The 144,179-nt window shown below is 46.2% G+C and overlaps 2 protein-coding genes across 5 annotated transcripts; both read right to left on the bottom strand.

Annotated features, from left to right (window-relative positions):
- Positions 1-39,945: 39,945 nt before the first annotated feature.
- SMIM12 (small integral membrane protein 12) lies at positions 39,946-48,987 on the bottom strand. 3 transcript variants are annotated; one of them, XM_046017051.1, is made up of 2 exons: positions 48,906-48,987; positions 39,946-40,880 (listed from the first exon to the last, which is right to left on the bottom strand). In XM_046017051.1, the coding sequence occupies exon 2, from the start codon at positions 40,873-40,875 to the stop codon at positions 40,597-40,599; it is 279 nt and encodes a 92-aa protein (XP_045873007.1). In that variant the 5' UTR covers positions 40,876-40,880; positions 48,906-48,987; the 3' UTR covers positions 39,946-40,596. The 3 variants fall into 3 exon arrangements, with proteins under 3 accessions (XP_045873007.1, XP_045872993.1, XP_045873001.1); XM_046017037.1 differs by lacking the exon at positions 48,906-48,987 and adding an exon at positions 43,972-44,084; XM_046017045.1 differs by lacking the exon at positions 48,906-48,987 and adding an exon at positions 43,758-43,940.
- Positions 48,976-110,897, bottom strand: DLGAP3 (DLG associated protein 3). 2 transcript variants are annotated; one of them, XM_046017026.1, is made up of 12 exons: positions 110,824-110,897; positions 89,286-89,369; positions 86,621-87,775; positions 82,019-82,224; positions 81,660-81,732; positions 69,772-69,985; positions 69,186-69,499; positions 68,733-68,818; positions 51,972-52,456; positions 50,957-51,048; positions 50,573-50,716; positions 48,976-49,848 (listed from the first exon to the last, which is right to left on the bottom strand). In XM_046017026.1, the coding sequence occupies exons 3-12, from the start codon at positions 87,722-87,724 to the stop codon at positions 49,630-49,632; spliced, it is 2,937 nt and encodes a 978-aa protein (XP_045872982.1). In that variant the 5' UTR covers positions 87,725-87,775; positions 89,286-89,369; positions 110,824-110,897; the 3' UTR covers positions 48,976-49,629. The 2 variants fall into 2 exon arrangements, with proteins under 2 accessions (XP_045872982.1, XP_045872975.1); XM_046017019.1 differs by lacking the exon at positions 110,824-110,897 and adding an exon at positions 106,754-106,861.
- Between the last annotated feature and the right edge of the window lie 33,282 nt (positions 110,898-144,179).

Genomic DNA, 144,179 nt, shown 5'->3' with positions numbered 1-144,179 from the left:
GGAGAGGGAGTCCTAGGAGAAAACTGATCTACCTCCCATCATGAAAGTTAAAGTGAGAAAATACCTTTTCCCTGGAACCTTGCAACCAGTGACCCTGACTTAAGTTCAGTCAATCAAATGTTTCTGCCTAGCTCCCTCCTGGAAGTGCTGCCTAACAGGACAGGTGAAAATGAGCCCAGTGGTATGATGGTGTCTTAGTCAGTTTGGGGTGCTATAACAAAAATACAATACATTAGAAGGCTTAAACAATAATTGTTTATTTCTCATAGTTCTGGAAGCCAGGAAGTCAGAGGTCAGAGTGCCAGCCTACACTTTAATAATTATATGGGAACAACAATAGGAGACAAGGCTTTGGGCCCACTTGTGGCAGAGTTGGAGCTGAGACTCCTGATAAAGCCAGTAGTGTCTCTCTCAATCTCTCTCTCAGCCCTGGGGCTAGTAGTGGGGTGGGGGTGGGGAGGATTGTCTCCCTTGAGATTCAGTAACCATAAACCTGTTCTCACACAAGTATGGAATTCAATTTCTGCTCTTTGTGACAGCCAGATGTCCCAAGCTCAGAAATGAACATAATGAGTAATCCTTAGCCAATATGAGCCTTAGATACCTGGAAGAAACTGAAAGAAAGTCACTGTTGAGGGATGTTTCCTCAAGCAAAGCCACAGGGAAATCCCATAGGAAAAGCACCACTATATATGAACACACAATCCAAAATTACAAAACACACAAGAAAATAATACACTATGAATTAGAGTAGGCAAAACAACATACAAAGGATCTGACCTCCCAAAAACTTCAAATCATTGGGCCATTGGATAGTTTCAACAGATTGAATTGTGATAGATTGAATGAGTGGCCCCAGTACTTTATCCCTCCTTGCATCTACACCCTTGCAATGGCCTCATCAAAGGCAGAGTGTACTTTTACACCCTTTAACTTAGAACTTAAGTAGATGCCTTGTTTTGACCAACGGCATGTGGAGGAAGTAACCATGGGTCAGTTCTCAGACTAAGCCTCAGGAAGCCTCATGTATTTCTGTTTGTTCTTTTGTGCCTCTTCAATCATCATGAGAAGATCCTCCCCTCAGTGGATGTTGCCCTTTCGACCAGGGCCCTGAATAAACACTCCAAAAGCAGAGCTGCCCCAGCTGACCACAGTTCTGCAGTGAGAAATGGAGCCTTGCCAGCCACCACAGTGTTAAGCAGAGTCTCCCTGTTGAGCCTAATCTCGCTCTGCAGATCTGTTCCAGGCAATCAACAGATGTATAAGAAGGCCACTAAGTTTTGGGGTGATAATTTACATGATACTGTTATGTAAATAGGTAAGTTATACAAATAAATGTGTTTAAAATGATTAAGAAAAAAAACAAAAAGAAATAAAAAGTGAGCAAAAAATATATTGTTAAGAAATTAAGGTCCACACATTTGAAAGAACCAAATCAAACTTACAGAATAATTTTTAGAAGTTATTGAAATTTAAAACTAATAGAGAATTGTGCTTCTACTCACAAAGAATCAACTGTTATGAAAAAATCCCCTCCCATTATAAACAACTAGAAAATCCAGATAAAATATATGAATCAACTCCTTTGGACTTTGAGCAATAGGCAGTAAAGGACTATCATCCCTGAGAGAAGGAAAGTAACAAGGTGGGCACTATGATTGCCCCCTTTCATTGTGTAGAAACAATTTTCAGCCTCCAGAGCTGAGAAGCAGATCAGACAGAGACCAGCAGTCTTGCTGAATTGAAGAAAAAGAGATCAGAGTTAAGGGACACCAAGACATGTAAGGGAGAGTAACACAGAAGATGGAGCCTCACAGAGAAAGAACTCAGAGATCTTCAGAAGGGTCCTTTGAGTACATGGTGATACTCTATGAAGACAAGTCAAGAATCACTGGAAAACTCTAAGCTGGACAAATCCTGGAACTCCACAGGTCTAGGAACAGTTCACGTTTCCACCTGCCAGATTAGAGAGACTGCAGAAATCATGAGGCAATGAAAAAAGTCCCGGCGAGAGCATTGCATAGTAGCTGCATATTCAAGGATCCTGTGGACCCACCCTAACAAAACTTAAAAGTAAGCTTCATAATGATCTAACTAATCCCGAGTAACTTAGTTGTATGCTGGAGCAATTTGAACTTCGTTTAAAGGAATATAATTCAAGAAGAATTACTAGGCAGGCAAAGAAGCATTAAAATATAGCCAACAACCAGGAGAAATTTTAATAAATAGAAATAGACCCAATAATTATAGAGATGAAGGAATTATCAAAAAAGTAAATTAAAAGATATATATGTATATATACATATTTATACACACACACATATACTCAGGATATAAAGGAAAATATGAACATATTGAAGACAATGATGGAAATATTTTTTAAAGGTCAAAATAAAACTTATATAGCTCAAAATCAAAAACATATAGAAAAAATGCAATATCTGAAATTTTTAATACACTAAGATTTATATTAGATTAGATATTGTAGTAAAAATTATGAGTAAAACTGGAGACATCCCAAGAGAAACTACTCAAAATGAAGAGCAAAAGAAACACTGAAAAAAAAATTGAGCAGAATCCCACCACCTATGGGACAATATCAAGTAGTCTAACAAAGAAGTGGGAAAATACTAGAAATGAGAAAAAAGAGGGACTCCTGGGTGGTTCAGTGGGTTAAGCCTCTGCCTTCAGCTCAGGTCATGATCCCAGGGTCCTGGGATTGAGCCCCACATCGAGCCCCACATCAGGGTCTCTGCTCAGCAGGGAGCCTGCTCCCCCACTCTCTCTCTGCCTGCCTCTCTGCCTACTTGTGATTTCTGTCTGTCAAATAAGTAAATAAAATCTTAAAAAAAAAAAAAAACAGGGGCGCCTGGGTGGCTCAGTGGGTTAAGCCTCTGCCTTCGGCTCAGGTCATGATCTCAGGGTCCTGGGATCGAGTCCCGCATCAGGCTCTCTGCTTGGCAGGGAGCCTGCTTCCTCCTCTCTCTCTGTCTGCCTCTCTGCTTGCTTGTGACCTCTCTCTGTCAAATAAATAAATAAAATCTTTAAAAAAAATAAAAGAAAGAAAGAAAAGAATAAAAAGAGAAGACAGAAAAAATAGTTAAAGAAAAATATGACCCAAAAAACTGAAGATGATGAAAGCCATGAACATCTCAATGAAAAAGCACAATGAAACACAAAAGGAATAAATACAAGCACACCAAGGTACATCATAATCAAATAGTTGAAAATCAGAGATGCAGAGATGATCTTAATAGCAACCACAATTTTTTAAAGCATTCCATATAAAAGAACAAAAAATGAGAGAAAATTTCTCATCAAAAACTAAGCAAGCCAAGAAAAATGGGACAATATTTCTAAAGTTTAAAAAAAAAAAGTGTACTCCTTATTCCCCATCACCTATTTAACCCATTAAGAAGTAGACTTATCATGATGGGGAAAAAAGAGAGAGAAAGAGAAGGGAATTGGTTTGGGAAAGGTGTGCAGGTCCATTTCAACTGAATCAACAAATTGTTATATTTTTTTAAATACCTACAGTACATAAGTATTAACATTCATTAAATACCGGGAATGGATGCCCAGGCACTCTACTATCCTATATATTTCTAAAGATTTGAAACGTTTCCTAATAAAGAATAAGTAATAATAAAAACAAAGTAACAACAACAACAAAAAGTACTATTAATCTAGAACTCTAAACTCAGGGAAAATAGATTTTGAAAATGAAAGTGAGACTTCCAGTTTCCAGTCCAGCATGTTAGGAATTGGGAAGTCACCATTCCATCCAAACAAGTAAAAAGCTGAACAAACTGAAAAACTAACAACTTTCCTTGGATCTGTAAGAGAATTGGGGTCACAAGGCAAACTGATACCCAAAAAAAAGAAAGACCAAGAGGTGAATATAGAAAATCACAACAGATAAGACCCACCCACTGAAACCTCTGACAGAGCCAGTGCCGGGGTAGAAAAACCTAAACAATAATTGGCAAATTCCTAGAAACTCAGTATGGACAAGTCTGAATCTAAAACTCCAGTGGGACCCAGACATGGAGTACAGAGGTCCCCAAACTTCTGTGAGTTTTACCTTCAAAGGCTCAACTAGGTTCTCACCATGCATCTCAGAGAAAAATCCCCTCATACTTCCTGCAATGGGAGGGGAAAGTAACTGTTGTGAAATACATCACAGAGTTCTGTTCTTCTGAACAAGTTCTGCCCTCAGAGAAACTACTGAACCAGAACCTAATCTGTTGGCATTTCATGGGAGCCTCACTGACCTGGGGGAAGAAAAATACTCAACCCTAGCCCACTCTAGCCAACTTGTCCCACCTAATGGGGAGAAGGGGAAATGTAGACCTAGCTGAGAAGCATTTGTAAACTTCACAGTCTAGAAGCACAGGCTCATGAAGAGACTGAAACTAATCTTAAGACTATAGAACACTTCCCCTGTATCCACACCTTATCGCCGCATTACTAAAGTCCTACTCATAGCAGTTCCTTTTACCCAGTGCATCATGACCAGCTATCAGGAGAAAAATCACAGGGCATACTGAAAAGCAAAAACACAATTTGAGGAAATAGAGCAAACATCAGAACCAGACATGGACCTGATAGGATTTGTCAGCCTGGGAATTTAAAACAACGATGAATAATATTCTAAGAACTCTAATGGATAAAGCAGGCAAGAATAGGTAGGTAATGTAAGCAGAGAGACGCAAAGTCTCTCATAAAGACATAAAGAAAGAATTAAAAAGAAATAGTAAAACACTGTAACAGAAATGAAAAATTCCCTCAATGGGCCCTTTAGTAGACTGGACACAACTGAGGGAAGAATCTCTGAGCTTGAAGATAACTCAATAGAAACGTCCAAAACCAAAAACAAAATGATGAGACTGGGGAAAAAAAACAGAACAGAATATCCAATAACTGTGGGACAACCACAAAAGATATAATATACACATAATGGGAATGCCAGGGGAAGAAAGAAAGGAACAGAAGAAATACGTACAGAAATAATGACTCAGAATTTCCCCCAAATTAATGTTAGACACAAGCCACAGATTGAGGAGTCTCAGAGAACACCAAGCAAGATAAATACTCCTCTCAAAAAAAAAATTTTTTTTAAAAACCACTAACAGTTATTTTTTGGTTTCCCGTAATTTGAATATTATATGACCTAGACATATGAAATATATGACCTAGAAATATCATATTCAAATTGCAGGAAATCAAAAAATAAAGAAAAATCCTGAAAGAAGTTAGAGTAAAAAAAAAAACCTTACCTAGAGAAACAAAGCCAAGAATTATATCCAATTTCTTTTCTGAAAGAAGAGAGTTGGGTGAAATATTTAAAGAGTTGAGAGGAAAAATATCACCTAGTTAAAATAAAGGAGAAATAAAGACTTTCTTGGACAAACAAAAATTGAGGAAATTCTTTGGCAGTATACTTGTCATGAAAGAAATGTTGAAAGAAGTTCCTTAGTGAGAAGGAAATTATATAGATCAGAAACTCATAAAGAAAAAAAAATCAGAAAAGGAATAAGTGAAGATAGAATAAAAACTTTTGTTTTCCTATTTTTATTTGATCTAATGGGTTTGTTCAAAAACAATAATAGTGGGGCACCCGGGTGGCTCAGTGAGTTAAAGCCTCTGCCTTCGGCTCAGGTCATGATCCCAGGGTCCTGGGATCGAGCCGCATCGGGCTCTCTGCTCAGCAGGGAGCCTGCTTCCCCCCTCTTTCTCTGCCTGCCTCTCTGCCTATTTATGATCTGTCTGTCAAATAAAGAAATAAAATCTTTAAAAAAAACAATAATAGCAAAATATCTATTCGTGTGTGTGTGTTTCTATATGTGAAATGGACAGTAAGAAAGAACTAGGATTATTTCAATATTGTAAACTACTCACACTGCCCATGAAGAGGTATAATATCATTAGAAAGTGGATTTGGATTAGTTGATATTGATATTGATAGGAAAATAATAAAACTGTCTCTGTTCATAGGTGACATGATTTTCTATGTCAGAAATCCAAAAGAATCAACCAAAGAAACTCCTAGAACTAATAAGCAATGTAACAAAGTTGCCAGGATACAAGTTTAATATACAATAATCAATCACTTTCCTATATACCATCAATGAACAATTCAAATTTAAAATTAAAAACACAATACCACTTACATTAGCACCCTCCCAATTATATATTTAGGTATGAATCTAACAAAATATGTACAAGATTTATGTGAGGAAAATTACAAAACTCAGATGAAAGAAATCGAAGAATTAAATAAATGCAGATATAGTCCATCTTCATGGACAGGAAGACTCAATGGTATCACCATATCAGTTCTTCCCAACTTGATCTATAGATTAAATGCAATCCAAATCAAAATCCTAACAAGTTATTTTGTGGCTATAACCACAAAGTTTATAGGTAGAGGCAAAATACCCAGAAGAGCCAACATAATACTGAAAAAGAAGAACAAAGTTGGAAGACTGACACTACCCAACTTCAAGACATACTATAAAGCTGTAGGAATCAAGACAAGGCTATATTGATGAGAGAAGAGAAAAAGTAGATCAGTGAAACAGAATAGGGAGTGCAGAAATAAATCCATATAAATATGGTTAATTTTTGAAAAGGGAGCAAAGGCAATACAATGGAGAAAGGACAGTCTTTTCGACAAATAATGAATCAATTGGATATCCACAAGCAAAAAAAAAAGAATCACGACATAGATCTTAAACTCTTCACAAGAATTGGCTCAAAATGGATCATAGATCTAAATATAAAGATGCAAAACTATAAAACTCCTAGAAGATAACATAGGAGAAACTCTAGATGACATTGGGTTTGGCAATGACTTTTTAAATAAACACCAAAGGCACAATCCATGAAAGAAGCAATTGAAAACCTAGACTTTATTAAAATTAACAAGTTCTCCTCTGTGAAAGACACTGTCAAGAGAATGAAAAGATAAGCCTCAGACTGAGAAAAATTATTTGCAAAAGACATCTAATAAAGAACTGTTATCCAAAATATACAAAGAACTCTTAAAACTCAGTGATAAGAAATCAACAAGCTAATTAAAAAATTGGCTGAAGACCTTACTAGACATCTCACCAAAGAAGATATACAGATGACAAGCAAGCATATGAAAAGATATGCCACATCAGATGTCTTAGGGAAATCAGGGAAATGAGATACCACTACACACCTATTGGAATTCCCAAAGTCCAGAACACGAACCACCAAATGTTGATGAGAAAATGGAGCAACAAGGACTCTCATTCATTGCTGGTGGAAATGCAAAATAGTACAGCCACTTTGGAAGACAGTTTGGTGGTTTCTTATAAAACTAAACATACTCTTACTATATGATCCTACAATTGTTCTCCTTGGTATCTATCCAAATTGGAAATTTATTTCTACACAAAAACCTGTATGTAGATGGTTATAGCTTTACTCATAATTGCCAAAACTTGGAGACAACTAAGATGTCCTTCAGTAGATAAATAGATAAATAAACTGTGGTACATCCAAATAACAGAATATCATTCAGCACTAAAAAGAAACAAGCTATTAAGCCATGAAAAGAGATGGAGGAAACTTAAATGCATATTACTGAGTAAAATAAGTCCATCTGAAAAGGCTACATACTGTATGATTTCAGCTATGACATTCTGGAAGAGGTAAAACTATGATGATAGTAAAAACAGCAGTGGTTGCCAGGAATTAGAGGGGGAGAGAGGGAATGAACAATCCTGAATAGCAAAGATGAATAACAAACATGATTTTAGGACAATGAACTATTCTGTATGATACTACATGTCCTTATACAATTGTCAAAACCCATAGAATATACAATACAAAGAGTAAACTCTAACATAAACTATAGGCTTTGAATGATAATGATGTATCAGTGTAGTTTCATCAATTATAATAAATGTACCACTCTGGTGAAAGATGTTGATAATGGGAACGGTTTGGGGGTAGGGGCAGGAAGCAAGAGGTGTATGGGAACTCTCTGTATTTTCTGCTTAATTTTGCTGTGAACTTAAAACTGCTGTAAAAAATATTTTTTATAAATAAAAAGGATGGAAAAAATATACTGTGCAAATACTAATAGATAGTTGAGTAGCTATACTAATGTCAAACAAGATAGACTTTAGAACAAGGAGTATAACCAGGGATAAGAGGGCATTACAGAGTGTAGAGGTACCAATGCAAGAAGATATATCAATCCTAAATGGGTATGCATGCACCTAGCAAAAGTCTCAAAATACATGAAGCAAACTGATAGACCTCAAGGAAGAAATAGATAAATCTGTACTTATAGCTAAAGATTTCAGTCCCCTTCTTTCAGTAAATCTGATAGAAAAAGAGACCCAAAAATGCATTAAGGATATAAAAGCTTTTAACAATGTTATCAACTGGAATGCCTTGGGGGCTCAGTCTGTTAAGTGTGACTTCAGCTCAGGTCATGATCTTGGGGTCTTGGGGTGAAGCCCTGCATTGGGCTCCCCACTCAGTGGGCGGGGGGGCTGCTTCTCCCTCTCCCTCTGCCCCTCCCCTTGTTCGTGAGCTCTCTCTCCCTCTCCAATAAATAAATAAGTTCTTAAAAAAAATACTATCAACCAATTTGTCCCAAATGACATTTATAGAACTCCCCACCTAACAAGAACAGAAAAAATTCAATTCCCTAAATAACATATCATTTTAACTTATCATTTAGCTATTTTGTTGGGTCTTGAATTTTTTTTTATTTTAATAAACAAGAAATATTTTATTAAATAAAGGTGAAGAAAAAGGAGGAGGAGAAGGAGAGGAAGAGGAAGGAGAAGGAGGAAGAGGAGGAGGAGAAGAAGGAGGAGGAGAAGGAGGAAGAGGAGGAGGAGAAGAAGAAGAAGGGGAAGAAGGGGAAGGGGAAAGAGGAGAAGGAGGAGTGGGGGAGAAGGAGAAGAAACAAATATCAAGAGCAGCCTTATAGCTATTAAAGAAATAAAATTTATAGTTTCAAACCTTTTGGAAAAACAAAATAAAACATCTCCAGACCCAAATGACATCATTGGTGAATTCTACCAAACATATAAGGAAAAGATATAACAATTCTACAAAACTCTTCCAGATAATAGAAAAAGAGGGAATATATTCCAGCTCACTTTGTGCAGCAAACATTACTCTGATAAAAGCAACAGATAAAGAGATTCCAAAGGGGGAAAAGGGAATGGAGTGAGCGAAGGAGGGGGGAAGGAATGAAGGAAGGAAGGAAGGAAAAAAGGAAGGAAAGAAGGAAGGAAGGGAAGGGGGGAGGAAGGGAGGGAGGAAGAAATGAATTACAGGCCAATACCCTTCATGAATATAGACAACAAAAGTCCCTAAGAAAAGATTAGGGATATACAGAAAAGAGAGAAGTCACTTTATGGGTGAGCTTTATTCCAGAAATGCAAGTTTGATATAACATTAGAAAATCAAAACCACATGATCATTTCAATAGTGAGGGGGAAAAAACATTTAGTAAAATTCAACATGTATTCATGATTTAAAACTTTCAGTAATCTAGGAATAGAAAAGGATTTCCTCAATCTGATAATGTCTACAAAAAATCTATAGCTAACATCATACTTAATGGTGTAGGAGACAAAGATGTCTGATTTCACCACTTCCATTAGCATTATACTGACCAACACAATGAGGCAAGAAAAAAAATAATAAAAGGCAGCTTTGTAAAGAAAAAAGTCAAACTGTCTTTATTTTCCAATGACATGATTATTTAGAAAATCCTGAGGAATCTTTAAAAGAAGAGATACTAGAGCCAATAAATGAGTTTATTAAGATCTCAACCTTTCAGTTCAATACACAAAACTCAACTTCATGTTATATACCACAAAAAAATAAATGGAAATGGGATTTTTTAAAGTGCCATTAGCAACAACATCAAAACTATGGGAACCTAGGGATCAATTTAACAAAATGTAAAAGAACTGTACCCTGAAAACTACAACACATTGCAGAGAGAAATTAAAGAAGGTCTAAGTAAGTGAGAGATATATCAAGATATCAAGTTCATGAATAACAAGACTCATTGCTTTTAAGATGACAATTCTCCTGAAATTGATTTCTAAATTAAACACATCATAAGTTAAATATGATATAGATTAAATACAATCACAATAAAAATTCCAGCAGGCTTTTTGATTAGAAACTGACAAAATGATTCTAAACTTACATAAAAATGCAATAAACCTAGAAAAAGAACTAGGTTGGAAGACATACACTACTTGTTTTCAAGCCTCACTATAAAACTATTAAAATCAACAAGTGTGGTATTGGTTTAAGGATAAACATATAGATCCATAAACAGAATAGAAAGTCCAGAAATAGATCCATCCATACACAGTCCATTGAGTTTTTGCAAAGATGTCAAGGTAAATAAGTGGGGAAAGGATGGTTTTTTCATCAAACCATGATGGGACAATTGGATAAGGAAGGGAAAAAAGCCTCACACCATATGCAAAAATTAACTGAAAGATCATCAAAAACCTAAACATGAGAACAAATAGTATAAAATTTCTACAAGTAAAAAGAAGAGAAATTTGTGGGTTAGGTAAACATTCCTTAGAACATAAAAAGCACAAATCATAGAAGAAAAAAGTGATAAATGGGACTTCATCAAAAGCAATAACAAATACATGAAAATATGTTCAATAACATTTTGGAAATAAAGGAAATATAAGTTAAAATCATAATGAAATGCCATTACAAAACCCACCAGAATAGCTAAAATGAAAAAAAAAATGATTATACCAACAACATGATGAATCTCAGAAACACACTAACTGAAAGAAAAAGAAAACATAAGAGATGATACACTGTATGATTCCATTTATCTGAAATTCTAGAAAAGGCAAAACTTCAGTGTGAGGAAGCATATCAATGGTTGTTAATTTCCTGAGCTGGAAAGAGTAAAGTCATCTCCATTAGTACCAACCAATCAGGGTTGTTGCCAGGATCAAATGAGATGACTTCTATAGAGAACTTAGCACATTGTCTTTATTTTTTAGGATCCTAATACAACTTTATTTTTAGAAAGCAGGAACTTCATCAAAATTTTAAACCACTAATTTATAAGATGAAAATAAGTACTTCTCTACATGAAACCAATTCGGATTTTTAAAATTTGATTATTATGTGTATGTATTTCTGTTTCTGCTTTACTATATCACTAGTGATTAAAATCACTAATTCTTCTTGATGGATGTGAAATCAACTCAAATAGCAAAGCAAAACCCAATATTTCAGATGTTCTTCCACTTTAAAAAAAAAAAAAAAGGTGACCAAAACTTCATTAGTTGATGTGGTAGGAAAACAAAATAAAACAAAACATTGAAACACATGTGGTCCTATCCCTAGGAGCCTAGATGGGCTATTTTGACAAGGGACAGAAGAGCAAGACGGTGAGGAACATAGGCAATAGAGCTGAAAAACTTGGACTTGAATCCCAGCTCTACTACAGGTAAATTAGGTAGGAAAGATTTCGCATGCTTTAAATCAAGATGCACTCAATCCACCTCACTGGGCAAATGGGAGGATATAATCATCACCCAGTCAACATATGCCTAGAACATATATGGTCTAAGCACTTTATCATATGGGACTCTTCAATGGTAGTGGATCAAAAAAAAAAAAAACAGTCAACATACATTGTAATAAGCTTTTCTGCCTAATGGTATTAGATATTAGACACCTTTCATTGCTCTACAGAGAAAAGACATCTGAAAAAAGCATACAATTTTGAAACCTTTTAATTTTTTCTGGGTAATCGTTATTAACAAGTCTATAATAAGTTTATTGATTCTGATTAAAGAAGTGTTTCCAAGGAAGTCTTCAGAGCTCAGTTGTAAGTCACATAACAGGGAGTAGTATTGAATTTGACGTAAGACTTAATTCTTATTAACAGGCTCCAAGAAATCTTTCTCACTAGCAATTTTTTGTCCTGTTCTGATGGCAAATATACCAGATTCTGCGCAGACACGTCTAATCTCAGTGCTAGTGCTATCTGGACACAGTCATGCTAACAATTCAAATCTGTTATCTCTTTCAACAACTTAAAGATGTGAGTCCAGGGGCACCTGGGTGGCTCAGTTGGTTGAGCGACTGCCTTCAGCTCAGGTCATGATCCCAGAGTCCTGGGATCCAGTCCCACATCAGGCTCCCAGCTCCATGGGGAGTCTGCTTCTCCCTCTGACCTCCCCTCTCATGCTCTCTCACTCTGCCTCTCTCTCTCTCAAATAAATAAAAAATTTAAAAAAAAAAAATGTGAGTCCAACCCTCTAGATCAGGTAAATTCAATACAATCTTTCTATCCAATCTCCCTGGCCTTATCAGTGCTGGATCTAACATTTTTATAACAATTCTATGAAGTAGTTATTCTACAAATGAAATAAGTAAGGCTCAGAGAGATCAAGTAACCTGCTAAAAGGTCAAGTAACCTGCTAAAATCCAGCAGGTAGCAGAGCTAGAAATTGAATTACTCATTAGCTCAATCTTTCATTGATTTAGTCAACAAATCGTTTCTGCTACCTGTTCTGTGCCCGGCCACGTGCTGGGCCTGAAGACGCAAGATGCAGGGAGACAGAGTCCTCAAGGTGCTCTGGGGAAATAGACTGTGACTCCTTAGCTACTGTCCCAGGCATAATGGAGCCTGTGCAATGCCTATCCTTCTCTGGTTCCCTCCCCCAGTTCTGATACCTCCGAGAGCTGCAGAACCCCAGCAACAGTCCATAGACATTTCCTGAAGCTTCTGTTTTCCTTGGCCCTGTGATGGGAGACAGTATGCCCAACAAGGTGGAAAACAAGATGGGGAGGGGGAGGTGAGCTGAGAGCAGACCTCCCAACAACCTGCCCCTTTCGCTGATGGGAGCAGGGAACAGAGAAGGCTGCCCTTCCAGCCACCCCCCAGCCCATCCAAGCCATTGTTCCCTTGTTGTGACAGGGGGTTCAGCAAGGGCCCCGCAGACCGGGGGCTTCCTCCCCAGCCAGCCATGCTTGGACAGCTGGAGGAAACAGGCGGCTGGAGAGTCAGCTATCCCTCCAATAACAACAGGCTGCTGCCCGCTGGCAGCCTTGCTGGGGGGCGGGCCTGGAGCCAGAGAAGCCACCTCACTCCACCCCGCCACTGGCAAAACATGTTTTCTTGTTTTCTGAGGGGGAGGAGGAGGCTCGTGCCCATCCTGAGCAAACACAGGAGTAGATAAGCGTGGACAGGCCTGGCTGCCAGGCTGCTAGCTGGGGCCGCAGAGACAGGGGCAGGGCCAGGCCCACCCTGGAGGTCATTCGGGCCAGAATGCCAGGTTCAGAGTCAGGGTGGGAATAGTGAGGGACAAAGCACCCAACTCCAAGCCTGCCTTCCCTAGAAAGAGAAGACAGGGGCTGCCAGGCCACAAGCACCCTTGCTGACCTCAGCAGCGCAGCATGCTTACCTTGGAGAGCCCAAGGGCCCACATCCACTGGTGCCTGCTTCTCAGCTAGTCTCTGTGACAGTTCCCTTCCCAGCATTACCATTGTCAATGCTATAGAGGATATAAGAAGGATTGCTCCCCACTACCTTTCTCAAATGACGACTGAGGTTCAGAAAGGCCAAGTGACTTGTCCAGGGCCACACAGCTCACGGCGAAGAGTTGGGATATAAATCCACATGGGCCAGACCCCAGAGCCCACCTTCTTTTTCTCATGCCCTAGTGAGCCCCACAGCCCTTCATATTTGTAGGGGCCTCTGGTTCACAAAGTACTTCCAGGCTCCTGTATTCATTTACTGGGACTGCTGTGAGGCTTTTATCAACCTGCTATAGCTACCTCACATTTTTTATCCAGGAGCTCACAACAGACCTGTGAGGTTCATGTCTCAGTTTAGGATCCCCCCAAAGCAGACCCTGAAGTAAAGGGTTTGAGTGTAGGGTAGTTTATTCAGGAATCGATCCCAGGAAATTCCCATAAGACGTATCAGGGACTGGGGTGCCTGGGTGGCTCAGTGGGTTAAATCCTTTGCCTTCAGCTCAGGTCATGATCCCGGGGTCCTGGGATTGAGCCCCCGCATCGGGCTCTCTGCTCCACGGGGAGGCTGCTTTCTCCTCTCTCTCTGCCTGCTTGTGATCTGTCTGTCAAATAAATAAATAAAATCTTTAAAAAAAAAAAAAGACGTATCAGGGGCCAAGACAGCTGTGGGCAAATGGGATTCAATCACACTGGGGACCCTGGGACACAGACAGAACTGTCCCCCAGAGATGCAAGGGAGCTGACGTAATTACCCACCACAGCCACCCATCTTTGGCTGTGGGCTGCTCCTGATACCTTGGACCCCTGAGACTGTGCTCTGAGGGGCTCAGCATGCTCCTGTAGCCAGAGAAAGCCGTCAGGAGGAGGTGTACAAGTTGACCGCATGTGCACAGTCAGGGCCCAGGGGACATGAGTGGGGCCCCAACAGACTCTGCCACTGTTAGTAAACAGAGAACATCACCTTCATTTTGTAGATATAACTACCAAATGTCCCTCTCCACCAGACCACACTATGCCCACACCCTCTGTATACCGGGACCCAGACACCCTGAGTCTGTCTTCAACTCCAAGTAATTTAATGACCTTTCACTAAGGGTCACATACCCTGAAGTCTACCCCACAGAGTCGGAACTCCACCCAGAGATAACAAGTATCACCTTCCTCACCCATTCTGACCCCGTCCAGAGAGAACTGTGTCCTTGGATTCCTCCCCTCTTCCACCTCTGTCTTCCATCCTCATCCATGACCTTTCCCTCCTAAAAAGTAGGGGCAGGATTTATTTCCTCCTTTTAGGGGAAGGCCTTTTTTTTTTTTTTTTTTAAGTAGGCTCCATGCCCAGCCTGGAGCCTAACATGGGGCTTAACCTCACAACCCTGAGATCAAGACCTTAACTGAGATCAAGAGTTGTACACTTAACTGACTGAGGCACTGAGGCACCCCTGAGGAGAAGGTCCAATATTACTGTCCAGGCCACAGCAACTTCTGACTGGACATGTCTCCAAAATAAGGGAAACAAAAGCAAAAATGAGCTATTGGACTTCATCTAGATAAAAAGCTTTTGCAGAGCAAAATAAACAGCCAACAAAACCAAAAGACAACCTACATAATGGGAGAAGATTTTTGCAAATGTCTTATCAGATAAAGGGCTAATATCCAAAACTTATAAAGAACTTATCAAACTCAATACCCAAAGAACAAATAATCCAATCAAGAAATGGGCAGAAGATATGAACTGACATTTCTCCGAAAAAGATATACAAATGGCCAACATGAAAAAATGCTCAACATCACTCGGCATCAGGGAAATACAAATCAAAACCACAATGAGATACCACTTCACAGCAGTCAGAATGGCTAAAATTAACAAGTCAGGAAACAACAAATGTTGGTGAGGATGAGGAAAAAGGGGAACCCTCTCAACATTGTTGGTGGGAATGCAAGCTGGTGCAGCCACTCTGGAAAACAGTATGGAGATTCCTCAAGAAGTTAAAAATAGAGCTACCGTATGACCCAGCAATTGCACTACTAGGTATTTACCCCAAAGATATAAATGTAATGATCCAAAGGGGCACATGCACCCAAATGTTTATAGCAGCAATGTCTGCAATAGCCAAACTATGGAAAGAGCCCAGATGTCCATTGATCGATGAACGGATAAGGAAGATGTGGTATATATATATATATACAATGGACTATTACTCAGATATCAGAAAGAATTAAATCCCTCCATTTGCAATGATATGGATGCAACTAGAGGGTATTATGCTAAGCGAAATAAGTCAACCAGAGCAAGACAATTATCATATGATTTCATTCATATGTGGAATTTAAGAAACTAAACAGAGGAGCATAGGGGAAGAGAGGGAAAAATAAAATTAGGCATAATCAGAGAGGGAGACAAACCATAGGAGACTCTTAACCACAGGAAACAAACTGAGCGTTGCTGAGGGGAGGGCGGGAGAGGGGATGGGGTAACTGGATGATGGACGATAAGGAGGGCATGTGATGTAATGAGCATTGGGTATCATATAAAACTGATGAAACACTGACTGTACTTCTGAAACCAATAATACATTATATGTTAATCAATTGAATTTAAATTTTTTTAAAAGGGGGAAAAAATTACTGTCCAAGAGCCATATAATCAATCCCCAAATTCTCTTCACCATTTCTCTCATGACACCCAAGGGCTTTTGTACAAACCACCCCTGGTGGCCTAGTCACTAGTGAAAAGTGTCCAATGCTGGTGTACAAATGGCACCACACCGGGCACTTCACTGCACAGATGAGGAAAAGCTCGAAAAGTCAAGCGATTTGTCCAACTTCAACACAGCAAGCTATGTTTTTTTGTTGTTGTTTTTTTGTTTAAGTAGGCTCCACACCCAGTGTAAAGCCCAGTGCAGGGCTTGAGCTCACAAACCTGAGATCAAGACCTGGGGTGAAATCAAGAGTCAGACACCTAACCAACTGAGCCACCCAGGTGCTCCATAGGGCAAGTTATCTTCTGATTCCGTGTCTTTGGAAAAGAGGCAGTCACTGGGGGCTTAACAGATGCCAGGAAGGGCTGTTCTGCTCTGCTTTTGTCCTGCCATTTGCATGCATGCAGAGATATGCCAAGATGGGGTGTGGGTGGGCGAGGTCTATCCCAGGTGTGGGCAGTAAAAGGGTGCATTGTCTGCAGCAAATTAAAAAAAAATAATAAAACTGATTAAAACTCAGCCTACTTTATATTATCACCAAGCACTGGCCATTCTCAAGAATATTAGTGACAAAACAGTCCCAACCTGGGTGGACGGCTCCCACCCCCACCCCACTCCCTGTGCTATGCCCCTCCTCTCCCATTCTGTATCTGCAACAGCCGTTTTGATTCTGTCGGGGCTCTTTTCCACAGAAGGGGGATGTTGCCTCAAAACCCATCCTCCACACATGACTCTAAGCAACCGCGTTCTGAGCTGGCATCAGAACTGATCCCTGGGACCCCAAGCTTCTTAGACCAGACCCCCTGTTCAAGAAGTATTCCACAGGCTGTTCGCTAAGGCTTGGCCTCCGAACCTCATCTTCTGCACATAATCCAGGGTCCTACCCCTACCTCTCTGAAGTCACAATCCTCACTAATCTTCCCTGACTGTGCTCAGCGCTATTTTTGCTCAGCTTCTATCCAACAGCTGCACCTGCTTCCGGCCCCCAGGGCACCTAAGGCCCTGGCCTGAGAATTCAATCCAAAAAATGCTTGGCTTCCAACCAGTCTACCTCTGGGCAGTGATCTCCCAATGGTCACACAATACAGACCCAGAGGGAGCACTGGAAGGTGACTTCTCACCTGTGGGCTGTGTCATCAGCACACAACCTTGAACCTTCTGGGGAATCCCCTGAAGGGAGACCTGACCCTTAGCATTTATCACTACCTGAAGTTTTGTTATGGATTTGCTTATAGGTTTGGTGTCTCCCTCCACTGGAGAGTAAATTTCAAAAAGGCAGGCCCCTGGTCTGTCTTCTTCCCTGCTATGTCCCTACTACCTAGAGCAGTGCCTGGAACAAGAGAGGCACTCAGTACCTAGCAGTTGAAAGAATAAGTAGATGAGTTTTCATAAACCCACACCTTGGCCACAGAGGCCCAGACTCACATAGGGTAGCCTCAACACTCAGTACGACTCTGTTTCTAGGATCTCAAACTCTGAGCCCCCTCGCAGCACACATGCTGATTGCTGGACCTCAGGGAAGTTCAGTGTCTTTTCCCCAGCAAAATGGGAAAGTAATAATGCCAGTCTCAAACATTCCTGTGGGGATTAACTAGGGAGACACGTAGAGTACTCAGTAGCGTTGATCATCACTAATGCCAAGTTAATAATACATTATTAATACAAAGTTAAGAGGCTTTTATAACAATCGAGAGAAAAACTTCCAACCCATTCACCCTCCCCCAAGCCTTACAAGATCCCTGAGGAAAATGTTCAAAATGTAGGTTTACAGGGAACTCAGACTTTAAAACAATGGGCTAATCCCCACCCCTTTTGCATTGCTTTCGTGACTCTAAAGCTTTACCCCTCCCTGGCCCCACCACCTTTGTATATGACTTTGCAGCTTTTCTCACTAAAGAGATAGAGTCTCTTTCCCCACCCCTTGAATCTGGGGTGGCCTGGTGGCCGCTTTGACCAACAAAATACAAGAGAACTGACTGTGTGCCAGCTTTGAGCCTGGGCCCCCAGAGGACTTGCGTGTTTGTCTCTGCTCTCTTGCATTGCTACCACAGCCAAGACAGCATGCCTGCGCTAGCCCAGGAGGATGAGAGACACACGGAATGGAACCGAACCAGGGCAGTCACCCCAGCCAAAGCAACAGCCCCAAGACTGAGCCCATCCAAGATTAGCAGAGCTACCTAGCCCACCCCAGGGTACTCCGCACCTGTGAGCCATGCATCCTTATTGTCGTATACCACTGAGGTTTTACTGCACAGAAAAAGCTCACTGAAACATGACACAACCAGGTATTAGATTATGGTCTGGCCTTTCAACCAACAAATGGCTGGCCAGCTTCTGATCATACACCTCCATCAAGGGGATTCCAATCACCTTTAAAGATAGTTTATTCCCAAAAATCTAATCTTATTTTGAGTTAAAATCTCTCTCCATGTACTTAACCCTTGGGCCGAACTTCTAGATCCACACAAAAGGAGTCCAATCTCTCCTTCCTGGACCCATCTGGTGCTTCCAAGTCAGCATATCCAAAATCAAAAGTTTCTCTTTTCTCTGTTTTGCACAGGCCAAGACCCTCTTGGGTCTCTGAAGTCTTGCTCTTCCTCAGCCCCTGCAGTGAAAGCGTGGCAGAGTCACAAGACACACAGCTCCCTCCAGTGCAGGGATAAGGAGTCTCACCCCACCATCCCTTCCTCCACACCAGCTACCATGCTCTGTCCATCCGTCTTCATCAAACAATGCTACCTCGCATCTACTCTGTGCCAGCAGCTGTGCTAAGGATGACAAGATAAGAGGCATAATCCCCATGCTCAGGGAGTCCATCTAGGGAAGGGGTCATATGTCTTGCACAGCAATCCAATGATGATACTATGATCTTTTGTTGGGTGTCTACTATACACTAAGTACTTTAAACCGTATATGTCTCAAATCCTTGCAATGAGTCTACTGAATCACGTGCCTTTTTACAAATGAGGAAACAGGCTCGGAAAGTGACCTGCCCAAGCCTATAGTTACTAAGTGGCAACATCCAGCTCTGAGTCCCCAAAGCCAGGCTCTTACTGGGGCACCAAGCTGTCTCCCAGGTTGTCATCATGCTCATCCCCTGCTCAACATTTCAGCAGCTCCCACAACTAACAGAATAAAAGCCAATCTCTTTAGCAAAGACTCCAGAGTCATGCCTGTTGCTGTACTCAGACCAGGCCTGCATGCTCCAGGCTTGCCCATCTCCCTTGGCTTGTGCTGTTTCCTCAGTCTGGAATGTTCTCCTCACATCCTGACCTATCCATTCCTCACAACCCACACCAGGTGCACCAGTCCGGGAGATCTCCTTAGCTAGCGAGACTTTGTTTTCCTGCAGACTCTATCAGGCCCTCTGTGTTGGCACAGGTCGGTCTCCCTCCGCAGACTTAGGGGTCCTGGGAGACAGAGATGGAGCCTGACCCATGTCTGAATTCCCCCGCAGCATCATCTCACACAGGGTCTGTACTCAGGAGTTGTGGATCTAGACCAAATTGGATTGGATTGCTGAAAATAGGAACGTGGGCTCAGTCATGGGTCGGAAATGGGTTGTACAGATTCATATGACCGATATTTACTGAGCACCTACTATGTGCTCAGTCAAGATTTCTGGTTGTCAGCCACATGCAGAAAAATGAAATTGGACCACTTCCTTACACCACACACGAAAATAGACTCCAAATGGATGAAGGACCTCAATGTGAGAAAGGAATCCATCAAAATCCTTGAGGAGAATGCAGGCAGCAACCTCTTCGACCTCAGCCGTAGCAACATCTTCCTAGGAACAATGGCAAAGGCAAGGGAAGCAAGGGCAAAAATGAACTATTGGGATTTCATCAAGATCAAAAGCTTTTGCACAGCAAAGGAAACAGTTAACAAAACCAAAAGACAACTGACAGAATGGGAGAAGATATTTGCAAACGACATATCAGATAAAGGGCTAGTGTCCAAAATCTATAAGGAACTTAGCAAACTCAACACCCAAAGAACAAACAATCCAATCAAGAAATGGGCAGAAGACATGAACAGACATTTCTGCAAAGAAGACATCCAGATGGCCAACAGACACATGAAAAAGTGCTCCACATCACTCGGCATCAGGGAAATACAAATCAAAACCACAATGAGATATCACCTCACACCAGTCAGAATGGCTAAAATTAACAAGTCAGGAAATGACAGATGCTGGCGAGGATGCGGAGAAAGGGGAACCCTCCTCCACTGTTGGTGGGAATGCAAGCTGGTGCAACCACTCTGGAAAACAGCATGGACGTTCCTCAAAATGTTGAAAATAGAACTACCCTATGACCCAGCAATTGCACTACTGGGTATTTACCCTAAAGATACAAACATAGTGATCCGAAGGGGCACGTGTACCCGAATGTTTATAGCAGCAATGTCTACAATAGCCAAACTATGGAAAGAACCTAGCTGTCCATTAACAGATGAATGGATAAAGAAGATGTGGTATATATACACAATGGAATACTATGCAGCCATCAAAAGAAATGAAATCTTGCCATTTGCGACGACGTGGATGGAACTAGAGCGTATCATGCTTAGTGAAATAAGTCAATCGGAGAAAGACAACTATCATATGATCTCCCTGATGTGAGGACATGGAGAAGCAACATGGGGGGGTAGGGGGATAGGAGAAGAATAAATGAAACAAGATGGGATTGGGAGGGAGACAAACCATCAATGACTCTTAATCTCACAAAACAAACTGGGGGTTGCTGGGGGGAGGTGGGATTGGGAGAGGGGGAGGGGGCTATGGACATTGGGGAGGGTATGTGCTATCGTGAGTGCTGTGAAGTGTGTAAACCTGGCGATTCACAGACCTGTACCCCTGGAGATAAAAATACATTATATGTTTATTAAAAAAAAAAATTTGGAAGGGGAGGTGAACCATAAGAGACTATGGACTCTGAAAAACAACCTGAGGGTTTTGAAGGGTCAGGGGTGGGAGGTTGGGGGAACAGGTGGTGGGTAATAGGGAGGGCACGTTTTGCATGGAGCACTGGGTGTTGTGCAAAAACAATGAATACTGTTACGCTGAAAAAATAAAATGGAAAAAAAAAAGATTTCTGGTTGTCAGCAGTAGTAACAACTCTGACTAATGTATGTAGGAAAAATTATTGGGGGAATATATAGTAGTAATAGGAAGACTGAAAACTGAGGCTCAGAGAACCACGGAGAACCCAGGGAAGCTCAACAGCATGAGCTCCAGCTGAGGTGACACTGTGGGCAGAAAATCCATGCAGAATCCTGCCGCAAGTGCCCTCCCCTCCTGCCTGCAGGCTCAGCCTCTCTAAATGAACCCACTGATGTCCCTTATCTTTGGGCCTTTCTCTCAGGATTCAGTCCTGAGCCTAGATCATTCATCCCCACCCAAGCTGCCAGGAAGGGAGAGGAGGACATATCTTGCAAAGAGAGGCCTCTGTAGTGAGAGACAAAGCTTTGCTTCCCTCCAAGATTCATTTGTGATTCCCTCACAATGAAGAGGGAGCTTGGGGTGTGAGACAGCCAAAAGTATATGGCAAGTATCAACAATACACCTATGCCCCCAGGGAGCTTACATTTTGGAAGCAGAGGTGAAGAGGGACCTTAGAGACCATCTGTGCCAGCATTTGTGTGCTCAGTGGGACAGTGAGGACAGGAGTATGAGAAAGGCCAAGTGAGAGACCTTGGGTTTCTTCATTTCAAAACTTCTCAGCGTCTCTAATATATCATTGGGCACTGCGAAAATCCTGGAGCAGAAGCGCTCACCAGCTTTTCCCCCATCTGATCATGCAACCCTTTTCTTGGAGAATATTCTGTAGGACTGGTGTTCAGTAGATAGGGAAACCCCAATCTAACTCAACCCTCATTTTCAGACAGTGAAACTGAGGGACTTTCCCGGTCTTACTGGGTTCCTGGCCTCCCGACTGTCAGCGCAGGACTCAGGGAAAGGACTCACGCCCGGTAAAAGGAGGCAAAGGTAAAGGCAGGAACCAGGGCCGAGGGAACTGCTCAGGCCCTCCCTTGCTTGGCGCTGCCTTCTCTGCTCTGTCTGCAGACATGAGCTCACCCTCCAGGTGCAGCTGAACAATGCACACCCTCTAGGGCTGCAGGACCCACTTCCACCTTCAGGAAAACCCTTTGGAGAAGAGGGGGAGAAGAGCCCTGGGCAGCACTCACAACCCAGGCCCAGCTCCCAGCTGTCCCAGCACCAGACGGAAGGGGACCCAGCAATTAGCAGCCAGTCAGGATCTGGCTGAGAAGCAGGTGTGCTGGAGCCCAGCTGTGGGACCTTGGCCATGGGACCTTGGGAAAGGTTAGACAATTCTCTGAGCCTCAATTTCTTCCGCTGGGGGTAAATAAAAAAAGACCAGTTGAGACATTACAAATGATTCGGTGAAGTGTGAAGCATTCTTCTTCAGATGTGAAGAGTTATTCTTCTACTGGAGATCAGATATGAAATAAACTTTCCCCTCTTTCCTAATGACAGATGCCAAAAAAACTTCTCAGGTAAGTCGTGGCAACTCTGGGGGCACTTCCACCAAAGGAGGTGTCTCCTATTTAGTGATGTTTGTCAGGGCCATGACCTGCCTAGAAACACAGACTGGACAGCGGGAATGCTGAAGTACTCCTTCCAGAAATATTCCGAGTGCCACTACTGCACGAGGACCTGTGCTCACGGTTACTTACACACACACACACGCACTCACACACACACACACACCCTCATGCTGGCTTGTATACTCACCTCCATGTCCGCGTTCTGACAGTCCAGTCTGCCTGGAATTCACTTTCCCACCTTCATAGGGCGAATTCCTTCCTATTCATCCTTCAAAATTTGGAGGAGGTCTTCCTGGTCTCTTCTCTCTCCAGACTAAGTGGAAGGCCTCTTTTGTGCCCCATCTGTGTAGATCCTCACAACTGACCTGCCTATCCTAGAATGAGCTTTCCTATTTGTACACCGGGTCGCCCCCAGGAGATTGTGAATGGCTTGAGGGCCATGATCCTGGACACCTACCCCGGTGCATACAGGTTGAGTGAACAAATGTGTAACCCAGGTTTCGGCTCTTTCTGTTGTGGGAAACCTGGGGTTTTTCCTCAGGCCAACGCTTGAAGCAAGAGTCGGTGTGTCTTCACACCTACCCCAAGGAAAATACACATAGTGTCCAAGTGCTGGAGATTTTGTAAGAAATACAGAGGACCCGCACACCCCACAGTAAGATCCTCCCCCAAACCCATCAGACATGTTTACTTCCAGGCTCCTTCCCACCACACTGGTAGACCAAGGTGGTAGGCTGAATGATGTCCACCCCCATCCCAATGTCCACATGCTGATCTCCAGAACCTGTAGATGAAGAGTGGATTAAAGTCACAGGCGGAAGTAAGGTCATCAGTTAGTTGACATCAAGATGGGGAGATTATCCTAGATTATCACAGGGATCATTAAAGGTGGAATAGGAAGGTAGAAGTGGATATCAGAGTGATCTGATATGAGGACTGGAAATCGCTGTAAAGATGGAGAAAAGAGACAGCGGGCATGGCCTCTGGAAGCTGGACCAAGAAAGGAAACAGATTCTCCTCTAGAGACTCCAGAAAGAAACAACATTGGACCAATGAGGCCTGTTGCACACTTCTGACCTCCAGAGCTGTAAAAATAAATGTGTGTTGTCTTAGGCCACTAAATTTGCAAAATTTGTTTCAGTAGCAACAGGACACTAATATGTCCTCCTCTTGCCCCAGCCCCTTATTCTGTGAACTCTTTCATCTCAAGCAATTCCACTCTGGCCCCAAACTTGCACAGCTTACCCAGCTAAGTGCAAGGCCTATAGTTGCCCCAACCCACCCTCCTCAAAAGGCAGATGAGCAGCCATCTATTGTTATGCAAGGATATATCCCTCGACAAGAAGGCTCACCCCGGAGCAGCCCAGCCTCACATGTTTCACCATCTGGCCCAGAGGCAGAGACACATTCATCCACACAGTGCAGTGCTCTGAGAGCACCCTGCTCAGAGCTCTGGGAGCAAAGGGGAGGAGAGCCCAGATGGGACAGGAGGGCTCAGGGAAAGCTTTCTGGAAAAGGTAGCACTGAGCCGAGTTTTGAAAGGTGTGTAGGCAATCGCCAAGTGAAAGGAAGCCAAAGACAGTGGGACCAAAAGAGAAATACAGAGACAGAAGAGAGACAGGAGAGAGAGAGAAACACTGCAAACTGTAGAGGCCAAGAAAAAGCCATGGAGAAAGAGGCCGAGAAGAGCTGACTGCGTCGTGACTGGCTGCTCCCAGCCCAGCCTCCCTCTGGTTCTGGGACAGAAAATAGCCTGGCTGACCCGTGGTGTGTAAAGCATTTCCTGTGCAGCCCTGGGGACCCCTGAGCTGTACTTTCTCAGGGGTGGGGCTGGCTGTGAGGGGGGCGGTGAGGGCAGAGGAGGAGGGGACAAGAAGTCCTGGGCTTGCATCAACTGTCCAGGACAAGAGTGGCTGAAGATGGGAAGGAAGTGGGATGTGCCTGTGCACGAGCACAAGGGTGCCCAGGGTGTGGGTGAGGTACTTGCATGTGTGCACGTGGCCAATCCTGGGTTCTAGGCCTCTTCATGGAAAGTGAAGGCGGATGGACAGAGAGCAGGTCCTGGTGGACACCTCTCTGTCTTATGTTCCCAGAGTGGAAGGCAGCTCTGAGAGCCTTCTTGAGGACATAGCCATCCCCTCTGGGAAGCCACCAGCTTCAGTGTTCGAGAAGCAGCTTCCAGCTGACTCTGTCCCATCTGCTCCCCAAGGGCACCACCTCTGTGTGCTCCCTTCAGGGGTCAATGACCTGGTCTCAACTTTGGTTGGGGAAGGAGTGATTCATCTAGAACCTTCCCAGAGGGCCTTTTCCAGAGAACAGGGGAGAGGTCGGGGGACAGTGAGGCCTAGCTCCCAGAACCAAGAGCACCTCTGAGCTTCCTCTGGGGGAGAACCAAACATCACCCAGTGACTTCAACCTAGACCCTTCTTCCGCCCTCCTCCCCGGGTGCCGGACCCACCTTCCCAGGACTGTTTCTGAGACTCTCTTGAAATCAGCTCTCCATTCTCTTTCTGCAGTTTCGTTACCCTCTACCCCTGCTAGATCCTTATCACTCCAGCATGGGGAGATGTCTCTGAATGGAAAGCACACCTCACTTTCCGAAGCATTCAAGTGGAGCCTGAGCAGCTGTTGGCCCCCTCTGTAAGGGGATTCCTCCTGCCTGGGAGGGAGGCAGAGTTGGGGTTTCCAACTGGGCATCTCTGTACACTGCAGAGGTCACCTGGAAAACAAGGTAGTTCCTCAGTCTCTTGGGCCTGAGTTCTCATCCAGGACGACTTTCCATGACCCTTTGGCTCAAACACTGGCACACCTCCAAACTAGCCAGGACCTTTGATGGAGCCACACTGGGACCTGTGAAGCTCATCCAAAAACCCACAAAAAAAGCTGCTAGGCGAACCTATGCTGTCTTCGTGTGGCCAGACCAGGCTGCTTCCTGGCCCTAGAGGACTTGCTCCCCAGGCAGAGAAGAGGTGCCATCATCCCTGCCCTCCCAAAAGGAGACTAATGAACACCTGGCTTCAGGAAAGGGAACTACCGTTTGCTGAGCATCCATCATGCATCTCCTGTAATTAACACACCAACGCTTCTAAGAAGGAATTCCTGTTCTGGTGAAGAAGGGATTTCCAGAGGAGGCCAAGTAAGGATTCAGAGACAGGTGAAAAGGACCATGCCCTCTCCTCCTCGTGTCCCTCCCTAAGAGGAAGGTCGGGGGAGTTGTGAGCCAGGGAACTAACTGCCTCTCCTGGCAGATTATGTGAGAGAAGGCTCACAAACCACGCTGTCTTGATTTGGATTTGGTGAGGGGACCCTTTTCCCTGCTTCTTCACACAATTCCCGTGGCTCCAGTCCAGCCAGGACTGAGGGAAACATGAGGCCACCTGGTCCCCTGTCAGAGGCTTGAGGGCACTGGGGCAGCCCTGGGTTCAGGATCAGGGTGCCTGTAGTCCTTCTGCAGCTTGCAGACCAGGGCCCCTCGTGCAATAGCCGACTATGAACACACGAGATGTGTTCTGGGGACTCTGGGAGCAGGGACAAGTCCGGGGTCCTCACCACGGGGAGCTCTGAGGCAGAAAACATGCGGCCTTAGCGCCAACACAATTTCATTTGTAGCAACAAGTTGGTGAAGCCAGGGAAAGCCACCTCTCATGAACTTTTAGGAATGTCCACTGAGCTCAGAGGCAAGTCCCTTGCAGAGCTGGCAGAGCCAGCGCCACACCTGGGTCTCAGCTCCACAGCCATGATCTTTCCAGGGAGCCAGTCCACCTGGGCACCCTGACGCCCACTTCAATGCCAAGGTCCCCAAAATCCTCCTAGTCATCCCACGACACTTCCCTTCCTAAGGCCGGTACACCTGTGCTGAGCCATCGCCGTAGCAGAGAGGCCTGGGGCCACCTTGCAGATCCCTGCCCTGCCCTAGACGCGCCATCACACCACCCTCTCATTGTGCCACCGAAGAAAGTGCCTGCCCCCTCACCCCCGGGAACTTTGGCGCCGTTCCGTAGGCCACTGCAGGAGCCACAGTCTCACCTAACACTTGCCCTTTCCAGGGACGGGTACCTGGGCCAGCGGGCCTCCTCTTTGGATTTTGGAAACCAAGGATCACAGTGGGTCTTGTGATAGAACCTGCCCAGTATCAGCCTTGGGAGCCCTTGGCAGCCGTGTTCCTCCACATGGAAGAAGCAGGTGTGCAAAGAGAGGTTGGAACCACCACGGAGAGAAACACAGAGGCACAGAGGAAGTACCGGTGACCTTTGTGGCTCCCACTGAAGCTGCTCTACAAACTAGGAAGGTCTTCTTTTGGCCTCAAAAGCCTTACTTTGGACTTGGGTCACTTCCCTACAGTGCTGTCCAACCCCCATGTGCCCTTTCCCATCCAGCCCAGGAGAGGCAGGACCAAGTAGCAGCACCAGGAAGGAAAGCGGGAGAGGGCCCCAGCCAGGCGGTCCCTGGGGCTTCTTCCGCATGGGCGGCACATTGTTCCTTCTGGCCTGAGACGCCTCCCCAGATATCCCCACTGCTCAGCCGGCGGCCAAACAAGGCCGAGGCAGGAATGGGTGCTAGAGGCAGTTGTGGTGTCTTCGGAAACCTGAAGCCTGCGGACCACCGCTCTACCACTTCATGAGGACAGACATGGAAAGAGGTGAAGTCAGATGGGGGATAGGAAAACAACTCCTTCTGTGCTGCGGCGGGAGGGACCCCAGGCCCGGGTCGGGAAGAGAGTCAACAGGAGCAAAGATGGCTGCCTGGCCCCCAACTCAGACCTCCAGTGTGGCCTGGAGTCAGTCGGTTCTCTTTCCTCTCCCTCAGGCCCCCCACCATGAAATATGCAAAGGGAGCCAGATAGACTCTGAGCTAAAGAACCCTCTCCCAACTTGGTCTCCCACCAGACCCACTCCTGACCTTAGCACCTGCCGGGCTCCTCTGAGTTCTAATTGTTGTGACTGTACCCACTCAGGTAGGCAAGCCCACAGGGCCAACACCACTGGCCTCAGGTGCCAGGCCTGCTGGGACTCTGCTGTTGGTGCAGGCTGAAGGGAAAGGACAGGAAGCCAGGACCTGAGCAGGGAGGCCGAGCTACACCAAGGCAAGATCCAGCCCAACGCTGATGTCTTTAGGCCAGTTTGATGCTCAAAGCAAACAGACTCCAGAACAGGAGTTCTAGGAGATGGCTGTGTTCTGAGCAGGATCCCAGTCCACTGCTTATGAGCACGGAAATCAGCACAGCCCCTTGGAAGAGAGAGGCAGAAAGGTAAGGAGACACGAATGAGCCCAGTCAGGGCGTCAGGAAGCAAAGCAGGGCATATAAACCGTATAAACTGGAAAAGTGGAGTTGGAGTCAGACAGCCAAGGCCCAGGAGTGCCCAGGACTCACACACATCAGGCTTTTGGCAACGAAGCTGATTCCAGAGCCCTGCAGCCTGCTGAGTCCAGGCTGCGTGGTGGGATCAGCCTCTGCAGCTAAGCGCAAAGTAAGAAGAGACTGAGTCACACACAGACAACACCTGGGAGAAAGCTGTGTCCTCACAGGCCACGTGAATGGCCCTGCTTTCTACACCAAGGGTGGCAAGAGGGTCCAGAGCAGCAGCTTTGAGTTAAAGAGTCTTAGGGTGGTTGTGGCTCCCCTGGGCCTAAGCAGCCAAAACTCACATCTGCATGGCAGCCGCGGCACATGGGGCAAATTGTCTGTAAGGACCGGGGATGACCCAACTCTGGAGCCCAGGGCTTACATGGGCAGCTTTCTCGGCCCAGCCTCAGAGGTCCCTGGCATTACAGCATCCCAGTAGCAGGGAGCCAATATTTGCCTCCAAGCCGCTTTCCCCCCACTTATTTATCTCCTTTCGCGTCTCAGATTCTGTGGTATAGCACACCCTCCCACTCAGTGCTGTCCAATAGAACATTCCACAGTGAGGTCCACTATGGTAGCTACCAGCCACATGAGGCTAGTGAGGAACTAAATGTTTAGTTTTAATGCACTGCTTTGTACTTGTCATTGTCACCCGTGGCTAGCGGTCACCATGTGGGGTAGCACAGTCTTGGCTCTTGTTCACAGTGGAGCAGAACCTTCTGAGATCCAAACATTTCACCGTGTCCATGTGCCAGGAGCAAATGGCTCTCTGTTCAGGGTAGGGCTGAAGTGACAGGCACAAGAGGGAAAAGGAAAGAAAAGAAAGGCATAGTAGGCATTACCTTATTTTGTCCTCACAGAAACTCTGCAAAGTAAATACGATCGTCCCCACCTTAGGAATGAAAACACTGAGATTCAGACAGGTCTAATAATCTTCCTCGGGTCACACAGTTAAGGCCAGAGGCAAGATTTGAACTCTAAGTGTCTGACCTCAAAATCTCTGGTTTTCCACCTCATTACACAGCTGAGGAACAAAGTGCCCCTTCCTGGCGCTGAAGGGTCAGAGTGGAGCAGGGCATGGGCTGCCCACAGTTCTCTAACCTGCCTCTTCCTGAGCTCCAGCTGCCCTGTTACAACTTCATGCTATGACCTGAAGTGAATTTGTAGAACTCAGGCACACCCAGATTTACACATGAGGCCAAAGGCACATGGCCAAAGAAAAATGATCTGCTTCTGTGCCGTCCATTAGTGCAGATAATTAACAGTGGATTTGATATTCTTGGCATAGGGGAAGGTAGAGCTCCGCTTTGTCTGGGCTGATATTAAAATCCCTCTCCACCTCCCCCTGAACATGCTGATTCGATCACTCACGGCTGGGCCAGACAGCGGGGTCAGAAGTGAGCTGGAAGGGAAGGAGATGAGGGTGGAGAAGGAACTAACATTTCTTAGACATCTCACCCCGTGCCAGGCACCAAGCTAAGAACCTCAACAGACCGTCTGATCACCCGTACGAGGTAGTGACGACAATTCTTGGTTTATAGGAGCAGGCCTGAGGCTCAGACAGGCGAGACGACCTGCCCATAGTCACACAGGTGACAGTGGCAGAGTCTGACCTCAAAATCTAGGTCTGCCTGACTCCCAGTCTGTTTTAGACCCCACTGGCTCTTGGCAGAGATCTGGAAAACGCACCCCAGCTAATAAAGGGCCTCGACTCCTCTCCCGCTCTGCCCGGCACTGGGCCCGAAGCCAGGCTCCTGCTGCAGGCATCCCTTCTCCAAAGTTCAGGCTCCCATGAATAGGGGCAGACCCCAGCCCCCAACCCCATTGTGCAGTCAGTGACAATGAGAGGCAGGCGTCCCCTTCTTACCCACCACTTTCCTCCCCACCCCATGGGGTGCTGCCAGTTCAGCACAATAGTGCATTCTGTGTCCAAGAGCCTTCGCTGGCGGCCCCCCGGCTTTTGCAGCCCCTCCAGACAATGGCAGGGCCCACAAGTCCTGATAGCCGGTGACAAATGTATGTGAATGACCAGCTCACAGGAAGTGGCCTTCAATAGTCCGATAGCTTCCTGTATCCTGACATTGTGAAGGCCCACTTCCTGTGCTGTCTCCGAAAATACAGCTCGGCAGGACTGAGAGCAGAGGCATTGGCGGGGCTTCCCTGCCTGCCGCCCCCCCCCCCACCCCCCGGCCAGGATAGGATTCAACTCTCCGCCCCCCCACCCCCAAGAAGGGTACCCATCTCACCTCATTTCTGATGCAAGGGTCAATTCCCTGCTGGTCTCTGACCAGTTCCTCCACCTCCCAGCCAAACCCCACCCAAGCCCAGGCAGAACAAAATGACCTATTTTTAAAGATTGCGTGGCCTTCTTCAATAACAGCCCCCACCTCCAATTCCAGGATCTCGGGCCTCTGCTGGGAAAGGCTTTCCCCTGTATCCTCACATTCCTCTGGTGCACACCGAACACAGCTCTACTCTGACCGATAACCTTCGAGAGGCTTACAAACCTTCATTCAGTCATCCTTTCGACCTCCTCTTCTCAGAGTGGATGGTCACGATGACTGTGGCTTCCTCTGTGTCTCAAAAAGCCCAGTGCAGCAAGAGAGTGGGGAGGCCTCCTCTCCCTCCAGGCTCCAGCTAGACTCGAGAAAAGCCTTTCCCAGGGTGTGCCTCCCCATGCACCTCGGCTCCCCACGGAGGCTGATGAGGGAGAGCAAGACTGGGCCAACTAGGAGCCAATGCAACTGAGCAACTTCTGTGGAGTCGGGCAGCAAGTAAAGAGCTTTTCCCTCTGTTACCTGGTGACATTAATGGTAGAGCCTCAGGCTCAAGACAAGGGCACAGAGAAGTTAAACCGCTGGCCCCAGGTCACCCAGCTGAGAGGAGGAGCCGTACCATCCTGGCCTTGCTTGGCACTGGGAGATAGGTTGAGGTCTCAGGCAACCGGGAGGGTACCATTTATCCCCTCCCCTCACACACCCTATTAGGATTTGCACCCCATATCCCCAACACTGAAAGTCCTTCCCCAGCTTCCTGGCACTGGCGAAGCAACTCTAGGGAGGGCAGGGGGCTGTACCCACCCTGCCAGCAGCCTGCCCCTGAGTATTGTGTTCCACTGTCGATAAAGGAGGCACTGAATCAGCCTCAGGCCATTGTGGTTGCCTGGGTGGTGGGGGCTGCAGCGGGGAGGCAGGACAGGTCAAGGGGTGACAACCCATTGATTCCCGCCTGGCCACTGGAGACCTAAGAGCTGCAGCTCAGCTGCTGAGGAGTCCCAGGCCCACAGTGTACAGGAATGGGGAGAACAAAGAGGTCTCTGGGGATGAAAAGGAGGGGAGAAAGCTCGCACCAATTTTCCCCCCTCCACCCTGCCTCCTCCTGTCTCTGGGGAAAAAAAAGGCCAAGGGCACAGTGAAACCAAGAGGGACAGCCAGCCTCCCTGGGAAAAGAACTCAGAAGCCAGCAGACCTGGGCTTAAGTGCCACCACTTTCTCCTGCTGTGACTTAGAGGGTAGCTTGGCCTCTGAGTCTCAGATTCCAACGTCCTTCCATGGAGACAACCCCTGCAGGCCGCTTGGGAGGATTAAGTGAGATGCGGTGAAGCATCCAGCCCAACCAGGTGCTTCGCCCACAGCTCAGCAAGCAAGCTTGTCTCCCTTTTCTTGGCTGGGATTTGTCTGCCTTGGGTGCCTGAGATCAAAGAGGTCCGCAGGAGAAACAGGGTGCCTATCAGCTCACTCTTCTCCAAGACGCCAGGAACATCGCAATCCTGGGACTCATGGAATTAGCTGGGCAGGAGGTGGCTAGCAGCCTGTCCTAAAGCATCCTGTTAGCCCTGCCCGTACCGCGGGCTCTGCCCACCTAAGCCCCAGGGCCACGGAGCCTGGAGGGACATACCGACGGCTGGGGAAAGGCAGCACATGATCAGAGGCCCCTAAAATGCTCGCTAGTCTCCCTAATGGGGCTGCATGAAAAGTGACACGGAGGTGGGCTCCAGGCCAAGGCAAGGTGCTAGCCTGTTATCTGTGGCCAATTCTGAATCCCAGCAAACATCTGAGTCATTTTCCCATCCTGCTCAGCTTTTATTAAAAAAAAACACACACACACACACACACACACATGAGCTCAAAGGAAAAAGTCTATATGAGAATATCAGCATGAACCAACCCAATCAGGCAGGTGTATCTCCTGGAAAAATAATAGAAATAATACTCGGATTCTCAGTGCCTTTCTACCACTCCCAACCTGAAACGGTACTACTGTGAGTTGCAGAGCTCAGCTAAAACAAGGGCAGCTGAGCTATCCCAGCAAAGTCAGCCCCCACTGGGAGAGCCTGGGGCCATGGCCAGGCCTGGAGTGGCTGCCTGGAGGCGGAAGGGCGTCCAGGCTCTGATAAGGCAGGGGAAGGACAGGACCCATGCCTGGGGCCCGCTGACTGTTCCTTCACCCCAGAGACCACAGGGATAATCAGCTCGCAGAGTCTTCCGGCCTCAGGCATTTAGTTCCTACCCTAAGGCCCCTTAGGGAGGGGAGTGGGGGGGTGGGGCAGCACCAGCTTCATCCCAGGACCAGGACAGCGCCAGAGACCAGTGGGGCCCCACCTCAAGAGGCTGGGTACCCCCTTCCCAAGGTTCTCTGCTGTGGCCGAGGAAGCCTCTTCCCACCCCTGCCCTACTCTCCTGTTACAGGCTCAATTGTGTTCCTGCAAAACTCCTATGTTAAAGCCGTGACCCCCACTACCTCATACTGTGACTATATTTGGAGATAAGGCCTTTAACGAGGTGATTAAATTAGATGAGGCCATGAGAGTGGGCTCCAATCCAACCTGACTGTTGTCTTTCTAAGAATAGGAGATTTGGACACAAAAGACACCAGGGAGTTGTGACGGGCCCAGAGGGACCACCATGTGAAGGTAGTTAAGTGGGCAGCTATCCCCAAGTCAAGGAGAGAGACCGCACCTGATCTCGGACTTCCAGCCCCGAGAACTGAGAGGAGGATAATGTTTGTTGTTGAAGCCACCCGGCCTGTGGTATGGCATTGCAGTAGCCCTCGCAAACTAAGAGCCTCCCCTGGGCTGGGGGAGCAGGAGGAGGGCTCTGGCAGGGCTGCCCCTCCGAGACCCACAATAACCCCAGCAGGAGCCCTTTGGCTTGGCCCTACCCCTCAGATGCCCAGCTTCTACGGCCTCCTCCAGAAACCTCCATCTGCCTGCAGGCCAATCAGTGGGCCACCCAAGGCAGGGCTGTGTGGGGAGTGGGGACCCAACCAGAGCCATGGGTGATACGAGATGCCAAAGCAGTACGGAGGGGACTGGCAGGTGAGGGCGGCAGGGAGCAAAGGAGCCTCGAAGGGCAAAGCCGAAGGGCGGAAGGGCTGAAGACCAGGACGCCCCAGCCTCCTGCCAGCCCTCTCTGCACCCATTTCCCCTCTACCCTCGGGCACGCCCTCTTTCAGCCCAGAGAGAGAATAGAGTCTTGAGGCAAGAATACCTGCATGGAACGTAAAAACTACCAACCAAAATAGCCACCTTTCCCCGGGTGCTGACCATCGGTGAGTCTCGGTTCCAAATGCCTTGCGTGTTGTCCCTTAGTCTTCACAATAACCCCTCTGAGCCAAGTCGCGCATTAGCCCATCTGTCACGTGGGATTGAACCCAAGGAGCCAAGCAGCTTGGCAGAGGCCTCAGAGCTATAGGGGGCAGTAGTGGGCTTTGAACCCAAACAGCCTAACCGCAGAGCTTCATTTCTTGGAGGGGAATGGGAGGGCTGGGCTCTGAGCCCATGGAGTCCCCATCACATCAGGGGAATGAGAGCCAGCCAAGGACAGGAGTTTAGGGACCACAGCTGATGAACAAACCACCTTGTCATCAACTGATCAAACTATAAACACACAGGGCTCCATCTGTGGGAAAGACTGTGACCTCCTACCCTCCCGCACGTGGGGAAAACAGTCTGGAGAGCATCAAAGAGGCAGCACTACCCCTAAAGGTTTATCTTTGGGCTGCGTATGTACGGGGAGGGGCGGGCAAGGCAGGGGGCAGCCTCCATCCCAGCTAAGTCTCCGGAGGTGCCCGCAGAGGGAGGGCCTGAGCTGCACCCCAGCTGTGCCCTCTGGCCAACAGGCACTCAAAGGGTGCTGCCCTCATCAAGTCAAACGGTCTGCAGGCCAGCTGACCTCAGTCTGGTGTGATGACAATACGTAAACTGGGAAGGGGAGGGGGCACAGGGTGGCTACAAGCCCAGCTCTGCCAAGAATTCCTGGTGTTATCTGGGGTGAGCCATTTCCCGCTTGGAGCCTCCGATGCCCTTTGTTAGTATGAGGAGAACCAGTGTTCTTCTCCCTTCTGACTGAAGTCCCTGGGGAGGAGGGACAAATGAAAAGGGCCTCCTGTGAACACAGGAAGGTTTGCATCAGCTGTGAGGTGAAATGAGGAAGCTAAAGGGCCCCTCGCCGATCAGCCCGCCCACCCCCCCACCCCAGGCCTAAAGGATAAAGGCAGATGAAGCGGGGACACTCCAGAAGCAGGGGCTCCCTCAGACTCCCAAGCATTCCCAGGCCTCCCCAGGATTTCCGTGTCCTCCCAGACTGGCCCGTGGTTCTGCGGAGGCTGAGGGAGCGCCCCACCTGGGAAGGGCATTAAGTGATTCCCTGGGCTCCGACCCAGGGCCCTGCTGGCTCCTTGGAGCGTCCCATCCACCCTGCTGAGCCGCTGCAGAGCTTTGATCACTACTACACGAAGGGTTTCCTGAATGCTTTCCTGAGGACATTGTTCCCCACTACAGAGTCATCAGGGTCAAATTCATCATGGGCTCTACCGGGCCAGGTCCCACCCAGTGGGGAAAGCCTGCCTCTGCCCAAGCCCCTCTTCCCCTGGGAAATTTAAGCCAGAGGTCTCTTCAGGTTTAGCTTATTACCAGCCGTGGGGCAGGCGAAGATGCAGAATACTGCTGCCATGAGCTCAAGGCTGTGGGCAGCCCTGCTCCATCTTCCAAAGGGGCTCGTCTCTACGCCCAGCCCCAGTACCTGCTCCAACCCCACATCAAACATGGGGACCTCTGCATTCACTCCACATTGATAGGAAAGGACTGTGTGCCAGGCCCTCTGCAAGGGGCAGAGAGGTGACTAAGACGAGGCCCCTGCCCTGGAGGAACTCACAGTCTTGGGCCGGGGGTGGGTGGGTGGGTGGGTGTGTGTGTGTGTGTGTGTGTGTACAGACACACACCTGTTACAGTGCCTTGCCATAAATGCCACAGTAGCATGACCCCAGGGCTGGAGCAGCAGGAAGAAAGGGGCAGCCCCTGCTTCTGAAAGCAGGTCCGGACCTACACCTGACAAATCTTAGAGCGGAACAGCTCTTCGCCAAAGAGCCAAGGAGGCACAACGCGTGGTGCACATGGAGGCACCCAGGTTTGAACAAGCACGATGCATTCAAGAAGAGGTAAAGGCTGGCTTCTGTCCCAGGGATGATGGGAGGGAGGCTGGGGCGAGAGGCCGAAAGGAGCCATGGAGGTCTTCAAGCAGTGACCTCATCAAAGATGTACCGGAGAAAGGAGATGCCAGCAGGAACAGGAAGTTTCCAGGGAGAGACTGAACGTTGAGGCAAGATAATGAGGCCCTGAAGCAGGGACAGGAGAAATGGGCCAGGCAGAGGAGGGTGGCCGGCCGCAGGCTGGTAAGGTAAACTCCAAGGGGACAGGGGAGTCACAGATAGCCTGGGAAACAGGACAGGGGGGATGGTCCACACCAAAACACCATGCTGGGTGTTTTCCGAACATCCCCTCGATCATCCCAGCTCCGTGAGGGAGACAGAACTAACCCTACTCCACAGGGGACACTCGGAGAAGCAAAGGGACTTCTCCCAGTCACACACTAGATTACGGAGCTATCTGCAGACCCATCGTACAATATGGGACGGCCATCCAAATACTCCTCTTTTTTCTTAAAAGCTGATATACCAAAGACTGCTTTAGCAGATACTTGGAGAGACTGTGGACAGAAAAGGAAGTAAAAAGCATTTATTTCGATTTCATTACCCAGCCTGGCTACCACCCTGATGCGCAGTGAGGATTCACTGGGCTAGAGCCTAGCACTCGCACATTTCCAAAACACTCTTGGAGCTGGTTTCCCCTCTTTTTACACCATCAGCAGGGAACACACTCACATCCCCCGTTTGCAGGCAGAGAAGCCAAGGCCAGAAGTGAAAGGTCATGTCCCAGATCACCCAGTTTCCTTGCCCCCAAATCTATGGCTCTTTCCTCTACCTGTGCTCCTGATCCATGACTCCTGGGCATTCTGCTCCCCACTTTCCGTCTCTGACCCCGCAGACAGCACCAGTGGGATGCCTACTAAGCGACACAGGTTGGGCCAGCTGGGTTCTTATGCAACACGGTCCTTTCTGTAATGTTTTCCTAAGCACCCCTCCACTGCGCCAGGCCCACGAGGGTCCCCATCATCAGTCTCCCAGCCAAGGCTGCTCCTGCCTCCGGATCCCCACTTCACCAGGATCACAAGGATACACGCCACTACTGCAGGAAGTGGAGGCTTTTCCTATAGTCAAATGAAAGCAGCTAACATCACTGACACCTACTGGTTGCCATGGACTCTGCTAAAAACCTCACATAAGTTACCTTAGACTTGCTACAACCCGGCAGAAAATAGGTATTCATATGCCCATTTGACAGATGAGGACAGTGAGGCTCAGAAAGGCTAAGTGACTAGCCCAAGGTCAGCTATTCCTTGAGGCAGCGTTTGTAACTCTATTTTATTTTTTTGATTTATTTTATTTATTTTATTTTTCAGAGCACACTCTATTTTCCTCTGCCGCACGGCCTGGCTTGCCAGTGCATAGGCAGCCACACCAACATGGAAAAGGAAAAGGGAGGCAAGACAGGAGCTGTTCCATGTCTGCTGCCCAGCTCCCAGGCAGCTCCAGGGAGGCCCATGCCAGAGCGTTTCACCCGGCCACCAGCCCCAGCAGCCTGGAACCCTGGGAGGCCGACAAGAGTCAAAGGGCTCCCTGGCAGGCTTATCCTGGCAGCTGCCCAGCTGACTTGTGCTAACACAGCAACAGGCACAGGAAAGGCTCTAGAGAGAGTGGAAAAGCACCAGACACTGGGCGGCTGAGGGGGAGAGAAGTGAATCCTACCCAGCTCAGACAGGATAACCCCACTCGAAAGCCGCCACCATCACCAGGAAAACACCCAAGGTGGGGGGAGGGGTGGGGACCAAGCAAAAAGCACCCAGCGCCTCTACTCACTGATGTGTTTCAGTGAATTGTGACTGTTGGGCCAGCCCAACAATGGGACACATGCCTCCAAGGTGAATCAGCAACCATGGAAGAAAACCAGTACCCTGGGGCATCCCAGCAAGCTCAGCCTGCCTTTGCCCACATCCTCAGAAACCCTGCTACCCAAAGTCTTCCCAAGTAGAGGCAAGAAATCACGCACCATGTCCACGCCCCCCCACCCCCAGCGGCAGCAGGTCCCAGGCGGCCGTGGGAAAGAGAGACCCAGCTGCGGATATTAATAGACTTGCCAGAGGAAGAGATTCAGTGAGGGCAAGCCCTAGGAAATGAAATTACTTAAAAGGGGGCATAAAGTAAGATGGCTGGAAGGGAACAACTTGGGTTTCCAAAGATGGGGCTCCCATGGCCAGGCCCTGGGAGGAGGCAGAGCAGCTGTGACAGGCTTCCTCTGAAATATCTGCAAGTCCAGAAAAGTCTCAGGCTGTGGGAAAACTCTGTTGCTGCCGTTTCTGTAGGTTTTCTGTCCCCCAGTCTTCTGCTTAAACAGATATTAAACAACACACGTGCATGACACCCAGAAGTGTTTCAAGAGAAACCACTCCTGGGCCCTAATATTTGCCACAAGTTGTTAGATTATTGGGGGGAAAAAATGGATACCTCCCAGACATCACTGGAAGGACAGGCCAGTTTGGGAGGTCATAAAATCGGCAGCCCTTGGGTCAAATTAACGCCATGGGTATGTGAGCATGCTTAGAATTTAAAAAGGAACAAAATAAAATGCCAACACTTAAAAATCAAGTTTCAAAAAAAACGCACAAAAATCTAAATTTCCAGCATCTTTTAGGGAAAAAATTGAAAATTTCAGCATCATTGGGCAAACAGCATACATTGGAAAAGGCCATATGGCCACCACCCTCTTTGGGCAGGCCTGTCCATCTAGTTCCCAGCCTGGCCTGCTCACTGAAGTCACCCGACTGACCCCTGCGGACATGTCGTTGTTACTCCTCCTGAAGCCCAGGGAAGCAATGCCAGGCTTCTTCATGTTCAGAAACGCCACAGGGGGGCAGCACTGGACTGTCACTGAAGCCCGCCCACCAGCCAATGACTAACCAAGCTGAGCTCCGCACACCCTTTCAGAACCGTAAATGTCATCCTTACCTCAGCGGGGGACGCTCGCTCCCTCCAATCCCCATCAGATTTATTCCCTAAAAGCAACAGCAGCTCATTTCAGCCTGCCCACTAGCCTCAGGGACGGAGGGAGAGCCATTAGCGACTTACTCTCTCCTCCTCTCTGGCTACCACCTTCCCTATCTTCCCAACTCCTCCCACTCAACAGCTAGCATCTCTACCTGTTCAGGCTTCCCACCTTCAACCGCCTGTTAACACCATCAGGCCTCAGATCCTGAGATAAGAGAAGCAGGACAGACACCCTCCCCCGTTTTTAAAGACTGTGCATTCTTCATCGTGTGCTCCTTACTTCCTTCTCCTCACTTAGGTTAAATGTCAGTGGCCTTCATGAGACAATAGGTCCTCACGCCTCTTCCTGCCCTCTGCTCTCACTGCCCTTCCAACAGCTCCAGTAACATCTTAAGTGGCAGCATTTAGTATAAACCCCTGCAGCCATGCAGGAAAGACATTTAGAACCTTGAAACTGCTCATCCCACTTCATCCATTCATGCCATTTACTGGTCCTGCCATCTACTCCCAAATGCAGAAGCCTTATAAAAGACATTCATTTTGATACTTACTTACTTACACTAGTGAACAATCAAAAACAACCCAAATGTCCAGCAACTGGGAAATTATTAAAAACGAACTATGCTTTATTCCCACTTCATGGGCAATTATGCAGCTATTAAAAACAACTATGATTATGAGGACCATGTGATAAGACAGAAAAATGATTACAATATAAAACACTATGTAAAAAAAATATAAAATTAAAGGGACAGTAATGATCAGAATCTTAAAATAACAGGGCATTCGGGTGGCTCAGCTGGTTTAGCTCCTCCCTTCGGCTCAGGTCATGGACCCAGGGTCCTGGGACTGAGCCCCAAGTCAAGTTCCCTCCTTCTCTCTTCCTCTACCCCTCTCCTGTTTGTGCACTCTCTCAAATAAATAAAAAATCTTTTAAAAAAAATTTTAAAACGATGCCAAGAATTAGTGAAAGGTAACAAAATGCTACCTTTTTAGTCGTACTGGAGCCCTGGAGTAGGGGCAACCATTTTTTCAATCTCTACCAAATGTTCACGTATATATATTACTTTTATAGGAGAAAATGTATGTCTGTGTATAGTTGAACACTTTGATAGCAACTGTTAAGCTCCCTGGTCTACACTGAATTCACATTTTTAAAGGTCCTATAAACCTCATCTCATCCTGACAAAAAGGTTCCTGGAAACCTGCAACTCCAGGACTCAGTGCCTGGGCCCCAAAGCCCTTGGTTAAAGGTCAGTGTTATCCAACCCTGAGATGCCTGCACTTGCATAACTCCTAAGGAGACTCCAACACCATCTGGAAGATCGGATTAGATCAATCTGGTTGTCAGGTGCAACTTTAATGAAGTTTTGTACCATACAGTGATGGGGGGGTGACTGTTTTCAAGCAAATTCACCTGTCCCAAGGCAAACAGCCTGGGCTTCCAAGGACAGTAAAAGGCTTTTCTCCCCGGGGAGTCTCATTCCTGAGCTGACAGGACAGGATTTCAGGAAGAATGAGTACAAGAAGAGGGCAAACTAGTGAAGGGAGTCAGGTAGCTTTTTGAATTCTTCCCAGTGTACACTGGACCTAGGCATGTAGGCATCCCTCCTAAGGCAGCATGCCAACCCCAGCCACTCCCACTTGAGGCCAAAGTACCTCCCCAAAGAAACAGACAGCCATCATTCATTTCATGACACTCCTCCCCACAGTGCGCCCAGAAGCGCAGAAGCCTGAGCAGTTTCGGCCACCAAACAACACATGCAGCCTTCAGGCCAGAACCCCTCAAGGGCCCTCCTCTTCCCTGGCCCCTCAGCTGTTCGCGTGTCTGCCTGGCAACAGAAGAGCGGCCAGTGTGTGTGGGGCTGGGTGGTACAGGAGGGGCAAGAATGAGCAACACAGCAAATCCCATGTGGGTTCTGGAGCAGGGTAGACATGGTGGCAGGGCCAGTCATGGCCCACACAAGGACCCATAGGGCTCTGTGTCCTTCGTTAATTCTTCTCCGGGCGGTTTCTGTTCAGGACAGCTTTAGGGGCAAATTCCAGCTTGTCCTTAAGGCTCACCACCTGGGTATGGTCCTTGCCTAGCAGTTCATCCAGCTTGCGGTCCTCCCGGCGCTCAGAGATGCTCTTCTCCTCCTCCACAGGCTGGGGATCCTTTCCCCGGATGAACCATTCCAGGTGGTAACCCACAGCCCCGACCACAAAGGCCACAGGAAATGTGACATAGGGAGCATAGGTGCGCACCACGGTCCAAAGCACAGGCCACATGACATCTGCAGAAGAGCACAAGGCAGCATTAGGGAGAAGCCAGCATCCCCCTTCCCACCAAATACGGACAACCCACCAGGGCTCTCCTTTCGCTAGGCAGCCTGGCACAACTGCCTGAGCATCCACCACACAGTCATGCAAGAGGATACCTTGCTTGGGCAACAGTTAGGGCCCCAAAACAATCTAGAAAATTCTGAAAGACATGATTGTTAAGGAAGAGGGCAAGAATCTCAATTTTATGTACTATACTCTTTGACCATTATGCAACCATGTCTGACAGTGTTCCCCACAAGGGAACCTCTGAGCTTACCTAACAAAGATTCAAGCCTGTGACTGGCCCCAGGCCCTCCTTCCACACTTTACCGACATTTCTGGAATGGAAAAGAGCCTTCCTCTGCTCTAAGCAATTTCTCCATGAATAGAGCCAGCCACACTTTTCCCACTGTGTAGAGTCTCACTGTGACTCTCCTGGCTCCCAGATAATGAGAAGTAGTTCCTTTATCTCATACAAAGAATAAGGAGCATATTTAAATGGTCAAAACCCGAATCCATTACTCAACCACTCTGGATTTTAGATAATTATTTTTTCCTATTCTGAACTTGATCTTTCTAAAAATGAGACATACCTACACTTTGCAAAACTGCTGTCCAAAACCCTTTCAAAATACATTCCCTCCAACCAAACCCATACCCTCATATTTGCATAATAAACTCCTAAATATATCACCAACACATTATACATACTCTGAACATGATAGGCCTTGAATTATTCTGTTTTAAAACACACACACACACACACTATAAAAGCCATGGTGAGGTGCGGGGGAGAGTGGAATGGCCCTGGAGCGCCCTGAAATGAAGACACCAAAAAAAAAAAAAAAAAAAAAAAAAAAAGCAGAAACACACAAACTGGTTCACTCTAATGGCCATTTAGTCTCAAGACTATTATCAAACATTATCATTACATTAACAGTTATCAAAGATTATTCACAGGCCACCTGGGTGGCTCAGTTGGTTAAGCCTCTGACTCTTGATTTCAGCTCAGGTCATGATCTCAGGGTTGTCAGATCAAGTCTTGGGCCCAGCTCCACGCCCAGAGTAGTCTGCTTGTTCCTCTCCTTCTATTCCTCCCCCTACTTGCTCTCTCGTGCTCACTAATAAATAAAGTCTCTTAAAAAAAAAAAAAAAGATTACTCACATTATCATAATAAAGATAGATACCATTTACTGAGCACCTATGTGCCAGTCCTTGGGCTAAGCACTTTAAATACAGTGTCTCCTTTTACCCTCATGTCCACTCTATGAGGTAGATGGAATTATCAGAGGGTTAAGTAACTTGCCCCAAAGTCTCAAACAAAAGATCACTCACTCCATTTGCACTTATGTAGGCGTTTCTCCAACTTGGCTATCTCTAAAGTGTACAACTGAAATCTCACCAAGAATAGAATGATACTCTCTCTTTCTTTGGTTCCAATTCTCTTCGGAGAAATCCCAGCATTCTGTGGACCCAAGACTATCACGGACCATTATCAGGGAAAAGCTTGTAGCCGCTCCAATGTTCCCCTCTGGGTCCTTTGTCTCAGCACCAGGCCTATGCTGGACAAGTCACCCGCTGGTCATTACCTGATCTTAACAACGCTTCCATGAGGTAGGAATTATTAGCCCAGGTTTGCGTCTAAGGCCACAAAGGTTCAGGGACATTATGTGAACTTGTCCAAGATCACTAGAAGTGACAGAACCACTGCTTTTGAAACCAGGCCTATCCAAATTTCAATGCTTGTGCTCTTTCTAGTGGCAAGAACACACTGAAAATAGGTGTACTGTTTCTGTCCAAATACTGGACTTGGGGAGTGCTTCCTGCAATTTTTTTTCCATCAACTTGGCATGTCACTGTATGGAAGAGTCTCCCTTTTGGCAAACTCTAAGATTACTCAAAGATATGTGAGATTATAGGATTCAGACGATGTTAAAACAAAGACCCCTGAAGAACCTCAAACCTAATACTTCATTTTCTACCTTTTATGCAAGCTATGCATAAGTAAATATGTATCCTAAACAGCAATCCTCCATTCAGATCTCCAATTTGTTGTAAAGCAAATCAAACATGAGTCCATAATTCACAGTATCTCCCACATGCAGCAAAAGGCTCTCTGTTGTCCCGCCCACATTCTAATCATTCCCAAACAAGTCAATGCATTCATTTATTCAACAGTTAGAACCACTTTCTCCTTGACAGACATTATGCTGGAGGCTTACCCCACCTGTCTGCATCTCTCAAAACACTGAAGCTCCAAGAGGGCAACGACCATGTCTCTACGGCCCTCACTGTGACCTATCCATCCCCCACCTTCCTGCCCTGCCTGCCATAAAGTGCTCCCAGAAAAGTTTGCTAAGTGAATGAATGACAGCTCTAACAACGCACCAGTGTAAAACCTCAGCAGACACCCAACCCCTCGCCCTCGTAAAACGGCAGAAATACAGCAGGTTACTTTGCTGATGCAAGAAACTAAATACTCCCTAACAAGTCATCTCCAGGGTATCAAAATGAAGCCGGCAAAAGCGTCCCGCAAATACTCAAACGTCTTTTTTCCAGCCCAGCACAGAGGAAGCCTGAGTGTCCGGTAAAGGTCAAGTGGGTTGCTAGGAACCTGCCCTTGTGCGGGCGCCCCTGAAGCCCAATGAGACCCGAAGCCGCAGTCCGAGGCGCAGAGGAGACCTGACAGGGTGGAAGGACTGGCCCTGACCGTGACTCGAGCCCGGCCCAGGGATGGGAGCGCAACTGAGGTCCGAGTCCCAAGTATCTGGCCTTCTCCCTCCTCTGGGTTCCCGGTCCCCTGCCCGTATCTCGTCACCCTCATGGCCTCGGCAGCGTCCGTTCTCACCCCAGTGCGTGAGCCCGAGAAGCGCAGGCCGCCTGGGGTCTGCTGGGCGCCCAGACTCGGCCGCCGAGCCCTGGGAAGATATCAGGCCCAACCAGGGCTGGAGCCGACACCCTTCCCTAACTCAGAGGTCACTGCCAGGAGCCGTCACCTGACAACGGGCGGCCCCGGCGGCCGCTCGGGGAAAGGGAACTGCCCGCTGGGACCTCGTGCTCACCTGCGCCGCAGCCCGCAGTCCACGGTCCTGTCCCCACCCTCCGCCCGCCTTCTCGCTAGCTCGCTTGCGGGGAGCACCGACGTCGCCCCTCCCAGCGGCCCACGGGGCCTGGCCCCGGGACTCCGCCCACCGGCGCCTGCTCTCTCCGAGCGCGCCGATTGGCTGAGCTCCAGTCAAAGGACCGGAGGAAGCTGAGCGTCCGCAGCGGGCTCCGCTGCGCGAAGGTGGGTACTGCGCCCCCTTGTGGCTTGGAGGGTTTCCCAATGACGTCATCACGTGCTTTCCGCGTGGAGAAAAGTGGAAGGTCGTCCAATAATTTATTAAACTGATGTTTATTGGTCGTCTCTAAGACCTAGGTCTGGACACACAAAAATAAAAGACACGTTCGTTGATTCCAAGGAGATCTCCTTAGCGGTATATAATCTAGAACTCCAAGAACTCTTCAGATCTAAGCTAGTTTTCTAGCCACGTGACCTTGGGAATATTATTAATCGGCCAGAGCCTCCTTTCCCTCTTATGCATAAAGGTAATAACACCTATTTCACAGGATGTTGTGAGGGTTTGATGAGATAATGCATATTAAGTGCTGCGCCAGGTACATAGCCACAGGAAATAAAATGGTTCTGTTGTCAGTATATGAAGAACTGAAATATAGTGAAACCTAAGTCTTGCCTCACCCCTCAGATACAAGTATGCACTCCCCCTGTGTCCCCACTATGCCCTGTACAGACATCTATTTCATCAGGTACAGTTGACCTCTGAACAACAGGGGCTTAAAACTGTGCGGATCCACTTACATGTGGGTTGTTTTTTTTTCCAATAAATGCAGAATAGTATTAGAAATATATTCTCTCTTCGTTATGATTTTCTTAATAATATTTTCTTTTCTCCAGTTTATTTTATTGTAGGAATACAGTACATGATACATATAACATACACAATATGTGTTAATCAACTGTTTATGTTATCAGAAGGAATCTGGTCAACAGTAGGCTATTAGTAGTTAAGTTTGGGGGGGTGTCAAAGTTATACATGGATTTTCCACTGTTTGGGGGGTGGGTGCCCTTAGCGCTGTCATTGTTCAGGGGTCAACTGTATAGAGAAATAATGCTGAAGTTCAAGCTCTGTAATGCCCCACTAGCCCTGCCTTCTCACCTCTGTTCCACAAGTCTCAGCCAAGCATATTTCTTTATCTTTAGTAACACAGGCTAAAGCCCTCATAGTCCCCCATGCAGACCAAACTGTTTCACACCTCTGGGCCTTCATTTGTTATGCGTTTTCATCTACCTGGAGTGCCTTTCTTTACCAAAATAGCTCTGGCTCATTTTTCAAGCTTAAGAGGTACCTCCAGAGGAAGCCTCCTAGACTCCATCACACGTTAGATGCCCTTCTTCTATGATCTCAAAAAGGTCAGTGCTAAGCTCTGGCAGCGGAGATAGAAAGGAACAGCACAGAGAAATATGTAAGAAACTATTACTAGCAGAACTTGTTCCGTAAATGAATGTGTAGAAAAGAGAAGGGAACACACAATTGCCCAGAACAATTAGCATTCAGCCAGCCAATGGACATGTGCTAGACACTGGGGATGCAAAAATGACTAGAACCACCCCTGCCTTCAGGAGTTCTGGGACCAACTGCTGGGGAAGCAGAGGGCTCTACAAACTGCCAAGGGAGTGTGAGAAACGTGATAACAGAAGCATGCATAGGTCTCACAGAGGAGAAACCCAGGAAGAATCAGGGAGGGCTCACCAGAGGAACCTGCCCTTGAGCTGAGTCTCAAGTGAGGGCTAGTAGTTTGGTCAGGCAGAATGGAGTGGGGCTTGAGAGCACAGACCTAGGAATCAAAAGTGGGTTCAAATCCTGCCCCTGCTGCCTGCTAATCTCAGAAAGGCTGTTTACACTCTTCGTTTAAACAAATGCAGTGAGAGTACCTGTCCCCAAGTGTGGTTCTGAGTCCTAGTGACCTAATATGTATAAAAAGCTTGGCGTGGTACTTGGCGCCTCCTGAGTGTTCAACAAATGGTCACTGGTATGCTTAGTATTCCCCAAATTGATTCATCCTTCTGTAATGTCCTATGTTCACTTATGGTTTTATTTATTCACTAAGCCAAAACCCTAACTAACATTTTAAAAATCTCATCTTTGCACTATTTCCCAAACTCAGCTCACTTGTCTCTCCTGAATGTCTCTCAAGTTCTTCACTCATCTTTTAGGTGAATGACCTTAGCGACTCCCTCAATGGTCTCCTTCCACCTTCCATTGCTCCCTCCAGTCCATTTCCATTCTTAGCCAAAAGGGTCTTTCAAAAACTTACATAAAACCATTAAATTTCCAGGGAGCCTGGGTGGTTCAGTTAGTTAAGTGTTGACCTTCAGCTCAGGTCATAATCCCAGGGTCCTGGGATTGAGCCCTGTGTTGGCCTCCTGCTCTGTGGGGAGCCTGCTTCTCCCTCTCCTACTCCCCCTGCTTGTGCATGCTTGCTCTCTCTCTCTCCTTCTCTCAAATAAGTAAATAAAATCTTTTTTAAAAAATGAAATCTCCAGTTTAAACCCCCTCTCTTCCCATGGGTCCCTTCTGGCCACGTCTCCTCTATACCCTCTCTACTCCATCCAAGCCTGTCACCTCCCTCCAGTCTCTGCTCCTCCCACGATCCTACACACACATACCCTACCATGCATTTGCCCAAGCTGATCCCTTTGCCTGAAATGAACGTCCTCCCTCTCTTCCTCGGCTGCAAAACTCTAACTCACCCTGCAAGACCCAGTTCAAAAGGCCCTCTTGCAGAAAGATTTCCCAGACTCAACCAGCTGCTAGAGGTTTCCTCCTCTGGTCTCCTCAGCTCCTCTGAGAGAAACTCCCTCTGTACATGCCATTCTGTTTATGTGCCTGGCTTTGGCCAGCTAGGACCAATCGAAAGCACAGGGACTGGATCTAATCCTTCACTTGTCCGTGGTGCTGGGCTCCCCAGGGGAGACTCCCACATGGGGAGATTAAGATGTCATGTCTGTATCAAGATGTTAACTATACTTGTTCAGGGTTGCATTGCTCCTCTGTCCCCATCCCATTTATACCTCAAGGTCCTGGGAAACCGGGCCCAGATTCTGGGAAAAGACATAGACCCATAAAGAGCTGTAGAGTGTAGAAGGTTAAACACAGACTCGGCCACTTCTCAGCTTTGTGATTTGGGGTAAGTTGTTTAAACTCTCGAAGCCTTAGTTTTCTCACCTGTAAATGATGGTAACAACAATATCAGCTTCAAGGATTGCTCCGAGTACCATCTAGTGCAAACCTTGCCCACGTTCCAGTTTTAGAGGTGGGAAAACTCAGTCTCAGAGAGGTAAAGTGACCCAGCTAAAGGCTCCCTTGGCAAGTCCAGGAGAAATAGACAAATGGGCATTTCCAGCGGAAACTCTGGGATGGTCATCCAACCTAAGTGTCTCAAGCCTGGCTGCCCATCAAAACCACCTTGCACACCTGTTAAAAACTTACTTGGGGGCAGACAGTCTATTCCCAGTGTTGGACAGGGCCCAGAATCTGTGTGAGAGCAGCTCCAAGCTGACTCACTTTCAGGAATTTGGATCACATGGGGTTCACTCCACCTTCTGGTGGGCTCATATAAGTGTGTGTGTTATGATTTCTTGCTTTTCAGGTGGCCTCCCACACTGGCCCATAAAAACCTATTCAAAACCCTTCCATGCATGGCTCCCCATGGCTCTGAGGACCCAGGCCCACCTGTCTCAAGTTGACCCAAAACCCAGCATGGTCACGTCTCTGCACTCCCGATGCTCTTTCTCCTCCTGGCCTTTGCACAACTGTTGTCTGATCTTGGAGCATTCTTCCCAGAGCTGGCCCTCCTCCAGTAGCTCTTTCCAGCACTCACCCTTATTCTGTAACTGCTTGTTTACTTGTCTGTTAGCGCCAGAAGTGTAGAAACTACACTTGTTCAGGGCCATCTCCCGGGTGCTGGCCAGTGCCAACATTGGTCCTTGATAAATGCCTGCTGAATAAATGAATGAGAATGGCCTAGTCCAGTGTGGCCCAGAAGGGCAGTCAAAGCCTTGGGTGACTCTTATTCCTGCCTCAGGGTGACACATCAACCCCAAGCACTGGAATGGGTTGCCAGACCAGATGGGGGCTGCCATCAAACCCTTCTGGGCTTGGAAAGCTGTAGAACTAAAAGCTCCTGGTTTGGCGTGAGACAGACCTGGTCCACCACTCCTAGCCCTCCCTGTGACATTGGACAGGTCACAGAACCTCTCCTGAGCAGCTTTCTCACCTGTCTTAAGGATGAGCCACACTCATGTAAAGCCCTCCCCCTTCCACCCCACCACCTGGCCCAGAGCAAACATCCCAAAAACATTAGCCAGCACTACTAGCTCAGGGTTGTTACTTAGCTTCCCAGGAAAGCTCCAGTCTCCCCTTGGAACCCCCACCAAAGTGCCCACCCAGAGGAGTTATCAAAAAAGGAGATAACACTAAATCGAACAGCGTTTCTGCTGCTGATCAGGTGGGGTGGAGCAGAGTTAACATCAGACCCTTAGGAAAAGGGAAACCAGGATCCATCTGCATCTAAGAATAACAGCACTCCCTGTTTGTGGAGCACAGGCAGGTGGGCCAGGGCTCTGGGCTGCCTGTTTGGGGAGGAAGCCTGGGAGCAGTGGGGGGCAGAAAGAGAAATGGATTGAACTAGAGAAAACCCTTCCCTCCTCGGCCCTTGGGTTCCTCCAGGAGGGCTCAGGTCCTTCTGCGGCCACCAGGGGGCCGAATCCCCTTTGCCCCAGCTGGCCCAGGCTACCACACTCTCCCCAAACCCAGAGAGTGGCTCCTGGCCTGCCCTCCCTCCATCCCCCTGCCCTCCCTCCATCCCCCTGCCCTCCCTCCATCCCCCTGCCCGCCCCTCCACCCCCCCCACCCCCCGCCGTTCTCCTACCCACCCCACACACACTCCTGGCTTCCACACACGGGGCAGAGGTGGCTCCTTCTGGAGAGAGCAGCCGGCTCGAGTGCAGTTCTGCCGTTTTATTTTTCCTGGGATACTCAAGGGGATGTGGGAACAGCCACAGGTGTGGTGAGGGGAAGCCCCATCTCCCCTCCCCAGCAGCTGGGAAAGGGGAGAGGCCCAGGCGCCCTGGTCCTGGGTTGGTCCAGCCACTGTGGTCCCTGGGCCCGGTGGGCTGAGGGCTGAGGGTGAGCCCCTGGGAGGGTGGGGCAGGCTCCTAGGTGGGGTTCGGGATTCTTCATAAAAAGCCACGAAGCTTGATCCCCACGAAGCCCAGCCCCGCGGGGTGGGGAGAGGGGACGCAGAGCCCAGATGGGGGACCCGGCCCGGCCTGGCCCATGGAGGGGGGGGGGGATGGTAATGGCAGAGATGGTGCCCGTGGGGAGGAGGTGGGGACGAAGCGTCGGACCAGGAAAGAAGGGGGTCCAGGTGGGGGCGCAGGGCGGAGAGGCACGGCCCCCAGCCCAGCCCGGGCGCCTTCGCGTGGGGTCAGGAAGGTAAAAAACCCACGAGAGTGTGACGGGCAGGAGGAGCCGGGGCGTGCGGTGCCGGCGGGGCGGGCGCACGGGGCGGCCCGCGTTCACAGTGACCTCGACGCTGGGTGTACAGTACGGGTAGAAAACCGCGGGCCCGGGCCCGGGCCGGGCGGGCCGGGCCGGTCACAGCCTGGTCTGGGCCTCGGGGATGTAGATCTCGATGCTGTCGGCACTCTCGGTGGCCGAGCTGTGGCGGAAGGAGGCGGCGCGCTTGGCCGCCAGGAGCCGCTTGCGCGCTTCCTGCCGCTGCCGGTCCACCGAGTCCAGGGAGCGCTCCTTCACCGGCACGCCCCGGCCCCGCGAGGGCTTCTTTGGTATCGGCGGAGGGACCTTCTTCTCCTCCTGCCGGGAGAGGGGGGCGGCGGCTCAGTCTGCGGGCGGGGACCCCATCCCCTGCTCGCGCCCCCGCCCCCGCCGCCCCAGGGAACTGACACCGCGCTGCTCTGACGCCGGAGGGCGGCCCCAAGCCCCAGGTGTGCCTGGGACAAGGTCAAAAGCCACTTTTCATTAAAAATTACGAGTACGGGCGCCCCCTGGTGGCGCCATTCGCGACAACTCGCAGTCGAGCGCTCGCTCCTCCAGGGCTCCTCTAAGGACCTGGGTGGGAAGTGGGCGATTTCCCTCCAGTCGGGAGGAATGCAGCGGCCCCGACTCACGCAGGGCAATGGGGGTTCGCTACCAGGCATCTGGGCCTCATCACAGACAACGTCTAGTGCGGTGAGTGCTGAGGGGCCCCCCAAGATCCCCTCCGTGCCTAGGTCCAAACTAAGGGCAGTCCCCTCTTCTGGAAGCTTTAGTTCTGCTCCCTCAAATTACAGTTGGTCGGAGGTGACTATAGCCACCTTGGGGTTCTGGCAGCTCAGGCAGTGATGGGCACAAGGCCAAGCAGGTGGCCGTGACCAAGAGTGTGGTCCTATTAGAAGCAGACGGTCACCATGACGGATCCAGGACTGCCTTTGCTGCCCGTGAATGCCCTTGGCTCCCTTCCTCTCCCCACACAGGCCCTCTGTGGGGAAGGGCATTTTCCAGGATCTGGTCTCCTGGCTTGAATGGACTCTCCCCCTACCTTGGGCTCCAGGAGTTTCCAGCTGTTGGCCTTGAGTTGCTGTAGCTCCAGGAACTTGAGGGTCACATCCTCTATAGAGAGCTGCAGGAGGTCCCAAAAACCCGCCAGGTCCTGGAAGGTGGGCACGGGGAACGCAGTGGGGTCCTTCAATAGAGGGAGACAGAGGAGAGACAGCTGGTCAGGAAGATCTGCACCCCAGCCAGGACCAGAGAAAGCCCCATCCATCCTCCCCACCAGGAAGCTCAACCTGGGAGAGTGGGGTCTGGGGGAGGGGGAGGTAGGGAGACAAGAAAGAACCCAGGCCACTCTGTCTTGGGCACAAACACCAGGTCTTACCTCCAGGCATATACCCTCCCCGGGGGGCTCCAGCCCATGGGCACTCACCATGCTTTGCTGACACAGCCGGAAGAACTGCTGAACCTTCTGGGACAGGAGAAGCTGTGTGCTGCCCACGGCACTGCGGATCTTCTCCAGGACTGGGGAGCAGAAGCAGATTCAGAGGAGGGACGGATGCCTCTCATTTCCCAGCCTCTGAGAAGTCTGCCCTGAATGACTCAACCCTGCCTTATCTGGCACTCTCTGTTCGTCTGTCCCCTCCAGCCCCCTCCCCACCCCATCCCCAAGTCCCTAACATGCGGCTCCCATCCCACGGCACCAAGAAGGCTGGATCCTCAGACACCAGCATTTCTTCAGACAACCTCCATTTCGTAAGCACTTATCCTCCTGTGTCCTTCTTTCCTCCTGTGTCATGGAACAGAAGGAAACCAGCCCCCACCTGGCCCTCCAGGCTTACCCAGACACCAGCTCAATGACCACCCATTGGCAGAACTTTGTCACTCACTAGTAGGGGACTCTTTGACTCATCAAGAGTTACTGAAAATTTCATGTGCGTGACTCTCATCTTCCTAGGCACTATCCCATCAACGTAGGAATTCTGAGGTATGGCTGGGTCTCCCCTCAGATGGACTTGCAGGGAAGGGCTGTGGCCTCCCTCAGTCCAGGGCCATGTCTTGGGGCAGAATGTCCTTCACCTAGGCCTCAGACAGTGATCTGACCTTGTGCACTGCCTCGCCGTCCCCTCCCTGGATCAGTCCTGGGCTCACACCAGCGAGATGGGAACAGAGTCCCCTTGACCTCCATGGCCTGGGTGACTTGGCCCTGCCGTGCTCTTCCACCTGGTCACTTGCCCAGTCCCACCCTGGCCTCTGAAGCTGTTTCCCCGCTTCCTTCCAAGAGCTCCGAGCATGCCCTGCGGCCAAGGGGGACCCACAGAGATCCAGGTCAAAGAAGCAAACCATGAGGACGCACCCTCAAGCCCAGGCGGAGGGCTCTCCCCTTCCACTGCTCACCGCGCAGCCCCAGCTACGATCCCTTCGCGCATGCAGGGCCCCTCACTCACTCTCCTCGGGCAGCTCATAGTCCTCCGCCTCCCGCTCCATCTGCTGGCACCAGTGCTCCAGCTTCTCCACCTCCGCCCTCAGCATCTTGATGAACCACTCGCCGTCCCGCGGGCAAGGGGACGTGCGGCCTGAGTCGGGGAGGCTACGTGAGCCGCGTTCCATCCAGGAGTCACGGCGGCTGGACCCAGGGCCGGGGGTGGGGGCAGGGGCAGGGCCTGGCGACCCATCAGTGGCCGGCGGCTCATACGGCAGTGGGTAGCCCTCGCGGTAGGCCCACTGGCCCTGCGTGTGGACCGTGCGGAAGACTGAGTAGGTGGGGGCCCGGGGCCCGGGCTGGGGCTCAGAAGCGTGCCTCTGGAAGGAGCGTCCAAACTGCAGGGCCTTGTCTTCTGTGGCCACTGTGGCCAGGCCGGCCAGGCCCTCCAGCTCCAGGTCCGCCTGCACACCCGCGGTCACACTGTTGGAGCGCTTGAACCTTGCCCGCCTGGTGAGAGAGGTGGCTGTCATCGCTGCTCCTGCCCAGTCTCATCCCTGCCCCCCACCCCCGGCAACCTCCCCTCGCCCCGTGCCCCCCACCCCCAAGCCAAAAGGAAAAGGAATGAGAAAAGAAATGGGATGGACATTAACTCTTGACCTCTAAATACAGAGTCCCTGCCGGGGGGGGGGGGGGGGGGGGGGGGGGGGGGGGTACAGAATTCCTACTGCACTGCTTCTGGACAGGGCTGATATTCAAAATATCTAACGATCTGTACTCCAGGGGCAGAAGAGATGCTGGCACGGCCGCCCAAATAAGAATGGACACACCCAGAGGGACGGAGCAGGACCTCCAGAAGCTGGACTGTGGGGCAGAGCCAAGGGCCGAGAGAAGGACCAGGGTGGCAGCTCTTTCCCAGTGACCACAGAATGATTTCAGCATTTTAACAAATAGTAACTCTTTGCTGGTTTGCACCAACGCCAGGGGTTTGTCTTCAGCCCTTCAGAAATGGGTAAACTAGAGCCCAGAGAGGCCTATGGTCACCTCGCCACAGAGTAGCTACCCAGGGTTTAAACCCAAGGCGGCTGACTCCACAGCCCAAGCACTTCCCGCCACACCAGCTGCTAGAACATCAGGAAGAACTGCCTGGGAGAGGCCTGAGCGTGGGAAGAGCCTGCAGCTGAAAGGACTTCTCCTCTAGGGACCCCCACAGCCCAGCCCAGAGCCTGGCCAGACACAGTCAGCCAGAGCCAGTGGAGGTGAACTGAGTTGTTGGCAGGAATGACATCGGGCCTGGAAATTTCTTGTCTTTGAGTTAATATGCAAATCCTCTGCAAAAAAGAATATCAGTTGGCCTTGTTCTTTGTCACCCCCTCCCCCGTTCAGAGTTCTCTCCTCTGCGGAAGCCCATGGTCCCTGAAGTGCATGGAGCTGGGGTCAGACAATCCTTGAAGAAGTGGGAGTCAGGAGATGTGGGGTGGTGGGGAGAGGTAAACAAAAGTTGGACATCTGGAAATTTCAGGACCATAAAAGACAGACACATCTGTCCTAAGCCACCTCCACCCCATTATGGTCTGAAGAGAGAGGGAGTGGGGCGGTCTTGGGGGAACCCTCTAGCTTCCCTGGAGTGTCCTCCAACCCCCACAACTTTAGCCTTCCTCCTGCTGCCCAGGCCTTCTCTCCCTGACTGCCTTGCCTGCCTGCTTCCCTCCAGCTGGCGGGCTGCCTGCTGGGAGCCTGTTGTCATAGAAACCAGGCCCAGAAGGATGCTGCAGGACCCAGGAAAGAGAGATGCACTCATGTGCAGTCTCCAACAAGCCCTGTGTCCCCACCCCCACCCAGAGAGAGAGAGAGAAAGTGAGAACATATCCGCACTGCCTCCCACATGGTCTTCACCCCGGCATCCACCCTGTCCTGCCCTGGTCAGGATTTGTTTCACCCTCTGCCTTGCCATTGAATAGCCTCCTTTCAAGACACTTTCGTCTCCACTCAGCACAAAAGAAAAGCACCCGACAAGGAGTGAGATCTGAGTTCTAATGCTGGCTCTGTTGCTGTGCGCCTTTGGGAAGTTGCTCACCTTCCATCTAGTGTGTGTGTGTGTCTGTGTGTGTGTGTAAAATATATTACACGAGATATGATTATATGTAAATACACACACACACATATATACTACCTAAAATGATAGAAATGGATCAGTATTCACCAAAGTACTACCTCTCTCAAAATTTATCCCTTACAGGGGCGCCTGGATGGCTCAGTGGGTTAAAGCCTCTGCCTTCGGCTCGGGTCATGATCTCAGGGTCCTGGGATCGAGCCCCGCATCGGGCTCTCTGCTCAACAGGGAGCCTGCTTCCCCCCTCTCACTGCCTGCCTCTCTGCCTCCTTGTAATCTCGTCTGTCAAATAAGTAAATAAAATCTTTAAAAAAAAAAATTATCCCTTACATATTTTCAAATCAGGGGCCCAACATTCCCTCACCAATCCAGAGCAGTCTTCCTAAAGCTGCCCTTTGCCCAACACATTCCCCTGCCCAACTCTTCCCCAGCTCCCTGCTGCCAAAAGAAAAAGTTCAAGTTCCCTCTGCTGGCACCCGCCCCCCTTGCCACATTCTTCTTGTTCCCCAAGTAGATGATATTGGCCCTGACTCGATGCCTTTGCACATGCTATTCCTTTTTCTAGAATGGCCTTCCTCCTCCTCCCTCCCTGGCCATTTACGACTCAAGTCATCTCTTCCTCTGTGAGCCTCCTGACTGTGCCCATGACCACCCTTAGCACTGTACCGCCCTCAGCAGACTTCTTGGGTGTGGAAGCAGCCCCAACTTTTCTGCTTAATTTGTTCTCTATCTCCGGTGAGAGTCTCGTGTGTCTAACTGAACTGTTCTGAGGCACGTTGGCTCTACCACCAATGTTTTCGTGCCTCTGAGCTCCAGTCCGCCTTTGGCCCCTTCAGAGCTCCAGCAGTTGCAAACCACACACATAAAGGTGGGGCTTGCCCCAGTAAAGACACCATCGAAGGCCTGCCTTCCCTGTCTGCTTCCCTGGTCTCCCTCACAAAACATGGATCTGTCTCTCAGCCCCACTGCATGTGCTCCCTTCCACCTAGCCTCTCAGGGGTCCTGAGAAGATCACATCCAGTCTGGATGGAGCCAGGCCACACGGTCTGAAATGGAAGCATGCCTAAGTACCCCACGCTTCATGGTTCTCAAGTCACGACTTCAATGAGATCTCCTCACCATATCTACCTCAAGGAAGACCAAAAGAGTTGAGGAGCTCATGGGATGCCTAGAAGCACAGTCTTCGCCAATACTCCCAGCTGGGGGCCAGAGATCGGCACGGTCCCAATAGGAGTTGGTCAAGTGGTATTTAAAACCAGCAGCGTGAGGCAAACCATAAGAGTCCCTTAACTAGAGAGAACAAACTAAGGGTCGCTGGAGGGGAGGCAGGTGGAGACATGAGCTAAATGGGTGATGGGCATTACAGAGGGTTTGAGGTAATGAGAACTAGGTGTTGTATGTAAAAGATCCATCACTAAATTCTACTCCTGAGGGTGCGTGGGTGGCTTAGTTAAGCGTCTGTCTCTTGGTTTCAGCTCAGGTTATGATCTCAGGGCTGTGGGATTGAACCCCACATCAGGCTCCCAGCTCAGCGCAGAGCCAATTTCAGATTCTTTCTCCATCCCCCTCTGCCCCTCCTAGTCACGCGCTTCTATCTCAAATATATAAAAATCTTTAAAAAAAAAAAAAAAAACTACTCCTGAAGCCAATTCTACACTGTATGTTAACCAACTTGAATTTATATAAAATTTTGGAAGAAAAATAAAATAAAATAATAAAACCAGCAGTAAGTTGGCTCAGTCAGTGGAGCATGCAGCTCTTGATCTCAGGGTCATAGGTTCGAGCCCCATGTTTTTTATATTAAAAATAAAGTCTTTTAAAAAATCAGAAATAAAAATAAATAAAAATTTATTTTTATAAATAATAAAAACAGTAGTGTGGCGTGTGGTCACCCAAGAAAAGAGCAATGTAGCAAAGATATAAAGCCCTGGGGAACATGGACATTTCAGGGGCTGGTGGAGACAATATAGCCCCACAGGTGTTTAACCCAGAGAGGAAGAAGAAGGAAACCAGGGCAAAGTCACCTAAAAGCAGAACAGAGACAGAGTCTGAAGAAGGAATAAGTAATCAACATGGAAAATGGTGTCCGTTGATTTAGCAAAATGGAAGCCACTGGTGACCAAGGCAAGACTCAGTGTGGTGGGGTACGGGGCTGACACAGGGAGAGGAGGTGGGCAGGAGGTCTCGAAAACGAGGCAAGACAATTCTTTCAAAGAGCTTGGTTGAGAAAGGAGGAAGAGAAAAGACTGTGTACCTGTAAGGGAGGAATGTTTTGGTTCTTTTTCAACTGTATCTCAATAAAGCCGGGGGAGGAAGGGACAGAGAGGGGTGTTTTATTTAGGATGGTGCTCCCATTCCATATCTCGCGAGGAGAGAAACTGCAGGGTATGCAGAATAATGATTGAAGAGGTCCACATCTTAGTTCCTGGGAGCTCTGAGTAGGTTTCTTTCCATGGCAAAATGGACCCTGCAGATATGATTTAAGGATCTTTCGATGACAAGAAGAGTCTGGATTATCCAGGTGTGTTCAATTTAATCACCAAGGTCCTTGTGAGTGAAAGAGGGAGACAGGTATGTCCCAATCAGAGGAGAGGGGGGTGACAGGATCAAGGCTGGAATGATGTAGTGTGGGGACTCAGCCTGCCACTGGGGCTCTGAAGAAAGAAGTGGGCTTCGAGCCAAGGAATGTGGATAACCTCTATAAACAGGAAAAAGTGACAAAACGGATTTTTCCCAGAGCTCCAAAAGGCATCAGTCCTGCCAACACCTTGATTTTAACTCAGTGAAACACAGCTCAGACTTCTGACCCCTAGATATGCAAGATAGCAAAAATGTATTATTTGATGATGCCAAATTTGTGATAATTACAGCAGTGATAGGAAACTAACACAGCCTGTAAAGAGAAATCAATTAAAGATCGAGAAGAAAGAGGCGGTCGTCCAAGGATCAAACATAAGGAGGAGTATAAAGAATAACTAACATCCTTTGAGCACTTAGTATGCGTCAGACTAAGTATTTTGCATAAAAATATGCTCAAAACTCAGAAGCGGTCCCACACTAAGAGTGTTATTATCATCCCTATTTACAGATGGGAAAACAGAGGCTTAACGAGGAAATGTGGATTCTTACGATCCGATAGTTACCAATTTAGTCCAGTCCGGCTATGGAGGCCAGTGCTTTCGCCACTCCAGTCCACTCCACTGCCTCCCCAGGACTGAGGGAGAGGGGTGGCTGTAACTGGGGAGACGACGCCTCAACCTTGGGCAGGACTGGTGGCAGAGGCGAGGGAAGGGGGGCAAGGAAGTTGGGGGTTGGTCCAGAAGTGGAGAGAGGTTCCACCGGATGACTCCAGCCATTACAGTGAAGTGAGTGGGGAGGTGGTCTGCCGGAGATGTGGGGGTGGGGGAGGGTCACGGGAGAAATGAGAATGAGCAGCTTTGTGGGAAGTCGCCCTGCAAAGTAGCTAAGCACAGGCACTGCCTGGAGTGAAAACTCAGCTCTGCGGCTCGTGCCTCAGTTTCCTTGTCTACCCATGAGAATGATCACAGAATTCTCATGAGATAATATATTGTAAAGAATTGAGACCGGCACCTGGCCTATCCATTGTAAATGTTAGCTATTATAGGGAAAGGCCCGGAGGTTCGCAGCTCTCACTGAAAAGAAAAGGAGCTGGACAAACACAATGATGGGAATGTAGCGCTGAGAACCCAGCAAGGGCACTGTGGTTATTAATTATTGTGATTGCTGCTGATCACTTCCATCTGTTCTCACACAGCTTTCAGAATAAAACCTCTTTTATACTCCAAAGCACACTGTATTATAGTTAGTAATTTGCATTTGTCTCCCTTATAAATAGAGCCATTCCCCGCATAAATGTTGGCTGAGTGGTTGGTTGGTGGGGGTGGGGGGGTTGGTTGGTGAGTTGGTTGGTGGGACTGGCTGGCTGGAAGGAAGGATGGTAGAGACCACTACGCATCCCCCGATATCCCTTCTCCCTTTCTTCCTCAGTAATAGGATTCCACAGTTTGAAGCTGGACACACGGCCACTTCAAGTAATGACTCTGTTACCAGTTTCCCTGGTATAGCCATATGGCTAAGTTCTAGCTCACAGGTTATAAACAGAAGTGCAACTTTCAGGAAACGTTCTTAAAAGGAAAACGTGCCATTTTTTGTTCCTTCCTCCTCCCTGCTGACCAGAATGCAGACACGATGGCTGGACTCAAGCAGCCATCTGGTAATAAGAGTTGGAAGCCAAGTGCTGAGGATGGAGAAGGAACCAGATAGAAGGAGGCTGGGTCCTGACACTGCACAGCATCTACCAGCTCTAAATGAATTTCTGGACTTCTAAGCAGGAGAGAAATAAACTTCTGTTTATTGGGGGGGGGCTTTCTGTAACTCACAGCCAAACCTAATCCTAATGATAACTGATGAATTTTCAGGGTAGTGAAGTCCAGAGCTTATGTCCCTGTCTAGTTCTGGATTTGGCAGTATTTGCTGTGGTCTTCCCAACAGCTGTAAACACAGGACAGAAACCGGCGTCCGTGGTGAGTCATCACTAATTCACAACAAGGCCTGTCACAATATTTTCTCCCCGAGCTTTTTAACAAGGTTGAGGAGGTCTCCCCCCTCGAGCTCTTTGGGGGTGACAATGATCACATTCCTGATGATTCTGTAAGTTCTTATCTGGTTATTTCAGGGTGATAGTTCTACTGTGAGTCTCTAAGGGATAACACAAAGGGCTCTGGGAAGAAACTGGTTTATCCCAAGAGACACAGTGTCCAGAGAATGTTCCACATCCAGGAGTTGTCAAAAGGCTTTACCGGGAGTATTTGGCAGCAGACTGGCAGGGGGTGGGGAGGAGGCACTGGGCAGGGAGGGGGTAGGGCGGTAGCATTGCAGCAAGGCACAGCCATTGTACTAGCTGAGTACTACATGAGAAAGCATCTAAGGGTTTAAACATATAATCAATCAATCAAGCCCTGAGTCTATCACCCCAGCCTGGGGGCTGTGACAGTGATGCCAAGATGGGGCCAGGGTGGGAGATTTAGGAAGAGTGAGTGAGTCAGGAACTGTCCTTCAGTAGAAGTCTGAGGAATGGAGGCAGTATCCACACCCAGGGCTTGTGGTCAATCCACAATACATTGCTTTCGCATGACTGTTCTGGGAGTACAAACTCATGAAGGGGCGCCTGGGTGGCTCAGTCAGTCAAGCGTCTACCTGCGGCTCAGGTCATGATGCCCCATAGGGACTTGCATCCTTGCTCAGCAGGGAGCCTGCTTCTCCCTCTGCCTGCCACCCTCCTGCCCCCGTTGTGTGCGCTTGCTCTCTCTTTCTCTCTGACAAATAAATAAAATATTTTTAAAAAATATTCATGAGGATGGAAGCTTCCTTCCCGGGCCTCAGGGGGCCCTTTTCTTTCAGCCCAAAGCCAGAAATTATCATGATGCTAAGGAAAGAGTGATGGGAAGGGGGTGGCCTTCCTATGCAGAGTTCTCCTGCTGGCCCTGTTTGGACTCAATTGGTTATAAGTAGGGTTGCTAGATAAAATACAGGACTCCCTTTGAAATTTGAATTTCAGATAAATAACAATTTTTTAGCATATTTCATGCAATATTTGGGAACTACTTACATAAAAATTTTTCAACATTCATATCTAATACCCAAATTTAACTGAGCATTCTGGTGTTTGTTTAATTTGTTTGTTTTTGATAAATATGGAATTTAAGATAAGGTCTTAATAGGAAGGCTCTAGAGGTAAAAGATACAAGGGAATCCCCATAGTTAAGCGTTTGAGGCAAAAACAACATGGTTTCTATGTTCTTTAAGGGCCCCAGGAACGGTCTTCTAATGTTTAGCAAGGATATTTGATGCATTCTTTTATTCTGGCCCAGAGTATCCTGGATCTACATAGACAGATGCTGTAGGATGTGACAGTGCTGATAACTGTTCCTTAAGTATGCTCCCTCCCACCACAGGGCCTTAGCACATGCTATTCCTTCCACTCGTAACACTCTTATCTCCCACTTCCATCTAGTTAATTTTTGTTCACCTTGTTAAATTGCATTAATTGTTCACTGAGATCTCTGCCCAAATGTCACTTCCTCCGGGAAGTCATACCAAACCCCTCTGATAGGTCAAAGCCCCCTGTGATACACCCTCACTGTGCACAAAGCTCTCCTTTGTAGCACCACCCTAGACATACTTCTACACCATTTATGAGCTCCTCAGATTAACATGGCAGTATGCTTTACAGGGCAAGGGCTGTCTGGTTCCACATACCTTTGTTTTGGGGGGTTTTTTGTTTGTTTGTTTTTTGTTTTAAAGATTTTATTTATTTACTTGACAGACAGAGGTCATAAGTAGGAAGAGAGGCAGATAGGGGGCTGGGGAGTAGGCTCCTTGCTGAGCAGAGAGCCCGATGTGGGGCTCAATCCCAGGACCCTGAGATCATGACCCGAAACGAAGGCAGAGGCTAACCCACTGAGCCACCCAGGCACCCCTGGTTCCACGTACTTTGTACCCACAGTGCCCAGCAAGTACTTGACAAATAATAGGGACCCAATAAATATCTGTGGGCAAATGAATCTTTGGTGGGAGTGCAGTGGAGATGGAAGTAAAAAAGCACCAACACCTATCCCTGTGTATTTCCAAACCAAGTTACCACTGATGATGGGACAACTGGAAAAACCCACCAACAACAGTTATAAGGAGCAATAAATCTGAATTCTTCATCCAACAGGTTGACAGGGAACACACTGAAAGGTAGAAAAGGAGGGATCTTTCCTCCCCAGCGATTTCTTTTTTTTTTCCTTTTAGGGTTTTATTTATTTATTTGACAGAGAGAGACACAGCGAGAGAGGGGACACAGCAGAGGGAGTGGAAGAGGGGGAAGCATGTTCCCCGCCAAGCAGAGAGCCCAATGTGGGGCTCGATCCCAGAACTCTGGGATTATGACCTTAACCGAAGGCAGACACCTAACAACTGAGCCACCCAGGCATCCCCTCCCCAGCAATTTCTAAAACCAATGTGCAGAGACAGACAACAGATCCAGGGACCAGTGAGACGGGAGTCAGGACAAGAAAGTCCAAGAAAATGGGGGGGGTGGCAGGTGGGGGCTCCTGGATATTTGCCTAGAGAGGCTGCTGGTAGTCATGGCTTGCTTTTATGTACCATTTGGGGCATGGTGTGTGGTAAGTCAGACTTAAAGTGCCAGGGACATAAGGGACAGAAAGGACAGTGCAGGTGTATAACTAGGATGCCTGCAGCAGACAGGCAAGGGAGCCTGGCCAGAGACACGTGCCAGATTTCTCCTCTCCCCACCTGTCACCCCCTTGGTTTCCCAGTATGATCACCTGTGCTGGGCAATTCAGTTCTTCAGACATCCCCCTCCCCAGTTCACCCCACCAAGACCTCACAAATACCTACACAGGAGCAAGGAAGACCTCACTCTCTGTCTGTCTCCGCCCTTCCGTGACTTTGCTCCAAAATGCTTCTCAAACTGGTCTGCTTCTCTCTGTATCTGCGGCTATCAGCCTGGTCCAGACAACTGATCAGTACAGTAGACTGAGCAAACTTAAGAAGCTCCCACTCACACACTCACACACACACACCCGCAAACACACACAAATGCCAGATAAAATGAAGTCAAAAGGTGGTTCTGCTATAAGGCCACGCTTGAATATAGGAAGAGAGATATCTTCAGGTACTAGAGACAAAAAGGAAAATCAAAACATAAGAAGTGAGCGGGAATCTAAGCCAAGTGAGCCACAAGAATATTGGGCCAGACATATGCTAGAGGCTAGATGGTAGTGCCCAGGGAGGATGAGAGGAGAGCCCCCAAATCCATGCATCCTGGGAAGCTGGAAGGAGACCCCATGCATAAAGCCAGCAGCCAAGAAGGGTCAATTTCACTCACAACGTGGACTGGAAAACTCAGGTCACGCTCCAGGAATGTGGCCAGGAAGTAGGATGCTGAGAATAAGAACATTAAGGCTGCTTTGTGTGTGGGTGTGGGTTCCAATGAGTACCACCACTGACATTCAGAAACCTCAAGCTGAGACAGGAACTCTAAAACTGGTCCCAGGCTCAAGCAGTACTTTAAAATACACAGAACCCATGAGGAAGGAGTGGGCAGTGACAAGTAATAGTGAACACATAAATTGTTAAGACACATTTGTAAATCTAAACCATTAAACCATAAAAGATATAAAAACAACTGATGGAGCAAAATTTTTTTTAAAAGAGGTATAATCAAAATACTAGACAAATACAACATGGGAGATGGGAGGAGGAAGTTAAGAAGTAAATTAAAGTGTTCCAAGGTTCTTGGCATTTGCCTACGAAGGACAGAAACACTCACTAATTTTAGACTTTATTAGAAAAACATTAAATTAAATACATTTGCTAAAATTTTGAGGAAAATCACGATAGAAAATGTAAGCTTCCAAACCAGAAGGAGGACAAAGAGAAATAAAGTAATTTTGATCAGTTCAATAGAAGACAGAAAAGTAAAGGAGGAGGAAAGCAAAGAAAACCCATGGCCGGGCACTTGGCTGGCTCAGTTGGTGAAGCATGTAACTCTTGATCTTGGAATGGTGAGTTTAAGCCCCATGTTGGGCAAAGAGATTACTTGAAGGAGAAAAAAAAAAAAAGGAAGAAAGAGCATATCAAATAGAATTTTTTTAAAGAGATAATAAAAATAAGTCCAAATAAATCAGTAATGAAGAGATAGATAAATCAATTAAATATGTCTACTGAACTTTAGCTCCATTTGGCTTACAAGCAACAGATCTACAACATAAGGTTATGGGGAGGATGATAATCAAAAAATGGAAAAAGATATTTTGGCAAGTTAACCAAAAGAAAGCAGCCATACTAGTAAAATCAAGCAAAATAGTCTTGGAGGCAAAAACCCATAGCAAGGATGAAAAGGAGCCTATGATAAAAGAACCAACCCACAAAGAAGATATAACAATCATAAACCTGAATACTTATGAATAGTATCCTCAAACTAAAGAAAAAATTAATAAAATTACCAGGGGAAATGACATATCCACAATCAGAGTGAGACTTTTTTTTTTTTTTTAAGAGAAAGGGGTGGGGGCAGAGAGGGAGGGAGAGAATTTTAAGCAGGCCCCACCATGCCCAGCACAGAGCCCGTTCTGGGTCTCCACAACCCTGAGATCATGACCTGAGCTGAAATCAAGAGTCAGATGCTTAACGAACTGAGCAACCCAGGCGCCACATGGTGAGACATTTTTGATACAACTCTCTCAGAACTGGCAGATCAAACATCCAAAAAAAAAAAAATACAAACATTTGAAAAATATAATGCATAAGCCTGACCATCTATATAAGATATATATGTATATATATATATCTTATATAGATATATATATCTCATATATATATATATAAAACAGAGGAAGACTCAACAAATTCTAAGTAATAAAAATATTATACAGAATGCATTGTATTCTGCAGCAAATTTAGAAGTCAGTAGTGAAAAGGGAGCTCCCAAACCCTCCCTCCCAACAAAATTTGGAAACTTAAAAAAAAATCTTCAAAATGATTCCTTGGTGAAAAAGGAAATTATGATAATAGCTATAAGCTATTTAGAACTGAACAATGGAAATACTACATCTCAAAACTTATCAGCTTAGCAGTATAGTTAAAAGGGAATTTATAGCCTTAAAAACACATAGTGGAAAATAAGAAATAGTGTTCAAGAGGCTGTAAAAAAAAAAAAAAGACAAAGATAGTAGGAAAAAGAAAATAAAGATAAAAGAGAGAGAAACAATAGAGACACCAACCAAATCCAAAGGCGAGTTTTTAAAAACTGATAAAATATAACTTTAAAAAAATATATTAAGGGATGCCTCAGTGGCTCAGTCAGCTAAGCACTAGACTCTTGATTTCGGCTGGCATCATGATCCCCAGGTCATGATCTCAGGGTGGTGAGATCGAGCCTCACAACAGGCTCCATGCTAGGTAAAGAGCCTGCTTAAGATTCTCTTTCTCAAAAAAAAAAAAAAGATTCTCAAAAAAAAAAAAAAAAAAAAGATTCTCTTTCTCCCTCTCCCTCTGCCCACCCCCTACCCACTTGCACACATACTCACTCTCTCTCTTTAAAAAAAATAAAATAAAATAATTTTTCATAAATAAGAATATATTAAAATGATAAAATATACAAACCTCAGACAAGACTGATCAAGAAATAGAGGTAAGACATACATATATGGTATTAGGAATGAAAAGCGGGCACATGAGCTACAGATACAATTAAAACATATGAAATTATAACACTATAACACAAAGAATGTGCCAAAAATTTTTGAAAACTCAATTTTTGTAAAATGGCCCATCTTTTAGAAAAATATAAATCACCAAAATTGACTCAAAAGGAAAACAAAAGCAAGTCAATAACCACGCAAGAAACTGAAGCTGTAATTCCAAAAGTTTCTCCTATCCCCAAAAGGCATCAGGCCTGGATAGTTTTATAGGCAACCTTTACTTAACCTTTAAGAACTAGATAATTCTTCATTTACACAAATTGTTCCAAGGAACAGAAACCCAAAGAATGCTACCAAATTCATTTCAGGAGTCCAGCATCCCCTAAATACCTGAACTGAATAACCTCAATAAAGCAAAATCATTAGCTAATATCACTTATGAACACAGATTATAAAAATATCAAAGTAATGGCTATTCAAAAATCCAGTAACATATATAAAAAATAACACAGCAAGACTGTGACAAGAACTGCTAGAGTTCCGTATGCCCATTCTTCTCTTGGTCTTTAGCCATAAGGACCCTGATTTTCAGCTATATGCTCTGCTCATGTGCCTTGCTTCCCAACTAAGACTCCATGCCACAGACTCCCTTGCAGCTAGATGGGACCACCAGATGAGGTTTCAGTCAGTGCCATATAGGTGAGAATGTAGGGTGTAACTTTCAGGAAATCTTCCTCCTTGGTACTTCTCAGAATGCAGACAGGATGGCTGGAGCCTGAACTTCAGCTCCCAGGACAGAGGTGATACACAGAGTACAAGGGCAGCAAGACAGAAAAAGCCTGGATCCTGACACTGCACTTCAACATCCATGCTTCTTCTTTCTCTAAGTGAGAGACAAATGCACTGAAGAGACTACTGAGGTCCTGTTCCAGCCAAACTTCATCCAAACTGATAACAGCATCAAGCAGGGTTCAACCCAGGAATGAAATAATGAATCAACATGGAAAATCTATTAACAAAATTCACATTACAGGCGAAAGGAGAAAAACTATTATCATCTAAGTAGATTCTGAAAAAACATTCAATAAAATGCCACTCTTGTTTTCTGTTTTAAAAGAAATGAAAGTAAAACCTATAACTTAACGTGATAAATAGTATCCATCAAAACCTGTACCAAACATCATTTTACTTATGAGTAGGATTTGAGAAGTTATCCACTAATGTCAGGAATGGGACAAGACTGCTCCACTCAATGGTGAACTAGAAGTCCTATTCAATGCATTATTGTAAGAAAAGGATATTAAAAGAAATATCATTCTAGTGGCACCTGTGTGGCTCAGGCAATTAAGCACTAACTCTTGATTTCGGCTCAGGTCATGATCTCAGGGTCATGAGATCAAGACCCCTGTCACAACAAGCTCAGAGCCTGCTTAAGATTCTCTCTCTCCCTCTCCCTCTGCCCTTCCCCCGACTCATGCATATGCTCTCTCTCGAAAGAAAGAAAGAAATATCCTCATTCGAAAAAATAAAAGAAGACTAAATCAGAGAGGGAGACAAACTGTAAGAGACTCTTAAACACAGGAAACAACTGAGGATTGCTGGAGGGAAGAGGGGTGGGAGGATGGGTTAACAAGGTGATGGACATTAAGGAGGGCACGTGATGTAGTGAGCACTGGGTATTATTACGGAAGACTGATGAATCACTGACCTCTACCTCTGAACCACTAATACATGACATATTAATTAATTGAATTTAAATTTAAAAAATAAAAGAAAGAAATATCCTCATTTACAGAAAACATGACTAACTAAAACCCATCATAATTTTCAGGTAAACTACAAGTCCCACTAAAAGACAGCAGCAATGCTGTTAAATACAAAATCACTGTATAAAGCTTTACGTTTTTCCCATACCCTACTAGTGCCCAATTATAAAATACAATAGAAAGAGAGATCCTCCGTAATGCAAAAGACTGTCACCTTTCTTCTGGATCAGGAAACATTCCTGCTTACTAGGCTCCCCACACTCACTATTATTTCCCTCAAATTCATTCTCCACTTAGCAGCTAGTGATCTTTTGTAAACATAAATTAGATCCTGTCATGCTCCTTTCACCTCTTAATGGCTACTCATCAGTTATAATTAAATTCCAGTTCTTTATCACTCCCGTGCTCTGCACGACCTGCCGCCTGCCTCTTCTCCGATCCACTCCCTCACCACTGCCCCATCCATTTCACACCACCCCAGAACCTTCTTTCAGTTCCTGCTGCGTGTCAAACTCTGTCCTGCTCTAGCGCCTTCACGTATGCTATTCCCTCTTTCTGCAACACTTCCACCCCCACCCCCCACCCAAGTGTTCCTCGTCAATCCTTGAGTCTCAGCTTAAATGTCACCCGCTCTCCCTAAAGAAGATCCCTTCTCTCTGAGCTTTCTTCTTTCATAGTCTCACCATAACATGTAATAATATTCCATGACATATTATACCATAATGTAGAAACATATTTTTAGTTGTGAAACATTTATTCATTGCCTCGATTCCCTTCTAGACCATGACTTCTATGAGAGCAGCACTCATCTCTTTGATGTTTCTCTGAGCCTTTAACAGGAACAGCCATATAACAGATGCTCAGTAAGTATTTTTCTGAATGAATGAATGAACAAATGACAGAGTTTGCTGATTTAGTCTGAATCTCAGTAGAATGCCAACTGCACTCCTCCCAGGATTCAGGCTTGTTAAGAGGAACCCCTGGACCCCCAGGGGCCTAACTGGATGAGGGACCAAGGAACCTTATAAGGGACTGAGTGGGGGTAATGGGTTTGGTTGATGGGGCAGCCTCAGAGTTGGGGGAAAAGTTCTCAACACAAGAGTTACATCCCTCCATGCCTCCTACCCCACCTCACAAGAACTCAGGTCATGGACTTGTGAATTGCATTTGCCATGAAGTGCTAATTTTCTGAGACCTTTGTGGAATATTAAGAGTTTGAAAGAGGGGTGCCTGGGTGTCTCAGTCAGTTGAGCATCGGACTCTTGGTTTTAGCTCAGGACATGATCTCATGGGTCGTGTGTTCAAGTCCTGCATAGGGCTCCTGGCTCAGCAAGGAGTCTGCTTGAAGATTCTCTCTCTCTCTCTCGCTGTCTCTCTTAAATAAATAAATAAGATCTTCAAAGACTTATATTTATTTATTTGACGGGGGAGGGGCAGAAGAGGAGGGAGAGAGCCAAGCAGACTCACTGATGAGTGCAGAGCCCCACACAGGGCTCAACCTCATGAACCTGAGATCATGACCTGAACTGAAACTGAGAATTGGACACTTAGCCAACTGAAGTACCCAGGTGCCTCAGTAAATAAATCTTAAAAAAAAAAAAAAAAGAGTTTGGAGGACACTAGCCTTCAGGAATAATGGGGGCTACAAGGCAACTATTTTCACCCTTGATGGAGGCATTCACAGCCTCAGGAGTGTATGGAACTGCAAGGAGCTGGAGTATGCATGGAGAAAAATGGTGAAGCCCACAGGAACCCCAAAAAGACTTGATCAGGGGCACACACAATTCATACTCCCAGGGACTCCCAGAAATAGCTAGGGGAACTTGAGTGGAAAGCAAAAGGCCCAACGATGGCAACTGGGAACAGAGCTACGAGGGGATGCTGCTAGGACTCTAGTTTTCTTCCTCTTGGACAACACAGATGACCATGAAATCCTTACAGACACCCCAATTAGAGCCACTGACCTGGGGACACTGCCACCCAAGGACAGATGGGCCACAGTGGCAATGCCACATGGCCATTAGACCAAGTGTCTTCCCACAGGAAGCCAAAGACCAAGGGCCTCCTCTCAGTAACCCTTCCAGAGCTAATAATGCTGATTTTTCAGCGGAAATGAAGGAAACCATGTTTCTGGAGGCCACATAACGCCAGAAGAGTGGCTGCTGGTAATTCTACCATCTCAGGCTCACCACAGACCCAGGCATATAATAGGTACCCCTGACTGGTTAAATGCTCGTGGGAGCCCAGTGAGGAGGAGTATGACATTTGCCAGGGGCCCCTGAGAGGCAATCTTCATGTTTATTTGTTTCTTTGTGAGCTCATTTACTTGTACACTACAGGAAGTAACAAGGGACTGTAAAAATCCTGTTATTCCCCCATAAACGACAGTTGTTGCAGGCCTGCTCAGCACCTACCTGTCACCTCTCCCTACTTCCCCCTTCCTCCAGCCACTCCTGTCACCTCAGAACAGCCGGGACAGGCATGCATACAAGGAGAACTCACTTTAGGTATGATGACTGCCCCGGTGATATTGTGCGGCTGCTCAGCATGGGAAGGGCTTGGTCTCCCCTCCAGAATGAGAGGGCGTGCAGGCAGACTGGACCAAGGAGGGCCTTATGCAGTCCTCTCTCCTCTTCTCCCCGGGGGAAGCCTGAGATGGCCCCACCCAGACCTACCTCTTGTCCTCTTCCACCTGGACTCCGATGGAGTGGAACTCCCTTCGACTCCTGTTCTCAGTGTCCGAGTCTGAGATCGTCTCCACCTGGCGGCAGGATTGCGAGAGTCAGTGGCCAGGGCTAGACCTGGGACACAAGCCCTCCCTGGGGAGGGGGGGGTGGGCCGAAGCTAAGCCCCAAGCCAGGGAGCATATTCTGCCAAGACAGTCTGCCCCAACAAGAAGAGAGACCCAGGAGGTGAGAGGCATCAAACTGGCCACCACTCCTCACCCCCAGTAGAGGTGATGTCTCCAGGACAAGCGACAAGGGAGTGGGGCTGGCACTGGTTTTAACAGTCCTGTCGATGGCCAGACACGGCGGCTACGTGCAGCTCAGAGAAATCGCCCCAACCCCTTCAGCGCGTCCCCAACAGGCCAGGGCCTGAACTTGCTCCGCCACCACCTGCTTCCATACCTGCACCCCTATGGACGGCCGCCACTTCCGCTGCCGCGCCAGGCTCCGCAGCTCCTCCCTGCCGGGAATGGTCTTGATGATGAGTGTAGGGGGCTTGGGGCTGGCCCGGGGTGGCACCGGCGCCAACTCCAGGGTGCGCGCGCCCATGGCGGGGCCGTCTAGCCCGTCCGCGGAGCTGCAGCGCCGGGCGGGGCCCTCGGCCGCAGTGAAGCTCTCGTGGGCGGAGTCGGTGCTGCTCTGGGCGGTGATGGAGATGCGGGGCGGGGCCTGGCTCCCCGGCGGGATGGGGGACGGGGCCTTTCTGAAGTTGAAGGCTGTGGCCAGGAACGCAGAAACGCAGCGGGTGAGAAACGCGCCCCGGCGAGTGTCTGTGGCCCACCCGCCCCCACACACACACCCACGGCGCCAGAGGACCCAGCAGGCACGCGGACTCCACGTGCCAAGGCTCGCTCTCCCTAGCACCCGGCCCAGAGAGGCAAGCCGGCTGCCCAAGGTCACGCAGCACGGCTGTAGCCTGGGCTGGCACCAGCACGCCGGGCGCGCTCTCCAAGCTAGGGCCGGGCCAGGGGCAGAAGGGGACACTCACAGGAGCCGGGCCTCCCTGAGACAGAGGCAGGGGCAGCAAGGAGGGGCAGGCAGTCGTCGTCTTGAGAGCAGCCGGCCTGGATGGCCCGGAGGTAGCTGTGGCTCCGCATGCGGAAACAGCCGGGCAGGTCCAGGGCATCCACCGCCTGGGACTCGAGCTCCCCGAACACGGACCCGCACACAGCCTCCAGCTGCTGGTTCAGCTCGTCGCTGAGCTGGGGGCAGGGGCCGGGAGAAGAGTTATTGGGGTGCTGGGATGGAAGCAGGTATCTGTGAGGCGCTTTGCCTTAGTAATGTATGGTCTCAGTGTGACTCCTCTGCCTTTGAACGAAAAGAAACCCTCACTCTGTGCAAAGAAAGACGGAGGCACCACCGCCCTGTGCTGCCGTCCAGGCCTGCCTTGGGGCTCATCTTAGGGTCTAGTCTTTCCTTTAAATACTCCTCCCTCCATCCCATCTGTGCCTCTCCTAGGCTCCTGGGACCACCCCATCTTCCTCTTCACCAAGTCCAGCCCCTCACATTTCTCTCACCTAACCATGAGGGAGAGGACCAGGGATGTCCCCCTCCAGCCCAATCTGGAAGTGGGGAAATGCAGGGGAAGTCACCTTTTATCTTATTATTTATGATCTATTCCATTACAAAATTGCTTGACAGCAACCTATGGAGACACATACCATGCGGCTGTGCAGAAATCAGTGGGTAAGTGATGGAGCAAAAATTATTAACCTGCAAGCATTCCAAGCCTTCTCCCACCTTCTGCCCACTGACTAGGGTTCTGATGTGGCCAGCTGGTTCCTTCCCTATGCTCATCCTCTAAGGCAAGTTCAGCCATTGCTGACTGAGGTTCTTGTTTTTGTCTTGATATTTTGTGGTACAGAATCCATGGTGTGTAAAAAAAATTAAAGCAACTAAGGAAAATGCAAAACAAAAACTCTGTTCATGGAACCGTGTCCCACAGCACTGCACTAAGACTAAATGTACTATGGAGATTGCAGCTTCTTTTTATATTATACAAGAAAAGTGGCACAAAGGAAAAATAAAGGTGGGTGGTCCCAGGGAGAAGCCCTACCTCCAGAGCACAGGATGTGGGCACACTTGACCCTGAGCTTCAAAAGCATCAAGGAGAATAGCCCGCAGGTTGTCTGCAGATCCTATGGAGGGAGACCCACCTAGACTCAAGAGCTGGCCCTACTACCACCCAGTAGTGTGACCTGGGCAAACTACTTAAAGCTTTGGGGCTCAGTTGAGTCACCTGCCCAATGGGAATGATAATGGTACCATCTTCATGGCGGGGGGGCTATGTAGGGGACTCAAAGAAAAACATGGGCACTTGGTGCAGGTACTGGTACACAGCCAGCCCTTGGTCAGTGGCATGTGAAGGTCTCAGGGTCTACCTGGAAATAGGCCACCACTCATAACAACTACAACCATTCCTGTTACTGAGGCCGAGAGAAATCCCCTCCCGCCACCAAGTGATTATGCGGATGGATGAAGTCTCGGACAAGGTACTCAGCAGCATCCACATGGTAATGTGATAGCAAATGTCACCTGGCTGCATCTTGTGACATCTTCCAGGAAGGATTCATAACATCGTGTTTGTATGAAATCAACAGATAACGTAGTGGTTTGATCCACGTATAAAATGCAGCTCAATGTTTCCATAACTCCACCTCCAAATCATAACATGCTATCACTAAATTCTACTCCCAACTGAGTAGAAATTTCCATCCAGTTCTACCAAGGGGCAAACTAAGGCTCAGATGGGGCAGATGAGTTGACAACGATGCCCAGCTTGTAAGTGATTTACTGAAGTCAAATGCCAGGTTTCCTGGCTCTTTTGCCAGGCTGAATCAGAATCTCCTGGGGACCTTTTAAACCTATGTTAACTCAAGCTCCATCCCAAGGACCTGAACCCCGGGCTCTTTAACTATACACCTCTCTTTGCTTTGGCTACCTTGAAGCTCAGGGACACAATTTGCTGGAAATTCAGATTCAGTGCTTCCAGCGTAGGCCCAGATATCAAAAAGGAGTGTACGGACTTCTTTCTGCAGCCCCCACATTCTAAAGGAACTTCATTACAAGTGTAGAGAAATCACAGGTCATGGAAAATCCATTCAAGATCCTGTAGAAGTGAAGTTGCACTATATGTGGCACAAGCCACAGTCCTGGGGCAGCCATGGCTTTCATTGTGACCCTTTGCAAGTCCACCTCTCAGTTTCCTATCTCTGGACCCCTGGGGTACAAAGAACCAGCAATGCCTGGGTATTTCCTGAAGCTCAGGAGTTGATCTAACTCCTGCTATTTCTAGGTCATGCTCAAGATATTCCCCAACCAGAACCAATCCAGCTCAGAGGATTGCTTCTGGGTCACATGATAGTTGATCTAAACCCAGTAGAGAATATTCTGGTCTCAATTTTGGATCCACAGATGGAAGGAATTTCATTCTGCAGCTTGTATCTGTATCTCCAAGCCTCTTCTGTATGTGAAGTGTTAGGCATAATATCTGGCATATAGCAGATGCTCAATAAACATAATAGACTATTAGTAGTAGTAAGAGGTTCTTAAATCACACTGACAATACCTTTCAGAGGCCTCTCCTTCCCAGCATTTCTGAAGCTCCTGAAATCCCAACCATACGCTATTCCTATGGCCAACTCCATCCAAAGCAGACAGAGGGGGGATGAGAAACTCCCTGGGGCCACATCCTTTTCACCTCTATTGGTGAAGACAAGATTCTGAAGTTCCCACAAGGGACCAGGACCCCAGGGAAACACAGACTTATATAGCCTCCCAGAGGAATATTGCACCTGTGTTGATCTTTACTGTATTATGATTATAAAACTGTAACATTGTGCTGTGAATTCGCCTGTTATCCCTGCACTGCCTTCCAACCTGCTGCCCTCAGACCCACTTTCAGTAGAGTCAAAGTCAAAGTATCCTCTTAGAAAATGGGAACATTAGCCTCTGTCCAAACCAGACTTGCAATCGGTAAGTATTTCCAAGAATGTGGGATATATAGAGGAAAATACTTGGCTTGGGTCTAATTGAAAACTGTCTGTGCTAGAGTCAGTGAGGTCCTCTGGGGGCTGGACAGCATCTGTACACTTTACCTATGCCATAATTTAGCTAACCTTGGAAAACACTCCCATTTCAAAACACTCTGAAATACTGGATAAAATATAAGAAATGTTTTATATGCATAGCTGAGCTTACAAGAAAGAAAGATATGTCCCCAGGGGACAAAAGCAAAGAGGAGACTAGAAAATCAGAATATTAACTGTGTGAGTCAGTATTGCAAACAGTCCAGTGATGGTGGGAGGTGGGGGCACTGGTTGCTGGTCTGAGGGACCAAAGGGCTTAGGTATTAACACCCACTTGGGGGTAGGAGGAAAGCATTGGGTCCACATGAAACAGCATTAGGAATGAGAACCTCCATAAACGTAGGAAAGGGAAAACCTTTCATGAATGGTAGACTAAAAAAAAAAAAAAAAAATCAATTTTCAGCACAGGCTGATGAAAAGAAGCCAGTCTGTAGTCTAAGCATTGGAGGGAGGGAAAAGTAGGCTAATCTCCTAAGATTTTTGTACCCACAAGCTGGTCTTCACACAGACACAGGATTCTGTGGGCCTGTGGGCCTACACAGCCCAGACATCTCCCTGTAAATTAAAAATGAACATGAAATGGTCCCAAACCAAGAATCGTCTAACAGAAACAACTGCGAATTATTTTCTGAGGGACCCACTCCTAACCCAGACTGTTGAAGATTCTCACAGATAAAGTTCCACCGAAAATGAGTTCACACCAGACCATGTGGTACACTAGGTCTGACACAGCCCCTAAAGATCTCCACCTCCTGGCATTAACACCCTCATGTAGGCCCTCATCTTGACCATGAACTAGACCTACTATAACGAATAGAACATGGAATGTCACTTCTGAGATTATATTACAAAAAGACTATGGCTTCCATCTTGGACACTCTCTCTCAGAGTCTGCTCTGGGAGAAGCACGCTACTATGTTATGAGTAGCCCTATGGTGAGTCCCACATGTCAAAAAACTGACGACCCTGGCCAATAGCCAGTGAGCATCCAAGGCCTGCCAATAGCCATGTGAGTGAGTGAGTTAGGAGATACTCCTCCAATCAAGCCTTGAGATGACTACAGCCCTGGCCAACACCTTGACTGAAGCCATGTGAGTCACCTGACCCAGAAGGCACCCATCTAAGCTGCACTCAGATTCCTGACCCACAGAAATGCTGAGATAATAAGTATTTGTTGCGTTAAGACACTACGTTTGCGAGTAATAGATTGTGTAGCAATAGACAACTAATGCAAACTGAGATAGAAACAAAAACTAAGCTTTATTAAGTGAAGTCATTGAGAATGCAAGCTTTATCTGTTACTGCACCTACTGTTTCCTTAGCTAAAACAGATTAGCTTTTAAACTATGTTGAAAATTTCTGGAGCACCTGGGTGGCTCAGTTGGTTGGTTAAGCCTCTGCCATTGGCTCGGGTCATGATCCCAGCATCCTGGGATCGAGTCCCGCATCAGGCTCCCTGTTCCACGGGGAGCCTGCTTCTCCCTCTGTCTCTGCCTCCCTCTCTCTCTGTGTCTCCTGAATAAATAAATAAAATTCTTTTTAAAAATAAAATAAACTATGTTTAAAACTTCTAAAACTTAAAAAATAAAACTGAAAACATAAGGAGAGAATATAAGTTTTGAAAAGAAGCCTAGAAAGATTTAAAAGGAACCAAACCAGATTTCTAGAACTGAAAAAAAGTCAAATTAAAAATGCAGTTAATGAGTTAAAAAGTAGATGACATACAACTGAAGAGAAAATTGGTAAATCAGATGATACATCTGAGGAACTCACCCTGAAGGCGGCACGGAGAGGCAAAGAAATGGCAATTATGAATAAGAGGTTAAGATGCACGGAGGAAAGAGTAAGAAGGTCCCACATACAACTAATAGGAGCTCCAGGTAAGAGGCTAGATAGAAAGTAGAAGTGGCAATATCTGAAGAGTTAATTAGATTGATGGAGAACTTTCCAGACTTCTGACTTCACGCACGACAGAGTGACAGGCAAGACAGCTATAAAGCTGACAAAACTGTCAAAGACAACCACTTCATCACTCTGAAAATCAATCAAAGGTATACAACAAAGAAGCGTAGACCTGAAAGCGACAGCAGGAGTCCGTGGCGTCCTTGCCTGAGGCTGCTCCCATTACTCAAGTTCCCAGTTCTATCCCTTGCAATAGTTCAACCAGGGTGAGACAGGCTGTGAAAACCAGCTGCTTCATTGCCACTGCCAAAAGGGGCTCACTTAATTTGGAACATTGTTGTATGGTATCAAGAACTACACAGGGGATGGGGGGACAGAGGGGAAGCTAGGGGGAGAACAGGAATACAGCACTGCAAAGCTCAGATTTCAGCACTGTTTGGGGCAAGCAATGGACTGGCAGACTAGGCAGGGGTGTAACAGAGGAGTTCCAGGACATGAGACAACCAGAGAAGGTTTGATGAGCATTCCACATATGCTGGGTTGAGCAGAGGTGAGTGCATGCACAACAGAGACAGAGAGGCCTCAAGCTGCCCACACCTCTCTGGCCAGTGGAGCTTGTGTCCATGTGTAGCGGTGACAAGAGAGAGCCTGGCAGAAAAGTAAAATCCAGGGTAGGCTGAAAAACAGTCTGAAGTTTGTACTCCCTAGTTCACACATAGAAACATAAGCAGAGAGAAGACTTTCTGGCTCAAGGTTTGGGGACACAAGCTCTGGCTGAACAATAAGCTATGCAGACACAAGGGCAAACCCCCTAGGAAACCAGGCTTAAAAATAAAAACAAGAAAGAAAAAAAATTGGTGAATCTATCAGAGGCCACATTTAGCAAGGAAGACCGATTTCACAGATTTAGTCCAGGGATCAACAAACACATAAACAAAGCAATAGCAATCTTTAAGAGGTAAAGTAAGAACCCACAACTCTATGGCCAACTGATCTTCGACAAAGCAGGACGTGATATCCAACGGAAAAAAGGCAATCTCTCCAACAAATGGTGCTGGGAAAACTGGACAGCCACATGCAGAAGAATGAAATCAGACCACTTTCTTACACCATACACAAAAATAAATTCAAAATGGATGAAAGACTGAAACGTGAGACAGGAAACCATCAAAATCCTAGAGGAGAACACAGGCAGCAACCTCTTTGACCTTGGCCACAGCAAATTTTTTTTTAAAGATTTATTTATTTATTTGACAGTAAGAGAGTGTGAGCTCAAGAAGGAGGAGAAGCAAGCAAAAGGAGAAGGAGAAGCAGGCTTTCTGATGAGCGGGGAGACTGACTCAGGGCTCAATCCCAGGACCCTGGGATTATGACCTGAGCAGAAGGAAGACACTTAACCATCTGAGCCACCCAGGCACCCAGCCATAATAGGAGCTTCTTACTAGACATGTTGCCAGAGGCAAGGGAAACAAAAGCAAAAATAAACTATTGGGACTTCTTTGAGATAAAAAGTTTCTGCACAGCAAAGGAAACAATCAACAAAACTAAAAGGCATCCTACAGAATAGGAGAAGATATTTGCAAATGACAAATATGCTCAAGGATTAGTATCCAAAATCTATAAAAACTTACCGACTCAACACCCAAGAAACAAATAATCTAGTTAAGAAATGGGTGGAAGAAATGAAGAGACACTTTTCCAAAAAAGACATCCAGATGGCTATAGACACATGAAAAGATGCTCAACATCACTCATCATCAGGGAAATACAAATCAAAACCATGCTGAGATACCACCTCACACCAGTCAGAATGGCTAAAATTAACAACACAAGAAACAACAGGTGTTGGCAAGGATGTGGAGAAAGAGGAACCCTCTTGCACTGTTGGTGGGAATGCAAACTGGTGCAGCCACTCGAGAATATTTGGAGGCTCCTCAAAAAGTTAAAAATAGAGCTACCCTACAATCCAACAAATACATTACTAGGGATTTACCCAAAGGATAAAAAAAATATATATCTGAAGGTGTACATGCACCCTAATGTTTACAGCAGCATTGTCAACAATAGCCAAACTATGGAGAGAGCCCAAATGTCCACTGACTGACAAAAATCAGTAAAGAAGACATGGTGTGTGTATATGTGTGTGTGTGTGTGTGTGTGTGTGTGTAAACTACGGAATATTACTCAGCCATCAAAAAGAATGAAATCTTGCCATTTTCAACTATGTGGATAGAGCTACAGTGTATTATGCTAAGTGAAATAATTCAACCAGAGAAAGACAAATACCATATGACTTCACTCACATGTGGAATTTGAGGAACAAAACAGATGAACATATGAGTGGGGGGAAGGGAAAAGAGGGAGAGAGAAAAAAAATAAGAGACTCTTAACAGTAGAGAACAAACTGAGGGTTAATGGAGGGAGGTGGGTGGAGGATGGGCTAGAGGGGTGTTGAGAATTAAGGAAGGCAATTGTTGTGATGAGTCGTAGCTGTTATATGTAAGTGATAAATCACTGAATTCTACTCCTGAAACCAATATTGCACTGTATGTTAATGAACTAGAATGTAAATTTTTAAAGTTTTAAAAAGGTAAAATATGAATCCAAAGTCACTGCAATATATTACTTAAAATGTTCAATATACAACAAAAAATATCATGAGACATGCAAATACACAAGAAAATGTGAATGTCCAGAAACATTTGATTTGTCAGACAAAATCTGCAAAGCAGCTATTACAAATATGTTAAAAGAACTAAGGGAAATGTTTAAAGGTTTAAAAGAAAGCACAACAATGACTACATGGATTAAAAAAAAAAATCACAACAAAAAGAAATTTTTTAAGAGCCAAATAGAAATTCTGGAGCTGAGAAGTACAATAACTGAAGTGCTCTTCTTTTTTACTAGAAAGGCTCAGCATTAGAAATGATCAGTAAACTTGATCAGTATAAATTATCCAATGTGAAGAATGGAGAGAGAAAAAAGAATGCAAATAAACAGAACCTCAGAGACCTATGGGACAATAACAAGCAAGGCAGTATACATGTGACGGAAATCCCAAAGGAAGAAGAGAGAAAGGGGGAGAAAAAGATACTTGAAGAAATAACAGCTCAAAACTTTCCAAATGTGACAAAAAACATTAATCTACAGATTAAAGGAGCTCAAGGTTAAATACAAAGAGATCCATAGCCAGATACATTACAATCAAAATGTTGAAAGCCATAGACAAAGAGAAAATCTTAACAGCAGCGAGGGAAAAACAATTCATCACACACAAGAAGACAGTAATATGATTAACAACCGGCTTCTCATCAGAACGATAAGCATCAAGGGAGTGGAATGGTATATTCAAAATGCTTAAAGAAAAAACTGCCAACCAGGAATTCTATATTCAGCAAAACTGTTCTTCAAAAATAAAGTAAAATCAAAGATGTTTCCAAATACACATAGACTGAAGAATTTGTTACAGACCTATCTTACAAGAAACATTCATGGAAGTTCTTCAGGCTAAAAGGAACGGATACTTAATGGTAACTCAAATCCACAGGAAGAGATGAAAGGGACAAGAAATGGCAAACATAAAAGACTCTGTAGATATACTTTTCTCCTTTTTTCCTCTCAACTTCTTTGAAAGGCACAAAATTTTATAAAATTATTATTATAACATCATCATTACTTTTTATAATATTTGTTAGATTTAGAACATATACACAGGAAAGTACATGACAATAATAGCACAAATGGGGAGAGAAAAAAAGAGATACATTGGAGCAGTGTTTCTGCTCTATTTTATCAGAATTAATTAGATTTTAATCAGTTATGATACATATTATAATTCCTAGAGCAACTCTAATAACTCAAATAATATAGTAAAAAGGAATTAATAAAGAAATTCAAATACACTAAAACATTTATTTGATACAAAAGACAGCAAATAACAAACAGAGGAAAAACAATGACATGATACAATCCAATCATATCAATAATCACATTAAATGTGAATGAACAAGAAAGCCTCGTTCAGAAGGCAGAAATTGTTAGGTTGGTTTTTTTGAAAAAGCACAAGTAGGTTGAAAGTAAAATGAAGAAAAAAGATGTACCAGCAAACACTAACCATGAGAGAATTTTCCAGATTTGATGAACAGCATTAATCTTCAGATTCAGGGAACATACACACATATCATAGTGAAACTGCAGAACACCAAAATCAAACACAAGATCTCAACAGCAATCAGAAAGAAATGAAAACTATCCACAAAGACAATTAGATTGATTGCAGACTTCCCAAAGGCAACAACAGAAGACAGATGACAAAAGAATATCTTCAAAATGCTGAGAGAAAATAAATGTTGACCTAAGATTCTAAAATAAGCTGATTTATGTTAAATAATGAGGGTAGACTCCATTTTTGTTAAAAACAAAGTTTGCTACTAATAGACACTGACTGAAAAAATTACTGAAAGGAATATTTCAAAGGAAGGAATGAACTGTGAGAAGATATGGGGGAAGTAAAAATGTGAGTCTATGTAATCAAGTGCTAAGAGCATAAAATGTAGCAAAAATAATAAAGACTAACTTGGAGAGTTAAAAAGAAAGTGGAACTAAAATACCAGACAACACGCACAGGTAAGAAGGGACGAGGTGGTCAAAACAGAAATGATCTAAGGATAGAAGAAATTGTCAAATTTAGGCTTTGCTAAGTCAGATGTGCACATGAAAATTACAAGAGTAACTACAAGAATGAAACTGCCAAACAAAGCAGTGTGGGATTTGGTATTAAGAAAAATGAAGAAACTAATCCAAAAGAAGGTAGCAAAGGAGTAGAAAAGCATCACCCAAAAAGCGGAAGAAATAAGGGCACAAAATAAAACAACAAAACACATCCCGGCATATCAGTAATCACAATAAATATAAATGTACTAAGCCCTCAAGCAATTGCCAGAGTAGATGTGAGATAAATTCCTTAAACTATTTACAAAAGACAAAGCTCAAACAGAAGGAGACAAAAAGCTGGAACACACCTGTGGTGTCAGAGGGTAACTAGCGTGGCTGGAGAGGATGAGAGGAGGGAACAGTGTTAGGAGAGGGACTAACAGGGAGCAAGGGCCAGGTCATGCAGGTCTTCATAAGTCATAGTAAAGTCCTCTATGTAAGGCGAGGGTTTTCAGTGAATGCAATTCTATTTTGAAATGATCGCTCAGAGCTGTGCTGAGAGAGAATGAATTGGAGCAAGGACACATGCAGGAGACCACTTAGGGGGCAGGGCAATAGCCTGGACAGAAGCCATGGTGATGTAGATTGGAGTAATGACAATGGAGGTGGTGAGATGTGCTTGGATCCTGGATATGCTTGGAAGGTGGTACCAACAGGATTTGCTGAAGGACTGGATGGGGAGAGGTGAAAAAGAGTAAGGAGTCAAGACTGACTTCAGGCTTTTGGATCTGAGCTCCTAGAAGGATAAATTTGCCATTATCTGAAGCAGAGAAGACAGTGGATGGAGGAGGACATTTTGCAGGGGAAGGAGTAGGGGATAAGGGTACCAACAGCTCCACTGTGGATATCTTAAGTTTGAAATGTCTATTAAACATCCAAATGAGGTTTCAATACACAGTTAGACACACACGCCTGGCAATTATGGAAGGATCTGGGGTTTGAGATACACATTTGGAAGTCATCAGGCCTTCAATAATATTCAAAGCCATGAGCCCAAGTGAGCTCACCTAAGGTGGGTGTGTCCAGAGAAGTCCAGGAATTAAGCCCTGGAAAAATCCAGTGTTCAGATCCTGGAGCGTTGGAAAGACACCCAGAGCAAGACTAAGCATAAACATCCAGAGTGAGAATCTAGGAGAACCTAAAAGGTATGGAGTCTTCAAAGCAAACTGAGTATGGTGTTTCAAGGAGAGAGCCATCATCTGTGTTAGATGTCGCTGATGGGTCAAGTAAAATGAGCATTAACCACTGGGTTTAGCCAACAGGCTAGTCTGATGTGAAAAGACAGCTGTGCCCATCAGATTCCCTGATTCAGGAAATGTAACAAAGACCGCAGCAGCAAACAAGAGAAGCCAATCTGGACAGACTTCTGCATTGCTTTTTTGCATTGCTTTTTTTTCCCCAGCAAACAGTAAAAATAGCTAACCTTTCCTGAGTGCTGGCTATGTGCCAAGAACACTATTACGACGCCTATTTTTAAATGGAGAAAGTGGGGCTCAAAAAAGTCAAATAACTTGCCCCAGGTCACTCAGCTGTTAAGTAGCTGAGCTGAAATCCCAGTCCATGTCATGCGTGTAATCATGCGTGCCTCTGCTTAGTTAAGGGGAAAGACCCCATTTAGGGAAGGAACTCACATTTATAAAGTACCGATTGAGGGCCAGGCATCTCGTGTTTGCATACATGTTCTCACTGAACTCTCGCAAAGGCCCTGAGATAAACATCATTACTACTGTCATTTTAAAGGTGAAAAACCAGAGGATCTGCTGGATCTCACTAATGGTCCCACAGGGGTGGTGACTGGTGGGGAAAGAGGTCAAGTGTGGGCATCTCTCGGACTGCATCTCTGCCTCCCTCGTCTGTACCACAGGCCTACTCTTTGCACGGGGCGAGCTGAGACTATTCAGGCCAGGACATGGCTGGAGAACCCCAGAGTCCTGATGTCACCCCTACAAATTCATCACTCTGAGGATCCTTGGTGGTTTTGAAGGATGTGACTGAAACCCCCACCCCCACAGTCTGAATCAGCTCCAGAAGTCACAAGGCAGGCTTCCAGCTCCCCCAGAACCAGACCTGTGCTCTGTCCAGGGGCTGGACCTCTGATTTTAAGGCATAGGCTGAGTATGGGAGTGAACCCCACTTCCCACCCTTTCCTTCAGGCATGCTGGATGGTCCCTACCTGCCCGGTGGTGAGGGAACGGCTGTAGCCAGGGATGGAGCTCCGGGGATGGATCCGGGGTGGGACACAGCAGCTGGGAAAGAACAAAATTCCATATTCAAAACAGGGGTCTGCTAGAAAGGGGAATAACAGCATTGGGGCCCCTGAGCAGGTTCCATCCCTCGGAAACCCGGACACGGATCTTCCCAGGAGACTTTTGGGTAAAGGTACTGTCCCAAAGAGGCACTCAGATTGGAGCGATCACCAGGGACCCCCTCTTTATGTGGAGCAGGGTGAGACTCCCCACTTGAACCATAAGGGACACCCCCCCCCCCCAGGATCAGCTTCCCAGCCCAAGCCCTGGCCCTCCCTGTCCTTACTTGATCCGGGCCTGGTCCACGCTGGAGGAGCGGCGGGCGGTGAAGCGCCGGGCCATTGCTTTGGGAGACGTCTTGGGGCTGCCATCCGAGTCTCCACTCTCTTCATCCCCCATGGCCTTGATGTAGCTGCCGCTCCTCATCCTGCGGCAGGGGATCTCCCCGTCCTTGCCCCCAGTGGGGTAACCCCCCCAGTCATCTTGCGGCACCTGCGGGGACAGGGGCTTCTGTCTCTCGGATGCGTCCCTACTACGTCTAGAAGCCAGGACCCTCTGTCCCCACTGCCAGCAGGAGGCGCTCTGCTAGCTGGAGCAGGGCTGGCCCAGGGACAGGCAGAAGCGGAGCCAGAGGTAAGGTTTCAGGCTGTCCCCTCCCTTACAGGAGATGCCTCATCATCTTTCATGGACTGCTTACTACTTAATTAAGGTGATATGCCAGGAGCCAAGAGGATGGAGATCAGAGGCCAAAGTGACCTCTGTTGACCCATCCCAGCAGCGAAGTATCACGAGCCCCCACCTTTCACCCCTCTTCCTCCTTCCTCCTCTTAACCTGTCGACATCCCAAATCCTCCAACCCTTCCCCCCCTTCCCTCTCTGAGGAGCCACAGAGGGCTCTAAGCAGGGAAGTGCCATCAGATTTGTTTCAGAAAGAGTGCTCTGACAGTCCAGAGGGGGGATGCACTGTGTAGGGCCTGGAGCAGGGCAAGGGATGGAATGGCAGGAGGGAGACCAATTAGGAGGCTGATGCTGTTAGCCAGGCAAGAGATGATGAGCCTAAATTAAGACCATGACAATGAGGGGGACGAGGAGATGGAAATGAGGTGTTAAGGAGCATCAGTGAGTCTGATTAGACGTAGGGGGCGAGGGGGCGAGGGGGCGGGGAGGAGCCGCAGATGACTGGGAGGCTGCTGGCTGAGGACCCGGGGGATGGTGCTGTCGCTCACTGAGCCACAGAATCCCAGAGAAACAGGTTTGGGGGAGAGGTGATAGGTTAGGGTTGGGCATCTTAAGTTTGGCAGTGAAATACTGAGCAGGTGGTTGGGTGTTCGCTTCTGGAGTTCAGCGGCAGAGAGATCTGGGCTGGAGGCAGACACGTGGGAGTCATGGGCAGCAGCTGAATCCACAGGGGTGAATGAAACAGCCCAGGGGAAAGAGAGAGAGCGCTGGGGAGGGATCCACTGACATTTAAAAAGGGGACTGCAAAGAAAGGAAGAAAAGCCTATGAAGTCACCTGAGAAGGAGTGGGCAGAGGGGTAGGAGGGAAGTCAGGAGAATGCCATGTCATGGAAACAGGAGACATTTCCAGAATAAAAGGAGTTGATAATGTCAAATGCCACAGTACATTCAGAGGTTAGTAATTCTGGCTCAGGAGCTAGATCCATGTTCAGATTTTCACCCCATCACTTGCTAGGTGAGCTTGAGCAAAAACTATTACTCTCTCGGTTTCCTTGTCTGCGAACTGGTAATGACAATTATGCAAACGCCCCAGAACTGGTGGGAAGGTTAAGTAAGCCAACATAGTGTGCCCAGCACATAGTAAGTCCCCAGTAAATGTTAGCTATTATTATTATTATTATTATTATTATTATTATTATTATTATTATTATAAGCATTGAAAGGTGCCTTTCAAGGAGAGCCCTCGAAAGACCACTGGAGACTACTGCCAGAACATTTTAGAGGGCAGGGGATGTGGATGTCAGACTGTCATCAAGGGGAGAATGAAAGGAAGTGAAGATGAAGAATCTATGCTCTAAGATCTTGGGTATGAAGGGAAGACAGGAGATGGCAGGGGCTATGGAGGGAAGGAAGGATTTTTTAGGATGAGAGACCTGGGCACATTTCCAGGATAAGAGAAAGAGCCAGTCAAGATAAAGATAGTCTTTAAATGCAGGGAGGGATGGAGGTAGGGGACGGTCAGTTCAGGGGTAGAGGGGATCCTGAGGAGATGAGCTCAAGCCCTGCTGGAGGAATCAGCACGGGATGATGATGAGTGGTCCTGGCTTTTTCTCTGAGCCAAGAAGGAAGGGGAGGGGGGTGGCTGGGGATCTATATGAGTCTGTAGGTGGGCTGACAGAGAGCCTGTGATGGTTGGCCCACATTAGGAAGAATGACGTACAAGCAAAGAGGCATGGGGAGAGGGCTGGGCCAGGTAGGGAAGATTTCAAACACCTGTTGTAAGGAACAGGTTGAATGGGGTGAGGATGGAGACTTTAAGACGGGTCAAGAGCCAGGGAGAGCATAGAGTTCAGGGAGGGACAGTGACTATGGGGTGGGGGGAATGCTAGGTGAGGGGACAGAAATCAGGATGAGAACAGTGACCCAGGGATTGAATGGGGTCCCAAGATGGACAGAACCCACAGAGAGTGGCATGACTCAGCGAGGAGGCTGGAACTCAGTTAAAAGATGGGAGGAGACAAGACTCCATAAAGAAACAAGGGCTCTGGTAGAAGGAGGGGTTCCACAGAGGGTTGAGGGAGAGCTGGGGTCCAATGGGAGAAATAGGGTGTCAAAACAAAGAGGTTAAGGATCCAACGAAGACACCTAGTCTGATGGGGCCAGCTTCCCCTGCTTTGGGGCATGGCCCCTTTCATTCCCCCACCCGGGGTTCTGACTTTGCAATCCTAAAATGCTTTGAACCCCCATGCCCTGAGGGATCATTCCCTTCCCTGCCTCTGTCCAGAGAGGAGCCCGGGTGAGCAGAGAGGCAGGCCAGCAGATGGAACAGCCAGGGCACACTCTGCCACACTGCAGGGCTCCCGCTCCACAGCCACTGCGGCTGCTTGCTCTTCTGCAGGACACTGTGAGGTGCATGTTAAAAAGGAAGCCCCCAGAGAGGTCAGGGCAGCCCTGGAGAAGCAGCAGGGAGCAGTGGTGTGGCAGGAGGCTCCGGGGATGGCCAGGGCTGAGATCTGGGAGAAGGACAGTTCGTGTCCTCTGCTCGGCCCATTCTGCTGGACCCTTCAATTCCCAGCTTAGAGAACCTCTCTACCCAGGGAGGGGGCAATCTAGAAGTCCTGAATCCTAGAAGTCTCCCAGCTTCCCTACTGTCTGCTTCCACGTGGCCCTGTTTTTTCCCTTGAGCTCTCTCGGAAGTTCTCCACCCAGGAGAGCTTTAACATGTGAAGAACTTACCGGCAAGGCCAGGGACACCCAAAAGGTACATGCAAGGTCAAGTCTCTGTACCTCTGAACATGCTGTAGTCTCTTTCTGGAAGTCCCTTAATCCACGTCTGTGCTCGACCAACTCCAGCTCCACTGGATTCAGCTCCGGCGTCCTCCTCCCCCGCAAGCTGCTCTGAGCAGCCCCCAGCCGCCGCCACCCCCGGTGGGTGCGGTGCCTTCTCTATGCTCCCATGGCACTCAGGGCTCTCTCCTATCACAGCCTCATCGCTCTGTTCTACCTGCTTCCTTGTCTATCCCACCCCAACCCTGTAAGCTCTTCACAAGCAGCCTCTGTGTCGTCATCTCTGCATCCTCAGCCCCCAGGAAATGCTCCCCGAGGGAATGACTGTGGATTAAAAATGTGCCATGTGGGGTTTGGGGGACAACTCTTAAGTCTGCTGGACTTCCAGAACTTGTATTGACTTTTCCTCCTAAACCTATGGGAGGCCTCAAAAAGCAAGCCAGCAGGTGCCTGGCTGGCTTAGGCAGAAGAGCATGCCACTCTTGATGCCGGGTTCATGAGTTTGAGCCCTGTGTTCAGTTCAGAGATTGCTTAAATAAATAAAACTTAAAAAAAAAAAAAAAGGCAAGCCAGGGGGAATAGGAGAGGGGCCAGAGGGAGAGAAGAGAAAGGTTGATGGTAAGAAGGGCCCTGACCCCACCTCAGTAAGGACGTAGAGAGGGGACAGTGTGGGATGGATAAGGATACCATAAGGAGAAGGAGCTCCTCGCCTAATCTGCAGACACCGCACAAGTGGCGAGAAAGGAGGGGGACAGCATGCCATCCATCACCTGCTCCATCCACTCCCTGGAAGCCCTGCCCTGGCGTTGTATCTTGGACTCAGACTTCGGTGTGTCCCCAGCCCAGGAAAACCCACAGGACAGTCTCCCAGGGCTCTTCCATGGCCTCATGGCGTCCTACCTCAGGCACCCCAGCATGACAAACCTCAGCAGAGGCAGATTCTGGAAATAACTGACCTTCATAGTCAAACAGTATCTGGACCACCCAGATCAGAGCAGAAAAGAGGTCTGGAGAAGGCCTAGGGGCAGGAGAACTGCTTTCCAACTGCTGACCTCCAATCTCAAGGAAAGCTACAGCCAGAGAGTGCCACGCTGTCCTGTCCACTGCCTACCCTCAACCTCATTCTGCCTCCGAGCTCATGAGATAGAGGCCGGCACAGCTTGTCCAAGCAGCAGGTCGAAGGGAAGTCTTCCTGGCAGTGACACATAATGTCAGAATAGAAGGGCCCCTTCCTTGTACAAAAGGGGAAAGCGAGATCCCAAAAAGGGCTCCAGGAGACACAGTGCGGCAGGGCAGAACCTCCTCACCTCCAGGCTTCCACCACAGGAACAACTGACTCCCATCCAACCCTTTTGGTAACTCCCTGGGTGACAGCACCGTAGAATGTTGAGGACCCTGTGCCCCACCCTCACCAAAGCCTCACCTGCAGATAATGATAAGTCCTGGCTTTGGTCTTGGCCTCCGGACCCAGAAGCCCCTTGCCTGGCCCGGCCCCTGGGTATCCATCCCGGCCCTGGCTGACCATCATGGTATGCCAGGCACTTCGCTTGACCGATTGTCCATCCAGTGACATGGACATGCCAGTGCAGGCAAGACAGCGGCCTTCCGACCCGCCTGAGCGCCCCTTGAAGCTCAAGTCCCGGTAGGACCCATCTGGAGCCTCCAGGCAGAAGGGACCACCAGGCTCCCCCGGGGGCCGCCCACCCGCCAGGAAGCCACTATCGCTGTCCAAGTTGTCATCGGAGCTCCACCAGCCAGCGGACTTGGACTGGTGCCGCCCATCCCCCTTGCGGTCCTTGCTCTTGCTCCTCTTGCCGTGCCTGGACTGGTGGTGGTGGTGGTGGTGGTGATGGTGGTGGTGGGAGGTGTGGGGGCCTCCAGAGCCCAGGCCAGGATAGCTGTCTCCTCCAGAACCACCTCTTCCCTCAGCCTTGGGCCCGTTATAGTCCCGCTTCCCTGGGGCCTCCAAAGAGTGGGACTTGGCAAAGAGCTTCTGCACAGAGTGAACCAGGTGCCGTATGCGGCTGGGGCTCTCGCTGCGGGCCTCTGGGGCAGTGCCGGATGCTGGCCCTGGCCCGGGCCCGGCCCCTGCCGGACCTCGCTGGTATGGGAGCGTGTGGAAGCCATCTTGTTGAACTGGCAACTGCTTTTCAAACTGGTCCAGGAGTGTAGAAGGCAGGCGGGGGGCACCCTTGCCCTGAGGGTGGCCCACACAGTCTTCACAGGTGTCGAAGGGGCCCTGGCCGGGGTACATCCTGGGGAAGGTGCTGCTACCCCCCCCAACCCCGGCCCCCCCAGGCCCTCCCTCGGGGCCTACTGATGGCCCCTCACTCAGGCTCAGGGGCCCTTCCGGAGAAAGGTGTCCCAGGCCAGCTCTTGGGGCACAGAAGCGGGGCTCAGTGGAGAAGGCCTCCCCGGAGCCCAGCAGGTACGGGGCCCTGGCAGCTGGGCCCACGTCCATATGCTGCTGGTCGGCAAAGCGGGCTGGGCGGGGATGGCTACCGCGGTCGCCATGGTAACCCCTCATGGCCTCAGCAAGGGCTCTTCATAGTGCTGGGGGCCAGGCCCCAGGAACCTCCTGGGAAAATAAGGAGAAAAAGGATTCAGACTGAACAGGCCTCTTCCCCTAAAACTCCATTCTTAGGTATCTGGTATCCCTTTAGGTAATGCATATCAATTTATTGTGATTAATTGTACTATCTTTACCCACATGAGCTTAAAATGCCTTAAAACAGTCATACTAGACAAAGACACTCACAAGGACACAAAATAATGCCATCATTCCTCAAATGCTGCAAATTTGATAAATACTTATTCACAAGCTAAAATGCCCTCAGCCAAACAGGTTTGTAAAAATTCTTAGGTTACCAAAAATAAAAGGATACCCAAAAAGACATTATATATATATATATATATATATATATATATATATATATATGTGTGTATATATATATATACACACATATATATATATATATAATGTCTTTTTGGGTATCCTTTTATACCCACATAACACATGTTATATATATACACACATATATATATACACACACATATATACATACAGATATACAGATATATATATATATATATATATATATCTGTATATATATACACAGATATATATATGTATACACACACATTTTTTTTTCCTCCCCAAAGAAACCAGTCATTAGGTGAACTGGCTTTTAACAAGCTGGCTTTGGGCAAATTGATCCAGAGCCACACCTCTGCCCCAATCCCAGCCATATCCACTGCTGTGAAGAGCCAGGCCCCAGGGTCACAGCCTCCAGCAGCAGTAACCAAAGAGAACACTGGACCCACATCTATGTATCCACCCCCTCCCCTTCCTTCCACACCCTGTTCCTTCCATCTGGCTGCAGGCTCATTCTCCTCCCTCCCACAACCCCCCAACCACCCACTCCAGGGCTGAGACAGGAAGAAATAACCTAAGATGACTGCCTCTTGGTCTTTTGGGTTCCAAGTGTTCCCCAGTGAAAGTTCCCCTTCTGCCTTTTACCCCCATCGGCCACCCCCATTCCACTGTAGGGGAGTCACCAAGAGAGGAGAAACCCCAAAGAGGAGGAACACTGGCTTTCCAAAGCAGCATCTAAACACTACACTGGGATTGGAACTCATGAGTTCCTCCTCCCAGGAACAGTGGGCTGGCAGGACGGGGAGGTGATGGAGAGAAAGCATTGGAACCAGTGCCCCTGGCCGCCATCCCAGGCTTGCCAAGGCTACAGGACAGAGAGGTCAACTCTCAGCAAGAACCGCCTCCAATCAGGTCCGCAGAGTTGCCAGGACAGGAGCTACAGCGGGGGGGTGTCAGCAGGAGGGACAGGGACTGAGGAGCTGGCAGACGGTGCCCTCTCTCATCCCAGACCAGGCTCCTGGGCCATCTGCTGACTAGGAGGGGATGACAGCCTCAAAGACTCCAGACAGCAGCACCTCCGAGACCTGGCCTCCCTTCTTCCCCACCACCACCTCTCCATACCCACTGTGTCAGGCTGCTTCCAGAATGCCCCAAGTTATTCTGATTTCAGAACCTCAATCTAATCCCCATCTCCCAGACTCCTAACACTCACCATCCGGAGCTTCCCATCCTCAGTGTCAGGATCCCCACCACCAGACAAAATCCTAACTTCAGAAGGCCTCAGGATCACCAGCGCCTGATGGAAAAGAAAAGGGCAGTGAGCCAAGGAAGAAAGAGATTGTCCCAGAGTCCTCAGAGGACCAGTCTCTGGCCTTGACAGTATCCCTTCCCAACCCCCCAAACCAGGACTGATTGGATCCCCCATGATGCAGAGCCTTTGGACCCCCAGGGAAATGAAGTTGGCTTCATTATGCAAATACATGCAAATGAGCTCACAGGTTGGACTACCTCCAACAGCAGGTGTCTGTGTGATCTGTCCGTGGTGCTGAGCCACTGCAATTCTTTTTTCATTGCCCCCAAATACCATTCCATTCCACAAAATTTGTTGAGCAGCTACCATAAGCAAGACTGAGTGAGAAGTGTATATAGCTGATCTAAGTGTGGTCTCCGTCATCGAGAGGCTTATAGTCCAACAAGGGAACAATCCTACACGACAGGGTTATTTTAGGTCCTTGTATTTTTGCACAAGCAGTACCCTCCTCCTAGAATCTCCTTCCATCTACTCCCCTCATCTCTTTCCCTTGGCTAACCCTTCCTCAGATGAAGCCCCACCTACCCTCAAAGACTTTCTGTATTCTCATTCTGGGTTATGTCTCTCTACTGGGCTTTCATAACAGCCTTGGTTCCCCCATGAAAGAAACCATAACACTGCACTGAAATTGTCTGTTTCGGTTTCTGTCTCCCCAGCAAGAATGTGGTCTTCTGCAGGGTAGGAATCATATCCTAATTATCTCCAAATCTCCAACACCTAACTTAGGGCTTTGTCCATAGCAGGTCCTTAATAAACGTTCACCAAGTAGATGAATAAATGGACTGGAAAGGGATAGCAAAACATTACACTAGTTCAGATGAAAACAAGACCAGACCCAATAGAGGGAAATTCAGGAGGACTTCCCAGAGAAGAATGTGTTCAGGATGGAGAACAAGATGTCTGTGTATACCAAAGACAAAGCGATGGGGGAGAGAGAATTCCCAGAGAAGGAAACAGGAGGCACAAAGGCAGAAGAGGTGAGCAAATAAGGAATTCTTAGGGGTGGACTGCGAGAGTTTCAGCAGACACTTGGGATTTGGCAAATACTGGGATGAAGTGGGGGAGAGAGAGTCAGGAAGGAAGACAACTCTGAAGTTTGCAGCAGCCGTGACTGGAAGACTAATGATGCCATTATTAGACACAAGGATGTCAGGAAGAAGAGCTAGCTTTGCAGGCGTGATTAATAGTAATGGAAGAGACACAGTCAGACATCAGGAAGAACTTCCTGACCCTGGAGGATGTGAGACAAGGAAGAGAATTGTGGACTGTCCTGGAAATCTTCCATAGAGGAGAGAGTGAGGCATACCCTGTCCCTGGCCCACCCTGTGGCCTGGACTGAAGAAGCTGTTGGTTACCTTGCCTGCAGGGAACTGGAGGTGACCTCAGAGACATCATCTGCCTGACTCTAGACAACAATTCTTCTCCTCCACTTGCCTTCTCTGGGGAAGCAGAGGTAACTTTAGACCAAGAGGGCCTCACAAGCAGTTGCTGGAAAAGCTCTTGAAAGCTTTGGAAAGAAATTTTGATAGCCTGGTCCTTCACCCACATCATGGCCCTCCTCCTCTTGCCCCAGGCAAAACCCACGTTCGAGACTCACAGCACGAAAGTCCACTTTGGCAGAAGCCCAGACCATCTCATTTGCTTTGTTCGTGGTCACATCAACCTGGAGTCTCACTCAGAGCTTCCCAATGGTTGACATTCCCAGGCTTCCCCCCCGGCAATGGTCTCCCCCCCACACACGTACAGGTGCTGCTGACAAACCTCTGAGCCGCCATCAAGATCTTATCAAACTTCAGTCTCTTTAGCACCAATCCATGTTCTCCCAGCTCTAGTCTCAAGGGAGACAGGCCCTTGTAATTGCTCCTCTCCAGACAAGTCATCCTCACCTCCCTTACCCATGTCTTATAGGGCAGCACTGTCTGGTGGACAAAGCACAAGTTTTGACACCAGAAGGCACGTGACACTAGACAAGGGACTTAAGGACGCCTGCTCACCTCTCTCCCAGGATCTTCATATCAAATAATAAAGTGTCTATCAAGCCATTTTATAAACTCTAAAAGACTACACAACATAATCCCTCATGTGAAGACTTTATTCTGGATTTCCAAAATCCCCAATGTCCAAATACTAAACTGTAATCAAATACAAATTACTGAGGGAAGGAGATACCCAGGTTATGGATTTTCTAAAGAAAACATTTCATTGACGTAGATTGAATGATATAGTCTTCCTCCTATATAGTACGCTTTGCCGCCACGTTCTCCTGCTCCCTCCCTATTACTAATCGATAGGGATGCAAAACAAGCAAGAATGGGACTCAGAATTCCACCCATCACCAAGTCCTATGGATTTTGCTTCCTAAAAATAGATCTGCCCACTTATTTCCATATCCACTAGCTATATCCACTATATGACTAGCTAAAACTCATTTTCAACCTTCTTTCCCCTTTCCCAACACCCTCAGTAACTGGCGGCCACACGATTCACTTTTGGCTAATGATATACACAGATATATATACATAAAAATCTGCTGGTTTCTGGGAAATAGGTTGCCTTTATGATAAAGGGGTGGAGCCTGCCAGTACCATCCTTCCGTCCCTTTCTTCTAAGCTTGAATACAACCATGATGCCTGGAGCTAAGACAGCTATCTTGCCAACAAGAGACAAAGGCCTAGAGAATCACAGAAATGCTAGTCCTGGACTCACTGAGCCCTGGAACCAACACAAGCAGTTGCCTTCCTCTGGGCCTAAATGTGGTAAGGAATGAACTCTTTAAACCATTGTTGGCCAGATTTCCTGTGTTTGTAAGTAGAGAGCACCGTTAACTAATCCAATTAGCTCAGAACACCGTCTCCTACCTGAGCGTCTGCAAAAGCTCCTAACTAGTCTCCCTGTTTCCTTTCCTACTCTGCTTCCAATCCAAATGGTCCCAGAAATCCGATCATGTCACTTCTCTGTTTAAAACTCATCAATGGTTTATTGATGTTCTTAAGATAAAACGCCATAACCTGTCCACCAAGGCCTGCAGGGTCCGGGCCTTCCTACGTTTCCAACAACCCTCTCATCACATGCTCCCCCTTGCTTCTTCTGCTCCAACCAGGCCAGTCTTTCTGCAGTCCCATGATCCCTCCCATCAGGGACATGTTCCCACAACCCTCCCCAGAAAGCTTTGCTGGCCCACCTCTGCCTTGTTAACTCCTACACACCCTTCAGATCTCAGCCTCGTTGTTGCTTCCTCGGGGGCAGCTTTCTCTGGCCTCCCTGACTAGGTCAGATCTCCCTGCTGTTTGCTCTCAAGGCACAAGGTCCCTGTATAGCTCTTATACTGTTAACATTTTCATTTGGCATGATTTGGAGATTGTCCGCCTCTCCCACTAGAATGGAAGCTCCAGGGAAGTGCAGGGGTTTCGTCCATCTTACCACATCACCCCAACCCCTAGAACGATGCTTGGCACAAGGGCAGGTGTTTGTTGGGTGAATGCAAGCCTTTCACTTACGGCATCTTACGTAATTCCCACAAGTATTCCAAGAGATACCTAATATCACCTCCCCCCACTTCCATTTTACGGAAAAAGAAACTGAGGCTGAGAGAGGCCCAGGTCCTAGAGGTGGTGGCAAAGCCCAAAGTCAAACCCAGTGCTGCCTCCTCCGCCCCCAAGCTTTAGCTTTCCTCCGACTTGTGCTGCTAGCCCAGGAAGCCAACCTTTCTAAACGCCATTCTGAAGTAAACACAGTAATGACAGTGAATTTGTTAAAAGAAGAAAAAAGGAAAAAAAAAAAACAAAAAACAGAACCTCGCCCAGACCCACACCCTTCCAAAGTTAACCAGAGTGTGGTTTCCCCTTCTCCCCGGTGCAGGGAGTGCTGAGTCTGTTCTAAGTCCAAGGTCAGATAAGTACAGAATAAAGGAAGCTCCCTAAAGCCCTATGACAACTCTGGGGGCTGGTGCGATTTTCCCCCATTTTCCTGCACCAAGGCATCCGTCTACCATCCCAGGACCCAGGGAGCTGCCCAGACGGTAAACCTCTGGGCCCCGAGAAGCAGCCTAAGTTGGCTGGGAAGGAGGAGTCTGGGAGGGTGCCGTGTATGACAAATTCTCTGATGCAGCTCGGATCTATCTGGGAATGGAAGAACTGGCACGCATGCCGTCACCAAGAAATTACCCAATTTAGCACCAACTACACAATCCAGCAATTAGTTTCTTAAACCGGAACTTGCTGGGGGCTGCCAGGCTGGCGGGGTTGTTGTTACAAATCTCACTGGGAAACCAGCTGTGTAATTCGCCAGGAGGCTGTCACTGCCCCAAGCAATTACCTTCCAGAAAAAGAATGGAACATGGAGGAAGGCAAAAGGCTGCAGAGGATAGAGTCAGAGTGTTTTCTACTTCTCTCCCCCAGGGCCCTGTCCAGCCAACTCAGGTGCTTTTCCTTTCTTGAGACTCCCGCAACTCACAAACGCCCTGGATCAAAGCAGTTATGGGTGCTGCCTCTGTGGTCAGACTGTCTGGGTTCAAGTCTCTTTCCACTCACTTACTAGCTCTGTGTACCTGGGCAGGCGATTCTCCTCTCTTAGCCTATTTTCTCATCTGTAAAATGGTGGTGATATTAGAGCTATCAGAAAGCAATTAACAGGGGCGCCTGGGTGGCTCAGTGGTTTAAAGCCTCTGCCTTCAGCTCAGGTCATGATCCCAGGGTCCTGGGATCAAGTCCCGCATCAGGCTCTCTGCTCAGCAGGGAGCCTGCTTCATCCTCTCTCTCTGCCTGCCTCTCTGTCTACTTGTGATCTCTGTCTGTCAAATAAATAAATAAAATCTTAAAAAAAAAAAAAACAGAAAGCAATTAACCACAATGTGCTGGTTAACCAGGTAAACCACATAAAGCCCTTAGTACTGTACCCGGCACCTGGCGGATGCTTAATGAAAGCACTTCTTGTTATCTGTACTGTCCTATTTTTTATTTTTTTACTTCTCCATTGGCTTACAGTGCGACCCTTGCGTGGGTCACTTAATTTCTCTTGGACAACCATGTAAGACCAAAGGTATTCTGCTGGGAAAAACGCAAGTCTTAGTCAAGACTGTCCACAGCTAAGCACCAGGGAACTAGGAATATATGGCAACAGCCAACGTCTCAGAGGCTGACACAAGGTGATGTCCTGGGCAAAGCAGACAAAGATTCCAAAAATCGAATATTAACCAATTTATGCCTTCCCCACAAAGCGTTCGGGCAAGCTACAAACTGGACACAATAGTCCAGATGGCAGCAAAGGGGCATAGTGGCTCTCTTGCTGGGGATCAGCCCCATCTGGTCCCCTCACACTGGAACCTGTGAGATCATCCCCATACCAGTTCCAACACAGCAGAACTTGCAGCAAGTGAAGCCTAGAAATCATTCTGCTGCTGTAGGCCTGGCCTCCTCCATCAGTCCTGTGTGCTCTAGGGACCCCAAAGTTTCAGGCTTTGGCTACCCATCCCCTTTCCCTGTGCCAACCAGAATGGTCAGGACTCTGCCTCAGTTTCCCTGTCCAGTTCTCCACCACCCCCTATCCTGACAGCCACATATGTGGTGGGGGGGGTTTATGTCCACTATAAAAGGGCTAGCTGCTGGGGAGCCTTAACACAAAGCCGAGGACCTGTAGCCCATACTCCTCTGCACATGGCCGGGCATTCCTCCCCCCGGCTGCCTGCCTCCTCCTGCATCCAGCTCTGCCTGAGCCCCCTTGAGCCCTTCCAGCCCTGGCTTGGCCCAGCTGCCTTTGGCCGGATCTCTTGTAGCTGGGCTGGTGCCCTTGTCCCTGGCCTCTCTCAATCCCACCACCAGTCCTGTTGCTGAAGACGCAGTGTGTCTTGTACCCAGCCCCAGCATTTAGACCCCAGAAAGAAGCTCCTCTACCCTTACTGCCCCCAGAAGATGGAGAAGAAGGCAGGAGGAACAGAAGCAGGGAGGCTCGGGGTCTTTTTCATTCCCTTTTATTACTTTATTTCATCAACTCTTCCTGGGGGGTTAGGGTAGGAATTTTACAGAAAATGGGCTTACTGCTCCAAAACACTCGAGACATTTAGGCAGAGCCAAGTCTAAATCCATCTCCTGACCCATTGGACAGTGCTCCATCTGTGAATAAGCCGCACTACCTACAATCTCTTTGAAAATCCCACGTCAGGGGGCTTTGCACTTGATGTTCCCTCTGCTGGAACGCTCTGCCCCAGATATTCCCATGGCTTCCTCTGCCTCATCTTTCAGGTCTCAGCTCAGAGAGGCCTTCCTTGACCACTCACTAACGGAAGCAAAACCCCATCCCCCAGGTACACTCTACATCACCCTGTTTCGTTGTCTTCCTAGCATTTACTGCTCTTTGAAATTATTTTATCTATTGCATGTTTATATATGTCTGCTGATAGTCGAACATAAGTCCCAGCAGGACATGGACTATGTCTGTCTCATGTGCTACAGGATTCTACGTGTCTCAAACAATGCCTGGCATTAATTGGTGCTCAAAAATTACCTATTTTGAGGGCACCAGGGTGGCTTAGCCAGTTAAGTGGCCGGCTCTTGATTTTGGCTCAGGTCCTGATCTCAGGGTCTGGGGATCGAGCGCCACATCAGGCTTCACACCCAGAGGGGAGTCTCCTTGGGATTCTCTCTCTCCCTCTGCCCCTCCCCCCACACCTGTGCGCATGCACGTGCGTGCTCTCTCTCTCTCAAGTAAATAAATATATATTTTTAAATTTATCTATATTTGCAGGAGTGAAAGTCTCACTTGTCACCCTCAACCACTTGTCTCCTGTGCCCAAAAGCCCACAGAGCGGACCTCTGCTCCTTTCCCTCTAAACGCTCTAGAGAGCCCCTGAAGGATTTGGTAATAGAAACCCAGCCTCCAAACCCAGCCCTGCTCATCTTACTTATCTAGCCCCTCTCGACTGGGCAGATACTGATGGTTTGTTTTCCAGCTGCACCTGGGTCTCTCTAGATGTGCCCCTTTGCAGAGTTCAAGGAAGGCGTTTGGGGGAAAGAGGAGGAAAGAGTCGGGGAAATGACTCTCCCCACACAACAAAGAAGAATGAGACTCTGTGGAGGGAATCTCGGGGTCTGGGGTCTACCAGCCATCCCCAAGTAGGTCCCTTCATTCAGACTCTCTGGGCCCCGGCTCCTCTCCCAGCTGAGGCCACATAGCCAAGAGATACCAGAAGCAAAGTTCAGGCTTCCTCCTCCTCCTCCAGGGCTGCCAAAGGCCCCACGAGGCACAATTCAGCCTGAACCCCAACACCGCCTCATGCTCCCTAATTGCAGCCATGGCCAACTGCTTTTGGCCTGGTCTTCCCTTTCTGCCAAATGAACCAATTCTCCAGCTCTTCTTCCTTGTCATGTCCATGTTCTCCCTCCTGAAGGTCTCGAGAAGCCTTCTTGGGGAAGTCATCCCTGCCCACAGCTGCAAAACAGGACTCCCAGGACCAGACTCCTATAAGACCCTGGTCAGGGGCAGGGAGTGGGAGAGACTGTGGGTCTTGAGTTTAACTATTTGGGTTCCTGTCCTGGGTCCCCAAATTACTAGACATGGGGCTTAAGGAAAGACGCTTCATCTCTCTCAAGTTCAGGTTCTTCAAGTTCTACATGGGACCGAGAAGGGTTCCTTTCTCATCAAGACATCACAAGGATTGAGATAGTGCAGGTAAAATGTCCATCAGTGCTATTAACAATGGAGGGGGGAGGATCGCTAAAATGTGTTAGGTCTGGAAGCAGGGTCTCTATGAGGATTTCTCAAATGGCCTTGGTCAGAGGCTATAGCCATGCCTGACTTGGGTTTGGATCAAAAATGGATGCTCTGAACACTCATTTGTTTCATGTTTCACCCATGCCTGAGCTCCTTTTGAAGGAGCACCTTGAGCATGCTGAAGATAACACAGCAGCCCTGGTGGCCCAAGGTAGTGGCACCTGAGACAAGTAGAGGCCCTCGATTTGCAGGCCCCACCAATTCCTGCAGCCAGGGATGGTGGTGTCTCCTCCGACTGGGATCCGGAAGGGAAAGCCCAGTGACCCTATTGCTGGGTATTGGAAAGACAGTCCTCTGTCTCCAACTATTGTACTGCAGCCTACCTGCGTGACCCTGAAAAACTTGTTTATCTGAGTCTCAGTTGGCTCATCTGTACAGAGACATGTACCTCCTAAGGTTGTGGCAATAAGAAAATAAGCTGATCTATCCAAGGCAATGGACACATAGGTTTCCATATGTTGGCTTCTCCTGACTTTGGCACCCTAGAGCCTTCTGTGATTTGTATGTGTTTGATGAAATTTGGGCTGCCACTGCTGCTCTGGCCTCCAGAATTCCTCCTGCCAGAGCCATCAAAGAACAGATAGGATCCCAAGGCCATGGCAAGGATCCCCTGGGCAGCAGCTTCTCAGGCAGGCCTTTCCTACACTCTGGCCCAGCTGTCTGATGGAGTCCAGAGTTTAGGTCTGCCTCTGGGGTTAACACATCATCCCATAGGCAATCTGTGTGAGCTTAGACAAGGGCTGCCTGCGTCAGGGCCTGGCTCCTCCTCTGGGCCTCTCCTACAGGGGAGTCACACAGAGGGCTAGGCCCCACAGGGCCCCATGAATGCTGGTTGGTGGGCAGGATGCCAGGTTCATAGGGTAACACCTCCCACTTCTCTCAGCTCTGCCTGATCCTATCCCAGCCTCCAGGTTATCTTAGCCTCTGCTCTCCTCTCTGGATTTCTGGGCTTAGCAGGGGCCAGGACCACAGTGGGGGAGACAGCATGGAGAGAGGAGAGCCTTCTGTATGGATGGCCTGTCCTCCTCAATTTGCCCTGTGAGGTGTTCTTCCAAGAAAACTTACCTATGAGTGAACACCGCCGCCCCCCCCCCCCCCCGCCACCATCAATCCCAGGACACAGCAGTTACTACCTCCTCTTAAGGCCCATACTTCAACACCTACTTTAACCTGAAAAACACTGTTTGCCGATTGTGAGCTCCTTGAAAACCAAATCCATCTGATCTGTCTCGGCATGGACAAGACTTGGCATACAGTAGGTGCTCAATAAGTTCAGGATCTGTGATTGCGCCATCAAGAAGGAGTAACCCTCAGCTGGGGCACAGGAGTAGAGGAGAAACAGAAGAAGGCGGGGGGAAATGACTGTGTACGGCTGAACCAGAACTCCCCAGCAGGCAGAGCTGCTCCAGGGTGGTGGGCTTCCAGACGAACTGGGCGTGTCCTGTCTAGTGAGGCATGCAAGCAGAGGCTGGAGGGAAGGCTGCCTTGGTGGATGCTATAGAATGGACTCAAGCACTGACCACATCTCAGACAGACAACCCCTGGAGCCTTTCAGCTCTGGAGTCCGAGGTACAGCTCTTTGAGTGCCTACAGCTAAAAAGGCATGGACTCAAGCGCTGACCACATCTCAGACAGACAGCCCCTGGAGCCTTTCAGCTCTGGAGTCCGAGGTACAGCTCTTTGAGTGCCTACAGCTAAAAAGGCATGGGGTCAAGCACTCTTGTTGGACTTGGTGTCGCCCTCACAAACTCTCCTTTGTAGGAGCTACCATTTTTACTTCCATTTTACAGATGAGGCATTGAGGCTTAGAAATGCAAAGAAAATTGCCCAAGGTCACCAAGGTAGTGGAAGAGGGATGGGAATCTGGTCTGAAACCAGACCCAACATTCTCACCTACGGAGAGACCAAGCCCCGGCAGGTCGAAAGTAGCATGGCTCTCTGACCAGCGTGGTTTGATGAGGCCCCCCAGTGGACCCTCGGTGTGCCGACTCGTCACTCAGCCTCAGAAAACCTCCATCCCTGCCATCCCTCCCTCGCACACCGGCATGTGCTGCTTATTCACAGTTGAACATATGTCAGATTACAAAGCCATGCAGATCATCCAACACAACTCACGTGGCATTTGTCATATGTATAATCATCACCACGTAACATGCAAAGATACACACGAACACGTTCCCACACGGGTTCACACACTTCTGCACTTTCATCCAATGGATGTTGATGCTTGTACGCACAGAAGCTGCCCAGATACGAACCTTGCATACCTGTTCATTCATGTGTTTATCCCCATACAACAAATATACATGTCCATTTCGCATCATGTAGGCACCCACATCTGCTCAACATCATACACCAAAGCCTCCCCCAACAAGAACGTTATCCATCATTCCCAGATCCAGTACTAGGCCCAGGTGAGCAATGATGCTCCCTCCCTCTGGGGTTGGCCAGGCAGCCATGAAAGGGGGAGAAGATTCAGCCTGCCTGTGATGGATGGAATTAATCTATTGAGCTGGAGAAACTAAATAATTAAATCCCTAATCACCCCCCAAGCCAGCCCAGGCCAATATAGCTGAGGGAGGGAAGGGGCTCTGAGGCCCAGACCAATATCCTAGAAAGGGGAGGAGCTTAGGAAGAAAAGCATAGACAGAACCCCCTAGGAGTGTTCTCCTGGAGGAGCTCTAGCCGGCAGGCAGAGAGACAGACAGACATGGTTCTCAAGGGCCACAGGCCTTCCCTGTCCACGCTTGCGAAAAGAGCATACTGTCATCCACTAATACAGAGGGGCCCTCCTCTAGCCCTCCCGAGCCTTCCTGCCCCTCCGGAGATGCATCCTGGGAGTGCATGGAGATGGCAGGCAGGACTCTCAAACTGCCCAGGACTGTGGCTGCCAATGGGGGCCACCCAAAGTGGAGCTGACATAGGATCGGTAAGGCCCTGGCACACCCCTGCCTCACTCAGAGCAGGCCCCTCCCCACCCTGGTGCCGATGGCAGGGAAGGACCCCTCCACACAGGTGCACCTGCTTCCCTCAGAAGTGGGTCCAGCACGTGGCTAATAGGCTGAGGATGGGGCAGAGGCCCGGGCAGGGGGGCTCAGGGAATCAGCCTGGGAGCAGGCCCCAGTCCCATTGGCTGAAAAGTGGGTCATTTTCCTTTTGAAAAATAGTGAGAAAATGAAGAAGTAGGTCGGGCTCTCATCCCCTCAGCCCCAGGCACCATCCCCGACTTGCAGGGTGGGGCGAGGAGAGATCAGCACATGCCAGAGAGAGCCCCATCTCCCGCAGGACGCTGCCCGGGGAGGCCCCCAGCACAGGAGGCCAAGGTCATCAGCATTACTCAGGACTCCCAAGGACATGCGCATTCTGAGGCCAGGGCTGGAGCTCAAGCCCCACCCTGCCCTGGGGACCCTGGGGTGAAAGCAGCTAGGACCCGACCACTGGCAGGGTGGGGGCCCCAGCACGCAGGACCCCGCGGAGCCTCCTCCCATCCTTATGTCTGTCGTGATACCTCCTCTCCTCTCTTCTCCCTTTCCTCTTCGTCCACGTGGGCAGAGTCGTTGCCATGACACCGCGGGCAGGTGGGCGGCTCTGGCGGCAGCTCCGGCCCAACCCCCAAGCTCCGAGCCCAGGTGGGAGGGGAGCGGCGGCAGCGCCCCCGCCCCTGGTCCAGATGGAGAGGAGACCGGCAGAAGGCCCCCAGACACCTAAAACCTGCGAGGAGCTCTAGCCCTGGCCTCTGGGGCAATGAGGCAACGCCGGCACAAGCCTGGAGGTCTGGGGGAGGAACCCTCAAAGAGGATTAAAGGCCTCCACCGCCCCCACCCCAGGTCGGGGAGCCGCACGGGGCAGGGCTGACCCACCACTCCCACTTCTTCCCTTTCTCCGCCGGCCCTCCTCCCAGCTTTCCCCGCGCCTCAAGTCTCTATCCCTTCCCGCTAGCCGCCTACTGGCCCGCCTGAGGTCTAACCTCAGTCCCTCACTGTGCTTACACGAGCGCTAGTCCCCATGTCTCTTGGGAGAGAGGATAACGGCCAAAGTTGAAACTCTAAGAGAGATTCCTCCCCTACCCGCAAACCCCCGGGCTGTGCTCTGGAAATCGTCTCCCTTCTCCCGCGGGTGCCCCCACACACCTGAATTCACATCATAGCCTGGGGGGGCCACTCATTCCTGAGCCCATACTTGGCCAAGGCACCCACCCCACCAGGAGTAAGGGCCCAGAATGGAGCAGGGAGAGGAAGAGAGGAGGGAAAATGCTGTCTGAACAGGCTGCCCTTCTTCCCTCCACATGGGGCCTCAGAAAGTCTGGACCACGCTTGAGTTCAAGGGCTCTGAGCACTCCTCTGGGGGTCCGCATGCCTCTGTCCCGTGTCCCTAAGTCTTCCCAAGACCCCTTCCACTCTTCAGGACGTTGTTCCCTAAAGCAGGAGCCTTGTATCCCTGACCAAATGGAGCCAGAGGGACCCCTACACAGCAGCCCTCTGCTGCCTGGCTGGCAGGGGTGGGCGTAGGTGTAGTGGTGGTGCCAAGATCCAAAAGGAAGGGAGAGTAGTCAGCCAAGGTTAGCTGGAGGGTGTCCAGCTTGCCCTGGGGTGTTCCCGACATACACACAACACATGCACATAAAGACATTTTTACTTCCTTCCTTAGCCTTCTCCAGCTAAGACAACAGATCTGGCTAAAATCATACATGTGTATACATGTGCATACGTGTGCGTGAGAGTGCCCACGTTCCATCTCCTTTCCTCCACCTCCAGTGTTTGCCTTCAAAGCGGCCCTCTTCCTGAGTTCTCACCAAAGCTATGTCAGAGGGTTCCTCGCTAGTCTTCCTGCCCCGCATCTTAGTCCAGCCCCACCTGTTCTCCTCGTGGGCTGCTAGCCTCATCTACCTAACAAGTGTTGATTCAACAAATACGTATTGAGTACGAGTGTAGCCACGCGCTCCTCTGGACACAGGAGTAGAGCAGTGAACATGACAGACAAAGCCCCATTCTGAAGAAGTTCATTTTCTAGTACAGAACATGTATTAGACTGTAGAGGACGTATATTCCCTACATACATCCCTGAGCACCACAGCATCTGATCAGCCTTGGGCTCGACTCAAATATATTTAGTAATGGAGTGGGGTGAGGGGACAGAAAGACAAGGGGATATCTAAGACCGTGGGTGAGGCCTCTCCAAAAAAAAAAAAAAAGTGACTTTTGAGCAAAGACGAATAAAGTGAGAGAGCAAATCACATGGCTACCTGGGGGAAGAACATTTCAAGCTGAGGGAAAAATGAGTACAATGGCCTTGAGGGGGGACTGTGCTTACCATCTTTCTGGAACCAAAAGGAAGCCCTTGTAGGGGCTGCACCTGAGATCAGGGAGGTCACCGGAGGCTACTTCACACACAGCACTTCTGTCCCTCACGCCCCACTAAACATTCTGGATTTCCCTCTGAGATGAAAAGCCATTAGAAAGGCATGACTTCATCGTACTCAGGCTGCTTTTGCAGGGGAGAATCTGTGGAGGAGGGGCCGGCAACGGTGGGAGTAGGGAGACCAGTTGGGCCATTTCCTGTCACTGAAACACCTTTTCCTGCAGTTGTCCACCCGGGGGACTCCTGTTCCAAATTCAAGCTGTGGCTCAAAGGGCTCCTTTCCTGTGGATCCTTTACCAAACCCCTCCCTTCCCCGCTCCAGAACTGACCAACCCCTCTATAGGTCCCCGCCACCCCCGAGTGAACACTTATGTCCTTCTACTTTCCTTAACACTCTCCTTACTTGGTTGTAGGTCTTTTACCTTCTCTAGATTATAAATTACCTGAGGTCGAGGACCAACCCCAGTGGCCAGCACACAATGTAGCAGATCACAGGCATAAAATAAACACTGGCTGAATGAATGGAGGCATGGGTGAGGCACAGGTGGGGACAATTTGCAGGCTGTTGTTAACATGTGAGTGGGTGAATGAGGTCCACAGGTGTGCTCTCACCAGTTGCCATCAGGCCAGTGTTAGCGTATAGCGACGTATTTTGGCACACTCCCTTCATATGTATATGTTTTTAGCCTCCATGACCTGTAGACAAGCCCTGTGTTGGTATATACTTTCCTATGGATTCATCCATGCGTGTATGTGTTAGAAAGTACATTCGTGTCAGGATAAACATATTAAAGCCTGGACAAATAGCATACATGTCCACATGTATCACCACATGCCCTGCCAGGTGTGAAACTCATACGCACATTTAGGCCTCTCTAATATCCCTGCTCCCTTCACCCAAGAAGCTCCCCCTTGTTCTGCTTGATTCTTAAAATGTTTGTCATCATGTTAATGTTTAAGTTCCCAGACCCTCTCCCCACATACACTCCTCAGTACCATGGCATCTGATCAGCCTTGGGTTGGGTTCCCTCACTGCACTGTCCCCAAGGCCTGTATGGGTTTCTCCTCTGCAAATTCCCATCACATGGATGGCAGTGAGGAACCGCTGGGTCCCTGTGACATGAGAATTTGAGACACCTCAGGAGGCTGCTTTCTGGAGAAGAGCCACAGGCATCAGAGTGGATCAAATTCAAGTGTGTGGGAAAACAGCTTTTGGACAGCTCCAATATTCAGCCCAAATTGCTCACTCTCTCTCTCATTCTTTCTCTCTGCCACATTAATTCATGTGACCTAGCTTATGGAGATGCTATTAATTCATGGGTGCACATATGTGTCCCCACAGACATGATCACATGCAAACTTACACTCACATATATGCATTGTTGGGTGAGCACACCAACACACACACACACACACACACACAGGTTTAAGTCATTGCCTCCAAAGTCCCATAAATACATGGACACACACATAAAGTTATATGTATACATGTGACCATCCTTCTACACAAAATCATAAGTGTGTCTGAACTCATTCACACAGCTTACTCATGCATATGTGTGTACATATACACAGTCACAGACCCACTCACAGGCAGCAATACACATGCATCTGCACCAGAATAGCAGAGTTATCCAGCCCCTCCCCTGGTTTCTATCCTGCGCACAAAGCCAGGAGTCCATATTCTCTCCAAACGGCATCGCAAGTTTGCACTTTCTCTCTTTCTTGCCAGGCTCCCACTTCTCCATTTGGAAAGTTGTTCCTACTATCAATAGGATATGCCCCACTCCTGGACACACCCCATTCCCACCCACTCTCAGGAAAAAAAAAAGTCATTCTAAAAATGGGCTGTTATCCCCTTGTCCCACGCCTGTAGTAACCAATATTTCCTCAGACAACCTGGGGCATCTGCAGCAACGAAGCAGGTGCACCTTGGAATAAGTGCACTTTTTCTCCACCCAAGAGGCAACCTCCACCCACACCCCCCACACACATTTGCAAGTCTTTAATCCAAAAAGGAGAAATCAAAAGAAAATATCAAGACCAGAGTTTTTCCTCCCAGTACCTCTGGGTATAGTCCACTGCTCCCAGGCTCCAAAACAGTTACCGGGGCACAGGAGGGAACAGTCAGAAAATTATCTCTGGGCCCTAAAACCTCCTGGGATGCCTCTCTTCTTCCCTAGAGGACAAATTCATGAGGTCCAGTGTACCCCTTCTATCCCAGCCCAAAGACCCTGTCAAAGAGAGGCCAGGCTTAAAAATGTAAAGGTGATGACCTTGGCTCAAGATAACAAAAGAAGCAAGATTTAAAAGACAGAAGCTGGGCAGGGAGCAGAGAGGGGAACTGAAGACAACTCCCAGCAGGAAAGTGGCTGCTGGAACATTGGATCATGAAGAGCAGGACTCTCCAAGGGGCCAGGGAGAGGGGGGTGGACATCCAGTATTCCATGTGGGGGTGGAGGGGTGACTGCTTCAGGCAGTAGCAGCTCCAAAGTAAAGTCTTATCAAAGCTGTTATGTAACCAAGGGAGCTGAGTGGAGCACAAACACCTCCCCTCCCCAAACAGGCACCCACACCCACACCCACCACCTCCCAGCACCCACAGCATAGGAAAACTCAGCTCCTCCCAAGCAGCTAGAGGAGAGAAGAATCGTCTTCATGAGTTACATGAAAAACATGATGGGTGATGGGCTCCTTATTAACTAGAAGGAAACATCTGGGAAAGAATGAAGTGGCTTGGTTTGGGGTCCCCAGATACTTCCCCCTTTCCTTGAACTCCCTGCCACACCCAATTTTTGCCCAGCATCATCTGGAAACCCTCTCTGCTCTCCCCTCAAGAAGGAACCCATTTGAATATTTGATTGTGCTCTTGGGATGGGAGGTGAAGCTGCCATCAACCCTTCCTGCCTGTTGTTCCCCACAGTCTCATCTGCATATCCTGACATTTGGCTCTCATCCCCCTGAGATGACAAGGGAAGGGACGGGGAGAAATAACTCCTTGCTCTATTCCCTTCAGAGTTACAAAGACAAAGCATGAGAATCCAGAAAATTAAGATGATGCTAGGTTAGTGGGGAAAAGATTTCCAAGGAAGCTGAAGATTGAAACCTAGACCCTATCCCCTAATTTGAAAGGTTTTTTTTCTTCCCCAGATCTTCCTCTTTTCCCATTGCCCTGTCTCCAGTAGCCTCCTCCTTCTCTGCTCCATGGCATTGAACAACCCCACCCACTCTTTGAATCCTTTGCTTAGAAATCTTCCTCCCCAACAAAAGTCTCCCAAATGCTGCTCTGAGCTGTGGCTTGGGTGGGCAGAGAATGAGACAGGCTTGCAGAATATTTCACTGTCCCTTGTCCTCAACTCCAAAGTATGCTGGGCAGAGGGCAGAGGGGTGCCCCAAAGTCAATCAAATTGTCCTGAACTCCTGAGCCCTACCTACCCCAGGCCTAAATAGCAAGACCTAAACTCTCCTAATCCAGAACTGCCTTGAGCCTGAACTTGTGGGGCCCAGTAGGAGAAAAGCTGGTGGCCGTACTCCTAAGCTTGTTGCACTAAAAACTATCCAGGAGAAGAGAGCTTACAACCACATTCCTACCCCACACTAACAGAAAGGTGATTTGGGAAAGGGGAAGGGGGAACTAAAACAGGAAAAGAGTTTTGTTTGGGTTTTTTGTTTGTTTGTTTTCAAATACCACTAATAACTAACTGTGAGGCCTAAAGCCAGAAGGAGGATCCCAAAATCTATCTTTCCATCCAGGGACTCCGTCCTTGGAAAATGGGTCATCTGGGAGAATTTTTTCTAGTGAGCCCTCAGCACTTCCATCATCGGGTCCCAACGCAGCTCCATTCAAGACCCAAGACAGTTCCGAAGGAGCAAATCCCTGCAGTGTCCCGTTCAGCACTCGGGACAGCTCCCGGCGCCTCTCCCGGCGCGACTGCCCTGGCGGCACTGCCAAGACCCAGGATGCCAGAAAGATTTACCTGACCACACACCAGTGCTCTTCAGAACAGAAGCCCCTCTCCCCTGCCCGTCCCACGTTCACGCCCATCTACCGGAGCACCTGGTGTTTTTCCCTTCCCTGTGTCCAAAGAGAGAAAAGAAACCCAGACACGAGGCTTCCCTGAGGGAGCCTAGAGAGAGGACCCCACCCACCTCCTTTAAGCCCAGAGCCTCTCAACGCCACTCACAGCTGGTCCTAAAAACCACTTTTCCTTCTTAACCAGCACCCCAAAGATAAGAGAAATACTCACGTGGGGGCTCCCAGCCCTGTAGGCAGATGTGGTGGGGGGAGGCAGAGAGAGGTAGCTCCCCACACCCTGATCTGAGCCCCCTTTCTGAAGGAGCCAGCTCCCATCTGGACTGGGGGGAGGAGAGACATGTGGAAGCACTGATTGAGGGGAGGGGAGAAGGGAAAGGGGAGGAGGCAGGAGCGGGGGACTGGAGGGTGGGGGTGTCGGGATGGGGGCAAGGGAATCCTTTTTAATTTCATTCTCTCCCCATGTCTACATCAGCCCTGCAGGCTCAGCTCTTTAATATTTACACATAGAAAGAGGAGAGGATGAGAAAGAACAGAGAGTGGGGGGTGGGAGGGGGAGCAGGGACTACCTGAGCTCAAAGGACATAGAGGCAGGGGCCTTCAGGAGCTAGGAGCTTGAGCCCCTCACATCATTCCCAGCCCACTCCCATTCTGAGCTCTTGACTGGAAGGAAGAAGGAACCCTGGTACCATTCTGTCCCTTTGTTAACAAGACACTTTGAAGCTGCCTCAGAAAAAGATCAGATCCCCACCCACATACCTGGACACCCCCACAAACCCAGATTGCTTGGGTGCCTTATGTGCAGATGGTAGAGGCTGTATTCATGCACAAGCATGTTCTGGTGCTTGGAAGCATGTTTACATGTGGGTTGCTGTGTAAAAGCACATGAACATGTCAGCTAACATGTACAGGTCTATACAAGTACGCTCTGGATGTATTCACCGTAACAGCCCCTGCAATCATACACAAACTTATGTAATCAAATGTGCAAATCAGCCCCCAAGGGACTTACCCCCAGCTCTCAAGCTGTAACCCAAGGACAAGGCCTTCCACTTCCCCCTGCCAACACCCTTATTTGTCAGCCCCTCCCTCACAGCCTCACTTTTTCTTTCTGTGACATGGGGAGAAGGGCTGGTGGGAGGGCATGCTGCATCTGAGCCCAAGGACTTGACAAGTTATTAGCAACAATGAGCTGGCAGCTCGTTACCATAACGATGGTGCCACTGCCTCACCCCAGCTCAAACCCAGACTCCCCAGACAGCAGGAGGCCCGCTGAGCCAGCAGTCTTCAGACTGGGGTGGGGGGGCAGGTGGGTATAGAAGGAATCAAGACATAATGCTTGTATAGTGAGGGTACACAGCTGTTCTTCCAACTCCCACTGAGATAACACGTTGAATCCACCAAGTGGGAATAAAATCAGACTCTGGAAAGGTTTCCTGACTGTGGAGATGTATAATACACTAGAAAGGGTCTACAGAAGCCCCTCTAGACAAAAGGTTCTGTTGTCACTTGCCTCCTTCGTCCCCTCACTCCAAGAACCTCTTCTACTGATCTTAGTGGATTAAGAGAAAAAAACCAAATAGAAGACCCCTCTCTGAATTTCAGTGTTCCCATCTGTAAAATGGGGACAATTATCTCATCATTTACCCTAGACTCCTGGAAGTTTAATTAGAAAGGGTTTAAAGGCAATTACAGACCTTTCCAAACCCAGAAAAGCCCCAGAAGTTTCTCTACCCAATGGGAACCCATGAAATAAGGAATTGTCAGTCCAGCTAGAGGCAAAATGCATCAGAAACTGGGTGGGATGAAGGAATATGGAGCTCAGCCAGCTCAAGCCCCAACAAAAGCTGGAGAGAGATGATGTGAGATGCCAGGCAGCAGCTGAAAGCAGGCACTGCCCAGAAGAAAGCCTGGGAGTCTGGCCTTTAGCAGCTCCAGCCCCTCACCGGCAGGAATCAAGACAAACCCACGGCTTAGTCAGTGGTGGGTATGGTTATGAATCCCCATCCCCAATAACATCTAGCTCTCTCTTTAAAAAGGGTCCCAGGTTAAAGGATCTATAGCCTTAGGCTTATTGAGTCTTTGATTCTTCTCCTCAAATCCCCTCTTCTCAGCTCTGCTGGGCATGGATGGGGGCGGGGGCATGGGGTGGGAGTTCCAGGAATGGAAAGTAACACGGAGGGTTGGAAAGTTCCTGGGCTAAGACTAGCCAGGAGCACACAAGTGTGCTGTGTGACCTTGGGCAAGTCCCCTCCCTTCTCTAGGCTTCAGTGTCCTCACTTTATAATTAAAGGATTAGGCCAAGTCAATTCTAAGATTCCTCTCCTATATACAAGCTCACTCCTTGGACGTGAGCCCTCTGGCATAAAATGCAGTGGGCACTGCCTGCTAGATCAGTGGGGCAGTGGGGGTGGGGTTGCAGGGTTTTTATCTGACGCTGTTCATCCTATGTTCATGTTCCTTTTAGAAACACCTGCCACCCTAGCCCTCCCAGCTCCCTTTTTAGACCCTGATTCACTGCCAGCTCACGAAGCCTCTCTCCCTTCCCTCCCTCCTCTCTTCTCCCCCTCTCTCCCTTTTAGGCCTTGGCAGCTGGGTGCAGAAGTAGCCCCAGCACTCAGGAAAAGCTGGGTGGAGGTGGAGATCAGTGCCCCCAGGGTCGGAGAGAACTCACCAGGGAGTACCACTCTTTAACCTTGGCTCAGCCCAACTCTGAATCACCTGAAGACCTGGGTTGGAGTCTTTCTGTCTTACTGATGAACCAGGGTGAAATCATGAGAAATGCAATTCACCTCTCAAGCCTCAACATCCTCATCTGTAAATTGGCATTATATTAAGTTGAACTACATGAAATTGCTGTTTTGGTAGGTAAAAAATAAAAACAGTTGAATACTGGCAATTTCATATGCCTTAACCTGTCCTGCTTGCTTCCGAGGCTACTGGGGCGATAAGAAGGAGGTGAGAGAGGAGTATTTTTCAAAAACCGTGGACTGATACAAGGGCATTGTCTTCTTACTATTATTACTTCAAAGAGCTTTAGCCCAGACCCACCTGGAGCCCAGGGACTGAACAAATGACCCAGAACTTGGAAATTTAGGACTTGGAAGTCTGGGAGACAGCCACCTGCTCTGATGACTAACAACAGGACAGAAGCTTCCACCTGGCCTCCTCAGTTCCTGGCACTAAAGGGCCCTTGGTGAACATTACTGGGATGACACAAGTTCCTAGGCCCCAAGAAGCAGCACACACACTCCAGCTCACCCCTGGCCCTACTACCACCAGGGGCCCCAGCAGGCAGGAAGGACACAGGAATAGCATCACAGAGGGTACCCCCTGAGGTAGGTGAGGGTGAGGATCAAGGTGGGGAGATCAGTGCAGCTCTTGCCTGAGTTGGGGGTGAGGAGTCCCCGGGGAGAAGGGATGACCTGACTTCAGCAAGTCTGATTTCCCTGTCCCTTGCCTCGGGACCACCACCAGGAATCCCCTGGGGGGAAGGAGGGACAAAGCCCAGGTGTCAGTGATTCAGAGTGAACCCGGTTCAGATACATTCTCACACAGCCAACACACACAGAGGCCACAGATACCTGGACCCACTCACAGTCACACTGACCCACACACATCCTATTCACACACACACACACTCACAGAGACATACACAGGCATGCACGGTGACAACACACACTAATTCACACACATGTCTACAGATACATTCACAGTAACACAATCCATACTCACACTGCATACACCCCCTGACACGCACACACTCACCCACAATGACACACGCACACACTGCATACACTCACTGGCATACACAATCACCCAGAGACCCACACGGTGACACACTCACACACTCATCACAGGCACAGTGACACGCACTCACACTCACACACCTGCAAAGGAAACTTCTCTCCGGATCTCCCCAGCACCATCACTTCCCCCCCACAAACCGGCTGGCTACTCCTTCCCCAAACCGAGCCTCCAGCCCCGGCCAAAACTGGGCCGGGGCTGGCCGGCCCCCGCGGCTCTACCCCGGAGAGCCGGTCCGTGCTCCGCGTGGTCCCCCCGCCGGTGCTCCGGGTCAGGCCCGCGGCCGCCAGGCCGGGGCGGGGGCGGGGACGGCGGAGGAGGCCCAGCACCCCCCCCCCCCTTCTCCCAGGGCCCCGAGCCGAGGCCGCGGGAGCCCGGGGCGTGGGCGGCGCCGGGGCCGCATCCAGGCCGAGGCTGGGGGGCGCTGCAGAGGGCGCCGAGAGCGCGGCCCCGTCCCCACCCCTCCCCGCGGCTTACCTGGCCCGGCTCGGGCTCCGGCCGGGTTACATGGTGCCGGCGGCCCGGGCCGGGGGCGCTGCGGCGGCGGGCGGGCGGCCAGGGACGGGGCCGGGCACTGCGGAGCCCCCAGCGGAGGGGCCGCGCCGGCTGCGGAGCCCCGAGCGAGCGCCGAGCGGCAGCGGGCGCGGGAGCGGGAGGCGGCCAAGCCACGGAGGCTGGATTTCCCGGGGACCAGGAAGGGGAGGCGGGGGGATCCCGCCCGCGCGCTCCGCCCCCGCCCCCGCCCCCGCGCAGGGCTGCCGAGCCCGGAGCCCGGGAGAGGGAGGGGGACCGAGCTCCCTGCCCCCGCACCGGACCCAGTAGGGCCGAGGTCACAGCCGGCCGACGGCCGCCGGGGTCTCCGTGGAGCGCCCGCCCGGCTGAGCGATAGCGCTGGGGAGGCCCAGCTCCGGGGTGCCAACCAGCTCCGCTCCCCGGGGACCACCAGGTCCGCGTCCGCCGGACCCAGGAACAGGCGCACGGTGTCACGACCACGCACAGCCGGACCTGGGCACAGGGACCCAAGCCCAGCGGCGGGCGGTTGGGGAGACAGTCGCACAGCCTCACAGGCACGGGCTCGCGCCCACCGAGGCACAGTCACACCCTGAATGTCACACACAGCGCCCCATACACATCCCCTTAGGAGACTCTTCGGGTTTTCCCGGTCAGCTACCCGACTTCGGCTCCTGGCCTGGGTTCAAGGAGCCCCCTTTCTCTGCCCCAGCCCCCGCCAGAGTGGGTCGCTGTGTCTGGCCTCAGAGCCACAGACAGGAGTCCCCCACCCACAGTCCGCAGAGCCCAGGCATCCCCAGTGTGGAGGGAGAACCCCGCTATACCTGCCGACTTTGCTGGGGCCCCCACCCGTACCCACTGTGCCCGCCCACCTCTAGGCCCTGAGCCAGGGGTTGTGCCATGGCGGGGGCGGGGTGGGTGGGGAAGGGAAAGGGGACTGTCCGAAGCACAGCCCGAGGCTGCAGAGCCAGGACACAGGCTGCAGGAGCCAGGAGAGGCGGAGGAAAGCTGACTGCAGCAGTTCCTGGCTGGAATCCGTGTTGGCGCCCAAAGCGATGCTGTAATGGGGGGGGGGGGGGGGCCTCACTGGGGAAGCCGCAGGGGGAGGTGCTGAAAATGGAGGGGAAAGGGCTGGTCCTGGATTCCGATTTTCCAGGGTGGATGTGAGGGAACATTGCCTCAGGCGCTGAAAGTTGGGGTGGAGAGGAGTGTATCCTTAAAGCCGTCTTTCTTCCTCCACCTTTTCTGGTCTTGAAAGCTTTGGGATGGTGAATTGAGGGCTTGGGAGCCTTGGGAGACCAACTGTCCTCCTCTCCAGGAACAGACCTTTGAAGTAGTTACGATTCAACATTCACCCAACAACTCCCTTTTCCCTGTACCCCTTTGGGGTTGCTGGATCTCTTCCTTGTATAAAGGAGGAAACTGAGGCAGGGGAAGTAGAAGTCACAGGCTCAAAAGAGTTAAAGCTGGGAGCTAAGCCCTATCCCCCTCCTCCAGAGAAATGTTTAAAAATGCCACATGACATAAAGGAGTTTGGGAAGCCCTTCCCCCAAGGAAATCTAGAAGTCCGTGTGGGGGGGCTGGCAGAACGGTTACCTATCTTGCTGCCCACAAGATTGGTTCCAGCAAGAATTTTCAATCATGAGCTAAGGTTACAGATCATTTCCAGCCCAGGGACCAGGCAAGAACACACATGATAGAAAATAAAGTAGAAACTTGGTCCCAGGAACCCGCTTTAGAACTGAAAGAACCATTTTGCTTTTCATGAAGTGTAAGACCAGCCATCAGGTAGGACACCAGTGGCACCACCACGTTTTCTGAGTTCCAAGATGTACATTTTGCTAACTATTCTGAAATTGGAACACATCTTACAATGGATAGGGACATTTAATGTGGTTTTCTATTTCTCCTCTTAAAGCCGTTACCCAAGGGTTGATGTGTTTTAGAATTGAGAACATGGTATAGTTCTCATTTGTTAATTCAACAACCATTTACTGATTAAGATTAATCAAACAGGCTTACCCCGGGCAGTGTTCTTTCACAGCCATCCAGTGATGGATAAAGAGATGAAGATGCAACCAATAATTACTTTCAGAACCAGTTTCGTAGGAGTGTGAGCTGTGTAGTCACACAAAACCCCACACTTAAAAAGGCCCCACTCTTGGTTTAATGCTGTGCTGTCACTGTCTTGAGATTCTTAATAATTTCTTAACAACAGGCCCTGAACTTCACAAATTATGATTGCTGTGTTAGGGATCCCATGTCTTAATAGAGATGGGCACAAAATACTTGGAGTCTAGAGGCAACAGTCAGCTCTGACTAGTGAAGAAGGGCAGTCAAAGAAGCAAAGAAGCATAAAGGAGGCCTTGGAGATTTCCAAGTTGGGAGAGAGAATTACGGAAGAGAACCACACAGGTGCAGAGACAAGAACTCATCAAACTGTCTGTCATTCAAGCTCTATGGCAGACTAGGTGCTTAGCTGATCTTCCCACCAGAAATGTGTTAAGTGTTAAAAAATGGTAGATAAAAAAGTTTTAATCTTCTTAAATGCATTAATGAGCTGGCAAGAAAATAGAAAACATCCCAGCCAAAATCTAAGTGAAGGCAGAATCAGAGAAGTATGCAAAGCACTGAAGCCGACTTTGGTCTTGGGGCCTGTGATCCATTGGTTACAAAAGTGACACCAATTCACTTCTCCCTGAATCCGTGTCCTTTGCCATATGACTTGGAACTCCCTGCATCAAGAGATGGACTCTATTTTTCCACACCTTGAATCTGACTTGTGACTTGCTTTGGCCAGTAGAATGGGAAGGATGTCATAGTGTGCCAGTTCTAAGCCTAAGCTTTAGAGCTTGCAAACTTATAGTCTTTCTCTTGAAGTCTTGCCTCCACTATGAGTATAAGCCTGGAATAGTCTGCTGGAGACAAGAGACAAGCCGCAAGAGAGCCATGCTTTCCCTGACGAGACCATTAGAACCATCTCTTGATCAGGTATAGCCTGCTGATCCGCAAACACAAGGAGGCCCGGCCAAGAGCAACATAGGTATATAGCTGACTGTAGCTGACTGCAGACACTTAAGTGAGACCTGCTGAATGAGAAGAACCACCCATGAATTTGAGGACTCTGAGCAATAATAAATGCTTATTAATTTAAGCCACTGAATTTTTTAATGGTATGTTATGCCATAACTTTGTGACAATAAATAACTGATATGGGGTACTTGCTAACAGATGAAATTGAACTTCAGTTTTCATGATCTCTCAGGGCATATGGTAAAGAAGATAAAGCACAGGGTCTTTCCAAGTTGGGCAAACACTCCCCTGCATTAATTTAGAATCCCAAAGGGCTCTCCCTACTCTAAGGTACAGGTGAGCTATAAAAAACTTGACCCATACCCACATCCAGGAAATTGCAAGAAAATTACTATTGGGTTTCGCCCCCCAGATTTTATTTATTTATATATTTATTTATTTATTTATTTATTTATTTGAGAGAGAGCAATGGAAGGGGTAGAGGGAGAGAGAGAATCCAGCAGACCCCCCACTGAGCAGGGAGCCCGAGGCAGAGCTCTCTCCTCCAACTCTGAGATATGACCCAAGCCAAAATAGAGAGTCTTACATTTAAACAACTGAGCCACCCAGGTACCTCCAACATTATTGTTTTAAGCCTCAGCAAGAGCAATGAATATAGGAAAGAAGAATCACCTCCTAAGACTCCATAACTACAACTTAAACTTCAAACCATATGCGATCAGATATAGAAGATCTGAAAAACCTCAGACCAAGAATTTAGTATAAAGTGGTCCCAAACTGGTTGTGTCCCAGGTAACTGGCAGAAGCCAATATAAATCTCAGGCTTCAAATAAATTCCACGGATAAAGTTCCAAAGAAAATGAATGAACACAATCAAATATCACCAAACATACAAGAAAACATGACATCGAGAACAAGAATCAGCTAAAACAACAAATAGCAGAAAGACATCTGAAAATAACTCAAATTAAAACTATAAAACATGGAATATAAAATAATTATGTTTAATATACTTAGAGAATTAAAATAATCTTGTTGCCTTTGGCTTATTTTCCTTTTCTTAATGTTCTGGACAGATCCTAAAGCACAATGTTAGAAAGAAGTGGTAATGGTGAGTATGTTTGTCTTGTTTCTAATTTTAATGCTCTGACATTTCTTGTTTAGGATGGTATTTATTGTAGAGTTTTTGGAGAAATCTCTTGATCAAGTAAAGGAAGTTCAATTTTAGTTTTAATTTATATAATTTTAATTAAATGGACATTGAATTTTATCAAGGGCTTTTTCTGCATCTTTTAATGTGACCATATGTTTTTTTCTCCTGTAATCTGTTGTGATCAATTACATTTAGAGATTTTCCCAATATTTAAATTTTGTTTCCTGAAGTAAACTCAACTTATTCAAGGAATTTTGTGACTTATTGCACATATATCATTGGATTTGATTAGCTAATATTTGTTTTGGATTGTTGCATCTGTGTTAATGAATAAAACAAGTCTGGTGTTTTCATTTTTTGTTATTAGGATTTGGTATCCAAGTTCTTTGGTTGCTAAGCTTTATAGAATGAGTTGGAAGAGTATTATCTTTTTTTCTTTTCTCTGAAAAAGTTTATGCAAGGTTAGAATGATCTGATATTTCTAAGTTTGGTAAAACACACATCTGCAAAACCATCTGGAACTAGTGATTTCTTTATGGAAGTTTTTTGTTTTGTTTTACTATTGTTTCTGTTTCTTTAACAGGATTATTTAAGGACTATTTCGGGTTTTCTATTTCTTTTTGAGTCAGTTCTAATAAGTTATTTTTTTCTATTACTATGTCTATTTTGTCTAGGTTTTCAAATGTATTCCCATAAAGTTGTTGACAAAATTTCCTCATTATCATTTGAATCTCTGCTTCCCCTGTAATTGTGCCCACCTTATAATATTTATTTGTGATTCTCTATTTTTGTGATTCTCTTTGACAGAGATTTGTCCATATTTTAATCATTGTAAAGATTCAGTTTGTTAGTTTTGCTAATCTTTTCTAATTTCTTGATTTCTGCTCTTATATTTCTTACCTACATACTTCTATTTTCTTTGGGTTTACTCATTCTTTAACTTACCACTTAAACTGGAAACTTAGTTTCTTAATCTTCTTCTTAAGCTTTTCTTCTTTTTTAGTGTAAATATGTAATGCTATAAGTTATCCCTAAAGAACTATTTTCATTGTATCTCACATGTTTTATTATCATTCAGTTCTGAGTATTTTAAAATTTCCATTATGATTTCTTCTTTGATACATGAGTTACTTGAAAGTGTGTTTTTCATTTACAAATAGCAGTACTTAGTGTATATTTTTGTCACTAACTTCTAATTTAATTGCATTGTGATCAAAGAACCTTGCCTGTATGATACTTATTCTTTGAAATTTGTTGAAACTTGCTCTGTGGCTAATAATCAGTGTTTGTAAATCTAATCCGTGTGTTTATGGCTATCAGTTTTCAAGGTGGCCCTCAATTATTCTCACCTCAAGATATCCTGGGTAGTCCCCTCCCACATTGCATAATAAGGCTGATATGTACAAGCAATAGGACATAGCAGAAATGATAGCATGTGACTTCTGAGACTAAGTCATAAAACACCTTGCAGCTTCCACCTTGCTGTCTGAGTTTGCTCACCCTAAGGGAAACCAGCTGCCATATCATGAAGATATTCCAGTAAGCCTGTGAAAAAACTTACATGATGAGGAAATGAGGCTCACTAGCACCAACTTACTAATTATTTCGGTCAGTCAGTTTGAAAGGAGATACTCCTGCTTCAGTCAAGCCATCAGATTACTGCAGTCACTAACAATATCTCTGTGAATCTCATGAGAAATATTGACCCAAAACCACCTAGTCAATCTTCTTCTGAATTCCTGACCCACAGATATTGAGATTTTTTTTAATGCTTTTTTTTTTTACACTACTGAATTTGTGCAGCAATAGATAATAAGAGAGTTCTGGAGAATATTTTGTACTAATCATAAGAAGCAGAATTATGTTTATGTCAAGTCTCTGCTATTCAATTTTATTGTTCATGTCTTCAACATAGTTAGTGGATTTTTATCTACTTGACTTATCAATGATCTAAGGAAATGTATTGAAATCTCTTTGTGATGGTGGATTCGTTTATTTCATATCTATTGTAGCCCTATCAAATTTCTTTTATGTATTTTAGGGCACTTTGTTAGGCACATGCATGTTAGGATTAAAGAGGGAAAATAAAACTAACATTATTCTCAGATGACATACTGTTTACCTAGATAATACAAAAAAAAAAAAAAAAAACAAAGACAGGGCGCTTGGGTGGCTCGGTTGTTAAGCATCTGCCTTTGGCTCAAGTCATGATCCCAGGGTCCTGGGATAGCTCCACACTGGGCTGCCTTTTCAGCAGGAAGTCTGCTTCTCCCTCACACTCCCCCTGCTTCTGTTCCCTCTCTCGCTGTGTCTCTCTCTGTCAAATAAATAAATAAAATCATTTTTTTTAATCTAAAGACAAATTTTTAGATGCAACTCTATTCAGCAAGATGCCTGGATAGAAGATAAGTATAAAAAAGTCACTTGCATGTTTTTACATTACATGTAATTTGCAAAAGTATATCATTTACAATATCTACATGATGTTAGATATTTAATAATAAATCTAAGATATATATAAAAGTATATTTACTGAAAGTCATTTAAAAAGATCTAACCAATGGAAAGATAATTCACATTCATGAATTTAAAAATTATAACTTTATAATGATGTCAGTTCTTTTTGTATTGATCCCTAGATTTGATGCAATTTCAATTAAAAAACCATGTAATTTGATAAGCTGGTTCTAAAATCAATATGAAAAAGTTAACAAACAAGAATGACTAAGGCATAATTTTTAAACTTTTTATCATGATAAATTTCAAACACACACACACACCCCAAAAATGTAAAAGAGAGAGTAATATAATACGTGCCCCCCCATTTATCTACTCAATTATCCAATTCAATTATAATAAATTCCTGGCCAATCTTGTTTAATTTTTAATTTATATCTTCCACTCTTCCCTCTCTTTGTATTATTTTGAAACAAATCCTAGACATAGTATCTTTTCAACAAATATTTTAGTATGTATCTCTAAAATACAAGCATTTTTTGTTAAATATAATATGATCATCATACCTAAAAATTTAACAATAATCCCTTAATCATCAAATATAATCGAATATTTAGTAAAATATGCAGTCAAATTTCTCTGATTTTTCTCATACATTGTAATTGATTGATATCACTTAAGTCTTTTTAATCTACAGATTCCCTCTATTTTTTTTTCAACAAATGTATTTGTTGCAGAAAGAAGATTGTTTATCTTGAGAATTTCCTGTAGTTGGTGGGTTTTGTTTGCAAAGTTGTCACATTTCTCTATCCCCCATATTTTTTATAATTTAGTAAGTAGATCTAGAGGTTTGATTACACACAAGTTCAATTCAGGGACAACAATTCTTTATAGATAATGTTGTATATTTCCATCAGTAGATGTACTGTATCTGGTAATCTCTCCTTTTATGATGTCTTTCTTCTATGAATTAAAGTTTGAAAAATGGTGGTATACCAATTATTTAATTCCCTCCTCAATTATTAGCTGCAACACTTCTGTAAGAGAAACTTCTCTCCTCAATTATTTTATTACCTTAATGTATATTCATATAGGAAAAACAAGAAAGCACTTGATTTGTTTCCTTTAGTTTTAAGTTTGAAAAACAATAAGTTGGTTAAAAATGAACCTTGACCTCAAAAAATATGAAAAACAAAAAACAAAATACCTTGAGTACAAAAAAAATCAATTCAAAATGGATTATAGACCTAAATACAAATGGTAAAATATTAAAGTTTCTGGATGAAACTATGAGCAAATATCTTTATGAACTTGGAGTGGGAAAGTCTTTCTTAAGCAGAGTATAAAAGATGATAACCAGGGGCACTTGGGTGGCTCAGTGGATTAAAGCCTCTGCCTTCGGCTCAGGTCATGATCCCAGGGTCCTGGGATCGAGCCCCACATCGGGATCTCTGCTCAGCAGGGACCCTGTTTCCCTCTCACTCTCTGCCTGCCTCTCTGCCTGCTTGTGATCTCTGTCTGTCAAATAAATAAATAAAATCTTTTTAAAAAAAGATGGTAACCATATCATAAAATATTGACAAAGGAATCTAGGAAGATGATGGAGTAGGAAGCACCAAGAACCTGTTTCCTCAGGCACCTGGGTGGCTCAGTTGGATAAGCGTCTGCCTTCAGCTCAGGTCATGATCCCAGGATTCTGGGATCAAGTCCTGCATCAGGCTCCCTGGATCAAGTCCTGCATCAGAGAAATCTGCTTCTCTCTCTACCCCTTCTCTCAATCTCTCTCTCTCAAATAAATAAATAAAATCTTTAAAAAGAGAGAGAGAGAGAGAACCTCTCTCTTCAACTAGGAAACAACTGCATAGGTGAATCTGTCTGATGTAACTATTTTTGGAACTCTGGAGTTTATTGAAAGGTTTGCAACTTCCATGAAAAACTTGGACACTAAATTGCTATTAACTTTGGTCAAATTCATCAATTTTAGCACAGTAGCATTTGCCTATCCCCCACCTCCAGAAAACTGACAGGCAGCTGTACATATGTTCTTGGAGCATCTTGCAGAAGACAAAGTGTCAAAAGGAAACTTTTTTCAAATATCAGGGATCTATGCTCAACCACTGAAAGTTACTTCTAATAACAGGATGTAGACAAAGAGGAGGTAGCCATTGTTGTTGGACTTCTTCCCACTGTTGCAAGACAACCTCCTACATCCTGGCTAAAGTGACTTCCAGGGGATTTAAGTGTCTAGAGCCTTTTCCCCCCTTCATTTTTCTCTTTTCCCTTTTTGGGAACCAGATATTAAAGACTATGCTATTCAAAAGCAACTACATATACAGAAGAAATTAGACTACCACTTCTGCATGTCCAGAAAGAGACACACCCTCAGAAACAGCTGAGAAGACCTTAAGTTTACACCTCAGGTTGATCCTTGGCACAGAAACAACTTACAAGAATTTATGTTTAAAGAAAAGGGGGGAGGATGCTGCTGGGTGGCTCAGTCGGTTGGGTGTCTGACTCTTGATTATGGCTCAGTTCATGATCTCCGGGTCACGAGATTGAGCCCCATTGAGCTCTGTGCTCAGCATGGAGTCTGCTTAAGATTCTCTCCATCTCCCTCTGCCCCTCCCTGCCCCCACTTGCATGCTTTCTGAAAAGGAAGGAAGGAAGGAGCAAACCCTGGGGATAGGGGACAACTCTGATTTCTAGAGTTACCACATTATTAGATACAAATGTCAAGTTTTCAACAATATATCACAAAGCATACAAAGAAACAGAAAAGTATGACTCATTCAAAGAAAAATAATAAACCAACAGAAACTGTCCCTGAAAAAAACGTCCCAATGGTAGCTCTACTAGACAAAGATTTAAAACAACTATTTTAAAGATGCTCAAAAAACTAAAGAAAGATGTGGAGAAAGTTTTTTTAAAAATGATGTGTGAACAAAATGGAAATATCATAAAGAGAAAACCTGAAAAGCTATTTTAACGAGTCTAAGGAACCTGTGGGATACCATCAAAGGGACCAACATATATATTATGGGAGTCATAGAAGGAGATAAAAAAGAGAAAAGGGAAGAGAGAATATTTGAAGAAATACTGGCTGAAAACTTCCCAAATTTGGTGAAAGTCATGAATATAAATATCCAAGAAGCTCAACGAATCTAAGAGGAACTCAAAAAGACCCACATTGAGACACATTATATTCACACTGTCAAAAGACAAAAAGAAATATTTCTGAAGGCACAAGAAAGAAGTAACCTGTCACATTCCAAGGAGTCCTCAATAAGATCATAAACAGACTCCTTATCAGAAACTCTGGAAATGAGAATAGAGTGGTCAATATATCAAAAGTGTTAGAAGAAAAAAAACTGTCAGTTAAAAATCTTACTCTTAGCAAAACTGTTTTTTAAAAGTGAGGAGGTAGGGACGCCTGAGTGACTTAGTTGGTTAAATGTCCAACTCTTGGTTTCAGCTCAGGTCATGATCTCAGGGTCATGAGACTGAGCTCCATAGTGGGCTCCATGCTCAGCACAGAGACTGCTTGTCCCTGTCCCTCCACCCCCTCTCTCTAAATAAATTTTTAAAAACTTTTTTTAATAAATTCAATTAAAGCATCGAGGAAATTAAAACACTCCCAGATAAACAAAAGCTTAGGAAGTTTGTAACCATTAGACCTTCCCTGCAAAAAAATGCTTGAGGGAGTCCTGCAGATTGAAATGAAAGGACACTAGATAGGAGCTCAAAGCTGTATGGAGAAATAAAGATCTCAATAAAGGTAAAAACATGAGCAATCATAAAAGCTGGTATTATTGCAAGAGTGGTTTGTAACTGCATTTGTTTTCTACATGACTTCGGAGACTAATACACTTCAAGAAAAACATTGGTGTAAAAGCTTGTATTACTGTAACTTTAGTTTGTAACTTCAAGTCTTGTTTTCTACATAATTTAGGAGACTAATACATTTAAATAATTATTAGTTCTTGTTTGGGGACACACCATATATCAAGATATAATTTTGTGATGTCAACAACCAAAATTGTGGTGACAGAGCTTTTTGTGTGTCATTAAAGTTAAGCTGGTATAAATTCAAATTAGAGTGCTATAACTTTAAATTTTTAAATGAAATCCCCATAGTAACCACAAAGAAAAGAGGTCCAAAATATACACAATAGGAAGTGAGAAAGGAATGTAAGCATTTCACTAAAAAAAACAACTAAACACAAGAGAGGACAGTAAAGGTAAGAGCAGGAATGACTATGTTAATATTAGACAAAATGAACTTTAAATAAAAAAACATTACAAGAGGGGATCCTGGGTGGCTCAGTTGGTTGAGCGTCTGCCTTTGGCTCATCATCCCGGGATCCTGGGATTGAGTCCCACATTGGGCTCCTTCCTCAGCAGGGAGCCTGCTTCTCCCTCTGCCTCCAACTCCTATTTGTGCGCGCTCTCTCTCTCTCTCTCTCTCTCTCACACACACACACACACACACACACACACACAAACAAATAAGTAGAATATTTTAAAGAAAAAAAAGCCTTACAAGAGACAAAGAAAAACATTATGCTAAGTGAAATAAGCTGGTCATAGAAAGACAAATACTGTATTATTCCATAAGTGTAACTGTCTGATTCCACTTACATGAGGTACTAAGAGTAATCAAAATCATAGAGACAGAAAGTAGAATGGTGATTACCAGAGACTGATGGAAGAAGGGAATGGGAAGTAGTTGTTTAATGGGTATGAAATTTCAGTTTTGCAAGGAGAAAAGAGTCCTAGAAATGGATGGTAGTGATGGTTACACAACAGTATGAATGTACTTAATGCCACTGATTGTACACTTAAAAATGGTGAAGATGGTACTTTTTATGTTATGTGAAGGTTGAAGAAAAAAATACTGACAAATTAGATTTTGTTAAAATTAAATTTATGTTCATTAAAAGGTCTTTAAGGAGAGTGAAGAAACAAACCATACACTGGGAAAAGATATTTACAACACATGTATTCAATTAAGAACTCAAGTCCAGAATATATGGAGAATTCCTATAAAACAAAAAAGCCGTGCTCGCTTCGGCAGCACATATACTAAAATTGGAACGAAACAAAAAAGCCAAAAATTTTAATGGGAAAAAAAAAACTTGAGTGGGACCTTCAAAAAAGGATCTCCCACTAGCCAAAAAAACCTTAACTAGATACCACCACACACTCAACAGAATGACTATATTTTAACAAGAACAATACCAACTGTTGGTGAAATGTGGACCAACAAGACCTCTGGTACCTTGCTGATAAGAGTGAAATGTTGGGGCACCTGGGTGGCTCAGTGGGTTAAATCCTCTGCCTTCAGCTCAGGTCATGATCCCAGAGTCCTGGGATCGAGCCCCACATCGGGCTCTCTGCTCAGCTGGGAGCCTGCTTCCTCCACTCTCTCTGCCTGCCTCTCTGTCTACTTGTGATACCTGTTTGTCAAGTAAATAAATAAAATTTTAAAAAAAAAGAGTAAAATGTTATAGCCATTTTGGAAAACTGTTTGACAACATCTACTAAAAATAAATACATGTAGACCCTGTGACCCAGCAATTCTACTCCTAGATATATACTCCCCACCAAATAAGTGTATATGTCCACCTAAATACATGTACGAGAATGTTCATGTCAGTTTAATTCATAATGCACTAAAACTGGAAACAAAAGTGACCATCAATGGAAAATAAATCAATAAACGTAAGAATATGAATTCTATTAACAGATGAATATCACTCATCAAAAAACAAACTACTACTACAAACTACAACTAGGAAAATTTATATCCTGGCTTCTCAAATGTGGTCCACAGATGAGCAGTATTGGCATCACCCGGGCACTTGTTAAAATTGCAGGATTCCTGTGCCTGGGTGATTCAGTTGGTTGAGCATCTGCCTTCAGCTCAGGTCATGATCTCAGGGTCCTGGAATTGAACCCTGCATTGGGCTCCCCACTCAGTGGGGGGGGGGAGCTGCTTCTTCCTCTCCCTCTGCCTCCCCGATCTTGCTTGTGATTTCTGTTCTCTCTTGTGCTCTCTCCCTCAAATAAATAAACAAATAGAATGTTTTTTAAAAATGGAAGATCCAAGGTCTCACAGTAGTCCCACTGAATCAGAACTTGAAAATCACCAGTTGATACATACACATATTAGGAGTTGAGAAGAATAACTCTTTACCTTCTTTTGAGTGATAGTTACATAGATGCATATAAATGTAAATTTTATCAAACTATACACTTAAGATGATACATTTAGATTGTATATATTAAGAGCTATATATCTAAGATGCATTTTACTGTGTCTTTTTTAGCCCAATACAAAGTTAAGATAACCAAATAAAAGTAATGGTTCATTAGCATATTCCAAAGGTGACCAGTGAGGGTTTTAGGTTTAGGTTTAGGATCATTACAGGCTTATGGATTTAAACATATTTGATGTATTTTAATCTGTTGAAGTTATTATATTTATGCTTTATTTTACCCATCTTTTACCAAAATTCAAGTTGGCTACTGGGTCATTTGCAATCCCAGAAATATTTGTAATTTCCTCATTTTCTATTATTAGAAAGTGTTTCAACTCCTTCTGTACATTTTCTATCCAGATATAAAAAGTAGCCATTTTTCCAAGAATCCAAGGTCCTTTTATTATAAATGTATTAAAAGCTCCAAACTGGGTACTAAGAGATCTAGTTAATTACGTTAAACACTTTTAAAGAAGAGAATAAAGAGCTGTGATTTGCCCTATCAGATACCAGCACTTATTAAGAAGGTATGACATCAAGACCATGTGGTGCTGGCTCAGAGAGACAAAATGATCGGACTGTTCAAAATAGATTTCTAGATAGCACTCAGATATATAACAGAGGTTGCAAAGCAGATAAGTAGGAAAAGGAGGAGACCTGATGATCTATTTAGAAAAATAATTAATTAGATCCCTACTCTACCTAATACACAAAATTCAACTCCAGTTAGATTAAAGACTTACATGTCAAACAAATTCAAATGTCTTAATAGAAGTTGTATTAGTCAGGGTTCTCCAAAGACACAGAATCCATAGGAGATATATAGATACATGTAGATATCTAGATATATAATATATTTTATATGTGTATATATATTTTTCCTATTTTAGAGTGCATTTACTAAATTTATTAAAGATATATAGATATATGAGACACCTAGCTGGTTAAGTTGGTAGAGCACGAGACCCTTGATCTCAGGGTAGTGAGTTCAAGCCCCACACTGGATGTAGAGATTACTTAAAAATAAAAAATCTTCAAATAATATAAAAACATATTTAACATATCAAAATATATTTCAATATATTTTACATAGTCAAATATATATTTGTTTATGAGTTATATAAATATACAGCTATGAATATATAATTATATAATTTACATATTTTAAGCATATACGTATGTATATAAATTTATTATAAGGAATTGGCACATGCAATTATGGATGGAGACCTAAAGGTCCCAAGATCTACCATAGGCAAATTGGAGACCCAAGAGAACTAATGATATAGTTCTAGTCCAAGTCCAAAGGTCTGAAAACCAGGAGAGTGGATGGCATAAGTTCCAGCCGCAGTCCAAGTCCAAAGGCAAAATCTCATGTATTAGCTTGACGACAAGCAGACACAGACCGTTCTTTCTTATTCAGCCTTTTCATTCTGTTCAGGCTTCAATGTATTGGATGAGGTCCACTCACATTGGGGAAGGCAATCTGCTTTACTGAAATGTTCATCTCATCCAGAAACACCTTCACAGACATACCCAGAAGTAATATTTAACCAAATACCTGAGTACCACATGATCCAGTCATGTTGACCCATAAAATCAATGTAACAACTCACAGAAATATAGGTAAATATCTTTCTGAACCTGGATTGGGAAGATTTTATTTTTTTTGAGAAAGAGAGAGAGTGTGTGCACATACGCTCACAAGTATGCACAAGCTGGGGCAGGGGGAACAGGGAGGGAACAAAGGGAGAGGGAAAGAGAGAATCCCAAGCAGGCTTCATGCTCAGTGTGGAGCCCAGTGTAGGCTCAGTCTCACAATCTGGAAATCATGGCCTGTGCTGTAATCAAGAGTCAGCCACCCAACTGACTGAGCCACCCAGGCACCCCCAGAAGATTTTCTTAAGCAAGACATACATAAAGCACTATCTAGAAAAGATTGATACATTTGACTATATTAAAGTGAAGAATTTCTATTCATAAATAATCTTTTTTTCATTGGTTACTTTTTTATTTCATAAATCATCTTAAAGAATGTGAAAAAATACAAAGGGGGCAGAGATATTCATAACATAAATAACTGGCAAAGAATTGGCACCAAGGATTTTTTTTAAAGATTTTATGTATTTATTTGACAGAGAGAGATCATAAGTAGGCAGAGAGGCAGGCAGAGAGAGTGAGAGGGAAGCAGGCTCCCTGCCGAGCAGAGAGCCCGATGTGGGACTCGATCCCAGGACCGTGAGATCATGACCTGAGTCGAAGGCAGCGGCTTAAACCACTGAGCCACCCAGGCGCCTGGCACCAAGGATTTTTAATTGTCTTCATATAAACCCCTTCCAATCAATAAGAAAAAGACAATCGAATAGAAAAGTACATGATACATGAGTAAGATACATGAGAAAGATATATGAGCAGGGAATTCTCAGAGGAAATGCATACAGCCAAAGAGATGCTTGAAATTACTAGTAAACAGAAAATGCAAATCAAGACCAGAATGAGATACCAATCCATACCCATCTGGTTGGCAAGAATTAAGATATCCGACAATTCCAAATGTTGGAGATCATGTGGATCAACAGGATCTCATATATTTTTAGTAGAAGTATCAATTAGAATAACCATTTAAAATAAGTGGGCATTAGATCATGACGTTTGCCATTCATAGACCCTTAGGGATAATATTCTAAGTATTCATAATCAATACCACATGGATACTGACCAGTCAGAGCAGATGCCTGGTCAACCAGACTGGATACTAGCCAGTAGCTCTACTGATGTGTACCGGCTAATTTTTGTCTCACATACTACAATCCGGCATTCCACCCTTAGTTATGTGCCTGGTGGAAACTTCTGCTCATGTTTATCAAGACATAAATACAGGAATATTCATAGCATGACTGTTGGTAATAGACAAAAAAAATAGAAACAACCAAAATGCTCACAAAGAGAAGAATGGATATAATAACCATGGAATAGGGCACCTGGGTGGCTCAGTGGGTTAAGCCTATGCTTTCGGCTCAGGTCATGATCTCGGGGTCCTGGGATCAAGTCCCGCATCGGGCTCTGTGCTGGGCAGGGAGCCTGCTTCCTCCTCTCTCTCTGCCTGTCTCTCTGCCTACTTGTGATCTCTGTCAAATAAATAAAATCTTTAAAAAGAAGAAAGAAAATAACCATGGAATAGTCACACATGGAAAATTACATAGAGTGTGCAAAAATATGGAAAAGTCTTAGTTAATATAATGTATATATATTTTTTAAGTTCCAGAAGATTACATATGCCATAATACTCTTTTTTTAAAGATTTAATTTATTTATTTGACAGAGAAAGACACAGCGAGAGAAGGAACACAAGCAGGGGGAGTGGGAAAGGGAGAAGCAGGCTTCCCTCCGAGCAGGGAGCCCACTGTGGGCCTGGATCCCAGGACCCTGGGATCATGACCTGAGCTGAAGGCAGACTCATAACGACTGAGCCACTCAGGCAACCCGCCATAATACTCTTTTCACAAAATTCATAAACTATTCAAACTGAACAATATATTCAGGTCACACATATATTTGATAAAACTATTTTTTAAAAGTGAATGATAATCACAAACTTCAGAAGGGGGAAGCAGAATTATAGGATGGGAAAAAGCAAATAGGTAACTCTTCTAGTTTTTAGGTTGGATGGTGGGATTACAAGCATTCATTACCTTCTTTTATAAATACATACACATATATACATACATTCGTATACAAAATGAGAGGTCTATGTCCAATGATGACAGTGAGTGACCATGAACCTAGAATTAAGATCCATCTAATTCTGTGTGTCTCAGACTCATTAAAAAATAAAAGGCAATTTTGAAATATGAGCAAAGAACTGGAATTTTAACGAATGATCAAGTAGATAAGAAAAGGAACTAAATATAACTTCTAGAAATGAAAAATATAATAACTATATTTAGAAACTCAATAAATGGGTTTTTACAGCCAACTGGATGCAGGTGTTAATGGAATCCGTGAACAGAAAGAGTTGAATATATGTGCAAGGCATTATAGAAAGAGAAAGCTCCGAGAGAGGTCACAAAACAGGAAGGGTAATGTGAGATGGACAAGCATACATAAAGTCAGAAGCCTCCTAAAAGAGGTAGACAATGGAACAGAGGCAATATGTGAAGAGCTAGCAGCCGATGACTTTACAGAATTGATAAAGATAAACAACAGATGCCCAACAAATTTCAAATAGGATAAATAGAAATAAATCCACATCTATGACATCATGTTAAAACTGCAAAATCAAGTTATAGCCTGAATATAGTTTTTCAGTCAGTTATGGGCTTAGGTCATGATCTCAGGGTCCTGGGATTGAGTCCTGCGTCAGACTCCGTGCTCAATGGGGAGTCTGCTTCTCCCTTTCCCTCTCCCCCTCACCCCATTCATTGTCTCGTTCTCTCTCTCAAATAAATAAATAAAATCTTTTTTTGAAAACTGCAAAATCAAGGATACAAAGAAGAATTTAAAAGCGGCCAAAGAGAAGAAAGTTTGCCTTCAAACAAACAATAGATAAACTGACAACTGACTTCACAAAGAGACAACAGACACCCCAAGGACAGTGGAATGGTATGTCCAACGGGCCGAGGGAACAGAGCAGTCAGCCTAGAGATCTATGCACAGTTAAAAAGACTTTTCAGGAATCGTGGTGAAATAAAGAGACTGCAGAAAAGAAAAAAAATCAAAAGACTGCCTTTAGCTCGCCCTCACTAAAGAAAATTATAAAGGAAGTTCTTTAGACAAAATATGATCACATCTGTAAGAAGTGATGTCAGATGGAAAGTCTAGGATGCAAGAAGTAATAAAGAACAACGCAGGGGCACCTGGGTGGCTCAGTGGGTTAAAGCCTCTGCCTTCGGCTCAGGTCATGATCCCAGGGTCCTGGGATCAAGCCCCTCATCGGGCTCTCTGCTTGGTGGGGAGTCTGCTTCCTCCTCTCTCTCTCTCTGCCTGCCTCTCTGCCTACTTGTGATCTCTCTCTCTGTCACATAAACAAATAAAATCTTTTAAAAAAAACGTATGACGGTAATCTATATCTCTGAAAAGAAAAGGTAGAGTTCAAGTGTCGAAGGTCCTTGTATTTGGGAGAAGGAGGATAAGGAGATTAACTTCAGGCCTGAATAAATAAACACCTAAAAATTGCAAGAGTAATCTACAAAAGGACAGAAAGAGAGTATGTAACTTCCAAAATAGTTGTAGAAAACTTTATATAAGAGACCTTCAATGAAAGTGGGAATCCAAGTTTCAGGCTAATTAGACTGTGTGGGGATACACACAAGAAATACGATTAATGATACAAGCAAGAATAAAGATTACGGAGGGTCCAGTGACCCTCACTGAGGAGCTGAACTCCTAAGCAATAAGGAGTCAGTGAAGAGTTTTTATGTAAGCAATACTGAAATGATCAAATTTGTTTTAAGAAAAAACACGCTAACAAGAGTGTGGGTATAGACCAAATTTAAAACATACACGTGCACACACACACACATGCACGTGCAAACACATATGTAATACACAAAGATAATCAGAAATCTCAACTTTTGCCAGTTGGTGAATACAAATGTCACCCATCAACGTTCACGACTATATCCTGGTAGCTTTATTAAAACCCAGAATTTCTGCAAGCAAACAAAATGTGGGAATTTTAGCCCGTGGTGAGCCAAGCCAGAAACCTGCATGCTCAAGGCTCAGTCACTCCTGGAAGTGCCACTCCACAGTGGCAACTGGCTCCCGTCATCGCCATGAGCCATTGTGAGTGGGGCTGAAATGCTGCTGCTTTGACTTGATGCTTGAGATTAAAGTTATCTCTTGTGAAATAGAGAGAATGCTCTTTCTCGTCATGCTCCACTAGCGAGTTCCTGCACTGAAATTGCTTGAGCTGTTAGTCCTATCCTTCTTTCACTTACTGCCACAGACATCCAGGCAGGGACTCCATAACCTCAGGACCTAATGTCTCCACAAGAGTCATACTTCTGTTGAAACTCCTTTCCTATGGATATTATCTCCACCATCACCCCTAGGAACCAGTGGAGCAGGAACTCCGCTGTGCCACATGCTGGCAGAACTAGAATTCAGTTATAACCGGAAGCTCATGAAACTTAGACACTGCATTGCCACTCAAGGCAGAAAGTCCATGTCTTTACTCCTTGGAAGTAAGAAGGAGACTCTGCTGAGAAATGCTCAGGGGGTGAGAGGAGGGGAGCTGCAGCAAGGTGGACGGAGCCCCGTGGTGTTTTAGAGATCAGTGATCTAACTCTTCCAATTCAAACTCATAATCCATGTTTCCCAGGATGCACACCTGTCCCTAGAGCCGTTGGACTGGAATTATCTCCGGTCTCAGCCTCTGTCCTCTGCCTGGAACCAGCACTCCTCTCCGTTACTTGTGACCTATTGTTGGAGTTGGTTTACGTATGTGCTCAACAACTTTTCCCATTTTTTAAAAATATTTTATTTATTTATTTGACAGAGAGAGAGATCACAAGCAGGCAGAGAGGCAGGCAGAGAGAGAGGGAGAAACAGGCTCCCCACTGAGCAGAGAGCCCGATGCGGGGCTCAATCCCAGGACCTGAGATCATGACCTGAGCCGAAGGCAGAGGCTTAAACCGCTGAGCCACCCAGGCGCCCCAACTTTTCCCATTTTTATAGGGAGTTTTCCCTCCGTGGCTTCCAGTCTCCTTCCCTGTCATCTGACTTCTGTTAGGGTCACGTCTCCCACCGGCCATATTTGTATATCTCTGTAAAGAATTCAGGGCTTCTCTCCAAGGCGCTCCTCAGGCCTTGTGTAAATTGTTAGATGTGAATGGTTACAAAGGGATTAGGATTTGCCCAACCTTTCTCAGAAACACCTGAGCCCCAGTTCATACCCAACCATAACATTCAGTGACATTTATATCGTTTGAGGGCAGTTTTTAAGATATTTTTCAAAAGCAAATTTTTCTTGGGGCACCTGGGTGGTTCAGTCGTTAAGTGCCTGACTCTTGGTTTCAGTTCAGGTCATGAGCTCAGGGTTGTGGGTTCGAGACCTGCGTCTAGCTCCATCCTTGGCATGCAGTCTGCTTAGGATCCTCTCTGTCCCTTTCCCTCTGACCCTCTCTCTCTAGAAAGAAAAATAAATTTTTCTTTATTAAATGTTAAATAAATTACATCTTTAAATTTATAAAATGATTCTACTGAATTGCAACTGGGTTATGGATAATGTGCATACATATGCAATACCTATATACAATGCAGAAATTGTAAGTGGTTCACTTGACGAATACGTCACAAAGTAAACATGCCTATAACCAGTCCTAATCAAGAAACAGCACATTAACAGCACTAAAGTATATGTTTAAATAAGGAGGACTTGGAGAAGAAAGGAAGAGCCTGACATCACCCCAGGATATGACTCAGATGACTGAGCAGGGCCATTCCCTGAAATAAAAATCACAGGAGGAAAATCAAGACTGGAGGAGAAAACTATTGATATGATTTTAAACATATTGAGTTGGAGATGCCCATGGGACTCCCAGGAAACTGTCTCTAGTACTCAGGTGTACCCACGGTAGGAAAACTCCAGGGAAATACTGGAGATAGATCTATTCGATTTACTTTCTGAAACAAGAACTGGGAACCATGCTAAGAGTTTTTGTGCTTCTCCTAGATTCAAGAGAGAAAATTTTAATACCAGAGTGTTGACATTCTTGAGATACTTCAATGTTTTAAGCAATTTGTTTAGCCTCTCTATGCTTAGTCTCCTCATCTTAAAATAGGGTTAATCGCAGTACAAACTTTTATAGAGTTCTTGTTAGTACCTAAGTATAAAATGTGTGGAACAGTGCCTGAGTTGTAGGAAACACTCAGTAAATGCTGGCTATTCCCACTTATGGGGACAACAGGTCTAAATATTTGACATGAGGACTGTTCTCTATATTGGGACACTTAAAATTTCTTACTACAGGGGCGCCTGGGTGGCTCAGTGGGTTAAAGCCTCTGCCTTCGGCTCAGGTCAGGACCCTGGGATCGAGCCCCACATCGGGCTCTCTGCTCCACAGGGAGCCTGCTTCTTCCTCTCTCTGCCTGCCTCTCTGCCTAGTTGTGATTTCTCTCTGTCAAATAAATAAAAAATATTTTAAAAAAAATTTCTTACTACAGACCAAATGTTTGGAACGACAACACAGATTCAGATAGAATCCTCCTTAAATTGAAGGGAAATAAGTCCATCTCTGGTCCCTGTGTTTTGGAGAGTCTTGCACACCACACACACACACACACACACACACACACACACACACACACACAATTTATTAAAAAACACATGGGTACCTCTGTCGCTCTGGATTGAGAACTGTTGAAATTATATCTAATAAGATGTCTGAAAAAAGACTAAAGAAGGAGCAACTGGGGCGCTTGGGTGGCTCAGTCAGTTGGGCGTCTGCCTTCCGCTCGGGTTGTGACCTCAGGATCCTGGGATCGAGTCCCACATGGGGCTCTCTGCTCAGCGGGGACCCTGCTTCCCCTCTCTCTCTGCCTGCCTCTCTGCCTACTTGTGATCTCTCTCTCTCTGTCAAGTAAATAAATAAAATCTTTTAAAAAGGAAAAAAGGAGCAACAATTGATAGCACAAACCAAATATGAATGTTGATAAAGAATATTGGCATGATATTCTTAAAAGAATAATATTATATTTTGATATGTTACTAACATATCAATTATTATTATTTCCAGAAATTAATAGATATTTTCTGGGTATAGTAGAGATGATTTTGAAATTTGATTATGAAATGGGCAAACATGTATGATGGATAAAAAAAGTAATGACAAAATGAATAATCACTTCTGATACAGAATTCAAAATGAGATTAATAATATAATAGGCAATATCGTGAGAAGAAATTACATAGAAAATTTCAAAAAGTAAATATTACTTCATTCAACTAGATTGTACAGGAACAAGAGTCACATTGAACAACAAACTTTTTTCCTTTTTTATAATAAAATACAAATAATATAAACTCTGCCATCTTAACCATTTTTAGTGTACATTTCATAGATATTAAATATATTCACTTTGCTGGGAAGCCTTCACCACTATACCTCCCTATAACTCATTTCATCTTGTAAACCTGAAACTCTATACCTATTTTTTTAAAGATTTATTTATTTATTTACATGACAGAGAGAGACACAGTGAGAGAGGAAACACAAGCAGGGGGAGTAGGTGAGAGAGAAGCAGGCTTCCCATTGAGTGGGGAGCCCGATGTCAAGCTCCATCCCGATCCATCCTGGGATCATGACCTGAGCTGAAGGCAGACACTTAACGACTGAGCCACCCAGGCGCCCCTGAAACACTATACCTATTAAACAATAAGTCCTTATTCTATCTTCTGGATGGTCCCTGGAAACCACCATTACACTTTCTGTCTCTAGGATTTTGACTATTCATTGTACCTCATTTAAGTAGAGTCTCACAGTATTTGCCTTTTTGTGACTGGCTTCTTTCACTTAGCATAACATCCTCAAGTTTTACTCATGTTGCAGCATACTGCAAAATTTCCCTACTTTTCAATGCTGCATAATAGTCCATGATTACATATGTATAATACATGTATATACCACATTTTGCTTATCCTTTCATCTGTTGATGGACACAGGGGTCGCTCCATATTTTAGCTATTATGATGAACACTGCCATGAACATGAGTGTACAACTATTCTTTGAAGACCCTGCTTTCAGTTCTTCTGATTATACATCCAAGAGTGAAATTGCTGGATCATATGGTCATTCTATTTTTAACTTTTTGAGAAACCTCCACCTTGTCTTCTGCAGGAACTGTATCATTTCATAATCCCATCAACAGTGTACAAAGCTTCCAATTTCACCACATCCTTGCCAACACTTGTTATTTTTTGTTGCTATTATTGTTTTCTGATGGTAGCCATCCTAATGAGTGTGGGATGGTATCTCGTTGTAGTTTTGATTTGCATTTCCCTAGTAATTAGTGATGTGGCACATCTTTTCATGTGCTTACTAACCATTCATATATGTTCTTTGGAAAAATGTCTATTCAAGTCCTTTCCCAAGTTTCTTTTTTTTTATTTCACTTGGTTTTTTTTTAAGGTTTTATTTATTTATTTGACAGACAGAGATCACAAGTAGGCAGAGAGGCAGGCAGAGAGAGACGGGGAAGCAGGCTCCCCGCTGAGCAGAGAGCCCGATATGGGGTTCAATCCCAGGACCCTGAGATCATGACCTGAGCCGAAGGCAGAGGCTTAACCCACTGAGCCACCCAGGTGCCCCTAAATTTCACTTATTTATTTAAATAATCTCTATACCCAACATGGGGCTTGAACCCTCCACCATGAAATTAAGAGCCTCACATTCTTCCAATTGAGCAAGCCAGGCACCCCCTCCTTTCCTAACTTTTGAATCACCTTATTTTTTGCATTAAGTTTTAGGAGTTCTATTTATATTCTGAATATTAATCCCTTATCAGATATATGATGTGCAACTATTTTCTCCCATTCTCTAGGTTGCCTTTTTATTTCTTTTTCTTGCCTAATTGCTCTAAGACTTCCAGTACTATACTGAATAGTATTCCATCATTGAGCATGATGTTTGCAGTGGTTTTTTTCATTATGACTTTTATTACCTTGAAGTTGTTCCCTTCTATTCCTAGTTTGTTGAGTATTTTTATCATGAAAAGATGTTGCATTTTGTCAAATGCATCAATTGAGATGATTATGTGGATTTTTTCCCTTCACCGTGTTGATGTTGAGTATTACAGTGATCAATTTTCATATGTTGAACAATTCTTGCATTTCAGGAATAAATTCCACTTGGTCATGGTGTCTAATCCTTTAATACGGTGCTAAAAACTGTTTACTAGTATTTTGTTGAGAATTTTTGCATATGAGATATTGGTCTTCTGGTTTTCTTGTCTTGTAGTGTCTTTGAGTTGATATCAGGGTCACTCTAGCCTCATAGAATGATTTAAGAAGTGTTCTGTCTTTAATTTTTTGGAAGAGTTTGAGCAGAAATAATATTAATTCTGTAATTTTTGGTAGAATTCCTCAATGAACCCACCACATCCAGGACTTTTCTTCATTGGGAGATTTTTGATTATGGATTCAATCTCCTTACTGTAATAGTTACATTCTAGATTTTTCTATTTCTTCATGATGTAGTCTTGGTAGGTTTTGTGTTTCTAGGTATTTGCCCATTTCATCTCGGCTAACCAATTTTTTGACATGCATTTGCTCATAGCACCCTTTTTTCTTTTAGGATTCCATTTATTTATTTGACAGAGAGAGAAATCACAAGTAAGCAGAGAGGCAGGCAGAGAGAGTGCGGGGAAGCAGGCTCCCTGCTCAGCAGAGAGCCTGATACAGGGCTTCATCCCAGGACCCCGAGATTATGACCTGAGCCGAAGGCAGAGGCTTAATTCACTGATCCACACAGGTGCTCCGGTCATAGTACTCTTCAATAATCCTTCTTATCTCTGTAGAATCAGCAGTAATACCCCCACTTTTGTTTCTGATTTTAGTAATTTGAGTATTTCTCTTTTTTTCTTAGTCCATGTAGCTAAAGATTTGTCATTTTTGTTAATCTTTTCAAAGAACCAACTCTTGGTTTCACTGATCTTCTCTATTGTTTTCTATTCTCTATTTCATTTATCTCTGCTTTAATCTTTATGGTGTCCTTACCTCTGCTTGCTTTGGGTTTAGTTCATTCTTCTTTTTCTAGTTCCTTAGGTTATAAAGTTATGTTGTGGATTTGAGAGATCATTCCTGCCTTTTCTTTTAAAGATTTATTTATTTATTTATAGAGAGAGACACAGATTGTTGAGAGAGGGGAGGGGCAGAGGGAGAATAGGTTTCAAGCAGACTCCCTGCTGAATGAGAAGCCCCATGCAGGGCTCTAACCCACAACCCATGAAATCATGACCTGAGCCAAAACTAAGAGTCAGACACTTAACTGACTGAGACACTCAGGCACCCTGAGATCCATCTTGTTTTTAATAAACATTTATAACTATAAATTTTCCCCTTAGCACTATTTTTGCTGTCTCATAAGTTTCAACATATTGCATTTTTGTTTTCATTCAACTCAGTATTTTCTAATTTCCCTTGTGATTTCTTCTTTGAGCCATTGGTTATTTGAAAAATATATTTAATTTCCACAATCCTGAGATTTTTGTTTTGTTTTTTCTTAGTTTTCACCTTAACAGGGGCGCCTGGGTGGCTCTGTGGGTTAAAGCTTCTGCCTTCAGCGAGGGTCATGATTCCAGGGTCCTGGGATCGAGCCTGGCATCGGACTCTCTGCTCAGCAGGGAGCCTGTTTCCCTCTCACTCTCTGCCTGCCTCTCTGCCTGCTTGTGATCTTTGTCTGTCAAATAAATAAATAAACTCTTTTTTTTTTCACCTTATCTCATGGTGGTCAGGGAGATACTTTGTTGATATCTATCTTTTATTAAACTCTATTGAGATTTTTTTTTAAGATTTTGTTTATTTATTTGACAGACAGAGATCACAAGTAGGCAGAGAGGCAGGCAGAGACAGAGAGAGGAGGAAGCAGGCTCCCCGCTGAGCAGACAGCCCAATGCGGGGCTTGATCTCAGGACCCTGGGATCATGACCTGAGCTGAAGGCAGAGGCTTCAACCCACTGAGCAATCCAGGCACCCCATAAACTCTATTAAGATTTAATGTATGACCTAACATATGGTCTGTCCGGGAAAATGTTCCACTGCACTTGAGAAGAATCTGTATGCTGCTGGGGGGTAGAGTGCTCTGTATTCATCTGTTGGATCCAGTTGGTGTGGTGTGTTATTTAAGCCTTCTATTTCCTTGAGAGTGGGGTATTGAAGTCTCCGGTTTGATTGTAGAACTGTCTATTTCTCCCTTCCATCCCATCCTTTTTTGCTTCATATATTTTGATCGTCTGTCACTATGTGTGAAAAGTTTTTATAGGCACACCTCAGAGATACTGCGGCTAAGGTTCCAGACCACCACAATACAACAAATATCAAAACAAAGTGAGTCAAACAAATTTTTTGGTTTCCCAGTGCATATTAAAGTTATATTTACGGGCGCCTGGGTGGCTCAGTCAGTTAACTGTCAGACTCTTGATTTCAATGCAGGTCATGATCTTAGGGTCATAGGATCGAGCCCCACATTGGGCTCCATGCTCAGTGCAGAGTTTGCTTGAGATGCTCTCTCCCTCACCCTCTAGCCCACCTGTTCTTACTCTGTCTCTCTAAATAAATAAATAAATCTTTTAAAAAAGATTTTATTGCTAAAAAAATGCTAGTTATCATCTGGGCTTGGAAAAAATATCACTGATAGACTTGCTCGATGCAGGGTTACTGCAAGTCTTCAATCTGTAGAAACACAGGATCCTCAAGTGCAGAAAAGCAAAGTGCACTAAAATGAGGTATGCCTGTAATCATTATATCTTCCTACTGTATTAAACCATTTTCTAGCATATAAGTTCCTTCTGTGCCTCCTGCAAACTTATTTTATTTAAATACTATGTTATCTGATATTAGTATAGCCATTCCTACTCTATTTTGGATGTCAATGCATGGAACCATTTCCCATCCTTTCACTTTCAAACTATTTGTGCCTTTGGATCTCAACTGAGTCTCTTGTAGACACCATATCATTGAGTCATGTGTTTTTATCCATTCTACCAAGCTCTGTCTTTTGATTGGAGTTTCATCTCTTTACATTTAAAGTAATGACTGCTAATGAGACGTACTTATGTCATTGTGCTATTTGTTTTCTACATGCCTCTTAGTTTTTTGGTTCCTCATTTCCTGCATTACTATGTTCTTTTTCGTTAGATGATTTTTTTTTTTTTTAGGAAAACATTTAGATTTCTTTTTCATTTCCTTTTGTGTATATTCTAGAGCTATTTTCTTTGTGGTTACCATGGGGATTACATTTAACATCCTGAAGTTATAACACTCTAATTTGTATTTATACCAGCTTATTTTCAATAACACACAAAAACTGCTCCTTTACAGCTCTGTCCCCCACCCCTTTTGGTTGCTGAGGTCACAAAATTGCTTTTTTATACATTATGTGCCCCAAAACATAAACGAATGAATGCATTAGTACCCTAAATTATGTAAAAAACAAGAATTGGAGTTACAAACCAAAGTTATAGTAATACAAGATTTACATTAATAATTCTTTTATTTAAATGTATTAGTGTTTGGGGGCACCCAGGTGGCTCAGCCAGTTGAGCATCCAACTCTTGGTTTCAGCTCAGGTCACAATCTCAGTGTCATGGGGTCAAGCCCCGCATGGGCTCCATGCTCAACACAGAGTTGCTTAAGGTTCTGTCTCTCCCTCTGCCCCTCCCCCTGCTCTCTCTTTCTCTCTCTAAAAAATAAAAGCCTTTTTTAAAAAAATAAATAAGTGTATTAGTGTTTTAAACCATGTAGAGAATTAATAAAAAATACAATTACAAACCATTGTATCAATAATACTTGTGCTTATAATTGCCTATGTATTTACATTTCCTGGCATCTTTATTTCTTCATACAACTTTAAATAAGGTACTGTCTACTGTGTCTTTTCATTTCACCTTGCTGGACTCCGCCTGTCTTGTAGGACAGGCCTAGTGGCCACCAATACCCTCAGCTTTTATCTGAGAATCTCTTAATTTCTCCCTCATTTTTGAAGGACAGTTTTGTCAATATAGGGTTCTTTTTTTTTTTTCAATATAGGGTTCTTGATTGACAGAGTTTTTTTCTTTTATCCCTTTGAATATATTGGCCACTTTCCAGCCTGCAAATCTTCTGCAAAATCTGATAATCTTATTGAGAATTCTTTGTATATGATTTACAACTCTCTTGCCACTTTCAAGAATGTCTGTCTTTTGAATGTTTGATTACAATGTGCCTTAGTGTGAGTCTCTGTGAATTCACCTCACATGGATTCATTTTACTTGGCTTCATTGAGCTTCCTGGATATTTATATTCATGTCTTTCAGCAAACTTGGGAATTTTTCACCCATTATTTCCTCAAATACTCTCTCTGCTCCTTTCTCTCTCTCTAGTCTTTCTAACACTCCCAGGATACCTATGTTGGTCCACCTGTTTATATCCCACAGATTCCTGAAATTCTGTTCACTTTTCTTTTATCTCTTTTTTCTGTTTCTCATCCTCAATAATCTCCATTGTCCAGTGTGCCTGGGTGATTCAGTCAGTTAAGTGTCTGTCTTTGGCTCAGGTCATTATCCCAGGGTCCTGGGATAGAGCTCTGCATGGGCTCCCTGCTCAGCAGGAAGCCTGCTTCTCCCTCTCCCACTCCCTCTGCTTGTGTTCCCTCTCTTACTGTGTATCTATCTGTCAAAAATAAAATAAAATCTTTAAAAATAATAATGATTTCCAAATGTCCTATCTTCAAGTTTTCAATTCTTTTTTCTGCCTCCTTACATCTTCCTTTGAATCCCTCTAGTGAATTTTTCATTTCAGTTAGTGTATTTTTCATCTCCAGAATTTCTTCTGGGTTTCTTTTAGGTCTTCTATCTCTTTATTGTTATTTCATTTGTTAATACATCTTTTTCTTTATTTCTCTACATATTTCTTTAGTTCTTTGAGCATCTTTAAGACAGTTGTTTTAAAGTCTTTGTCTAGTAGATCTCCCATTAGGTGTTTTCCAGGGACAGTTTGTGGTGGCTTATTTTTCTTTCTTTGAATGGGCCACACTTTACTGTTCCTTTGTGTGTTTTGGCAGTTTTTGTTTAACACAAGAAATTTGAATCTAATATTGTGGTAACTCAGGAAATCAGAGTCTCCCTCTTCCCTAGGGTTCACTGGGTTTTATTGTGCTTTTGTTTACTGGGGGTTGTGTTTGTTTGTTTGTTTTAGGCTGTCTCAGTGCTGAGGATCAGAATGACGTGTAAGCTTAATGTCTTCTTAGGTTTTTACTGATCCTTTCTCTGGGCAAGTGTGGTCACTTTCTAATTTTCTCTGTATATGTAGTTGCTTTTGAATGTTCTAATGTTTAATGTCTGGCTCCCAAAAAGGGAAAAGCAAAAAGTGGAAGAGAGAAAAGGGACTCAGGCCTTTAACTCACCTGCAAATCACTTCAGTAGAGGGGATGTGTTTTCAACAACAGTAGGGCTGGGGGGAGGGGTGAACAGGTCCAACAACAATAACTGCCCATCTCTTTGTCATCACCTCTTTGATCAGAAGCAACAATTAGCAATCAAAGTACAGATCCCATATATTTGAGTGACAGGATCATTGTTGCCTCCCTATCTCACATGTACTGTGTGGAACTTGCTCCAAGAACATGTGCGCAGCTGTCTGCCATGTATCTGAGGGGGAGGGGATGGTGCTATTGTACTAAGTGCTGAAAGTGACCAAAATTAACCATAATTAACCATCCTAAGTTTCCCCCCAGAAGTTACAAATAGACTCCAGAGTTCCAAAACAGTTACATCAGACAGATTTTACCAGTGCAATTGTCTTCTCAGAGGGGAGACAGATTCCTGGTGATTCTTCCTCTGCCATCTTCTCAGAATCCTCAAGCTTGTATTACATGTTGGGAACTATGAGATGAGGGAAGTCAAAAATAATTATCACAAAATGAAAAGCTTCTGTGCAGCAAAGGAAACAATGAACAAAACAAAAATATAACCTGCCGAATGGGAGAAGATATCTGCAAGTGACATACCTGATAAGGGGTTAATATCCCAAATATTATCCAAAATATATAAATAACTAAATGCAACTCAACACCAAAAAACCACAAATATTCTGATTAAAAAGAGGCAGCTTTTCCTGTACTTTAAGTAAAAATAGAACTATACAGAGTGTAATTTTTGTATTTGACTCTTTTTTTTAAGATTTTATTTATTTATAAAGATCACAGAGATCTTTAATAGATAAGAGATCTATTACAAATAGGCAGAGATCACAAATAGGCAGAGAGGCAGGCAGAGAGAGAGGGAAGCAGGCTCCCTGCTGAGCAGAGCCCGATGTGGGGCTCGATCCCAGGACCCCAAGATCATGACCCGAGCTGAAGACAGAGGCTTTAACCCACTGAGCCACCCAGGCGGCCCCTGACTCTTTTATCTTTTTCTTAAAGGATTTTTATTTATTTATTTCACAGAGAGAGAGATCATAAGGAGGCAAAGAGGCAGGCGGGGGTTTGGGGGAAGCAGGCCCCCCGCTGAGCAGAGAGCCCGGTGTGGGGCTCGATCCCAGGACCCCGAGACCATGATCCAAGCTGAAGGCAGAGGCTTAACCCACTGAGCCACCCAAGCAGCCCTGTATCTGACTCTTTTGCTCAACTTTATAACTGTAAGTTTCATCCATGTTATTGAATGCAGTTAAATCTTTTTCATAGCTATTTAATATCCCAGATATGACTACATCATAGTTTATTCTACTCTTAACTAACATTCGGTTTGTTTCCAATCTGGGGCAAAGAAAAACTGCTATGAATGTGCTACATGTATATCTTTTAGTGGACATATGCATGCATTTCTCTTGGGCATATACTGAGGAGCTGAGCTTATAATCACGCAGCACATGTTTGTTTAGCTTTAGTATATGCTGCCAAACAGTTTTCTAAATGTTTATATAAAGTTATACTACCAATGAGCAATGTATAAGACATCTAGTTTCTCTACATCTTCAACAACTTGAACTTGTCAGGTTTTTTTAATTTTAGCCATTCTAAAATTGTGTAAGTAGGAGATGGTATCTCATTGGAACCTTAATTTGACTTCACCTGAAAGATAATGATGTCAAACACTTTTACAAAGGTTTATTAGCCACTTGTATATCCTCTTTTGTGAGCAGCCTGTTTGAGATTTTTGTCTTTTTAAAACTTGAGTTGTCAGTCTTTTTTTAAATTATTGATTTGAAGGGATTCATTATGTATTCGTTAAGAGTGCTTTTTCCAAATTATGTATTGCAAATATTCTCTAAAAGTCTGTGGTTTGTCTTCACACTTTCTTAATTTTGTCATTTGTTGAAGAGAAGTTTGTAATTATAATGAAGTCAAATTACCATCCTTTCACGCAGCCATGGAAAAGGATGAGATCATGCCATTTGCAACAACATGGGTGAACCTAGCGGGTATTTTGCTAAGTAAAATAAGTCAGATTGAGAAAGACAAATGCCATATGATTTCACACATATCTGGGATCTAAAACAACAACAACAAATGAATAAACAAACAAAAAGCACAGGCAAACCTATAAATACAGAGAACAAACTGATGGCTACTAGAGGTAGGGAGGTGGGGGATGAGCAAAAATGGGTGAAGAGGAGAGGAAGATATAGGCTTCCAGTTATGGAATGGATAAGTCATGGGGGGAAAAGGCACAACATAGGGAATATAGTCAATGATGCTGCAATAGGGTTGTATGGTGACAGATGGTAGGTACACCAGTGAGCAGAGAACAACATATAGACTTGTTGAATTACTGTTGTACTCCTGAAACTAATGTAATTTTGTATGTCAACTCAACTCAAATAAAAACTTAAAAAAAATTACTGAGGTGTCGGGTGGTTCAATCAGTTAAGCACTGGACTCTTGGTCTTGATCTGGTCATGATCTCAGCGTCCGGATTGAGTCCCACATCAGGCTCTATGCTCAGTGGGGAGTGTGCTTGTGATTCTCTCCCTCTCATGTTGCCCTCTCCCCACTCACACTCTCTCTTTCTCTGAAATATATAAATAAATCTTAAAAAAAGAATCATCATTATTTCTTTTACAGTTATTCTTATGCCTTATTTAAGAAATCTTTGCCTACCTGAAAGCTGGGAAGATATCGTCCCCCTACTTCCTTTAGAAGCTTCATAATTTTGTCTTTCACACATAGGTCTGTGTTTCATCTCCAGTTAAATTTTAGATATGGTGTGAGGTAGGAATCAACATTAATTTTCTCCTATATCATCAATTTAAAAGCCCTCCCTTTACCTCCACTGTATTTTAAGTATAAATCAGGAAGTGTATATGTCTGGACCTGTTTCTCCCACTCTATTCTATTCCACCAAGCTAGTTGTCTATTTTTGGCCCAGTTACACACTATCTAAAAACAGTGTCTGTCTCAACTTCTTCTTCTGGAAATGACAGAGTAACAGGGATTATGCTCACCTTTCCAACAAAATAACTAAGAAACAACTGCTTTCATACATTAACAAATAGTACAGAACTGTGAATCTGAGAAGAGGAAAACAAGCATAGTGAGTCCAATAAATTCATCAGCACTCTGGACCATAATGCAGAATAGAAGATCCCAAGCAGATTGTGGAAATCTTGTTTAGTTGAAGAGAATAGAAATTAGGAATCGTGGAACCTGAGGTAGCTGCAAATAAGAGGAATTCTGATGGAAAAGAGCTCTAGAAATCTACTTAGGGTCTCCTTCAGTTTATGCTGCATCCAAGCCATTCACACAAAGGTAAACACCAGAAGACAGGGCAAAGAACACATAAGTAGTTGGCAAGCTGAAAAATCATCAAAGTTCCACAAGTTTGGGAGAATATTTGAGTTCTGACAAACCAGAGTGGAGAGTCATCATTGAACACTCATGGTATTCACTAAGATCTCAGGAGGATTATGCACTGGTAGTATGGCTCAATTATCCCTAGAGTAGAGACTACTTCAAATTAGCCCTGATACAACTTATAAATATAAGACTGAAAAGGATCAATATAATCTGAAAGTTACTTAGCTACCTTATAAAACAAAATCCACAGTTTTTAGAGGAAGACACCAAAACTCAATAGCATAACTTTCACAATGCCCAAGTCCAATCCAAAAATAACAGACATGACAAGAATCAGGAAAATGTGACCTATAATCAAAAGAAAAAATTAGGGGCACCTGGGTGGCTCAGTAGATTAAGCATCTGCCTTCAGCTCAGGTCATGATCCTGGAGTCCTGGGATCGAGCTCCACATTGGGACCCTGCTTCTCCCTCTCCCTCTGCCTGCCACTACCCCTACTTGTGCTCTCTTAAAAATCTTAGGGAAAAAGAAGAAAAAAATTAGTAAATAGAAACAAAGGTCATAAATAAGAAAGATGATAGAATTAGCAAAAAAGGACTTTAAATAACTGTCATATTATGTTAAATATACTTAGTAACTTGGAGGAAAATATGAACATAATGAGAAATGAAAGTCAAGATTTTAAAATAACCACATGGAATTTCTAGACATAAAACTACAATGTGAAAAAGGATGGGATTAATAGCAAGTTAGACACTGGAGAAAAAAGATCAGTGAAGTTGAAGAGACAATAAAAATTATTCAAAATGGGGGTGCCTGGGTGGCTCAGTGGGTTAAAGCCTCTGCATTCAGCTCAGGTCATGATCCCAGAGTCCTGGGATTGAGCCCCGCATTGGGCTCTCTGCTCAGCAGGGAAACTGCTTCCTCCT

Source organism: Meles meles, chromosome 1 (assembly GCF_922984935.1).
Source record: "Meles meles chromosome 1, mMelMel3.1 paternal haplotype, whole genome shotgun sequence".
NCBI classification, from domain to species: domain Eukaryota; kingdom Metazoa; phylum Chordata; class Mammalia; order Carnivora; family Mustelidae; genus Meles; species Meles meles.
Note: the sequence above shows the minus strand (reverse complement) of the source record. Positions and strands in the feature narration are given on the sequence as shown.

Excerpts from the sequence above, each read along its gene's own strand:
- SMIM12 (XM_046017051.1), bottom strand. The coding sequence starts at position 40,875 with ATGTGGCCTGTGCTTTGGACCGTGGTGCGCACCTATGCTCCCTATGTC.
- DLGAP3 (XM_046017026.1), bottom strand. The coding sequence starts at position 87,724 with ATGAGGGGTTACCATGGCGACCGCGGTAGCCATCCCCGCCCAGCCCGC. Across the intron at positions 69,986-81,659 it reads GTTCCCTCACCACCGGGCAG|CTCAGCGACGAGCTGAACCA; the intron begins GTAGGGACCATC and ends CCCTGCCCCCAG. Across the intron at positions 52,457-68,732 it reads CAGGTGGAAGAGGACAAGAG|GCGGGCAAGGTTCAAGCGCT; the intron begins GTAGGTCTGGGT and ends CTCTCTCACCAG.